General features: G+C 42.6%; 1 protein-coding gene across 3 annotated transcripts; it reads left to right on the forward strand.

The window, feature by feature from the left end:
• Positions 1–4,430: 4,430 nt before the first annotated feature.
• On the forward strand, positions 4,431–78,762 carry TRANK1 (tetratricopeptide repeat and ankyrin repeat containing 1). 3 transcript variants are annotated; one of them, XM_053263837.1, is made up of 24 exons: positions 4,431–4,797; positions 13,086–13,238; positions 17,825–17,951; positions 21,182–21,335; positions 23,903–24,021; positions 24,820–24,903; positions 25,234–25,372; positions 25,841–25,972; positions 30,170–30,340; positions 31,899–32,063; positions 38,578–38,832; positions 39,920–40,096; positions 41,168–44,074; positions 44,993–45,192; positions 45,873–46,010; positions 48,299–48,442; positions 49,417–49,573; positions 50,692–50,780; positions 54,300–54,403; positions 59,574–59,706; positions 67,931–68,076; positions 70,629–73,651; positions 75,626–75,730; positions 77,294–78,762. In XM_053263837.1, the coding sequence occupies exons 2-24, from the start codon at positions 13,087–13,089 to the stop codon at positions 77,404–77,406; spliced, it is 8,934 nt and encodes a 2,977-aa protein (XP_053119812.1). In that variant the 5' UTR covers positions 4,431–4,797; position 13,086; the 3' UTR covers positions 77,407–78,762. The 3 variants fall into 3 exon arrangements, with proteins under 3 accessions (XP_053119812.1, XP_053119813.1, XP_053119814.1); XM_053263838.1 differs by lacking the exons at positions 4,431–4,797; positions 13,086–13,238; positions 17,825–17,951 and adding an exon at positions 18,614–18,681; XM_053263839.1 differs by lacking the exons at positions 4,431–4,797; positions 13,086–13,238; positions 17,825–17,951; ... (3 more) ...; positions 25,234–25,372; positions 25,841–25,972 and having other exon boundaries at positions 30,176–30,340; positions 31,993–32,063.
• The last annotated feature ends 41,600 nt before the right edge of the window (positions 78,763–120,362 follow it).

The following is a 120,362-nucleotide window of genomic DNA, read 5'->3' on the forward strand; positions in this document are numbered from 1 at the left end:
CCCCGGCCTCCGCACACCCCAGGCCCCCAAGGATTTAAGTCTGATATTTCAAAATAAGTATGCTGCCTGGAAATACATTTCACTGAATACACACATGCACACTTCACAATATATAGTGATATACATTGAATACTATATATTTGTGCTACTTTTAATGCCTAGAACATACTAGAAACACTAATTATTAAAATGGGCCCCTCGCTGCAGATTAGCAAAGGAGACTTTCAACCATGCAGTGTGAGCCTATGTATGTTTTCTCAGAATTCTGAACAAATTCAGTAAAGTTTGATTCCAGGAGATTTTTCACACATTAAAGCCCTTTTAAACACACATCTTTTAAAGCCCTTTAACATACTTTTAAAGCCCTTTAACACACATCTCCTGTGGAACGGAGGTGCTGCATTTACATGTTGGCCACATTTACCCTGAAGTCCCTGAGAGTTATTGGGAGCAGTTCACACACAATTCAGGTTTTTAACTGCTCGTTAGAGTGTTGCCTGATTTATATCCGGAGTAAAAAAACCACTGTTTTGTGTTGGTTCTTTGGGACAACTTAAATTTCGCAGTAAAGCTTCCCAGTAAACTTGCAGTAAAGCCTGCTGTGTGTAAAAGTCCCAGGTAAGTGTGTGGAGAATTGCAGCCTCAGGCAGCAAATCCAACCACATTTAGCTGGAAGTAAATTTCATTGAAACCTAAAGGACTTACAAGCACAGAAAGCATGTCTACTTAAAAATAAACTCCATTGCATCCAGCTGTCTGAGTTCCTTCCCTGGTAGGTGCATATAGGATTGCACATGCTCAGGGATGTAAACCAAACCAAACTAATTTGTGCTCCCAGCATATTTTGCTCCCTATAGGAGACCAGTAAGTTTCACTGAAGCAAGGAAGATAGGTGGGGAGAAATAGAGAAAAGAGCAAGAATTAGCACCATTCCTCAAGAGACCAAAAAAAAGGGAGCGGAGAATGAGGAATCTACCTCTCCTTGGTAAAATTTTAAGATAGATGAGACATGCCAGGGCTCAGGGAGCTCCTGAAGTTACACCCTCTGTCCTAAAAGTCATTCTCCCTGCTCCTCAATGTAGAAGTAGGGCTGGTTGTGGTCTTTCACTGTTCTGAGATAAAAACCACTCTCTGCAGGTGCTCAGAAGCAGGGTCATCCCTAGTGGGGTGTAGGGCAAATCAGCATGTGCAGGGCCTCCTTAACATTTCATATCATTACAGAATCATACTGACTGATGACATACAGTGTAAATAGTGTGAGGTTTTTGGACATGTCCAACCAGCTTGGCAGGGGCGTAATTATAATTGGGCAAGGGGAGACAGTCGTCTGGGGGGCCCACCAGAGACATGTCACATGTCTCCCCTGCGCATCCGCCCAGTCCAGTCCCCCCCCCATTCTCCTCCAGCAACGGCGATCTCACTCCCAGGGCAGGGCCTGCCTGCCCTGCCGTTTGGCCTCGGCCGTGTCTCTTTCCAACTGTGAAGCATGTGCCTGTGCAGTGGAAAGAGCATCGCAGTGATGATCAATCCGTCACAGCGACGCTCTTTCCACTGCGCAGGTGCATGCCTCGCAAACTTGGGAAGAGACACGGCAGGGGCCTAACGGCAGGGCAGGCAGGCCCTGCTCTGGGAGTGAGCTGTTGCTGGGGTGGGGGGGTTGGAAGGAGAAGTTCTCCCCACACTGGCAGCGGTGATCTCACTCCCAGAGCAGGGCCTGCCCTATCGTTCAGCCCCGGCTGTGTCTCTTCCCAACTGCGGAGCGTGAGCCTGTGCAGTGGAAAGAGTGTGCAGGCGTGCGCCTCACAGTTGGGAAAAGACACAGTGGGGGCGGAACAGCAGGGCACAGGCTCTGCTCTGGGTGTGAGACATTGCCGATGCTGGGTGAGACTGCTGATGCTGGAGGGGTGGGGGTGGAAAGAAGGACTTCCATGCCTCTGCCAGCTGTGTGGGTGGAAGGAAGGACGCGTGGCTTGACTGCCGTGCCGTGGACTCCTGTGCCTCTGCTGGGGGGTGGGGGTGGAAAAAAGGACTCCTCGACTGCTGTACCGTGCCTTGCCTTTCTTTGCTGTGCCTCTGGAGAAGAAGCAGGTAAAGAATCCGGTCCATGCAGGTTGTGTTTGCGTCTTCCACACTGGGCTATTCCAACAGACACTGAGCTGTGGGGTTAGCTGTGCACATCAAAGTGAACAACGGAGAGAATGGTCCTGTGAGGGAGATAAGTGCCTTTTCTGCAACACCTACCTTCCTCCTTTAAAAACAACAGAAAACTAAAAGGCCCTGGTTTTAGTATTGCAAACCTAGCCAAGGCACCAGCATTACATACAGGCATAAAGCATGGGTTGGAGGGCTTAATTATCCCCTCCTCCCGTTTTAGAGATGTAAAAAACAACAACACTGAATCTTTTAGATAATTTGTTTCTTTACCTCTTATGTTGCTACTAAGCTGCCAGGAAGTGGAATGAGGAACCTTCATTTAAGTGACTTGCATCAGTAGGCAGCAGTTAGCAGCAATTTAAAACATAAAAACCATAGCATACGCGCGCGCACACACACACACACACAAGACAAACAGAAACAGGAAAGCTGATAATACCTCAGATGCTGTGCTTAACCCATATGTATGTGTGTGTGTGTGTGTGTGTGGCAGTGCTGTAAAATGGGTTAATTATTTTGATGAATATCTGCACAGAGTCTTGTACATCTTTACAGGTTAAGTTGCTTAAATATTGGATCCTTTAGAGCCAGAAGGGGGAGAGAGGGGAAATATGTGGAATGGGAGTATGTTAAGTTGTGTTTGGAAATGTTTCTGCTAATGCATATTTGCATTGTTTTTATATTCTTACTTGCTTGTGAGTAAGAATATTGCTGTTGCTGTTTGTGCCCTCAAGAATCTGCATGTTAAAAATACTTTTAAGACTCATTATTGGTTCCAGGGCCATATCTTAGCATCTATCTATCTAAGCAGCATAAATACTCTTACTTCTAGTGTGTTCTAGGCATTAAAAGTAGTTAAAAGTGGTGGGAGGAGCTTGCGCACAAAACCCAGGTTATGGTGGGTGGCAGAATTCGGTCATCACAATTGTGCCTCATAACCTCAGGTTTCAGCAGCAAAACTCAATACCAACTGAATTCAGGCTTGGGAGTGAAAATGAAGCTGTGGTTGGGTGATGAAGCCACAGCTTCACGCTTTCGGACTATCACAAACTAATCCTTCTAGCATGGTTAGCGATGGTTTGGCATTATGTCCGAAGGGGGCCAATGTGTCCAGAACTTGCCAGAAGTAAGAACTGGGTAAGACAATGTTTTTTCAGGACATGGAAAGTAAGTGATCAGGTAGTTTGACTGACAGGCTATGAATATTCATAATTTGCACAATCATAAATACAGCTAATGACCTATTGTTAGCCTACTTTCCAGGAATAGACAGATACTTCCACTGAACTAGCAGTATCTCAGCCCTGCAGATCAAGGCTGATAAAACAATGCATTGGGTACTTGCACCTTTAGCCATCATGCTAGACTAGCTCTCAAGTTAGAGGCTTTTCATCAGTTTCTAGATCTAGACAGAATTATTTTAACCACTAGCCATTCTCTTAACTCTGTTAATGATCTTACATTATTACTTTTGCTGCAGTTTTCCTTTAAATCAATCTGGACCTGTAGAACTTTAAGGTCTGGATTCCCCCCCTCCCCCGCCATGGATCTCCCACGGTGCATACAAAGTGTAAGGGTTTACCATTATACTGATCTCATGAGGGATTTGTCTTCCATGGTCTGTTTATATTATTTGGGATGGTCCATGGGGTATCTTTGGGTGCAGATGTGTTCAAATTTCATTTGCTTATTTGCAATTGTTTAACAGTGTGAGGAAGGGAAGAACTTGCTGAGAATATGTTGCAGATACATTCATTTTTCGACGAGGCATCAGCATACAAACATTGATAAGGGAGAGACCATGTCCTGATGATCTTGAGACAGGGTTTGGTCATTCTGAGATACAGCTGTATATCTCAGTTCTTTATTTGTATTTCCAACGTGAAATACAGAGGAACACTCTGCTTGAAGGCGCGTGGCTAACAAATGGACATTTGACTATGCAGCAGCACGCTGAAGCTTGTAGAGGTCACCCTCCCAGCAGCTTAGACATATCATTGAGAAGCTCCGAGGCGGGACCGATATTTAAATCCCAAATCCTCAGTCAGGCCACATCTGCACCTCTTATTCAACTGGGGATTACAAAGAGTGAACGAGAACCAGGAATGCTTGAGCGTGAAAGAAAAGGTAATGATGAGATTAGATAAATATAGTTTTAAAGGCACAGACTTAAAAAACAAACACCTCATTGTTTCGTTTTCCTGATAGTCTCTCCGAAGCAACACGAGATTGTAGCACAGAAACCGAAAGGAGGAGGAGGAGGAGGGAGCAATAACACCCGGATGGGAAAAGAAACCTTAGCAGAGTTTCGTTTCGTTTTTGCATTTGCAAAGGAAGTGCTGCTTGGGCGGAGGCAACGGTAGCGCTGGCATGATCATCATCATCAGCAAGCAAACGAATGGGGCGTGGGGATCCTCTTCTGCAAGCCGCCGGAAAAGACTCTCTCTCATTTCCCCGAAATGACGTTGCGCTCCGGGGAGGGGTTAGATCCGTGCGGAGGTGAAGCCCGCTCGCAGGCAAAAAGAGGTTGAGCTTTGTTTACGAATAGCAGCTGAGCGGCTCCCGCCCTCGCCAGTCTGTATAGGCACCGCCAAGCGGGAAGACATTCCGCATGCAGACTTCGTAGAGTTTTCTGCAGTCCAGGTAGGGAGAAGTGCGCGTTGGAGGAGCCGCGTGCATGTCTGAGACAGAGGAACTAGTCGGGGCTCGCTTGCCTTCAAGAAGGGAGCAGCTGTGGGGTGGGCGTGCCACTGAATAGAGTGAGTGAGGCTTGTTTCCGAATAAGAATGCATAGGATTGCGCGGTTGAGGGATGCAATCCTGTGCGCAGGTATTTGGGAATAAGCCTCACTGTGCACAGTGGGACTCCCTTCTGAGGAAAGATCCCTGGGGCTGTTGTAAATCAAGGGGCTGGGAAATGGACAAGCCCAAAAGCTGTAGTTCTGTGCACATATGGGAGTAAGCTTCATTGGGCTTCGTAGGACTTACTTATGAGTAAGCATCTGTAGGATTGCACTGCGCATGTAATTGGAACAAGCAAGCAAATCAAAGGGATCCGGAGGGAGTAAAGCCTCATGTTATCCTTGCTATGTTTCAAAAATTCCTGCGAAGCAAAGTTGGGGAAGCAGTTAAGTTTGTTGCAATGATAATCGGTTGGGGTTGGCTTGTTGGCAATATGGTAAGGATTCGGAATACGACCTCTTGTAAAGGCACTACTATTTCTCCTACGGATATTTGCCTACCACTTTCTGACCAGAGTTCTCAAAATGGTTTACACGGAAAGATTGTAAGCCCCCAACGGCGGGCGGGGTGGAGCTGAAAAGAAACATAAGGTAGACACGAGCAGTAAACGCTGGAGGGATGATATACTAGGGGAATTGCCACTTTAAAAGTTCCCTGTTAGTTCAATTAGCAGAGGCAATTTGCATGGATTTATACCTTATCATTTTAGGCCCCCCAGCTGTTTTTGGACTACAACTCCCATAATCCCCAGACACAGTGGCCAGTAGCCAGGGATTATGGGAGTTGTAGGCCAACATCTGCAGGAGGGCCGAAGTTGAGCAGCCCTGGAAGAAGGTTTTAAATTATGCTTCCTACCTGTCAAGGCACTTGGGAATGAGAGGGAGTAGCTCGCAATATTGGACAACTCTTGACTATTGTATGTACCTTTTATGGAAGACTGACTTGTACGCTTGCAGAATCATTGCCCCCTTCTCCAGTGTGACCACACTACACCTATCCTGTAGACTTAACCTCTCAAGGAAAATGACATATATAGTAGATGATGTCTTGCTAGTCTCATGTTGGTGGAGTAATTCTTAGTTTGATGACTTCAGGAGAGTTGTCCTGCAAACAAAAAAAGAGAATTCTCTTTATCTCGCAAGTTTGCAAACCCAGGAGCTTTCCCAGACAGCAAGCTTTACCATGGGTTTTCTACGAGGCTTTACTGTGAGTTCTACGTTGCCCCCCAAAAACCCAATAGAAAAAGTGGATTTTTTTACCCTGGATATAAATCGGGCTGCACTCTAATGCCCGATGAAAAAGTGAATTCTGTGTGAAGTGCTCCCTGCTAGCTTGCAGAGATATTGGGTAAATTTGGCCAATATGTGAATGCAAATCTCCATTCTAGAGGAGATTCTAAACCAGGTGTGAAAGTCTTCCAGGAGAAAGTGGTCCAATAAAAATGGTATCCTAGTAGTGCTTGACCTGGGACTAATTATAGGAACATAGGAAGCTGCCATATACAGAGTCAAACCATAGGTCCATCTAGCTCAGTATTGTCTACACAGACTGGCAGCGGCTTCTCCAAGGTTGCAGGCAGGAATCTCTCTCAGGATGTGCATTGTAATCCCCCACCCCCGAGTTACAGTACTACTTGCATATACTTCATAACTTGTGTGTTTCCAAATCCTTGTATGTAAATCTTTGTAGATATATCATGTACAAACAACCACTTTGTATATAATTGTGCTTTGGCAACATACTGTATGCTTTGGTAGTTTTTTGGTTCAATAAAAAAAATCTTGTCCTATTAAAAAAAAAAAAAAAATCTTGTCCTATCTTGGAGATGCTAGGGAAGGAACTTGGAACCTTCTACTCTTGCCAGAGCGGCTCCATTCCCTAAGGGGAATATCTTACAGTGCTCACACATCATCTCCTATTCATATGCAACCAGGGCAGACTCTGCTTAGCTAAGGAGACAAGTCATGCTTGCTACCACAAGACCAGCTCTCCTCTCTGGCAACTCAGCAACTGTCTTCCAAGAAGTGGACATTGAAAGTCAAGAAGCTGACAGGATGTTAAAGCAGTTTTCAAAGTATGAAGCAGGGTACCCTGAAAACATCAAGAGCCTAGTGGCACCAAGTTAGCACATTTATCATGGCATCATTCATGGGTCAGAGTCCATTTTGTCAGATGAACGGAGTAGTCACTTAAGTGATCTACCCTTTGAAAGTACAGATATAGTTGTCATGATCGGCATAAGCTCCCACTTGATTTTTTTCTATCTCTGGTCAATAGGTGTTTTCATTGAAGATTAGAGTGTGACCTCTTATTTACCTGTGTGCCTATCTTACACCTTGTCAGATGCTATTCTGAGAAAAGGGAAGCTGAAGAATGAATGTATGTGACCTGCCTTGTCTCTCCCGCCCTCCCATAATTCTCCTTTCGATTCCTATGAATATTGGAGCAGGGATATGTACAACATTGACTACTACAAAGTGTAACTCTTTACCCATCCCTTGCCCCACTACTCTATGGGCCTGTTTAATAATGAAATATTTAACCAGTCTAGAAATAGTAGTGGGGCATCATAAAGAAAAGTTAACTTTTTCTTTATAACCTTTTTTTTTCTTGCACTCAAAAACATTGTCTGATTTTTTTTGGACAACTCTTAAAAATACTTACATTTATTTCCCAGAAAGCATTAGAAGTTATTGCACAGTTTAGTAGTTAGAAAGCAAGAGGCTTTTCAGAGAGCCTCTTGATGTCATATTTCTGAAGACTTTTCGTTTTAAACTGGTAACGCCTCCCATGTTCGAGGAGATGAACTCTGATTTCATTGTTTGCATTGTGCATAAAAGCTTCCTATTCCTGGTTTCTGTGGGTGTTGTTTTTTTATTCAAATTAGAGGGCAAACTCCTGTTTGCCTCCACCAGTGTAGAACAGGAAGCTATGTGCCTATTTCGCTACTTGTCAGATGCTACTCTGAGAAAAGTGTGGCATCACTATAAAACCAGTTTTTCCTAGCCTTAAAAAAAAATTGAGTGAGTGGATTTCATCCTGTTTCAAAAGTCAACTTTTTGTTGTAAAACCTTTACCTCTAAATAATGTTATTAGCAGTTTGTTCCACTACAGAAGCAACCAAAAGTTTTTAGCAGTATTGCAAAATAGATCATTTGTACTTGCTGCCAGTAAATAAACAGTAAAAATGTTCACCACTGGAGAGCAAAAGGTAAAGTCAGACAATAGTAGTAACCATCTAATAGGGGTTGGATACTATTTAAATACTGGAATGGAAGCCCCAAACAGCACAGTTTTTCCCATCCTTACTGTATGTGAGCAAACTGTTCTTATCTAAAGCAAGAGCACTTGAAAAAAATACTGTTTGCTTTTTATTGCTTTAGCTTAGAGTGTGATAGCTGTGTCCAGGGGCCTTCTGTCATACTGACTTTTCCCGGCAGTTAAACCACAGTTAACAATTTTGTGCTATTAAGTAAGAAAATGCTCCACAACTTGTTAGTATGTATTTTTCACAGGTGATTTGTAAAATGCATGTTTTTAAAAATGCTTCCAAATTGCAAGAAAATTCTTGTGAGTCAGACCAAGAGTTGATAGCCAGCACCGATTAATATGTAAATCACCTTGAGACATCTGTTGAAGGCAGTCTACAAATATGTAAAATAAATTAAAAAAATAATAGTGGAGAAAAAATGTATTTAAAAAAATGTCAGTTGGTTGATGTTCTTGCGCTCCCATCCTTTCTGCTATGCAAGCAGCAGTAAGCAAGCAGCTGTCCTGAAAAGAGGGTTGGCTACCCAAGAAAACCACAGGGGTCTGTGGGCTCGAGGAGTCAACATTGACTTGACTGCACACTTTACCTTTATGCCAGGGGCACTTTAGGGACACAATCTGGGACTTTTTTTTAAAGCCCCTTGGGCTAATATCTTGATTATTGTACTGGGTGCACAGGACTCAGATCCTGAAAACTTCAATTTTCCTGTATAGTGTGAGTAACGGTTAGTGAAGAAAGCTTTGAAGATGGAGATAGGGGCTTGTATAGGATTAGTTGGTGCGTGTGCATAGCAGAAAGAATGATGTAAAATAAGGAAATATGTGGGCCAAGAACCAGAAGGCTACTTTAGGCGTGCCCAGGCATGCCCGGTGGAGTCTCTTAACACGTCCCCTCTTAAACAGACCTCTGTGCTTTTTTACAAACTACTTTGCGAGCGACGCTCCTGTTTCAAAAGTTGTTTGCCACGTGGCTTGAAGAGTTGCTTGTTGAGAACTCAAGGCAGAAGTCCCATCAATGTGCACTGTTACAACTAGTGCTGTTCTTTGTGTTTCAGTCATGAAAATTTGCTTAATTTTTACATAAGCTATACAACTTGGTTTTACTTTGTGCAGAATTTGTCACAGAATTTTGTTACTGCTGCGTGCATGTTTAAAACACGGGGTGTGCATAGTTTTCAATATTGTGCTTACGATTGGGTACAGAATCCAGGCAAAATAGTCTATTTTGTGTATCCATTAAAATAAGCTAGAATGATCCTTTATTAACGTGGATGCAAGCCAATGGGGAGCCCCTTGCAGCATCAGAACTATAAAATGTCTCGTATTACCAGAAACATCCATATGGAAAATAAATATAGAAGATCTCATGATCTATGAGTAAGGCTTTGGCCTTACTGTTTTTTCTGCTAAAGGGAGAACCAATGTAAGTTATTTCCATGAAGTTAATGCTTTTGTAGAGGGAGAAAGGCAGGCAACACTCTCTAGCCCTTGCCTGTATGGTTGGCTTCAGAGGAATGTGAGTTATCATTTTATTTTTTTAAACTAAGTTGCTTGATACGTTAATATTTTGTAAAACCTCTGAAACATTTGAGGAACTTGGCCAAGTACATAAGTTGCGTTTTCAGTTGTGACATAAGGAGCAATGGAGCTGATTCAGATGTTTAGAAAGAACATATAGTCCAACCGTCTCATAACTGTATTAGTTTTGAATATACATGGGGATTGCAAATTTTTGAATGTGCTCCATGTGAAAATCTCCCTTTTACATATGCAGAGAGCTCCAATCAGTGTTCTCTCTCATTTTTTTTCCCATCTGTGTGTGGAATGTGTTTTGTTCTGGGTGGCAGTATCAAGGCAGTGTGTGTGCACATATGCATTCAGAGTGGGACCTTCCTGATTCAACCTGAGTGGGATCTAAAATTTACTGAGCAGACATCAAAAAAACTTGTGAGCACCTGCTCGCCTTAGAGGGAACACTGTCTCCAGTGTCTTTCAGATGTCTAGTGCAGGACTAGCCCTCCATCTGCTTTTGGACTACAACTTTCTTATCATCCCCAGATGCCAGTAATAACTGATTATAGAAGTTGTAGGCCAACATCTGCAGGAGGCCTGAAGTTTTACAGCTCTGGTTTAGTGGATAATTTTTCTTGGGAGACTGAGATACATGAAAGGGTTCTACCAAAGATATGAAGTGGGTTCTGTGTGCAACAGTTCTGATACAATTCCCTTAGAAGTGTAAAATATAGTAATCCCTTGCCAACCACGGGTTTCCCAGTTGTGGTTTTAAGTTTCCACGACTGGGAAACTGTGGCAGGTCTCTCCAACTGTGACCTGAGTATCCATGGTTTGGCAAGTAATTTTTGGTAATTTGGGATATTATTTTGCGATTTCGGGGGCGATTTCTGGGTTTTTAAAAAATGTACTGTACAATACTGTATTTTGCAGTCCTTTCACAACTGCAATTCCCCTAACCCCCTGTTTGCCAATGGCTCATCTGCCATGAATTTGCCAACTGCTAGGTTTTCCCAGAATGAAACCCTTGTGGTTGGTGAGGGGTGACTATAAGCTTGCACTTAGCCACTTGCCTGATAACCTGAGGTGGATAAGCACTGCCTAGGCAGGGCTGCTCAACTGTGGCCCTCCTGCAGATGTTGGCCTACAACTCCCATAATCCCTGGCTTTTGGCCACTGTGGCTGGGGATTATGGGAGTTGTAGTCCAAAAACAGCTGGAGGGCCTAAGTTGAGCAGGCCTGGCCTAGGGTGTCCAGGCCGGAAAACTTTACAAAAGGTTGGCTTCAATGACTTTGCCTAGTGCACCACACAAAGTGAATCTCCGGCCTTGCTAATATGGAGACTGACTGCTACGTTTCTCTTTTTCCCCTTATAAGGGCTTTGTGTGCTGAAGGCAGATTAGAGCAACTGCTAGATTTTGCGTGTTCTAAAAATGGTGGGCAGGAAACAACATTGATGCTGTAGTTCTGTGTACATCCTGATATCTAGCACTTCGTGAGATTAATGCACTTTTTTGCTTTGTCTTAAAGACTTTTGTAAACTAGTCCAACTCCCATCCTCATGAAGAGCTCTGGAGAGCTCAAATGCTTGCTCTTCACAACTTAATGTTGCCTGGTTTGTCCCATATATAATTTATACAATAAAGCTGTTTGGGCCTCATTCATTCACTCACTGACATGAAACCCAGATCAAACCACAGAAGACAGAAACATGCTATTTTCACAGGTAGGGTCCAGACCTTACCCACGCTATCAGAAAAATGGAAAATCCCAGAAAAATTTATTAATTTGTTGGCAAATATTAGAAAGCTCTCCCACTGGACAAGCATGGAGAATGATCCCTTCCAACAAACTTTGGCTGTTCTCTTGGGTACTTGGGAACATAGGAAGCTGCTGTATACTGAATCAGACCATTGGTCCATCTAGCTCAGTATTGTCTGCACAGACAGGCAATGGTTTCTTCAAAGTTGCAGACAGGAATCTCTCTCAGCATTATCTTGGAGATGATAGGGAGGGAACTTGAAACCTTCTGCATGCAAGCATGTGGATGCTCTTCCCAGAGCGACCCCATCCTCTAGGAGGAATATCTTACAGTGCACACACATGTAGTCTCCCATTCAAATGCAAACCAGAGTGGACCCTGCTTAGCAAATGGGGCAATTCATGCTTGCCACATACCTCCTTGCTGCCCTGGTCAGTGTCGGACTGGAAGTGGCTGGTGTATGTGTGTGACGTGTGCACGCGCCCTGGCCACTTACAGTACAGTGCTGACCAGGGTGGCGAGGAGGTACGCTGCTGCACTACACCAGCAGTTTTGGAAACAGCACTGGCGGGGAGAATGCAGCAGTGCGGGGATGAGCACCCTCCTTGCTCCTTAAAGGTAACCCCCCGCCACTGAACTGGCCCAAACTTTGGTTTGGCGGTCTGGAAAGGATCACCAAACCAGTTCGTGCACATCCCTTGCTTGTCAAGGTTTTTATGATTCTGTATACTTTTATTTTATATTATGTTGCTGTTAGTCACTTTTGATCAGTGTCAAGGTAGGATATACATTAAGTAAATAAATAAAAACAATTATTAGCTCTAAGAAAAGGCATTTAGAATAGAGTTCTAAATCTGCACTTCTGTCTGGTTAGCCCAGTCTTAAGCAGACGCTTTTTCAACTTGATCATTTGCTTAGTTGCTTTTGTTTAAAAGCCATAACCTGCCCTTGTTGCTGAACCTCACTTCTGTGGCATTACAGTAACATTCATGAGTCATGGCCGTACTACACAAGGGGCCACTGCAATCCTATTTTCCCATGCGCCCCTGCCCTAAAATATCGTGTTCCATATTACAGCTAAAGTGCATAGGGGCTCTTAATGAATCTGAAGCAGTTGGTGCTTAATAGACAAGTTGTCCAATACCCATGCAAGGAGTTCTTTTGAACTCTTGTTGAAAAGAATCTTATGTTTGGTGGTTACTTTCCATCAGAGGATACAGTCAGGGCACTGATGTCTCTCTGCCCTGGGCAGTGTCATTTATCCCATTGATTCTTGAATTCTAGGCCCTCTCCTGCATAAGAAATATTGTTCCTTAATACAAATTTTTAAAAGATGGCTATAATTTAAAAAAAATTAGCAGAGAAAGTGCTCCCAGAAGGCTGGTCATTACTCACTTCCTGTTATGTAAAAGTGTCCTTCCTGTGGAAAACTTGCTTGCTTTAGTGTTGTGGAGGGTCAGTTCTGGTTATAGCCTAGAGATTATCTGTTTGTGATAGAATTGCTCTATTGTTCTTTAAATGCTGTTTGCTGCTATTTCAGTAAACTCTTTTGTGAAAGTAGCTGGAAATGTTGTTTCCCCTATGTTACTTGGGGTAGGGATAGTTGTTAAAACACTCTAACTCAGCATTTTTCTCCTCTTTGTCAGGATGGATCCCTTGAGCTTTCCAGATCCCATCAGTTACGCAGAATTCATGAAAGCACAAGGAAATCAAGACTTCAAAAATGGGAACTATTCTTTGGCCATCAAAAGATATGATGAAGCAATAAGTGTACAAGTTTATTTATGCCAAATAGGAAGGTAAGCTTTTTTAAAAGACAGTTAAGAGCCATCTATGGCTCACTTCTAGATTTGACTTTTCTTCTGTTAGGCTACTAAGTTGGGTTCCACTGACCCAGTTACTCATGTGATGATTGCAGTTAATCAGATGATGATGTGACATTTTCCTACATGCAGTGAGGATACATTTTCATCTAAAAACACACACGGTATGCAGTTGTGGTAGTGTCACATGGATTTCACTCACTATGGAAAAGAGCATCAGATTATTATGGTAGTTAGTCAGATATTGTGACTTGCCTACCAGTTAGCCAATTTTGCACCTCTGGCATAATTCCATGGAGTTATGGAACTCACGAGAGCTTTCGATAGCCTGGTTAGGAAATACCAGGGCAAATCAGTAGTTGTAACAAGTTATTATTTTATTTTATTTAACATATTTGTATACTGCCCACTAACAAAGTCACTAGGCAGTTTACAGTATGGTAGTAGTTTGTGGGGGGAAAGGGTTCAGTAGACTTGATGCCTGTTAAAACCTTCACTAGAGTTGAAGTTGCATGGAAAAGCATCTTTGGTGAATTTTTTCCCTCGAGATGTAATTTTATCCCTTGAGATAAGAAGGAAACAAATTGCTGACTTCTCTAGTAGAGGTGTGCACAAACTGCTCGGGCATGAGCTGGCTGGGAGGGAGTGGTTCCCTTAATGAGCTCCTTAACTACTCCTCACGGCCGCTTTTCCAAGCGTGGCACCCGGTCCCCAACCGGCTGCATGGGGGTCGTGGCGTTGTTCCCTGCAGCCTCCATGCGGCTTCAGCAAACACATGGCCAGTGCGCACACACGCTGGCCAGCGTGGTGTAGTGGTTAGAGTGCTGGACTAGGACTGGGAAAGAGAAACTCAAGTATGTAGTACACCGCTCTGGGCTCCTTGGAGGAAAAGCGGGATAGAAATGTAATAATAATAATAATAATAATAATAATAATAATAATAATAATAATAATAATTATTATTATTATTATTATTATTATTATTATTTTCATGTTCAGAAGCACCATACTGACCATACAAATGGCTGGTGCATGTGGATGCCAGGCATCATGCCCGGAAAAGCAGCAGGGTAGGGAGGAGCAGGTAAGGAGCTCCTTAAAGGAACTGCTCCCTATCTGGTTGAGCCGGCTCAAATGCTGGCGCCCAAGCACCAGGCAAGGGTGTGGGGTTCTCTTCCCCCCCCCCCCATAAAGGCCAGTGGGCTTTGACTTATTGCGGTGTTGGCTGGAGTTTCATTTTAATTGTTGTTTTTCAGAACTTTCAATATAACAAACATGCCCTCTGTTCTTGAAATTCTTTTTTTAAAAATACCCAAGTACAATGTACCTTCGAACAGGAATTCCCAGATGTTGTTGACTACAACTCCCGTAATCCCCAAGCAAAAGCTATTGCAGCTGGGGATCCTGGGAGTTGTAGTCAACAACATCTGAGAATCCCTGTTAGAGGGAACAGTGCCCCAGTATATCTTATGGATGTCCTAGATATAATTTGAATTTGCAGCCAGTAAGTCTCATGTGTGCACATGTTTGCTTAGCAAACACCTTGATTTTTTAAAATTGTTTTAATGTTGTTTTTAGAATATCGTTAATTTTTTTAAATTGCTGTGTTTTAAATTTCTTGTTTTTGTTTTTAACTAGTGTTTTACCTTTGTAAACTGCCCAGAAACACAAGTGTTGGTATAAAAATATGTATAATAATAATAATAATAATAATAATAATAATAATAATAATATTCAGCCATCCCTGGTCCTTGGGAAGGACTCGATGTCTGGATAAAACAAGCCAGTCAATAACACCTGTCTGACTGTAAACAAGAAATAATAATAATAAAAAAATAGTGAACCTATTTCCAGATAATTGGCTGGTTATCTCAAATCAGTATGTAGTATTCAGCTTCACCTTCACTGATTCCTGGCTCTTTTTTGCCCCCTTAGGATTGCCAGGTCACGATATTGCAGTGACATTAGAAGCCACAACTAGGAAAAACCCCTGTCAGTGTGGTCTAAATTCTAGACATAGAAACTCTGTGCCCTGCTCGCTCCCTTCGTTCCTTTTTGTCAATTATGTACAGCCCCACCTGTTTCTAGTCCTTCTGGGCAGTTTTGTTATAATCCAGCTTTATCCTTGGCTTCCCTTTTTTTCAGCTCCATGTCTCCACAATCTGTTGTTTCATCAGGTTCTTGCTTTTCACTTTGCTTCCTAATTTATTCCACTTCCTTTAACCATCCAATCTGTTGATCAGCTTCTTCTTCACTTAGCATATCCTCATAAAGTAAAGTGTGCCGTCGAGTCGGTGTCGACTCCTGGCGATCACAGAGCCCTGTAGTTGTCTTTGGTAGAATATAGGAGGGGTTTACCATTGCCATCTCCTCCTGTGCAGTAGGAGATGATGCCTTTCAGCATCTTCCTATATCACTTCTGCCTTATATAGGTGGGAAACATACCAGCGGGGATTCGAACCGGCAACCTCTGGCTTGCTAGTCAAGTCATTCCCACGCTGCACCATTAGGTGGCTAGCATATCTTCATAGGTACTGTGAAGTTTCTTTTAGAAACTCCTTGAGCCAGGTCTCACAATCAGTGAGACCCGGTTTGGGAAGCTCAGCGGGGAGAGCTGGCTAAGCCCGCTCTCCCCACACATGAGCAGGGCGGGAGCCCTGGGTGGCCGGATCGGCTGCTCACACAACTGCTGGCTCCGTGACGGATCCGGCAAGGGCTGGGGAGTTTGGGGGCCACGCAGCCCCTGGAAGCTCCAGTATGCCCTGTGCAAGCGCGCAGGGCATACTGGGGAGACCCCTGAGCCAGGAGGCTGCTTTTTAACCTCCCGGCAGGGGTCTACTCATGAGTAACCACTGCGCGGAGCTGCACCGCAGCTATTCATGATTTAAAGAATCTGGGTTTGCGGAGCGGGCTACTTGAGCGGGTTACCCACTCAAGAACCACCGGGCTCGCAGCCGAACCCGGTGGTTGTCACAGTTGTAGAGGATAAGGCTAGCGGAGGCTAGCCTGATCTTCTACAATCGTGTGAATAGCCTCCTCTTCTTTAAAAATTCCTCCTCTTATTAGCCTTGCCTAAGTTAGCAGATCCACTTGCCCCTTTCTCAAGTTTCATTCTCTAGCTATTCTCCTTTCAGGCTCTTTTCTCTCAATAATTATTGCTTACTTTGCAGCCTCCTTGCTTCTGGGCTCCCAGTTGTCTTATGTCTCATGATCTCTTTCACTCATTCTACCCTCTTGTGATGTTTTAATCCAAATATGAATTAAATCAAGTTCCTTTAGCAACTGCCACCACACTAGCTCAGTCAGTTGGTCTCAGAGGCATCACTTCAGCACATTCAAATGCAATATAAATGTCTAGGCCTTTGGGATAGATGTAATTTATTCCCTTTTTACACCTGTGTGAGACTGTACTGATAGATCCTTACATACTACTAGTAGGTTTTTAGAAGTTGGCCTGCAGCTGTTGAGAAGAATCCAGCATTTATACATCAGCCATGGAATATAAATCCAGCATTTATACAGCATCCAAGCTTATTTGGACTATATGGAGAAACAAACCAAAGTGCGGTTACCTCAACTCATATAAATGGAGTCTGTTTGAGCTAGACACTCAAGCAGCTTTTTGATGTTGTTTACTGCAGGAAACAGTTGTGCATCCTTAATCGCATTTGTCCATGTGCCAAGTACTTATGGACCAATCAGGGTGTCCCAGCGTGTACACATGGGTTTTTTAAGTGACAGGCATGTGCCCTTATAAACTTGCTGCGGAAGCTGACTGTATGCTCCTAGCAAATGTAGTTGTTGTGGGATGTGTGAAGCCACTTGAACTAAACCGAAAGTTAATGTAGGTCACATGCATTTTCAGTCACTTTCTGACAGCCTCCTTGCATTGTGTCTCTTAAAGACATGAATGTGTGGCATTCTATTCAGTATCTTCTATGTTTTGCTTGCTTATTTATTTATTTATTTATTTATTCATTCATTCATTTATTTTCACATTTATATCCCGCTCTTCCTCCAAGGAGCCCAGAGTGGTATACGACATACTTTTAGAAGATTGTCCAAGTTGGGATCCTGTAGAGCAGTGATTCTCAAACTTGGGTCCTCAGTTGTTATTGGACCCATAATCCTCAAGCAAAGGCCACTGAGGCTGGGGATTATGGGAGTTGAAGTCCAATAACACCTGAGGACCCAAGTTTGAGAATCCCTGCTGTAGAGTGTGGGGGGTGGAGTCAGAAAGGAAAAGGGAGGGAAGGGGAGAAAGGGAAAATTTAATTATTACTGAATAAACCCTTAGTTAAATCTATATGATTACTTTGTGTTGTGAGGGAAGCAGTTATAAAACAGAATGCAATGCTAGAAACACCCTTAGGAGTTTCCAACTTTCAGGTTATCTAGTTTTTTTAAAATAATGGGGTTCTATAGGAAAGGAAATGTATAAGATATAAACATGCTTTTTTCTAGACTTCTTTCCACTGCACTGAGGGAGGAGGAGAATTATTTGTTAGTAGTTATAAAGCTGCTTCTCTTAAAACAACTACATTAAACTCTTCATCTTTTAGGGGTTATCCACAAGACGTGGCAGTTTTACTATGCAATAAATCAAATGCCTTTTACAACCTAAATAAATGGAGAGAAGCCTTGTTCTCGGCACAGGAGAGCCTCCAATGGGATCCAACTTATGTTAAGGTACTCTATGCTCTGAAAATATTTTGTTTTAATGGCTTTATTATAAAATAGAGCATTTGCAACAACAAGAATGTGTAGATTCGATGCATTGTCGCATTGCATTTATGTTTAATGAAGTTAAATAAGTCTGATATCCCCGCAACAGAGAGATGCCCGCAAACAGAGTTTGCTTGTAGTTTTATCACATTGGGCAACACCCTATTTTTGCTTGCATGTGGCCTTTACTTAAGATAAGTTGTTTGATGAAAATCTCTATTTATAGCCAGAACAGTGTTCCTACGCAAGAGCTACAAAAAGTGAATGAGGGATATCTGTGGAAAATTCAGCACCTGCATTTTAATGCTGGTGTCTTTTATATTCTGAACTTTCACTGCCATGCCTAGAACTGGTGCTTTATGTCTTCAAATATTCCTCCAACTGTGAATCAGGGTTGCACAAATGTGCTTGAAGTCCTTTCCTAGCCAGCTTCTAGGCGTCAAACTACACATTGCATTAAGTATGTGCTTAAGGCTAGAATGCTTGTTTTTTCTAACAAAATAGCAGGTCCATGGAGTGAAGGCTTTTAATATTTTCCCCACACTGCAGTAAATGGGACTTCCTGGATACCACCCCACTCTTCATACTCCCAATGGCTGCTGTGTAGCTCTGAAGAGAATCTCGCTTTGATGTGAATGCAAGTTTTCTCTTCCTAGAAAACTAGGTGGATCAGCATCCAGTTTGGAACTATAGTGTGAGCAACAGTTAATTAGTTAAGGGAAAAGTGAGCACATCAGTGTTAATGTAACATGTAGTTTGGCCCTAAGGATAGCTATAGATCAGGCCTGCTCAACTTTGGCCCTCCCACCAGCTCTTTTTGGACTACAACTCCCATAATTCCCAGCCACAGTGGCCAATAGCCAGGGATTATGGGAGTTGTAGACCAACATCTGCAGGAGGGCAGAGCAGCCCTGCTGTAGATACAAATGATTACTTTGCAAAATGGGTACTTTGAAGCGACTGTGGGGTAGCTTCAGATATTGACTTCTTATAAACTGAATTTTTAAAACCCAAACATAGCATTCATATTATCTATCCCCACTCCATTATTTCAAACAAAATGCTTTTCAGTGTATCCAGTTAACACATTTCTTCACACCTTACCCGTATTCTGTTAATTGAAGCCCTGGCTATTTGGGAAGCAGTCTTGGTATTGATTATTCTGTACAGTGATAGATTTGACTGCTATGTGGGGTTTTTTGTTTGTTGTTGATTTATTTTATTGTTTGCAGAGTAACCAGGGGGAAATGCTTTAAAGTAATCTGCCTGTCAACAAGTATAGAAAAACTTAGTAATACACATCAATTTGTAAACCAGATCTTTGTTTAAGAAGCTTGAAAATGAGTACAGTTTGCTTGTGATACTTTTGATATTTCTTTGAAAAATATTTTATTAGAATATAATGATGTAATTTAATAATGTTTTACTTATTTCAGGTTTGTAAACAGCCTATGGTGAATAAAAACTGTGTCCAAGAGAGCAAATAGGGAAGATTTTAACTTTGAAAATGGGTTATTGTCTTGGGAATTTCATACTGTTGGTGTGCCATATAGTAATTGTGTTGTGATGCATGAATAGAGATATGGTCCAGGAAAAAACCAGAAAAAAATATGAAAAAAATGCTTTTGTTTGCGTTTTCACAAGGAAAAACTGGAGTTCTTGGAACAATTGAAAAGCTCCCTTACAAAATATTTTCTCTCCTGTAATGATGCATGAAGTGCTTTACAAAGCATGATTTTAAAATATTGTTATCACTACTTACCTCTCAAAATACGGTCTAAAAGCTATATTATGTAAAGTTGTTTATATAAGACAATGCAAAATACTATATTAGATTACAGTATTACAATTTTAATTCTATATAACTCTCAAACTCCAGATGCATTTTGGCCTTTGCCCCTCACAGGGTGCACTGTCCTCTTTAGTAGAGGGATGCACAGACCTAGTCCTTTCTCTGCTTGTGAATTGGTGCCTGTTTTCCTCTGACTTCCCTTCCTCTGTGATCTGGAAAGTGGTGGATATAGTGTCCTCCAGCTCTAACCCCTGTTCATCTTTGAGTTAATCTCTCACCTCAAAGAACTGTCACACCATGTTTCATCCTCCTACAGGAAACAGGCAGCCTATTGCCCTGCTTATTTGTGTGGAGAGAGTTAAAAGAAAAACAAATGGGGCAGATGCTACAAGAGGTTCCCTGTGTGTAGCAAAGCCTTGGGAAATAATAGAGAGTTCAGAAAATGATGAATTGCTTCTGTTTCTTGTCTAGAGGGTTTCTTATCCTTGGGCCCCCAGATGTTGTTGGACTACAACTCCCATCATCTCCAGACATGGCCTTTGTGGCTGAGGATGATGGGAGTTGTAGTCGAACAACATCTGGGGGCCCAAGGATAAGAAACCTTGGTCTAAGAAATGCAAGCATGAAAGTCTTACTGCAGGAAGACTTTCTAATTTCAGATAATGTCACCTTTTATTTACTGCTGTGTTGATAGTTCTTTTAAAAACTTATTTTCAGTTCATCCCTCCCCCAATTTTCAACCCTTAAAGTATCAGACTTGCCCAATACTTTAGGTTTTAGCAGCTTGCCGGTTAATCTCCAGCACTACATAATTACTGCTTCACATGCTTATGACACTTAAAAGTATACATAGAAATAAAATTGATTTTTAAAGAAAGACATGCTAAGCTGTACAGAGTTCATTTTGTGTCTTTAAAACAGCAAAGTAACTTTAAAAATAATATTGTATATGCAGTATATACAATAGGTATTGTATGTATAACACATTTTCACAAAATTTCGGCATTTTCCCCCGCCTGAGCTCTGCTTTTTCCGTGGCTTTAACATTTTTGGAAATTTTACATTTATTTGTAAAAGTAAGTAGGCCTGTAGGGAACCTTGTGGACTTACTCACAGGGCTGGATTACTTGATCAGATATTTTTGGGGAGATTGAAATATCCTAATAGGCAAACGTTTTATTTTACAAAATGCTTTATGTTGGTGCAAAAATATCTCATGACCTTTTTTGCTTTCTTGAAAAAGCTTGCCATTTTTAATATCTATTTTCTTCTGGATTTTTCACTCCTCCTTCAGAATATATTATATTATATTTGCTGTTAAATTCTATAGCTCTGTCAATCTGTTTGTTCATTACTGAAATGGAATAATGACTTTTCTCACCCTGTCCTATTCCCTTTTCAGGGCTACTACAGAGTGGGTTACTCTCTGATTAAATTGTCAAAACATTTAGATGCAGCTTCAGTGTTTCACAAAGGTTTGTGCATTCTTCATTCTTCATCAGGCTCATCATCTCAAATTCCTGATTTTATAGTTGGCATCCTTGCAAGCATTAACAGTAAGTGATATCAAATATTATATTTTAATTAGGCTGTTACAATAGGGGTGGCTTGGGGATCTGATGACTGGTGTGGAAAGAGATTGACGACAATCAATCATTAATATTCTGCTGATTTTTGAAACCAAAACTGATTTGTTTTAGTCTAGTTATCGATGACAACATCTCTGCAATATTTTTTTTAAAGAAACAAACTAACTTACTTAGTCTGACCTATGCAGAAGCGGTTTCAGGGTCAGATTCCCCTGGTGGCTCTAAAACTGCTTTCATATACCTGATGTTTATTTACACTGGAATGCATGTTTAGACCTGTGATAGCTAGTGCATTCTTCATTCACACTGCACTGTATGGATGGGAGAGGACATTCATTTCAGCAGTGAGTGGGTATTCGTAAACCTAGTCATTGTTTCAGGCTCTGCACATGCACTATTGCGCACAGCTATATCTAGATCAGGAATATTGGGCTTGATTCACCAAGTACTGTTAATTTCCATTAATTTCAGTGGGGATTGTGTGGGAAATACTGTGTAGTTCCCACTGAAAGAAGTATCAGTTGCATAATGGCAGTTTCATTATGGGAAGTATCAGTTGTCCTTAAGATAATGATGATGATTAAAATATCATGCCCCCTTTAGAAATCTTGCTCACTGTGTGCAGTGCTCTACAGCCTTTATCTTCATTTTATGCTGCCCCCCCCGGTGCCCCCCACTCAGTATGTGTTAGATGCCCATTTTCATTTGCTGCTTTTTAAAAAAGTTGCTCTCTGTTAAACCCCACTCTGCAATACTGACGTTGTAGGCTTTTCAATTAAAGCCCATCCTGAGTAATACTAGCTCTATCATTTTCTGTATAAGCCAGCCCAAGTGATATGACCTTCCTGTACTTACAGAAGATGCCCAAATAACATCTTGCAATGTTTTATGGAAGGTGTGCTTGGGCTTTTTCTCTCTAACAGATTTATATCCTACCTTTACTAACGTACAAACATGTCTGAACATGTTTTCAGTCTCAGCAGAAGTTTAGTGAAGGATTTCACTTGTAGATCTTCCATCTTAGAAGTACACAACATACTCTTTGAGTCCCTCCCCCTCCCCCTAATTTCTGTTGTACAGGGTCATACTCTTGGGCAGCTTCCCTTTAGTACTGCATTGGTGCAAAGAGCAAGCCTTGCCCGGAAGCGCCACCTCCACACTAAGTAGAGAATGGAGTAGATAGCAGAAAAAGCAGAAAACTTCCTTGCTTTCGTTTGCCACATGGGATTGGTGTTTGTATGGTACATCAAGATGGTATTCTCACTTGGTCTTGGATATTGCACCAGGAGTGCCAGTAAATTGCAACTATTAATTGGGGAAGCAATGGTGACAGCTGAGGAGTGGGATGTTGACCTACTTTTCTTCATGTTCAAATGTCCTAGTTCCTGATAAAATACCATCCCACTGTAGCCTCTGGAGACTCTGCTCACTGTGAATGAATGCAAGAGTGACATTCTAAGGCCTGTTCAGAAGCTATTTTACTCAGTCTGGTAGGAGAGTATCAGGAACACGTGCATTCCTCTCTTCTCCTGTCCTCTCCCCTCCATCTCTAGAGTCCAGAGACACTGGCCGACATCCAGACTAATCCTCAGCCAACACACAAGGGCCTTCCGTTGCCTGAGGGGAGACGGGTGATTTTCTGTGATCTTCCCTTCCTTTTGTAGTAATGTACCTTCTGGTTGCTCCTTGAGGTTTTCCCAATCCTCTGTGACATCATTTTGAGAGCCACAGGTGGCTGCAGTGGGAAGGGGAAATGGCTGAAAATCACTCCTCTCCAGTGTTAGCGCTAATATTTTTCATCTGTGTGCGGAATCATTTTTGTTCTGGGTAGCAGTATCAAGGCAGTGTGTGTGCACATGCATTCAAAGTGGGGCCTTTCTGATTCAACCTGAGCGGGATCTAAAATTAACTGAACCTGAATCAAAGAACTTGTGAGTGTGCACATGTGCACGCGCCTTAGAGGGTGCACTGCCCCTTTCCCCTCATGCAATGGAAAACTGGCATGTTGGCAGAGCGTTAGTATGGATGTCTGCCCCTATGTATGTATTTAGGATTATCTGTATATGAGATAGTAATATAGACTAGTAATATTGTGGGATCTCCCTTACTCTACTTTCTTCACACCTGATTTAAAGAGGCAGTGGATTGAGGGGATCATTGAGATACCACATTGATCAATACAAGGAATCTTTGGATTAGACATTATGTGCTGTGTATAGTAAGGAGGGCAGGATGAGTTTGTGCAAGCTTAAGACTTTATCCCGCTTGATGGCTTAAGTAGCACCTGCACACGCCCTACTACTACCTGTCTGTATTTTGCCTTTAGATTAGTATTCAAAGGATCTATGTAGAGAGAGTGCATTTGAGCTTCCATAACCTAGTTTGTGTGTTCTGCTGGGTAATTCTTTGTTGCATTTTTGATATTTCACCTTCTTTATTTCACTGGTGCCAAATGGGGGAATTGCAATGGTGGCAGAAAGGTGACCAAAGTGGGGGGAAATGCTCTTCAAACCCCTCTCTCTTTTCCCCCTTAGATGTAAGTTCCATTGACACACGGCTTTTATCCATCTGTATGACAGTTGTGTATGAGAATTACAGTCCAGCAATTTGGCAAGAGGTAGTTGAAAAGCTGGCCAAGAAAGGACTGTGGCAGGTAGACTTCTTATCAATTTATTTAAATGTTGGTGTATCACTTATCCAAAACTTAGAATGGTTTTACAAACAATGTAAGACAATAAATTAGCAGAAAAATGATCACTGATTCTGAAATCTTTCTGCTTAAACGTTCAAAATTATGTGATTACAAAACTCTATTTCTAATTGGGGGAAACTGGCAGGAGTTCTACGTGTACTTTCTTATTTATATGCTTGGCTACCCAATGTTAAATTCTACCCAGTTTGGGAGGATAGCATGCACACCTGTTAAGGATGGAAAAGACAGAGATTCATGAGTCTGGAAGTGGGGTTTTGTTTGTTTGTTTGTTTTTTGCATATATGTTGTTTGTTATCATAGAAAGTGCAATATTCCTGAAGCTATTTCATGGATGCTTAAGTAATTGTTGTATAGTCCATAAGAATGTAATCAGTATGGATTGCTATGCTGGCAAACAGAAGTAAGCCCCACACATCTAGTATTCCATGATGTGCATGTGCAGCTATTTTATTCCTACACGTATATTCTCTCTGGTGTTGACCACCTCTTTGGAGGAGATCCTCTTGCCCCTCCCAACAGGTGATTAGTGCTGTCAGAAAAGACGTATCGTTGGAAGAATGGAGAATCCTCATAGCCTTATGTATATATTTAATTGATAGTAGAAACTGAAAACCACTGAACCTGGTTTTAATTCTACATGGACTTATATTTGCAAACATCATGCAGCACAGTGATATGTGAAAAAATCAGCATTTTAATCCATTTGCATATGCTCACTAATATTCATGTTTTTCTCAGTCCTGCTTTCTGTTGGCAGCCGAGAAAGACAGGTTGCCAAAAAGTCTTCGAGTCACCAATTTATCACTGAAAGATCTGTTTGAGGTAAGTCCAAATCTTCCGTTAGAAATCCTTTGCTTGGGTTGAGTGAGTGGACTTCAGAAATGCATTTTACTCAGGGGCATGCATAAATGTCAGCATAGGTAAACAATATATACTTAAAAATATGATGGGGGCACAGTTCAGAGGGGCCTGCATCCACTGCTCTAAGCATTTTAAGAATTCTTGTATTGGCAACTCACTATAGCAAAGACCTCACATTTTCTTGATTTTTTAAAAAAAAGTTTTGAGGTTACTGACCTCATCTGTGAATCAAATCTTTGTGTGTGTGATATTATACCCAAACACATATATTTTCCATTTCTCTTCAACCAGAAATATGTGTTTTTTGGCCAATATGAGAGAATGGAAAGGGTACCCAAATTAGTGGAGTGGCTGATCTCCATTGGAGCAAACATAAGGAGTGTTGGCGCCTATCCCCTTCATGCTGTCATCAAACTTTGTATGAAAGCAAGTAAGTGAAGTGCCCACCCCATCTCCCAAATGACTTCTCAAAATGGACAGCCTGCATGGCTACAGATGATTTGGAGAGGACTTACAGTGGATGATATTTATGACATTCCTACAAAAATTATGACCCCATAAGAACTGTGTGGTGAGGATTGCATATGCAAACCCTACAACATGTACCGGCAACTTGTGGCATGGTGTGCCACAGATGGCTTTGGCAACTTGAGTAGACTGGACTAGCAGACAGAATTAATCCCCAAACGTGGGAAGTTATATAGGTATTGTAGTGTGCATTGAGTTTGACGTAGTTGCCAAAAGGACCTGCCAAGCAAGGTCCTTTTGTAAAGCCAAGTGAAAAACATCATCATTGCATTACAAGAAGAGTGTTGCATCTTCCTTGGACATTCTATAAGGTTCTGCATAACTTTCTTTTAAATTAATAGTATATGCTTCTGCCTTTGAAATGATTTAGAAGGAAACCACCTTTTCAGATGGTTGTTGGATCATAAGCCTGAACTGAAGGAGTTCATCAACCAGCAAAATGAGGATGGGTCCACTGTTCTTCATGTTGTAGCATCCCAATCCAGTGGATATTCTTTGAAAAGTAAGTCAAACAAAAATGAATGTCTGCTTTCACTGTCACATCTTGTTCCTTTCTTTTTTATAAAATTGTTTCTGGCTGGTCCTGTCTCCTGGTAGGTGGTAACATCTAAGAAGCAAGTTGTCAAAACAACTAACAATAAAAAAATGAATAGTAGTTTCTATGAGAGAACTTTGGCCATTGTCAGCCACAAAAATATTTCCTGAATAAAAAGGTTCGCTTAGAAGAGAATCCAGCTCGTTAATTCTTGGGGACTGAGCTCAAGCATTATAACACGATTACTCCATAAAACTAACAGAATCAGAAAGCACTAGCAAGAAGCCATTCTTAGTTGATTATTGTGTAACATATACCATTTTCTTTTATTTCAAAAAGAGAAGAAACAAGTTGTTATAGTAAGAACCAGTGTTCCCTCTAACAGTGATTCCCAGATGTTGTTGGCTACAACTCCCAGCATCCCCAGGTTTAATGGCTTTTGCTTGGTGATTCTGGGAGTTGTAGTCAACAGCTTCTGGGAATCTCTGAGGGAGGGAACACTGGTAAGAACTAATCTGCCTACTTTCCTTTCACTATCCCTACAACTGGACTAAATTATGGTTCAAATCAAGGTCCACAAGTTAGATCTCTTGTGCCTGAAATGTTCATGTGTCCACCATCTTAGATGGGAGAGGATGATGTCGTTACAAACGACACCATTGAGGTGTCCCTGTGTATCACTCACTACAACTGGTTCAAATTGGTTAGACAGCCCACAAGTTAGCTCATTTGCATCTCAAATGTTCACGCGTCTGCCATCTTGGATTGGGGTAGATGCCATTGGGGCATCCCTGTGTGGCCCTACAGCTGTAGCAAATTTGGTTCAAATTGGTTAGGCGATTCCCAAGTTAGCCCACTTGGCCTCTATATGTCCGCTTTACATGTCTGCCATCTTGAACTGGGGTAGATGACATCGTCACAAACTATGCCATTGAGGTGTCCCTACAGCTGTACCTGATTTGGTTCGTATTGGTTCAGGTGTTGCCGGGGGGGTGGGGGATGACACACAAGGACACACGAAATGTTGGTTGATCTCATAAACTTGCTGGAAGGTAGGCTAAAAAAGAGGGATTTGGCTTCCTAAAGCTGCTGGTTAACAATTTCTGGTTGTTGTTTTTAAGACATTGTTTTAGTGAAAATTTCTTCAGTTTACGCAATGATTATCTAAGTTATTTGAATAAACTATTTATTTATTTATTTTGCATTTATATCCCACTCTTCCTCGAAGGCGCCCAGAGTAGTGTACATGCTTATGCTTATCCTTGCAACAACCCTGTGAAGTAGGATAGGCTGAGAGATACATGACTGGCTCAGTCACCCAGTGAGCTTTATGGCTAAGTGGGGATTTGGACTCAGGTCTTCCCAGTCCTAGTACAACACTCTAACCACTATGCCATGCTGGCTTTTGACTTGTTGTGTAAACATTGTGTAAAGAATGACTTCTTGTGACTAGTTTAATTCTGGGCATTCTTCCATTTTGGTTGCTTTCTACAGAAATAGGTCCTAAGACCCAAATGTGCTTGTAACAAATGTTCAAATGATCTTTAGCTGATGAATTTGGAGTGAGCACACAAACCAGGAGCCAAAGCTTTTTTGGTGGCTTCTCATGAAATTCAAATGACCATCTCTTCTAAATATTTTTGAGTCAAGTGTAATCACTTTGCATTATGTTTATTTTTAAGCTTGTGTTTATTATGTCGTCCACTGGGTGGCAATGGAGAAATAAATACCTGTTCAGCATCATGGTAGGCTTTTAATTCATTTTAATTGATAAATCTTTTGCTGTGTTCATGAGACTTGAACCATTAATCTAGTTGGCTGTGAAGGCCTATCCTTTCTCCTGTCACTTGCCTGGTAAGCACCACCCTGTCATGGAAGAAATTTTAGATCCACTTGTGTGACCAAACAGTTGCATTGAGAAATCACAATTATAACAGAAAGGGAATGAAAAATAGAAAAGAGATGTGCTTCTGTCTAGCCTCTTCTCCCACTCGCTGCACTAGGCATGCTTTTTGACCTGTCTTAACTCCCTGACTTGGTGATCATCTTCTCATGCATTCAGCATGTTTCCTTACTTGGAGTAAAAGTTGCATACTTTTAGCTGAATATGTGTGCTTATAATGTGTCAGACATAACTCTAAGCGTGTGTTCTGTACTTGCATTATTTTTTAAATAATTAAATAATTAATTACCAGGCAATCCATTGTTTCTCAGACTTTCTAGCATGGAATTTATTGTTTGTTTATCATATTCATATACTGCCTGATGATCTCTAGGCAGTATACACAATTTAAAACAAATATAAAACAGAGTAAAAACACAATTTCACAGAATAAAAAAGTTAAAACAATGTCATGGGATAAAAACAGTTAAACAGTTTAAAATTAATTTCAGCTAAAAGCCAGAGAAACCAGTGTCTTGAGGGTCTTTCTAAAAGCAATCAGAGATGGAGATGTTCTTATTTTGACAGGGAGCATATTCCAAAGCTCCAGGGCAGCCACAGAGAAGGCCCCATTCTGAGTCACCACCAAATGAGCCAGTGGCAACTATAACCAGACCTCCATAGATTATCTTAATAGGCGGCTGGGTTCATGACAAAGAAAGTAATAGCTTTATACTACCTATAAAGCCATTCAAGGCTTTATAGGTAATAACTAGCACTTTGTATTTTACTCAGAAACATATTGCTAGCCAGTGCAGTTCTTTCATAATCGGTGTTATATGGTCCTTTCAAGTTGTCCCAGAGACCATTCTGGCTGCTGCATCCTGTACCAGTTGTTTCTGGACTATGTACAAAGGCAGCCCCACGTAGAGTACATTAACAGTAGTTGAGCCTGGAGGTTACCAGCATATGCACCACTGTTGTAAGTTCACTTATCTCCAGAAATGGGCATAGATAATGTATCGGCTGAAGCCGATAAAAAGCACTCCTGGCTACTACCTCAACCTGAGAAACCAGAGAGAGTTTGGGATCCAGGAGCACTCCCAAGCTACGTATCTGATCTTTCAGGGGCAGTGTAACTTCATCCAGAACAGGCAGAACTAAACAATCTCTCAGATCCCAACCCCCCACAGTCAGTACACCTGTCTTATTTGGATTCATCTTCAATTTGTTATCCCTCATCCAGCCTATTACCGCCTTAAGGCAGGTATTTAGGGAAGTTATGTCATTTCTTGATGAGGTTTGTATAGAGAAATAGATTTGGGTGTCATCAGCATATTGATAACACGCTGCATCAAATCTCATGGTGATCTCTCACAGCCCAGTTCCATATAGATGTTAAAGAGCATTGGAGACTTTATTGAACCCTGTGGAACTCCATACTTCAGTTTTCGCTTTGCAGAGCAGCTGTCTCCAAGCGACAGCATCTGGATCTACCAGAGTGGTAGGAACGGAACCACTATAAAACAGTTCGACCCAATACCACCTCCCCCAGGTGACCCAGAAGGCTACCATGGTTAATGGCATCGAAAGCCATTGAAAGATCCAAAGAGATAAACAGATTCACGCTCCCTCTGTCAGTAGCCAGTTGGAGATCATCCATCAGGCTGACCAAGGCTATCTCAACCCCATAGCCTACTCGAAAGCAGTTTGAAATGGGTCTTACTTCTTTGCATCATCCAAAACTGCCTGGAGCTGAGAGGTCACCACCTATTCAGTCACCTTGCCCAGCCATGGAAGACTGGAAACGAGTCTGTAATTAGGGATGTAATGCAGATTTCTTCAGACAAGAAATTATAGCCTCCTCGGGACAAGGAGATATCCTGCCCTTCCTCAGAGAAGCATTTATAATATTTACCAATGTCAAAATGATTTTTTGACACTTAAAACAAACCAAAAACAAAACTTGAGTCTACTTGTGGCACTGCTGGGCAGCATTGTCCTGTATTAGCAGTTCAGATGGTACCAAAAATAGGAATTCTGCCACACACTTTGCACAGCCTTGGAACCTGTTAGCCTTGCAACCTTCTAGAATTTCTGGTTAATCCCTATCTCTGATATGACTGGCCAGGGACAGTTGTGAGACAAAGACTATGTCAAAGGTTTTGTGTGGATGTGGCTTGAAGTAATTCCATCAAACTATTTTCAAAACTGCTGAAGGTCATACAATTCCTGGAGGTTCTATATTAGGATCTTATAGTCTTGCTTGTGTTCTGTTTTAGATCAGATAGAAGCTGTGGTGATGCTTCTAAATGCTGGGGTGGATCCAAGGATTTGTGATGCGCAGTCGAGGTCTGCCATGGATATCTTGAAAAAGAACAAGCAATTCAAGGTCATCGATGTAATCAACAAGCATCTAGACAGATGCATGCCATGCTCAAAGGAGTCACCAGGTACTCTGTGGAGCTGCCTTCTCTACTCAATAATAATAATTCCCTAGAGAAAACATATTATGTGTGTGTAGATTTTTGTAGTGTTCTGCAGTCTTCAGGGATTGGTGCACACAAATATGCTATCCCTTCCCTTTTGTGTGAGAATTTCCTCCACACACCCTTGCTCTAGACTAGGGATTCTCAGCATTGAGTCCCCAGATGTTATTGGACTTCAGCTCCCATAATCCCCAGCCCAAGTGGCCTTTGGTTAGGGAATATGGGAGTTGAAGTCCAATAACATCTGGGGACCCAACGTTGAGAATCTCTGCTGTAGACTAACCATGTAAACCATGGTGTACTGTAATGTCGGACTTGGAAAGCGGCTATACTGGCATTTCCATAAGTACCAGTGAAGGAATTAGACCAGCATGTATAGGCAAAGGCACCTGAGGACTATTGGTGCTGGATTGCCCAACGTTACAGAAATATTGTATGAGTTAAGGATTGGGCTTCATAGCTACATTTTTATGATTGGCAGGGCAGGGAAGTGTGTTTGTCCTAAAACTATTATGGGAAACCCTAATGTTTCTTGAAAACATTTCAGGGGTATTCCTCAATGAGAAAATCAGAAATGGCAGATTTCCTGAAATATAGTTTGCCCCACTGATCTTCTCTGCAGTGTATGGGGAGCCTTGGGTATCTTCAGGGTGTTTCAGTTCATGGCTCACCAGCGATAGTCATTGTACCGTGTGAATTAAGAGTTCACTCTAGAATGCGCCTCAGAATCCCCTACAGTGTATGAGTTCCATGGCAGTCAGGTCAGTATAGAATTTGTTCTTTGGAACTAGGGAGTTTTTTGAAAATCACTGGTATATGGAATTAATTGAGTTCTGGCTTTTGGAGTCAGAAATGCTGGTCCACTTTACTGTTACTACTACTCTCATACTGCTTTTTAGCAAAAGTCCTAAAAGTTGTTTACATAAATAAGATGATTCAGTGTCCCCAAAGGGCTCACAATCTAAAAGGAAACATAAGGTAGGGATCTGGTGGGCCACTGTGTGAAACAGGATGCTGGACTAGATTGGCCTTGTGCCTGCTAGCTTGGCAAAGAGGCATCTTTTTAACATGGTGGTTCTCTTTATTTAGTAGTGGGAGAGTAACTGGCCCTGTCCACCCCCAGCACAATACCTTCAGTGACTGTTGCTGGTGTCTGTCTTATGTTTCTTCTTAGATTGTGAGGCCTTTGGTGACAGGGATCCATCTTATTTATTTATTATTTCTCTGTGTAAACCACTTTGGAAACTTTTGTTGAAAAGCGGTATATAAATTTTTGTTTTTGTTGTTGCCTGATCCAGCAGCTCTGTTCTTATGTTATGTCCTTACTAGCAACAACCACTAGAGGGATGCTGTGCTGGGGTTGGAAAGGAGCAGTTGCTTTCCCCCTGCTAAATACAAGAAAATCATCACTGCTAACTTCCCCTGTCAGCAGTCTTAGTATCATTTTCCTGCAGCATATTCCAAATCCATGAGCTTTCTCTTTTTAAAAAGTGTCACAAATGTGTGTTTCATTGTTGTTCAGTTACAGGGCAGAATGAAAGCGAAGCTTCTGAAGATAATGGTGTATTGCTTCAAGATGCTTTTGACCGTTTTGTGCGCTTTTGTTTGGAAAGCAGAGCACATCGTAACAGTCTGTTGAAGCATGAAGAAATGAAGCAGCTTCTGAGATTGCTGTCTACAGTAAGAGGTATTGTATATCCTCCATTTGCTATTCTATGGGTGTGGCTAATATGTTTGGATGACATCTGGGGTGGGAAATCAAAGTGGCCTGTAGTGCCCCTTTGTTAAGGCTAGCAGCAAAAAAAGGTTCCATTATAAGCCTCAGAATTCTGTTGCTTGTAAATGACAACTGTTGAGCTAATAACTTGACACTTGGTGTGTAAGATCTATTTGGTGAGGGTCTACAAATGTGCCAGATTTCAAGGAGATCTGATTTTAAAAATGCCGCTACAACAGGTCAGAAAGTGCTGAAAATTGACACTTTGGTCCTCCCCCCTCCAATCTTTCGAACAGGATAGCACAAATTTCTCTACAGGCAGAGCAACCATACACGCCCACTAAAGGGACACTGAAATTATTTGGTGACAGTGCAGACCCTGCAGAGGCTTCCTTAGGTAGTATAGGGCCAGGACAATCTGGGGCAGTGTTGCTTCTTCTGGAGCCACTTTAAAGGCACACACAAAAAGCACAAGGAAGTGTCATCCTTCCCAGCAGCTTCCTCACAGAGTTCTTCTTCTTTGGCCAAAGTGCTGGGGAGGATGACACTTCCCCTTGCTTTGTGTGTGCTTTTCAAGATGGTGCTGGGGCTTTACAGTGCTCTGTTATTCTTACAGCCCTCCCTGCTGCCCTTCCAGTGCTGGGAAAAGCTGCCTGCAGATGGGAAATCACACTGGAGATTTGTTTACCAAAGTGGCCCCCACATACACTCTCCAAGATATTGTTGTACATAGTGTAGTATATTTCATTATTTTATTTTTATATTTACATCCTGCTCTTCCTCCAAGGAGCCCAGAGTGGTGTGCATGGTTATTATGTTTATCCTCATAACAACGCTGTGAGGTAAATTAGGCTGAGGGATAAGTGACTGACTCAGTCACCCAGTGGCTGAGTAGGGATTTGAACTTTCGACTTCCCGGTCCTAGCCCAACACTCTAGCCACTGAGCCACACTGGCTGTACTACACTGTTGTAAGACTGCACTATAATGCAGAATATCCTACAGCTGTTTTAGAAATACATAAAATATAATGCAGTGGAATTCACTGCATTGTATTATGCAGTGTTTATTAGAATCAACACTAATTGTGATATCGAGGAGGATTTTGGGTTGCCAGCACTGTAATGATAAATTTCAGTTTCACAGAAATGAGATAGTCAGAAAACCTTCCAGTTTCAGACCAGAGTTAAAGCTATCTCATTTTGGCTTGTGCCCCACAAAGTTGGGAAATAGGATCCTGATGTGCCATGTGATCAGAAATGATGCTGTGCAGTGTCACAAATATTACTCGCTTCCAACTTGCCCTCCACACACCCACACTTTTCCTTGGTCTTTGGGGCCCAAATCAAGATGTGGAGGACGGAATACCTGGCACCAGCAAAGATGCCCCCTGGTCCCCCTCCTGTACTGCTTTAGGAAACATCCCTGTTGTTAGAGGATTTCTCCTGTGAGTTGACTCATGACTGTTTGTTAGCTGTTTGTTGACATTAGCTTGCAGGACAGGTTCTGCAGTTGGGAGGAGGCCCTCTTCTAGCACTCTTAATCATTCTTGTCCTGACTCAACAGAAAGGAGGTTTTATGGTGTGCTGCAGTAAAGGCTGGATGCAGCACCATCAGAAGTTTGTCCCAAGCTCAGGGAGAAAGGTTATCAGATGCTCCTGTATCACTGGCTTGCCTCTCTTCTGTCAAGGACTATAGAAGATGCTAAAAACTTAGAAGATGGTCCCATAGACTGTAGAAGATGTTAGACTCCCTAGTGTCTTCTGTAGTCTCTTGTCCCTTCCAGTTCTGTTTTAAAAGCCTCAGCTGGCACCCAGAGAACCTGAGGAGGCAGTTGAGAAGGACACTGCTCTGGCAGGTGAAGAGATCACATAGTACTCCAGGCAGGGAGGCTTGCCCTGCACTCTAGAAGCTGAATGATGTGAGAGTTCAGATTTCTTATTCTGGGTTTGGGAATGTAACATAATGAGTTTTCCTGTTAGCTATAGCAAGGCAATAGCTGGGGATGATGGGAGTTGTAATCTAAAAATCTCTGGCAACCCAAGTTTGAAAATCCCTGCAATAAGGCTCAGATGGTTCATACAGCACTACAGGAACAGGACAGTGTGGGGCATTTTTTTTGCTGGTGCTAGGCACTCGATCCTCCCCATCTTGATTTGGGCCTCAGAGACCAAGGAAAGTGTGGGTGCATGGAGGGCAAGTTGGACACAAGCACAATTTTGTGACATAGCACATCATCAGTACTGATCACATTATTAATAATAATAATAATAATAATAATAATAATAATAATTCAATTTCTATACTGCCCTTCCAAAAATGGCTCAGGGCGGTTTACACAGCGAAATAATAAATAAGATGGATCCCTGTCCCCAAAGGGCTCACAATCTAAAAAGAAACATAAGATTGACACCAGCAACAGTCATTGGAAGGTACTGTGCTGGAAGTGGATAGGGCCAGTTACTCTCCCCCTGCTAAATAAAGAGAATCACCACATTAAAGTTGCCTCTTTACCAAGTTAGCAGGGGTCATCTGTTAAGGCATTAGCCTTAGGTTCCAACTTTGTGGAGTCTGAGCCAAAATGAGAGAGCCTTAACTCTGGTGTGAAACCAGCAGGTGTTTTTTTTTTTTTAGACTATCTAATAATTTTGGATTTCTTTTGAAGGAGAATTGTGCTTAAGAGCAATGCACAGATTATCATTATTATTAACAAATATAAATGAATGCAAGCAGGGTTCCCTCTAACAGGGATTCCCAGATTTTGTTGACTACAACTCCCAGAATACCCAATCAAAAGCCATTGCAGTTGGGGATTCTGTGAGTTGTAGTCAACAACATCTGGGGATCCCTGTTAGAGCGAACACTGAATGCAAGGCTTTTACATCTGCTTTGAGTGTTCAGAACACTTCACATTAATTATCATGGCATCCTAGTTATTCTAATCTAGTCTTCTCCATAGTGAGCTACTTGTCTACATGCAGACTTTGTTTGTTTTAAAATGTTGGGGGAATATTTACAAATGCAACCCCTCACTTGCTATCTGATGTGGTATGAAAAGAGACTGTAATACGGTCCTGATGGACTTTTAGATCATCTCTGCATGAGTAAAGTGTGGAGACAAGGTAGTCTTACAGGACTGTAGCACTTGAAGTGTGTTCAGTATGAATGAGTAGGCTAGGGTTGAATATTTATTTATTTATTTGCATTTTTATACCGCCTTTCGTTAAAATATAGCCCCAAGGCGGTTTACGAAAGTTAAAAACATACAATAAAAACACAATAAAAACAACATGCTAAGAGTATAAAAACATATAAAAACAGGCATAAAACAATACAACAAATAAATACCAGAATAAATTATGTTCTTTTCTCATTCACTTCGATCTTGTGATACAGGTACCACATACATGCCTCCAGAAACCAGGACCTCTATTAGCTAAGCAATTATAGAGCAGAACGCCAAATTTCCCCACTCCTTTATGTACACCAACCACAGTGCAGAGAAAATTGAGCAGCAGTGGTGCTCATGTATGAATTCCTGGTCTTCCTATGATTTCTGTTGAAAGTTACCACAACTAGAAGAATATTTTTATGCAGTTACCCTATCTAATAAAAGTACCCTATCTAAGTCGAGTTCAATTTCTTGCAATCTTTAATCAAATATAGTACCCTACTAAAAATATGGTGAAATAAACATGCTTGATTTATATGATGCATTTATTCAACCCAGTTTTCCTGCTAACCAAAATCTGTTCTGATATAATCGTGTTTCTGCCTTCTATTTTTAAATTATTCTCTTATTGATTTCTATTCCTTTTCCAAGTGTATCTGATCCAGACTTAATGTCTCAGTCATGAATTCACTAGGTAGCCTTAGATAAGCCACTCTTGGTCAGCCACAGCTTTCCATATGCAAAAAATGCTAACCTTTCCTAAACGGTGGCGATTAGGATGACCGTGATGTGAAATGTTTTGAACACTTTGAGGCACTATATAAAGAACATTTTATTACTAACTACCCCACTGCAAATATTCTGGTTGTCCTAATCTAGGTTTGTGAACTAAGTGTTCACTTTTAGAATCTGCAACAACTTGGCAGTTTTGTTGTGATAGTTTCTTCATATTCAGACTAAGGAGAATCAGTGTAATAAGTCAGAAGTCTTCATTTCAAAGTCTTTATGTTTTCTAGATAACAGAGCTGTTCAGTTGGATCTTTTAATATGTGTAAAAACTGCTGTCTTGTGCAAGATAACCTGCTAAATTGAGGAACTGAAGAACTGTAATGTGTTGTTGGATTATGAGGAGACAGTTGTTGCCAGGCACTGTAGCTCTTGCCTGACTTATGAGTCTTTCAGGGCTTGCCAGAAAGTTTGACGTACCTAAGACTTGTTTTGCTCTACAGTTTACAGTAGTACGTGTGTAAGAGGAGACGGCCGTGCTTCCCTTCCTCAAAGAGAATTCTTGTCAGATGGCAAGGAAAGGACAATGCTTTTTAACCACTTTCTTCCTGGTATTAAATAAATTGGCAGCTAAAATTTCCAATTTTGTTGATATTTAGTCTGCTTTCCAAAAGGGAGAAGGCTTGTGAGATTACCATGTCTGTATGTGCAGTATCCCCTTTTAATAATTCTTGCATTTACAATTTAATACAAACCAAAATCACAGCACATCAGAAAGGGTCCTAGAAGCCCTAGCCCAATTTAGACATTATGCTGTACAAGTGCACAGATGACTGCACACTTGTACCCGTGTTTGTGTGAGTTACTGTACCTGTGTTCATTTTAAAAGTGAACCTGGGTGCAGGCTCTTCAAATGCCCCCAAGAGATTATCTGGAGACAGTAGGTTGAGGTCAGAAAATAAATACAGACTTATTAAAAAACTAAAACATCACTTACTGAGAGAGAGTCATTGAACAACATAGACAAACAGGCACTAGCTTTCAACAATTCTAACTTGTTTCAGATTAAATACTCATCCTGTATAAGTGATTACACAGGAAGCTTGCTTTAACTGAGAAACAAGAGTTTGATATTTATTACTAATTAAACATAGGCTAAGAAAACAATAAACTAACAGTCTCTTATGCAGTGAGAGAGAGAACCTCTCAGTTTGAAATTCAAGACAGCAAGTAGGAAGGCTGAAATAAAACTTGGACTATACCCCCAAGCCTGAAGACATACACATACACCACCTAGAGATGTACGTATTAGGTGGTATAAAAATATGATAGATAAATAAATAAATAAATACACATAGGCAATCAGGCCCTGGACCAGAATAGAAACAATGTCTATGGGAAAAAATCCCAATATAACTGAGACTAACTGACCAAGACAGTTAGATATATTAACATCTCATCATGCCTCTAGTGGCCAGAAGATGTTACTGTGGTGCTAAGAGGAATGCTTTAGAATTCTCGCTTCTAACACACTGTACACTTATACGAGTGTTGAACATAACATGTGAATGGGCCTCCTGACAGGAGCATTTTTGTGCTGATCCACCATTGTCAAGATAACGGCCATTCAGAATATAGCACACACACACCCTTTTAATCCATGTGCTGACTAGTTGGGTTTAGATAGAGGACAGGTCTATCATTCAGTTCACTAGACTGAAGGCTATAGGTCACCTCCAGCCTCAGAGGCAGGATGTCTCTAAATACCAGTTGCATTTGCCTTGGGCTTCCCAGAGGCATCTGGTGGGCCATTGTGTGAAACAGGATGTTAGACTAGATAGGCCTTAGGCCTGATCCAGCAGGGCTTTTCTTATGTTCTTACTACTCATTCCATAAACTGAAGGAAGTCCCACAACTAGGATGCTACAAGATAGCTGGAGTACAAGTAGTGTATTGCCATTTAAAAATAAAATAAAATCTGGAAATACTTCAGAAACACACATAGCAAAAAGGATTGTTTAAAGGCAGCAGAACTGTTTGTCCAGTAACATGGAAATTATTGACACAGGCCCAGGTTTGGTTTCTGGGGGGAACACACACACACACACACACTCTCTCTCTCTCTCTCTCTCTCTCTCTATATATATATATATATATACCATTTACAGCTTTAAAGGATATCTTAACCTGGTTTTCTATCTTAGTCAGCATTTGAAGTGGACTTACAAATCCTGGTTAGTGTTAACTTTAGCTGATAAGAGGTCCAAATGTAACATTCACCATGGTTAAGGCCATCAGGCAAGGGAGGTTAAAATTGGAGAATAGTGGGCACTATCACAGCTTTTGTTGTCTATATGATGAAGCTTTGAAATATTGGATAGTCTGTGTGTGTGTTTTCTATGCTAATGTGGATTATATGCAAGTCCGCTTGCAGACAACCTAGAATAAAATAATGACCATAAGACTGCTATTTGCAAAATGGAACTGAAAGTCTTAGGTGTTCTTAGTCAGGTTACCTTTGGTCAGGATGTAATAGCTTAGCTGTTCTATTTCTTGCAGACAGCCTTAGTTGTTTTGTTTCTTGCAGACATTCCTGAAGAAATAGTCTGTGACATTCCTCCTGCCTGTGCCAGCAGCTTCATAAAGCTGTTGCTGGAGAAGCAAATGTGGCATGAAGTTCTGTTGTTGCTTACCCGGAAGGCTACAGGGCAGATGACGTCAGGAGATGGTGTCATTAAAAACTGCAATCTTTCAGATCTTGACATTGGCACCATCCTGAAATGCACTGACAAATCGAATAAAGCACGAATACAACTCATAAGATGCTTGATAGAGAGAGGAGGTAAAAGTGCACAGATACTAATGTGTTCTAAAAGAGATGAATCTATTCTTGACTAAAACAGATGCCTTACAAATGTCACAGTCTGTCTTTTTTGAAATAAACCAGTATCTCCCTTGTGCCTTGATGAAGCCATAGTATTGTTTTATGGAGTAAGGTGAGCAGGTATGCCAAAATAAGATTAATACAGAGATTTTTTGGAGAGCTAGAAAATCCAGCTAAACTTAATTATGCTCTAATAAGCTGCTTATTGCTCCTCTGTAACCACTACTGTCTTAGAGCAGGCTTGATGTGGCATCACCAAGCACTCCAAGGACACGAGTCAAACATAAATAGCTGTAGGAAGATGAGGATGGTTGGTGTAGCAAAGGGCTGTAATAGCTACCCTGCCATTGAAGTAAATTGGCTTTGCAAAAAGATCTCGGAACGTCTCCCTACCATATTCTCATGACTCAGGGATGGATGTTCACCTCCCTTTTTCCTCCAGCCCTGTGCTACCTTCTCTCTGCTACTAGAGCTGGGCTCTGAGCTGGCAGTTGGGATAGTGATCACAAACAGTTTTCATAGCACTGCCTTATTTTGTTTGTTTTTATTTTTGTATTTAGTGGCCCATTTCATCAGTTAACACCAAGGGGGCTCATGGCAGATAAATTAATTTAAGAAAAGGCTACAAAACAAAAGATTAACACATGCACTAAAAACAGAGTAGCATTGTAAAGCAAAACGAAAACGGCAACCGTTAAAACTCTACCAGAATTCCTGCACTGGCCAAAGACCTGGATGCAGTGGGCAGTGTTTACCTGTTTACTGAAGTCACGAGGGCCTTGTCTAACACAAGGCAGTGCTATGGAAGACTCTCTTAGTCTGCCTTCAGCTTAAGAGGTAGTAGTTCTGTAAGGTTGGAAGAAGAGCATGTGCAGCTTTTGTAGTGGTCCATTGTTGAAAACAAAGTTGCATGATGAAAGCTGCACACGTCTCATTCTTCCTTTTTAGCCGTTGCTAAGAAAGCCTTGTGTGCAGCCATAGAACTTCCATTTTGTCAGCCTTGTAAGCCTAACTTGCAAATGGAACACTTTTTCTGTTTCCAAAGCATCACCGGAGGGGACTCAAACCACCTCTGAAAAGCCACTTAAGCAGTGCTTAAAAAATGATGATTTTGAGTTGGCATATTTGTTGCTGAGCAATGGCGCAGATCCTTGTTGTCTGTCAATTGTGGAAGGCGATACTCCTTTACATGCTGCATTGTCCATTTGTTTTGATAAAAAAGGTAAGCATTTGGTTCGGGGAGCTTTTTGTTGTGGGAATTCATTAAGCTTCATAAAATACATGAGGTTACATTTCCATTACCTCTCGCCTATACAAACACTTTGGAGAGCCTGATGCCATCAGAATAGACAGCACTGGTCTAGATGATAACCAGTGGTCTGACCAAAGTATAAGGCAGTTTCATACAAGTTAAGCTCCTTGAAATAAAATAAGCAACAAGCATAACATTTCCCCCCAACTCTGATTTCATCTTTTTTACCTGAATAATTAGTATAAAATAGAATAGATCTGAGATCTGAATAGATCTCAGCAGGGCAGCACAATTTTGGCCCTTCAGATGTGTTTGGACTACAATTCCTATCATTGCCAGCCAGTCGCTGGGTATGATGGAAGTTGTAGTTCATCATCTGCAGGGGGACTGAAGTTCTACAGCCCTGGTCCAAAGGGTGAAAATAGGAAAGACCTGATACACATCTAAAAAGCTCTTTAGGTCACGTCCATTCAGTTTGAAGTTTTGTTTTAATTTAGCCTTATAAAGAAGAGTTCTGGACATGATCCATGGTTTCAGAGCATAATTTACTTTGGAAAAGAGTGGGTCCTTGCCATTGCCATTAATTCTTTTAGCTCAGAAAGATCTTACTCTGGTATGATCCTGTAGTTGTTATCTCATCAGAATTGTTAACTTGGAGGCTGGGGAGGTGAGGGGAGACAGAGATGAGCCACGTGGGGCAGGGGAAGAGGTTGATTACAATTTTTTTAATGGACCATATTTCTCACATTATTGCCAAACTCCCATGTAATTTAACATAATTTAAATTTGATTGTTAATTGGCTGCCAAGTTTGAAGTTAATATTGTGGCTGAATTTTAGCTGAGTAATTGGAGTACCAATTTTAGTCATTTAAATTTTATTGGCTGTAATTAGAATTGATGCTCTAACGTATATGGCTTAACTGTTAATTCCCCTCCCTCCTGCTCCACTGGTCAATTGACCATAATAAAGAATTGATTGATTGAATTCTCACATGATTGCAAAAAGGTCTTATCTCATTATGCCTTTTTTCTCCCTCTAGATAACACTGGCTTACAGTTCTTGAACTACCTTCTAGAGTTGTACGCTTCAAATCCATCCATGTTTCCACATCTTAATCCTAATAGCCAAGATAAGAATGGGAATACAGTAATGCACATTATTTTTCAGAAAAATCTCCTGACCAAGCAGGTTAAGAAAATGCTAAGTTCACTAGCAAAGTTTGACATTAACTTTAATTTGAAAAATAATTTTGGGAGAGATGTGCGTTACAGAAAAAAGAAGAATGATCCCACGCTTATAGCTTGGAATGAAGCTGTGAGTGAGAACAAGAGAAAACATCGACATGATGCAACGGGGCAGCTAGTCAAGCCAAAGTCCGCTTCTGCTTGCACCAAGTCTCAGCCAAAAACTTCCTCATCTGCACCTTCATCAAAACTGCCATCTGCAAAACTGCCATCTGGCAAGGAGACAAAAGGAGAACATGATATCCATATTCAGGAAGAGGCAAAGGATGCTGGAATGAAAAGCATTATATTTAGGGACCATAATAAGCCATTGACTCTTCGAGAATGTCTTGTGCAAGGAATTGCACAGTTAATTCAAAATCTTGCACTGGGTGAAGTCTCATTAAAAATGAATTCAATGACCTCCCAGGTACTAAAGCCACAACTGTCAGCAGCTAAAACCGGAATTGAAGAGACCAAATCTCAACAGAGCTGTGGTTGTGAGGGTTTGGATTATAATGCTAGAAAGGATGCAGCTCTCCACCAAGAGGACTCCATAGAGGAGGCCTGTGGTGAGCTCAGCTTGTGTACAGGAGAAGAAACCACTGAAGATGAGGGGCTGTTTCAGGAGATTGAGGCGTATATGCAGGATTTTGATAACATGACATGGGAAATTGAGTGCACATCTGAAATGCTGAAGAAGTTGGGAAACAAGAGCATCCCTCATTATATGAAGAAGAAAATCATATTTGTAATTCAGCAGCTAGGAAATGGAGAATGGACACAGGGTCTACAAAAACGGCTGAAACATTTGAAAGGGGACATTCAGCTCTATGAAGCAAAGCTCGACAAAGGAGCAAGGATGCTCTGGGAGCTTGCGATAGACTTTTCTCCCCGTTGCAGTGAGAATGCAGAGAAGATAATAGAGAACGAGCATTCTACTCATCCCAAGGACAAAAGTGGGAGAGTTTACACAGAAATCATTCGGATATGGGACATTATACTAGATCACAACAAACTCAACCATGCTATAGATACTATATGTGTTGCATACAATCGTGGGCTTTCTTGCATCTTGAGAAAAAAGCTCAAAGGTGTAAATTCAGCTCTGATTTCTTCTAACTTAAAAACACAAAAGCGCATTCCACGCATTTATATTGAAGACACAAAAGCAGAAAAGCCCAAAGATCATGCCATACCTGAATATTTCCCCCCAGCAAGTGCAGTAGAAACCGAATACAACATAATGAAATTTCACAGTTTCAGTACTAACATGGCACTTAATATAATCAATGATATGACTTCTGATGTTGAATACCCCTTTAGAGTGGGTGAGTTAGAGTATGCAGTCATTGACCTGAACCCCAAGCCTTTGGAGCCAATAATCTTAATTGGACGGAGTGGAACAGGAAAGACTACTTGTTGCTTATACAGACTGTGGAAGAAATTTCATTCTTACTGGGAGAAAGCAGAGTTGGCAGGAGGCCCATTGCTGGTCAGGCAAATATGGCACAGACTAAAATTCGATATGCGGTTGGGAAACCAAAGCACAGAGGAGGAAGATCAAGATGAAAAACAAGACTACAGTGACTCCATTGATTTGGATGAACTAGAAACATCTGTAAGTACAGAAGATGAACAAGAACAAGATGGGGATGAACAGAATTCTTCAATCTTAGGCAACCCAGACTGTGAGGAGAATGAGGAACCTATTACAGAAGATCCTGACAAATTGGAGCACTTGCATCAGATCTTTGTTACTAAAAATCATGTTCTTTGCCAAGAAGTTCAGAGGAACTTCATTGAGCTTAGTAAATCTTCCAAAGCAACTAGTCATTTCAAGCCACTTGAAGCAAATGTTTACAGACTTCAGGATGTTAAAGATGAAAATTTCCCCCTCTTCCTTACATCCAAACAGTTGTTACTCCTACTTGATGCCTCTATGCCAGAACCATTTTTTCTTAGGAATGAAGATGGAAGTCTCAAGTACGCCATTGCTGGCTGGTCCACTAAAGAAGATCTGGTTATCGCAAATTGGCAAGAAGAGGAGGAGGAAGTTGATGTAGAATTAGATTATGATGAGAATGAAAAGGTTGTAGAAGTTCATGCAAGAGAAAGTGATCCTCGGATCTTTGTGACATACAGTGTGTTTGCTAATGAAATCTGGCCCAAAATGGTAAAAGGCAAATGTCCCTACAACCCAGCCTTGGTTTGGAAAGAAATAAAATCTTTTTTGAAAGGATCTTTTGAGGCATTGAGCAGCCCTGAAGGCATACTTACAGAAGAAGAGTACAAAAAGCTAGGCCGAAAAAGGTCTCCAAACTTCAAAGAAGATCGTAGTGAAATTTATCAACTTTTCTGTCTTTATCAGCAAATAAGATCACAAAGAGGCTATTTTGATGAGGAAGATGTCTTGTACAAGCTGTCTCAAAGGCTCTCAAAGCTTGATGATCTACCTTGGTGCATCCATGAGCTTTATGGAGATGAAATTCAAGATTTCACTCAGGCCGAGTTGGCGTTACTAATGAAATGTATTGACGACCCCAATGCAATGTTCCTGACTGGTGACACTGCACAGAGCATCATGAAAGGAGTTGCTTTTCGTTTCAGTGACCTAAGATCACTTTTCCACTACGCCAGTAAAAACTCTACTGACAAACAACGTGGTGTTAGAAAACCAAAAAGGATATATCAGCTTTATCAGAACTACAGATCTCATTCAGGTATCAGAATCTTATTTTTCATTGTTATGTGGGGTGGGGATGACAGATGGAAAAGGAAGTTGATAATGTAGTCTGAAGCAAAAGCCTCATAAAGGTGTTCTGATTGAGCAGCCTAGCAAGCTGGAGTAAAAACTACATCCCAGGCTGAAATGAGTTCTTTGGGTGAAAATATATTTTAGCTTCAGTGAATGTTTCTTTAGATTTAAAGGCAGTGGTTCTCTTTCACTGTAATTCTATAATCCCATCTTGTGGTTTGGGGATAGATACTATTAGTACTCAGTCTTGCAACAGCTTTGTGATGTAGGCTTGGGATGATCACATTTCTTGAATGGAGAAGAGAGGCTGAAAAATTACTGTGCCCAAGGCAAATTTATGGTTGATTTGCAAGTTCCAAGTCAACAGTGCATGGCTTCTAACACCGCTCTATAAAACAGGACTGGAGCCACTTAGCTGCTGTTGTGCAAACAGATTTTTGTGTTGCTATGGCTAAAGTAGTATCCTGTGCTTGCTATGAACCAGAACCATGGAAATATGTCCATGTAGCCACTGAAGATACCTATGGTGCCTTGATTGAAGAAGCAAAAAGAGCCCAGGCAGAGTGGGTGTTTCATGTTGAGTTGCACTCATTTTGGCTTGCCTGGGTAACCCTGACAAAATTATGATCATCTCAGCCCCCTCTTCAATGCAGTCCCTGCATGTTTGCTCAGAAGTAAGCTCCATTGTGCTAAGTGAGACTTATTCCCAGGTGCATAGGATTAAATCATTAGTCCCCAGACCTCATGCTGCTTTTCCATTTTTCAGTGGGGCATTTACTGACTCTTCAAGATTAATGTTCTTTCCAGTTACCACTTATCATTTCTCTTTTGCCTAAGAGACAGAGTTCATGTGTCAATTCCACCCCCTTTTCTTTGTTTATAGGGATTCTCCACTTAGCCTCTGGAGTTGTTGATTTACTTCAGTACTATTTCCCAGAATCTTTTGATCGTCTTCCTAGGGATTCAGGTCTCTTTGATGGACCTAAACCCACTGTGTTGGAATCTTGCAGTATTAGCGATCTGGCAATTTTGTTGAGAGGGAACAAAAGGAAAACACAACCAATAGAATTTGGAGCACATCAGGTATGCTTTTCATGATTCATGATGTTCTGTGATGGTTTCGGTATGCAGCCAAATGCAGTGTCAGAATTTATTGTTTTTGTGATCCCCTCTCTAATGTTGTTGCTACTCCATAGAACAATTCTTGAATTCCTTTAACAACAGTTCCTGGTTTTCTCCCCTTCAAAACTGCAAGTTCATTGGATGGAGCAGTCTTTTATAACTTGATAATCCCTCTGAGTGCTCATTTTGCTCTTATTCTTATTTATCTGTCTATGCACATTAGAGCATGTTACAAATCGTTACAGTGACCTTAACGGAATGCTACGAAGATAAGAATGACAATTAAACCTGAATCTTAAAGAGGAGGCAGCATCCCTCATCTCACTTAGTGAAAACCATTCCTGGGCCCTACTGTAATCTGGATGTCTGGTCCTCAGGTAGACCCCTGCAATGACGAGTCCATATTTTCCCCTTCCTTCTCTGCCCCTATCCTGACCTCAAAACTTAATGATGGTCATTACTTCAGGTTCCTCAGGTTCTGGATTCAGTTTTAGCTTAACTTGTCCAAATCTAGTACTCTACCTTTTGGCATTAATGTTATGGTTCTTCATTGATTTGCTTAACAGATGTGTCGGTTCTTCTGGTTGTTTTTCTGATTAGTATGCCTTGGTGATGGTGATATGTTTTTTACTTTACTGTAGGTGATATTGGTAGCAAATGAAATGGCAAAGGACAAGATTCCTGAAGAACTTAGTTTGGCTCTTGTGCTGACAATTTATGAAGCAAAAGGCTTGGAATTTGATGATGTACTCCTTTACAACTTTTTCACAGATTCAGATGTATGTTATTTTCCATGTACTCTAAGACAGTACCAAAAAAGCATAATGGTTAGACAGTGTGGTTTGTGTTTCTTTGTTCTTCTTAACTGTATTATGGTTTGTTTCACACTAGTTTGATTTTTAGCATGTGTGCTTGCTTGTCCTGAAAGTCTTGTGATATCAGCACATACTTAACTTTTAGAATAAATTAAGATGACTTTTCTTTCCTTTTTTGTTTTGCTTTCTTGAATTGGGGCATTATGATGGTGTGGAGATGACCCCAAACATTAGGTGCATGAGTTTCATTCATGCTTGGGGTCTGACTCATCATCATATTTGGGGGGTTGAGAAGAAATCCACCCCACCCCACCCCCGGTTAAAATTGACCAGAGAGTGATGGCTTCTTTCACTTACCCTACAGTGTGTGATTTTGCTCACTGGCTTAAGTGATCTTGAGCTACATCTTTCTACATGACACTTCATCTGCTTTTGTCATTGTTGCTATCTAGCTTTCATGGGAGCATGGTTGAGGCAGAGACAGTTGGTGGATAGCTTTGCTCACTTTGGACTTAGTAGCCTCTTTTCTGTTATAGTACATACACATCTGCAACATACAGGCGGCCTGTGGTTGCAGCAGCCGCAGTTTTGCATATACACGGTTGGGTCATAGGTAGTAGTGTGCACGGACCGGTTCGGAGGCCATTCTACTGGCCTCCGAACCGGTACGGACAAGGGGTGGTTTTGGTTCGGGAGGGTTAGGGTGGGGGGTCCCATTAAGGGCGGGGGGGGGCTTTACTCACCCCTCCCGCGCTTTGCAGCTTTGGCACCATAATTCTTAAAAAAAATGCGGCTGCAGAATCGCTCTCCGCCCGCTCCTATGGCTCCGGGGTTCCTTCTTGTTTTAAAAATCGGGCGGCAGGATACTTCCCTGCCACCCCCGAAGCCCCCTCAAGCCATTTCACTTCTTTAAATCTCGCCCGGACCGAGTCCGACCATGCTCGGGCGGGCGGCAGCGAGATATCCTTCCACCCGCCCGCCCCCTTCCCTGCCGTCTGCGAAGTGCTTTGCAGACGGAACTTTGCAGACGGCAGGGAAGGGGACGGTCGGTCGGAAGGACATCTCGCTGCCGCCCGCCCGAGCGTGGTCGGACTTGGTCCGGGCGAGATTTAAAGAAGCGAACTGGCTTGAGGGGGCTTCGGGGGTGGCAGGGAAGTATCCTGCCGCCCGATTTTTAAAACAAGAAGGAACCCCGGAGCCATAGGAGCGGGCGGAGAGCGATTCTGCAGCCGCATTTTTTTAAAGAATTATGGTGCCAAAGCTGCAAAGTGCGGGAGGGGTGAGTAAAGCCCCCGCCCTTAATGGAACCCCCCACCCCAGTGCCGGACCACAGCTCCGTGGTCCGGTGCACACCCCTAGTCATAGGGACCCAGTTTCCTTATTTGTGGGGCAAAAATAAGGTTATTTTTGTCTATCTGCAGTTATTGAGTGGCCGGAGATGACTTCTGATGTCATTTTCTGCTGCCATTTTGTGGCTCTTTTTTGTAAAACCAAAAACAACACTAAAAAAGGAACAAAAATTGGAGGGTGTGGAAGTTTGGGGAGCATTGCTGGAGAGCAAGGTACTGTGCTTATTTCTGCTCCCCCCTGCTTTTTCTTGTGATTTTCAGCACACTTCAGTGTACTTAGGAACCTAAACTCCCATCCCCATAGGGTTAAGGTTTATCCGCAGAAATTGGTGGGAACAGAACCTGCCAATAATGGGGGCCACCTATATTGTTAAATAACAAAAATAAGTATTTTGGTAGCAATTCTTCATTATTTGGATTCCAATAACATAATAAATACATTCCTGTTTAATCCAAGTAATTCTCCTGTTTAATCCTGTGGTACAAATTCCTCATTTTAATTTTATATACAACTTCATTCAGTTTCTCCATTCTTCTTTGTCAAGGATGTGTCCTTAACCATTTAATCTTTTCCTGTAAAGAGCCCAAACAATTATGACTGCTACTGGCATTTTTGTTATCAGACTAGATGACCTTCTGGTCCCTTCAAAGATGGTACACCTGTCCTAAAATAATGTGGGGTGAGGGTGAAAACTGCTTGATTCCACCTTCTCTTCCTCCCCTCTATTTTTCTTTCCTTAACCTAGATTTCTGACACTTTAAAATCCCTTAAATTATCCTTCATTGTTCATAATTCTTCCTAATGTTAGCTTATCCTAGATGCTTTTTTATAGTTGAAAACATAGTTATCTGTTTGAAATAGTACTACTATATAATTTTTTTACATTCTTCTTACGTTCCTAGGCTTACAAAGAATGGAAAATAATTTCCTCTTTCACATCCCCCTCCCATTTGCCTGATGAAAACAAGCTGATCATTGAAACACCCTTGGAAAAAGATGTTGATGCTCAAGGAAGGCTTTCTGTTCTGAACCCAGAAATGTACAAGGTGATTACCAGTTAGAATACCAGCAATTAACGTCCTAATGCTCCTGCGTAGCCTCACTTGTCTACTTGTGTGCTATCTGCCTATTTTGGGGGCTATTCATCAGTTGCTAGTTGAGACTTTTAGGGGTGGGACTGTTAAGAGTATGAATAAAATATATTGCGAAGAGTTGTAAAGAAGGAAGGAGAATTTCTGGTAGGATTTTGCTAGAAGTAGGTTCTTGGAGACTATGCTGAGTGGAGAGAAGTTCCACAACTCTTAAGTAGTAAATCTCAGTATTCAAAGCTTCAGATCTCGCCTCACTTCACCTATTCTGTTATGAATTTTGTATCTTTTCTCCATCTCCTTAAAAATGAGGGTTCAACTGGTACTTGAATTTTAAATTTGGAAGTGTCTTAAATGGACCTGCCTACCAAGATTTCATTGACATAAGGGCTGAATTTACAGTATGGTTACCTTCTTTCCTGGCCCACTTGAAAAGAGCTGTGGTTGTCAGCTTCATGTTAGAACCTGAAATACAGAATTGTCTTGAACATGGAATACCAGATTTCTTACTGATATCTCAGTCTTCAGAAGAGATTGTTGTACAATAAACAAGCAAAGAATTTCAAAGAGGTAAATTTTGTAAAAAAATGAATGCTTAAATGCCCTTAAAAAAACCCAGACATAAAGGAAATCAGGCCACAAGAAACATAAAATATAAACCAAAGGTCTCACTTCACCCAGCCAACTAATATCAGTTATTAGATTAATAACTAATCTAATTAATAATATTAGATTATTAATAATCTAATATCAGGTTAGATTATTTTTAATAGTACTATATATTCTATGTTTTGAGAGAAATCGGTGAAGATGAGAGATATAAATCAAATTACTGATTTGTGAAACATCAGTCAAAACACATTTAAATGTAGGATTACTTTTTGTCATAGTCCCTGCACATATCACACATCCTTGAATCACTCTATTCCTAGATGCTGAATGGAGAGCTAAAGCAATTATATACTGCTATTACAAGAGCCAGGGTCAATCTGTGGATCTTTGATGAAAACAGTGACAGGCGCGCTCCAGCATTTCACTATTTCATCAAGCAAAAACTGGTTCAGGTTGTCAAAACAGATGATAATAAAGGTAAGACTTATATAACACTTCTGTCTCAAACTAGGTAATCCCTGAACATTCTTTCACCTTTGCATAAAATATGCAAGCAGGAGGCTTGGATAGTTTTATACTTAAGCATGAAATGATTAAATCACTTCAGGTTTTTCATTGCATGCGTTTTAAGAAATTTCTGTTGGCGTTAGGGCTAGTTTAATGACCTTAAAAGGATCTGCACCTCTCATTTCTTGTTACCTTTCTATACATACAGGAAAGCCATAAAACCAACTGAAGAATACCTGCTGCGTTAGTGAGATTTGAACCTACTAGGAAAGCATTGGCTAACATCATTGATTTGCATAGGAAAAATGAAGCGTTTGCATTCCTGGTTGGAAGCAAAGCTTTGCCAGAGGATCATTTTGAGCAAGGAGCGAGGGGCTGGTGAACTAGGTCCCATTTACCAGCCCCAAAGTGGCTTGCCAGAAAGTCCCATTTAGCCAACCACAGCGCCCTCCACATTGCCCTTTTTGCCTCTTGGAAACAGATTGTCAGTTGATCACCACTAACTTACATCACTAACTTACACTCTGCTATTGTCTATTCAAATACTTCAGTAAGCCTATATAACACATTGCAGTACTCCAAGGGCTTCCAAATTAGGTTAGATTGTGCAGTACAATATATGGAACTGCCTTGTACTAAGACCAGCAGTCCTCCTAAGTTGGGATTGTCTAGAAGTGGCTAGCCAGGGGTCTTTCCCAGCCCTTCCTGGAGATGTTGGGAATTGACCCTGGGACTTCCTACATGCAAAGCAAGTGCTCTCCCATTGACCTGTGGACCTGTCCCTCAGTATTACGTTGAAAGCTGCTTCCACACAAACCTCACTGAGATATAGATGCATTTTGTAAAAGCCAAGGTTGGTTTCTAGACCCTGAAGTTGATAAGAATAGGGAAGATCCAGTTCTACCCTTGCTCGCTCTCTCAATTTCTAGAAGAGGTTTGGGCATCATATCACATGCCAGAATAATATATGCAAGAATTAAGTGTGATTGAAAGACAGCTTGTGATGTCACGAAGCTAACTCCTGGGTTTTGAGCTTTTCTCGCAAGTATAATAAAACAAAACTGTTGTTTCATATTTTTCACGTGTAGTCTTGGATGATAGCATGTTTGTTAAAACATCAACTTCAGAAGAATGGATTGCACGAGGAGAATATTATGCTAAGCACCAGTGTTGGAAGGTAAATTCACAGACTTGCCTGAAAACTTTGGGAGTGGGGAGATGGAAGGAATCACATTTGCTCTGCTCTAACAAAACCTCTGAGTTTGGATCACTTTGCTAAAAAAAATCCTAGGCAGTCTATGTTTTTAAAGTAAAGCACAATGATCCTGAACCGTTCCTTAGGATTATAATTGTTACTCTTCTTAACTACTTCAAGGATCAACATTCTAGTGAAGTTCAGTAAAATCATTGTGAAAATTACGTCAAACCATGAGCCACGTGGATGGAGACTGGAGCTGCAGCTGTATTTAAAAAAGAGGAGATGGAAGAAAAACTTCTTCAGTGTCCTTTCCTCTCTGCTGACTGTTCCATTGATACCAGTTAATCACAGTTCCTATTCTAACTAGCTTTTGAAATTAGAGTTTGGAGCTGGTTTCCAGAGTGTGTTGGTTAAAACACCAGTTATCTTCAGGTGACACCAGTATTTTCACCTGAAGCATTTCCAGATGGGGCTTTTAGCTTGTAATGGAGGCTGTGTGTTTGCACATCGGCTGGATTTGTACCAAAGTCCATGTGAGATATTGAGGAGCACTTAACACACGGTTTGGGTTTTTCATTGTGCATTAGAACCTAGCCTGATTTATGTCTGGGATTTTAAAATCAACTTTTTGCGTCGGTGTTTTTTTGGGGAGGGGGCAAATTTGAACGTGTAGTAAAGCCTCACAATAAACCCGCCTGCTATCTGCAAAAGCTCCTGTAGTTGTAGTCTTCATATTTCTTCCCCAACCTCATGAGTAGAAACTAGGGATGTGCATGAACCGGTCTGCAGGCCATGTTAGAGGCCTGCGAGCCGGTTTGCAAGTGGCCTGGTCCGGTGGTTCGACGCCGGGCGGGGGTGGCTCTTTAAGGGCGGGGTGTTGTACTTACCCCTCCCGCCGCTTTTCCCCCTCCGGCGCTCCATTTTTCAGTGCAAATTTCAGGGCGGCCGCATTCCTCCCTGCCGCCCCTGCCCCCTTGTTGACTGGTAAAAGCGGAAGTAACTTCCGCGCATGCACCCACCGCTGACATGCACTGCACATGTTACACGTTGCATGCACACAAGTTACTTCCGCTTTTACCAGTCAACAAGGGGGCAAGGGCGGCAGGGAGGAATGCTTCCGCCCCGAAATTTGCACTGAAAAATGGAGCGCCAGAGGGGGGAAAGCGGCGGGAGGGGTAACTATAACCCCCCCACCCTTAAAGAGCGCCCCCCCCACCGCGTCGGACCACACCTCCGTGGTCCGTGCACATCCCTAGTAGAAACATCTAACTTCTGCTTGCCATTAGTCAATGGTAAAAGCACAGCATAGGTTTTCTTGTGAGTTGATGATGCATATAGGCCTATATGCCAACCTGTGCTTCCCTTATTAAAACTCCCTTGGTGCCCCCCCTTCCTCCCCAGTGTAACTCAAAGGCCTTTTTTGTTATTGGTACAGTGTCACTCAGTGAGATGTGTTCAGCAAATAGATCAGTATTTATGAATTTTGTTGCACATAGTGAAAAAGCACAGTTTGTTTCTGACACTTTGGTGCATTAGAATATACTTGAATTGACACACTTCAAAAAGTGTCTAAAAGTTGCAAAGTCTGAATTCATCACTATATTTTTGTTTTTTTGTTTTTACCCAGTAATCAAACAATATATAATGTTCCTATCTTGCTGTTGACACCCATCCACCCTATTTCAATATTTGATGAGCTACTTTCTATGAAGACTTTTCAGATGCTTTTCAGACGGCTGCATAAACACACAGGGTTGCATCCAAATCCTGCATGTGGATGAACCTGCCACAGAAGGGCTATGTTACACCTCATGCTAGAGCTTTGTAGGAGAAACGTAAAAGTATAAATTCAAATATGTTTGTCTTGCACAAACAGAAATATGAAAATGCTGTGGAATGCATCCATTATAGCACTACATGAACTCTTGCACATGCTCTCGTGGACGCATTTTTGGGATGGTGCTAGCAGATTTTTTTTCTTCCACTTGTTTAAACTGAACTCATTGTCTTCTATCTATCTGTCTTCTATCTATTTATTTCTCTAAGATGTATGCGTGGCAACTCTCGTGAGAATTCGCAAGCAGCTGCCAATTAGCCATGGGGACGGGGGAGAAAATGGCGATGGCGTCCAGCAGAGAGGAGGGTGCAGCCTCCCTCTTCGGCCTGCCTGCCAGCCAAAAGGCAGGCGCTCCGGCAGTGGGGAGAAGACGATGGCGGTGGGTGGGCAGCAGAGAGGGCGGCTCAGCCTCCCTCTCCGGCCCGACTGCTGGCCACAAGGCAGGAGCACCAGGGTAGGAGCGCCGGTGGGTGGGACAACGGGCATGGGGGAATGGGTGAGAACTAGAGGCGCAGATGTGATGCACCCAGCCCAGCTAGTTCATTATAATTCTTCACATGTACCCCAACCACTTGAGCTGGAGTTCAAGCCATGATTATTTCAAAGTACTGGAAGACATTGAGGATTTCATTGATGCTACTTCTCTATGGCAGAAGCTACTTGATGCTTATTAGTTAAGTTGACTTTACTGAGAAACCTTTTGGTATAAAACTAGTTCTAATGCTAGTCACTTATTTGAAGCTACCCAGTGGCTGCATTTGGTTTGGGCTTAAGGCTCCCTGGACTTCGGATTGCTAACTGATAAGGAAAATGGCCTAACCTGCTCATGTTTCTTCATTTTCATCTGCAGAAATCACCTGCTTACACTTCTCATGACATGGACACATTAGAATAATCAAGGGATTGGAGCACTTTCCTATGTAGAAAGGCATTTGCAATGTTTTAGTTTTAGAAAAAGGACAACTAAGGGAGGGATTATAAAATTATGCATGATGTGGAGAAAGTGGGTAGAGACACTTTTTCCTTCCCTCCTCAAATACTGGACCTTGGGAGCTGGGCCGTGTTATCCAATAAAATTGATTTTCAGAAGATTCAAGATAGACAAAACAGTTTAACGTATGAAATTTCACTGCCACATGATGCGATCGCCACTAGCTTTAAAGGGATTAGGCAATTCATGGAAGATCAATAGTTGTTAGCCATGATAGCTAAAGAGAACCTCCATATTCAGAGTCAGTATGGAGGGAAGGGCTATTGCAGGGCTGCAGGAGTTCAGCCCTCCAGTGGCTTTTAGACTACGATTCCCATTATCCCCAGGCAAAGTGGCCAGTGGTCAGGGATGATGGGAGTTGCAATCCAACATCTGTAGGAGGGCTGAAGTTGTGCTATTGCCTTCATGCCTACTTGTGGGCTTCCAGAAGTGCTTGACTGGTCACTGTGGGAACCAGGGATGCTGAAATATATGGATCTTTTGTCAGGTACAGCAAGACTCTTTCTTAAGGGATTAGCATTTTTACTTTGAGGGTTACTGTTAAAGGCATATGATTAGTAGAAAGTAAAAAAGTTGGCAATCCCGCCTCGTCCACCATTCTAATCACTAGGTAATGTTGTTTTTCTATTATATTTTTCAGTGCTGTGTATATGGTGTTATCTTTTTTCAGGTGGCAGCTAAATGCTATCAGAAGGGTGGAGCAATTGAGAAGGAAAAGCTGGCCTTGGCGCATGATGCTGTGCTTAAAGTTCAGTCAAAGAAAAGCAATCCCAGGTAAATGCTTTTGAAAACTATCTGCAAGATTTTATATAAAAATCTGACTCTGCATTTGTCCCCTATAGCTTGGTGTTTGGGGTGGGGAGCAGGCTTTAGGTTTGAAAGAGCCATTTTTTCTGTTGGTGATAGTGGCGGTGTTAATCTTTGTTAGTCGCCCCATAACACATTGTTCTCTGGACGGCTCATAACAGTAACAAGACAAACAAATTACAACATAAAGTAGACAATACAAAATACAATTTAAAACATTAAATAATAATTTTAAAAAATTAATGTTTTCGTCAGAGCCCTTGGATCGACCAGCGGAAGTATAAATTGTAGCTTGTGGGGACAGAACCAATTAAAATTGGATTGCAAGCCCTCTTTGAACAGGAAACCATTTTTTCCCCCCAAACTTGCTGCTGTGTGTAAACCACTTTGAGAACATTTTTAGTTCGAGTGGTAAATAATACTAATTATCTGCTGCACCTTATAAGCCAAATGTGGAGTGATCTGCCTGTATTGGTGTGGAATTCAATCCAAATTACTATAGATCAGATTCTAGCATCAACTCCTAAACATAGTATATACACTACAATCCTATGTATATTTCACCAAAGTAAAGGCAGCAGTTTTACTGTTGAATAGGGATGTGCAAAACGTTTTGAGCTCGGAACATACTGAGCTTGGAATAGGCCATTTCGAGTGTTCTGAGCTTAAAATAAATCACCCTTCAAATGAAGAGCTCGGAACAGAATGACCTCATTTGAGTTGGAACATTTTGAGAGTTCCAAGCATCATTTCGGAGAATTCTTTTTCCGGGGAGTGTTGGTCTCCCAATTGGGGTCAGTGGATAAACCAGGCCTCCGCCTTGGACTTAGCACATTGGCCCACCTTGGTGCGTAGACCAGTCCCTCTGAGGCGGGCTGATGTACTAAGACCGGGGTGGAGGCTTGGTCTACCCACCAACCCACAATTGGTGGACCAGCTCTTCCTGGAAAAACAAACCTCCAGAATGGCACTTGAAACACTCGAAATGTCCCCAGTTCGTTTTGTTGGAACAACTGGCTCAACTGGTTGTTCCGACAAAACGTTCTGGGGATATGCATTTCGTTTCAAGTTCGAAATGTAAAATCCATTTTGTTTAATTCCTAATGCTGAAACATAAGCAGATTATACTCTGATGTGCTCAGCCTGTAGATTCTGTACTTTTTAATTCACTTTAGATAGAGACAAAGCTTGCTGCTATGCATATAAACTCAGAAAAGTGGAGCTTACTCATTTCCTTCTTAATTTTGCTTGCTTAAGTGTGATTGGTTTGCTGCCTAATTTTCTTTGCATTAGGAATTGCAAAGTCTGGGTGGCTTGAGTCCACACTGAAGTATGGCTGCATTTTGAGCTAAAATAAGAATCTTATACTTCAGCTTGCAACCCAATCCCATACATGTGTACTCAAAAGGAACTCAGTGGTGTTTATTCTCTCCAGTCGCTGTGTATAGGATTGGAAGAGGCATTCTCAGAAGCAGACTCAGTTCTGTTTGTGTTTAACCAAAAGTAAAACCAGCAGTGTTACTTTTCAAGCATGATTGGAATGCTGTGCTCGGAGACTTGCTTTACCTGTAAATTCTGAACTTTTAATTCCTTTTTAATTAATTTTTAATTTTAATTAATTCCTCCAATTACCAAAAGAATTGACTGGTTTTGTTGGTGGAGAAGGTGGTGGGGGTTAACAGATGGATTTTTGCAAGTGGGGTTTTAATATTAAAAAGAGGAGAAATATTTTTGAGGTGATTTAATAAAGACGATAGAATCAGAAAAAAGTGTTCCTGGAGGGAGAGGATGAGGAATTTTTTTTTAAAAAAAATTGTAGACTTTGCCTTCTGCTCTACGAATGGTTGGTGGCAGTGACTGAACAGCTATGTACACCTTCTCCTCACTCATCTGCTATTACCTGATGCTGGTGCTCCATTTCCTCCTGCTCAGAAGCTGCCACACTGCATTTTACTGTGTTCTGCTTCCCCTCACTCACATATTGTACAAAGCAACTGCATGCTAACCACTGGAGGAACCTGGAGCGAGGACAGAATGGTCTCATCATGTTCAGATTACTCTGCAAGCTACCAGTAGAGTGCAACAGATTGTAGTGACTGCTCCATCCAGGGGCGTAACTACTGTTAGGCAAGGGGAGGCGGCTTCCTGGGGACCCCCACACCTCAAGGGGGCCCCCAGAGGCAAGTCACATGACTGTATATTGTGAAGTGTGTGTGTATCAGTGAGGGACCCATTTTAAAATTTTGTCTCTGGGCCCACTTCAGCCTTGTTATGCCCCTGGCTCCATCCTATAGAAAGCATGTTTTTTTCCTCCCCTCGGGACACCTGTATGTATTTACTTCAGCATGCTGCTGATGTTTCTCTCTCCTATACGTATGTGGCCTAACTTGTCTCAGAGGAACGAACTACAGTGAGACTCCTGCTGAGTAAACATATCAAGAAATGGAGGGAAGAGGAGCAGAGCAAAGCCCCACAATAATTTCTGCCTGTTGGATTCTCATACAGTAAACACTGCTAGTAACAGTATAGTAAACAGATCATATTACAGCAAACATTGTTAGGAGTATGGCTAAATCATTAAGAACTGTCTTGTTGGCAAGCTGGTAGTCCTGTGACTTGATAGGAAGATTCAAATGCAGGGTACAGAACGGAAGTTACTGCTGCATTTCCCTTGAACATAATGTATGAATGCATTATATATGTGCCTAGAACATAATGCATACAGATCTATATGGGAATACACTATACTTGGACTGTATGTGCCTTGAACTAGGAATAGGACTTCAAACATATGCACATGGGTGTACATAGAGAAGCCAGGGAGGGAACTTTGAAACCTTCTGCTCCATCCCCTGAGGGGAATATCTTTCAGTGCCCACACTTCTAGTCTCCCTTTCATATGCAACCAGGGCAGACCCTGCTTAGCTAAGGGGACTTGTCATGCTTTCTACCACAAGACCAGCATGAGCCTTCATGAAGTCAGTACATTGTCTACTGATAAAGTCCCCCGGCCAGGAGAACTCTCGGATGAGAGAGGCCAGCTTCTGACGACAATCTGGTGGTAAGGAGACCGATGGGCAGTGGGTATCAAACAGAGCGCCCAGATGTTGGATACCTGCTGTCCATTGGTCTCCTTACCACCAGATTGTTGTCAGAAGCTAGCCTCTCTCATTGGTCCTCTTCTTCACACGACCTTGGCAGACCTCATGGTGCTGGCTCAGATACTAGGGTCCATGATCTCATGCCTGGAGTACACCCTGTGGACTCGTTGGCACTCCCGCCCGCTTCAGTGGCTCCTCCTTCCCTTCCAGGAGGACATCATGGCCTGCACACACAAGTATATTCCCTTGCCACCAGAGGTCCGTCATTCTCTTCGGTGGTGGCTGTTGCCTGCCATGTTGAAAGGTCTCCCTCTCACTATCCCTCACCAGATGATAGGTCACCACAGATGCCAGTCTGTCCGGCTGGGGGGGACCATTGCAGCGGCCAGTATGCGCAGGGAGTGTGGTCTACAGAGGAGAGTCAACACAATATCAATTGGTGCTGCAGGCGGTCCAGCTGGCTCTGCTTCAATTTCGCCCTCTGGTCTGTCATACCCATGTCCTTGTGTGTACGGACAATGTAACTGCCAAATCTCATATCAACAGGCAGGGAGGCACCCGGTCCCGAACACTCATGGCAGAGGCTGACAGGCTCTTCCTGTGGGCAGAAAGTCACCTATCCTCCATAGTGGCAGAACATCTTCAGGGCACGTCAAATGTTCAGGCCCAGTTGACAGTCGATAGATCCAGCAGAATGGTCTCTGCATCCCGAAGTGTTACGTCAGGTGGTGCATCGCTTTGGCCATCCACTAGTGGACCTGTTTGCCTCACCACACAATCATCTCCTCCCAGGTTCTTCTCCCCTCAAGCGGCAGCGACAGACGCCCTGGTCTCGCCTTGGCCTCTGGGTCTTCTAGAGAAGGCAGAACTGATACTCATTGCCCTGTTCTGCCCTCGGAGGCCCCGGTTCTCTGATCTTCTAGAGCTCGCCGTCTCTCCTCCAGGGCATCTTCCCGTTTGGCTGGATATTCTGCTCTAAGGTCCGCTCCAGCACCCAGAGCCTCACTGGCTCCATCCTAGTTGCCTGGAGGTTGAACGTGCATTGCTAGCACAGAAGGGTTATTCTTCAGTTCAGAATACTATTCTGCCCTCACGTCGACCATCTACGGCCCCTACATACTGGGCCTCTTGGTCAGCCTGTTTTCTACTGTTCTTTGAGAGCACTTCAGTCCCAGAACTGGGGCTGGGTTGCCTCCTACATAGTAAGCTAGCCACGCCTGCAGTTCTTTCATTGGTCCTGTCTGGAGCATGCTCATTCCGCAGTCCCATACTATGAAGGATGACCTCCTTGGCGGTGAAAAAGAACCCTTCATGGGAAGATCAATGTTTCTTTCCCAGTAAATATCTGAGCGGAAGGTATTAGTGTCTACCACCTAACCAAGTCTTCACCACACTTGCTGCCTGGCTGTTCATGTTCTTGTCCTCACGGATATCTTGTTTGCCTTATTCACTCTCTGGGACTTCATTCACTCTCCAGGCCCTGATCTGGCAGATAGGATAGGATGAAGGCTTTTACAAATATGATGAATATTTATATTCATCAAAAGGTTCCCAAAGCTATTTACATTGTTATAAATGAATACAATGGCTCCCAATCTAAAAAAGAAACATAAGAAAGACACCAGCAACAACCACTGGAGGGATGCTGTGCTGGGGATGGATAGGACCAGTTGCTCCGCCCCCTGCTAAATAGAGAACCACCACTTCAAATATGTGCCTCTTTTCTCAGTTAACGGGAATTAATTTGCTGCTGCTTTTCCTGCCAAGCAGACTACAAGCCCACAGGACTTGCAGCTCACCCTAGTTTGAGCCCCTTTTGTTAATTGTTTCCCTTTGGGATTATCCTCTACCCTTCTTGCTTTTTGGTTTGGAACTTCTTTCTTTTCTATGAAGAGGTATCGTTCGTATCCTTGCCTATTTTTTTTAATTAGTATATTAAGTTGGGCAATGAAATAAAGTATCTTTGGTCAACATATTGTCTAATTTTTAAAAGTGGTCATCTTTGTATGTTTTTTGTTTCTCGTTTTTTTTAACAGAGAAAAGCAAATTGAATACATGGAACTGGCTAAAACATACCTGGAATGTGGTGAACCAAATCTTGCTGTCAAATGCCTCCTTCTTGCCAAAGAGTACAAGCTTTGTGCAGTGCTCTCTGAAAAAATTGGAAAGGTCGATATATCGTCTTATTTCTACTTTATAAATAGTGGGTGGCAATCTTAATGCCACAATCTATATAATATCTATCCTATCTATATAATTCCCTAAGGCATACTTGTGGCTAATCCTGTGTGTGGCAGCTCTCGCAATATTTCATGAGCAGAAGCACCTCATTGGGCAGTGGGGATTCCATATGCAGACAGGGAGGAAGAGCGTGTGATGGTTAAAGTCGGTTGGAATGCAACTGTTACTGTCAGAAGATGTTCTTGACTGTAGAGGGTAGAGAGAGACAGAGATAATGGGGAGGGCTCTGCGAAGAGAAGGGTTGTGAGGGAGGAAAGAACCCTTCAGGAGAAGGAGGCTGCTGTTGTGTAATTAGATGAGGAAACAAGATCCATTAAGTCAGGAAGGGAGAGAGAAAAAGAGAAAAAGGGATGGGAAGAAAGACAGAGGGGAAGAGCAAGTGGAGGAGAGAGAAAGAGAAAAAAGGGAGGGGAAGAGAGAAAGAAGGAAGGGTGAGGGATGGTCCTGAGGCTGTCAGTGGCCTGCGGGGAATGAGCAGCCATGGCGGCAGCAAGGAAGGGCCCAGTCAACCACTGCTGCTGTTTGGGGCTACTGAGGCCATTGGCGGAAGCAGGCAAGGAACAGGCCCAGGCCTGTTCAGTGGCCTGAGGGGAACGAGCGGCCATGGTGCAGGCAGCAGCAAAGCAGAACCCAGTCAACCACTGCTGCTCCTGCTCATGTGGGGAAGAGTAGGAGTGGGGCTTGGGTGAGAGTGGGGAGGTCTCTGGGGATAGGGGGCTGCAGCTTGGCCAGTAGGCTCCAGCAATGCTGTAGCTGCGACCAAGAGGGGTGGGGGGTGGAGTAAAGGGATGGAGGAGTGACCAAGCGGTTTGAGGGGGATGGAAGCAATGGGATGGAGGAGAGTAGCAGAAGTGTGGCTCAGGTGAGGGTGAAGAGATCTCTGAGGTACGTGGGGCTGTGGCAGGGTGTGAGAGCAGCAATCATGTCTTCATTTCCATGCAGTTAATAGATGAGTACTACCCTTTTCCCAGTTCAGTATGTATCTGGTGCCACAGCAGTAATTGTGTGTTGGAAGCTTGGGGGGGGGGAGAGAGGGAGTAGCATAAAGCATTGTATGTAAGTGAATGGGAGACTTAATTAGGGGGCAGCAAAGGTCTGAGATCTACTAACTTTGTAACCTCACCTGCATGCTACTGTGCATTTAACTATATAGAGAAATATAAGAAATTCCCTTTTACTATAAAACCTTTAATGGGAGCTTATTTACCTCAAATAAATCTAGCAAATAGGGCTATGTACAGGTGAAACTCGGAAAATTAGAATATCGTGCAAAAGTCCATTAATTTCAGTAATGCAAATTAAAAGGTGAAACTGATATATGAGACAGACGCATTACATGCAAAGCGAGATAAGTCAAGCCTTAATTTGTTATAATTGTGATGATCATGGCGTACAGCTCATGAAAACCCCAAATCCACAATCTCAGAAAATTAGAATATTACATGGAACCAAGAAGACAAGGATTGAAGAATAGAACAGTATCGGACCTCTGAAAAGTATAAGCATGCATATGTATTCAGTAATTGGTTTGGGCCCCTTTTGCAGCAATTACTGCCTCAATGCGGCGTGGCATGGATGCTATCAGCCTGTGGCACTGATGAGGTATTATGGAAGACCAGGATGCTTCATTAGCGGCCTTCAGCAATTCTGCATTGTTTGGTCTCATGTCTCTCATCCTTCTCTTGGCAATGCCCCATAGATTCTCTATGGGGTCAGGTCAGGCGAGTTTGCTGGCCAATCAAGCACAGTACACTGTATACTTTTCAGAGGTCCGATATTGTTCTATTCTTCAATCCTTGTCTTCTTGGTTCCATGTAATATTCTAATTTTCTGAGATTGTGGATTTGGGGTTTTCATGAGCTGTACGCCATGATCATCACAATTATAACAAATTAAGGCTTGACTTATCTCGCTTTGCATGTAATGCGTCTGTCTCATATATCAGTTTCACCTTTTAATTTGCATTACTGAAATTAATGGACTTTTGCACGATACTCTAATTTTCCGAGTTTCACCTGTATGTACATCACATAATTGCCTTTATATTGATTATTCTACATAATCAATATTATGTATATTGATTATACATAATATTGATTATGTAGAATAATCAATATAATGTTTATGACTTTTGACATAAAAAGCTGTATATGCAAATTGACTCAATTTGAAATATTTAAATACAGCAAATATTTATATTTATATACAAATATAGTACAATGGATATTTATATACCGATTTTTAACAAAAGTTTCCAAATCGGTTTACATAGAAATAAATAAAATAATGATAATGATGGATCACTATTGCCAAAGATCTCACAATCTAAAAAAGAAACAGAAGGTAGACACCAGCAACAGCCACTGGAGGGGTGCTATGCTGGGGATGGATAAGGCCAATTGCTCTCCCCCGCCAAATAAAGAGATTCACCATTTAAGAAGGTGACTCTTTGCTCAGTTAGAAATATATTGTGCTTGATTTGACAGTGAGCAATTTGAAAATTATATCTGTGTCTGTGTGAGTATGTTTGTAATGACCATTAACACAGACCATTAACACATTCAAGTTCTTCGATGTGGTCTCTGTGCTTTACACGAATGGGCTTTGCACGTAGAGCTCATTGGAATTTGCACATAGAGCTCATTGGAATTATTCCAAGCTAATTTCCTTCCTAATAGCCTATAGGCTTTCATATATTTCATGTCCCAGCCGCCCCGTGCAGGAGTCAGTGTTTTTTCGTTCGTTTGGCCGCTTATGGCCAGCAAGACCACCTTCAAACGCTCTCAAATGCCTAGTGCCTTCTTCAGAACCTGCTGCCCTCCATAAACCCAAGAAAAAACGCAGACTATCTCAGAATGAGGAGGCGCCAACTCAACATTGCTTGGTGCAACTCAACATTGCTTCGTGCCGACTGTTCACCCCCTCAAACACCAGAGCCTCGATACTGAAGAGCCACTTGAAACCCAGGAACTCCTTGATACCGAGGAGACACTTGATGCAAAGATCAATTTCTTGATCAGGAGGAGGATTTTGATCCAGAAAGCTAATCAGACCATGAAACTGCTCCACAGGAGAACCTGGATTATGAAGGCCTCCCAATTGAAGAAGAGGACTTGGAGACACAATTTTAAACATTTTTTCATAGTCGCCCTCACCCAGCCTACTCACGAACCTATGCTAACCATCAGCTGCACGAGGACTCTCACCATATTTATTTATTTATTTATTTATTTGAGACATTTAATATACTGACCACTCTGAAGACTCTTGGCGGTGCACAATAACATGCAAACAGGCAACATTAAAAATTACATTCTAAATTAAAAACTAAAGTTACTACCAAAGAACAGAAAAATAAATTACAGGACAAAAGCCTTGCGAAAAAGAAGTCTTCAATAGCGATTTGAAGATCGGTAAGGAAGAGGCTAGCCAGATCTGTAGGGGGAGAGAGTTCCAGAGGAGCGGGGCAGCAACCAAAAAGGCCCTTTCACGGGTCCTAGAGCCCCGAATATCTCGGAAATCAGGGACCAACAGAAGGGCCATCTGAGATTATCTAACTGGACGGGATGTAACTGGATTTTATTTTATTTTATTTATTTATTTATTTTACATTTATATCCCACTTTTGCTCCAAGGAGCCCAGAGCGGTGTACTACATACTTCAGTTCTCCTCACAACAACCCTGTGAAGTAGGTTAGGCTGAGAGAGAAGTGACTCGCTCAGAGTCACCCAGCTAGTATCATGGCTGAATGGGGATTTGAACTCGGGTCTCCCCGGTCCTAGTCCAGCACTTTAACCACTACACCACACTGGCTCTCACGCTGGATGGGAGAGGCCTTTTGACCTTTCCTACAACTTTTGACCTTTGCTATATTGACCTTTACTAAGCCAACTGGGACAAACAGCCGGCTTATAGGTCTTGCAACACTCTCATACCCTAGAGACCTCAACCTTTCTGATACATCTCAGTGGCGCTATGCCCATACTGAACGCTCCTATCCACCCTCATAATCCCTGCTAGACCAGCAGGACTACTGTGAAACCTACAGAAATTGCCCACGCTCTCCACAACACACAGTCTCGGTTCCTCCTCGTCCTCCTAAGCAGCCTATGCCGCCACCAACATCTGTCCCTCAGCAACCCCAACACCTACCAAAATCTAAGTTTACAGCCATGGCCATAAAAACACCCACACCTTCCAACATCCAGAACAAAGTCCCTCCAGAACCTCATTTCACTCAACAAGCTACTAGGACAGCTGATCCAAACCCATAACAGCCGGACACGCTGCATGCTCAACCCCCTCAAAGCATGGAGTACACCTCAGGTCAAGAGACTGATGAGGATGGTGATGTCCAGTCCTCCATTTCCGAGGCCACATTCTTAGCCTCCCCCCCCGCATCAACCTCATAATGAACTCAAAACCAGGTTTACCTTCAGAGGACTATAAGATCTATGCAGAATACATATCTTCCTTAAACATATCCAAGGCAAACCAGAACCAGACCCATTATTTGACCTGATAGAGGTGGACACAAGATCCCCCATTTCTCTTTCTTTGAATAGGTCTGCTGGGCACAGCCTTCTTCGCTTCCTCAACCTACAAAACACTTGGAAACTTTCTACAGAGGATGACCAAACTAGAAATTTCCTACAATGTCACCCCACACTGAATTTGGTGGTGGTAGAGTCTTCCATATCCAAAACTAGGATTTGTTCCACCTCTGCCGGGACAGAAGTTGGTCACTTTTGGCAGATGCCTCTATTTTATCTCCATGCTGCACTTCAAATTGGCCAACTATAAGGCCTATAACGCCTGCTACAATCATTTCCTCTGGGAGTGCTTAGCCCCCTCATTGGATCACCTAGCTCCAGATAAGGAGAACCTAGCTAAAACCTTCTTCAAAGAGGCAGCACAATTAGTCAAACGAGCTGTATTCCGCCAGACAAAGGTCATGACCACCTCAATAGCAATCCGACACCATGCATGGCTGCATTCTTCTGGCCTTGCCTTTGAGGCTCGATCTCGTATTGAAGACCTCCCCTTTGATGGCAATGCCCTATTTGGAGAAAAGACAGATGAAACACTACAGAAAGTCCAACGCCTTCACAACACTGCTCGCTCCATGAGCTGCCAGGCCTCCACACCTAGACAGCAAAGGCCAACCAGATGGACCTGCATGACAACTCAGAGACCCTCCACGCAATATCATCAGGGTGATTGCTCCTTTCGTACCCCAGGGTTTCAACCCTATGGGAAATGATCTTCATACACTACATAGTGCACCCCGATCAACAAGCCTAGACAACCTGCTGCTTTCTCCAAGAAACAGTGACTCTCCAGGCTAGCGCCAGTGGGGTACCCATCTGTCTCCCTACCTTTCATCATGGGAGGCCATCACATCAGACTTGTGGGTTCTCACAGTCATAAGAATTGGGTACGCACTGGAATTTTCATCTATACCCCCATTCAACCCACCAGTCATTACCAAAGCCACTGCCACTCTAATGGTGGAGGTGGCTTCACTGCTCAACAAACAAGCAATAGAGCTGGTTTGCAATCCCTCATTATAGGGGTTCCACTCTCCATATTTCACTGTTCCCAATCATGACGGAGGCTTCGATCGCATTTTGGATCTACCACAACTCAACCTACAAATGATTTCAAATTATAATTACCTACAAACGATTTCAAATTATCACCATCACAACCATCCTCACCCTCCTGCAAAAGGACACTTGGTTCATCTCGCTAGACCTCAAGGATGCATACTACCACATCACCATCTGTCCGCAACACTGCCCTTTGCGTTTCAAAATTGGAAACACCAGTTCAGAGCTCTCCCCTTCGGCCTAGCATCAGCCCTAAGGGTATATACCAAATGCATTGTGCCAGTGGTGGCCTTCCTACAGGAACAGGGCATCCCGATCTTCCCATTCCTGGACAACTGGCTTTTTGTGGCAGATATGCCTCAAGCCATCCTCCATGCCCTCACCACTATGACCACCCTCCTGAACAATTTAGGCCTACTAATCAACTATGAAAAATCCAAACTGGTATCCAGCAAGTGCAGAGTTCCTGAGTCTCCTATTTGACTCTACCCAGGCCATGCTCTATCTACCAGAATGCAGAATCAAATCACTTCTAGCACTGACAACCCAGGTGCTCCATCATTGTCGTCACAGGGCCCGGGTCATCTAACAGCTGTTAGGGTTGTATGACACATGTTCTCCAACACGTCCGCCTTTGTCCCAGAATCATTCAAAGTTGGTTCCTACACAACTTCCAGCCCCACACGGACTCTCAACCCTGTTGGCTCACAGTACCTGCTGTGGTCGGTCAATCGCTTCTTTGATGGACAGATATTTCCAATCTTTTCTGTGGTTGCTCCATTTCATCCTCCGTAGCCATGTCACGTCCTCACCACAGATGCCTCAGAGACTGGCGGGGGGGGCCCACACCTGGGGTCTCTCCATTCAGGGCCTCTGGAACACAGAAGAGCATATGTACCACATAAATTATCTAGAACTTTTGGCAGTCTTCAAAGCCCTCAGAAGCTTCTTCCCACTCTTACACCATTCTGTAGTAACCATGCAGATTGACAACACTGCTGCAAAAGCCTACCTAAACAAACAAGGTGGCACAAGCTCGCTTAGTCTACAACGAGTTCTCTCCACTGCCAAGAAACCTGCAACAATAAAGTCATACCAACATAAATGGAAATGCTTCCTTTCCTTTCTTGAATCCAAGCACATCGATCCCAAGGAGGTCTCTACTGAACACGTTTGTACTTGCCTTCTTTCCTTAAAAGAAACAGGCCTCAAGCTCTCCTCTCTAAGGGTCCACCTAGTGACTGTAGTGGCATATTCGCCACCCTCCTCCATGTCCTCCTTCAAGAACCCTGTAATCAACAACTTCCTCAAGGATTTAACTCACCTGTACCCTGATGTCCCCGTCATGTCTCCACCCTGGGATCTTTCTCTAGTACTTACCAGTCTCATGAGACATCCCTTCAAACCCTTGCAGACAAGCTCTCTGGACCTCTTCTCCTGCAAGGTAGCCTTCTTAGTGGCTGTAAAATCTGCTAGATGGGTGAGCAAACTATGAGCCCCATGCGTGGACTCTCTTTATCTCATCTTTCACAATGACAAAGTGGTGCTCCATCCCAACATCACCTTTTTACCCAAAGTCATCTCCTCTTTTCATCGATCTCAACCACCTACCTTGCCAGTCTTCTTCCCCAATCCTGTGGACAATGCACAAAGGCAGCTTCCTGCACTCAATGTCCGCCAGGCTCTTGCTTTTTATGTTCACTGCACCTCTGCCCTATGTTCCACCCAGTCTCTCTTTGTTACACCTTCTGGCCCCAACAAGGGTGGCCAAGCTTCTGCCCAATCCATCTCCAGCTAGATAGTCAAAATTATAACCTTATGCTATCAACTCGCCAAGACGGACTTACCTGCTCCCATAAAGCTCACTCCACTAGAGCGGTGTTGACCTCTACAGTATTCAACAGAGCAGTTCCGATTGAGGTCATCTGCCAAGGAAGAACCTAGGCATCTCCGCACTCCTTCATTCAACACTACGTGCTAGGTGTGTCCTCCTGCAGAGATGCAGTTTTTGGCATGGCAGTCCTACAATCACTCTTCGCCTGAACTTCCATCTCCAGGTAAGATCTGGGCATGGGTGCAGCTTGCTATGCCCCCATTCCTGTAAAGCACAGAGATCACGTTGAAGAACATCTGGTTGCTAACCTGTAACTTGGGTTCTTCTAGTGGTCATCTGTGCTCTTACACGCCCATCCAACCTGCCCTCTTAGTTCTCTAGGCTGTCAGACTCAAAGACTGAAGGAGGGAGGTCATGATGTCACCAGAAAGGGGAGGGGCTACCACCTATTAGGAACGAAATTAGCTTGGAATAACTCCAAGGTCTCTGCACAGACACAAAGCCCATTCGTGTAAGAGCACAGATGACAGCTAGAAGAACCCAAGTTACAGGTGAGCAACCTGACATCATAAATCAATGGTGCAGTTATCAAGTAATGAACTTTCATATGTGAACTAGCCCATAGGGAAATAAATCCTATTTATTTTCTATTGTCATTAATTATGCATTTGAGGTATACGATAGTAATACATAATAATTGTACAGGTGAAAGAGGCTGCATGTTACTATAGAAGAGGCCAGTGCTACAAAGATGCATACAGATGTTTTGAACAGATCCAGGAGTTTGATCTAGCACTTAAAATGTGTTGCCATGAGGAACTGTATGAAGAAGCAGCAAAAGCTGTAGAAAGGTATGTATTTCAAGAACATGTTAGCAGTGTGCTTTCTTCTTGCAGATTGCTTCCAGAGTGTAGGCAGAGCTGAGGAGTTTTACCTGCTGACAACAGCCAGAGGTGCAGCTACATAATTTTGGACCCTGGCCCTAATGAGTTTAGCCCCTGCAAAATAAGCATTCTACATCACACATACACACAATTCACCACAAACCCACAGGTCTTGGCCAGAATGCATTTGGAGAAAAAAGGACTACACAATCCCCAAAGGATTCATACATCTTCTTGATCATTCACCACAAACAGTTTTGGGCTAGAGTGCATTTGTGCCCCCCACACATATATACACTACATATGCCCCAGTGGATTCACATGTCTTGACCATTCACAAGCTAACTGGGACACAACACTTGTCTCTTGCTCCACAGTTAAAACACAAAACCAACTTGGACATATAATGCATTCGTAAGGGGTGGGGTGGGGATCAAAACCCCAACACATGTCCCTTGCTTCACAGTTCTCATGCAGAGCTTTTGGATCATAAATCAGCTTGAGCATAGTGCATTTCTCTGTGTTTTTTTGAAAAAATGTTTATCCAGATGTAACAGTTAATTCCACTTTTGCTCAATATGAAGTGCTCTATGGATAGAGATAACTTTTTCTGGCAGTTTTACTGCAGAAGGGGAGGATCGACCAATTTCCTTGAAATAAAAAATACAGAATCCTGCCATTATAGACTAAATCACTGTTCCGTTTAAGGCGTGCACACGTGTGTGCACTCACAAGTTTTTGGATGTCCACTCAGTTCATTTTTAATCCCACTCAGGTTGAATCAGGAAGGCCCCATTTTGAATGCATGTGTGCACACACTGCCTTGATACTGCTGCCTAGAACAAAACTCATTACGCACACAGATGAGAAAAAATTAGAGAGACTGTGTGTGCCCAATTAAAGAACTCTAAGCCCAGCCATTCTAGAAATATAAAAGGGACCCTTTTCCCCTCCTTGGTGAAAATCATGGGGCCATCTAAGAGTGGGCACACAGACCTGGGCCCCCAAGTACATGCCTAGCAGCACCCTTGCCAACAGTGCATGTTTAGAGGGACTTAGGGGAGTTATATGTGAGCCCCCATCACATTCATACAGTCCTACCTTCTATATGTGCTTCATTAGTTTGGGTGTCCGCCACTGACACCAGGCATGACAGAACTTTTTAAAGGCTAATGTTTGATTACAAGAAAAGCTCAATGCTTATTGCAACACAAATGTATTGCTAGATGAATGGCAAACTAATGATTTCAGAGACACAAGACATAAGTTATCTGTATCTGTATACTCAAAAAGCAATAAATGGAAGAGAGGCAGCTGGTGATGGCAGCGCCAGGGTGGACACTGAGGCTTAGTGGGAGGCACCTTTAAAAGTCATTACTCTCCATGATGATTGTGCCTGGTAGCCTCTGTGAGCAGCTACGCTCCACCACCATTTCCTCTAACAGGGATTCTTAGATGTTGTTGACTACAACTCCCATAATTCCCAGCCAAAGGCCATTGCAGCTGGGAATGCTGGGAGTTGTAGTCAACAACATCAGGAAATCTCTGTTAGAAGGAACACTGTGCCCCACCCAGTATCCCATGCGAGGCTGCCTCTCCTTCAGAACTAATCTAGTCTCTGCGAATGCACGGCAGCCATGTGTGTGGTCAGCATGGTGGTGCTGACCAGACAAATGGCCGCCTCGCATGCAAGGAGGCCAGATGAGTGTCGTAGGCGGGGCAGCCTCCACATGGGATGCTGGGTGGGGCACCACTGCTTGCAGAGGCTACCAGACGCAAACATGATAGAAGGTAATGACTTTTAAAGTTGCCTCTTGCCACCCCTCATGCCCACCCTGGTGCTGCCCTTGCCAGTCACCTCTGAAGGAAGGGCTTAAATGCTTGTTTTATTCATGAGATTTTAACTCTTGGATTTCTAATCTCAAATTGTGTAATATTGTGTACAACCATACACAAATCTTGTATTCAGGGAGGCTCCCCCTGCCCACTCTCACTTCATCTTAAGGGAGGGAACTGATTGGTTGTAGCAGTTTCCTGCATTGAACAGGAGACTGGACTAAAGAGCTTTGAGGTCTCTTTCAGCTCTAAAATTCTTTGAGAATTGTTGCTCTTTGTTTAAAATGAGTTAAAAAAGAAATATAAATGAGGGAATACCTGACCTTGCATTGAAGTTCCCAGATTATTGATTCCAAGATGGCTTTCTTGGATTAATTGCATATCCTAGCAAGTGAAAAGTGCCATTGTGTGGGTTTCTATTCATATAACGGACAAGTGTAGCAGGACCTACGATGTACTTAACTTGTAGTCTCATTATTGAAATATGTTGAAATGACTTCACATTTCTATTTAAAATTGTTCCTTGCATGTCAGGGGATGGAGTCTTTTTTTTTTAAATGTCTCTTTCAAGTGCCTCAAATTTGATTTGACAGCCTTATTAGCATGTTAATATTTTAATAGATTAAATGCTGGATCGAATCTACTTCCATTAATTGGCATTTATTAATATATATTTGTTTCAGATATGAGAAAATACTAAGGAAGGAAGGACAGCCTACCATAAAACTTTCATACACAGCAAACCAGTTCTATTTGGAAGCTGCTGCAAAGCATTTGCGTGCCAATGAGATCAGTGAAATGATGAGGGTGCTCTCCCACCTTGACACCGAAGACCAGCTTGTGTTCTTGAAATCGCACAAACACTTTTCTGAAGCTGCTGACCTGTTGAAGAGGGAAGGAAGAGATGAAGAGGCTGCAAAGCTGATGAAACAACATGGATTTGTATTGGAAGCTGCAAAGCTCACTAACCGAAAGGACTTCCAAGCATCATGTTTGTTGGCCGCAGCCCGCCTTAGTGTAGCAGGTTTTTATGAGCTGGAGAATTTACAAGCCATTTTGAAAGAAGCTGTTGAGTTGTGTGAAGAAACAAATCAAAAATCTGGCAGAGCCGAGGCAACCTATCTGATGGGTGTTTTAGAGAAAGACTTTCGAATGTTGAAAGGCGCCTTCTATATGTTTTTGAATGTGAATCACAATGCTGGTGCTGTGGAAGCTCTCTTCCAAGCCACCCACTGTGAAGAAAGGAGTGAGATCATCTTGAGATTAGCATCATGTGGTATAGATGTCCTTCTGAATCTGGTCAAAGCTTTCCAAAAAGCAAGCACTAATGCTGAGAAAGAAATGGTCAAGACCTGTTTTGAATACTTTGGGATTGTGCGAATAGACAGTAAAACTTGCCAGGTCTCCCAGAAAGAAGCAGGATGTATTCTAGAATTTTTGTCTGACCATCCTAACTTGAGAGAGAAGAAAACAAGTGATCAGTTCATTGTAAGCCTGGAAGAAGTGAAATCTGCACTGAATTACCATTTGTTGAACAGACTTGTTGCCATTACTCACCGTTTACGTGAACTGAGTTTCCCCAATATTTGCATGAAGTTCATAGCAGGGCTGAAGTGTGAGGAGGAAGCCTGTGAAGATTTCCATAGTGCTTTGTCACGTCATGAGCTAATATCTATATTTCATTGTAAAATGCATCTTGCAGCAATAAATGCTCTATTGTTAGAAGCCAAGCGATTGTTCCCGAAAGATATGCTTTGTGAATACAGTGTCATTGATGACATGTTGACGTCTGATAAATATGCATTGTGCAAAGCCCTTATACATGCTGTTTTTCCTAAACATTTTCATCTGAGAATGGTGTCTGAGAACCAAGTGGCATGCAAACAGATCCTGAGCCTTCACCCCAATGACTGTAGAACTCTTAATCTTTGCAAGATGGTGCTGAGGGAGTACATCAGGTCTGAGTTTAAAAATGAGACTCTCCAAAACAGAAGAGAATCGGCTGATCTGTGGCTGAGGATGATGAAGATCTTTGTCTTGACTTCCAGCTATCCTCAAGAGTTTGAGAAGTTCCTTTTAAGAGAAGAAGATGACTATAACAGAGACTTAAAGTTGCTAGAAGAAAAGGGGAGAGGAAGACCCAAATATATCGAGGGCAGATATGGCATGCTGCTGGCTGACAAATATGTCGAAAGCACCCATTTGTGTTTCATTCGACTCTTGCAGAATTCTCTGGACCAACTCTACATTCATAGAAATCTTGAGGAATGTAAATCGCGGTTTTACCGTTTCATGAATGTTGTGGTCAAGAAATGCATTGATCCCTTGATTCCAAGCATAGGAAACACAGTAGGGTTGCTGGAATTCCAGTTTATCCTCTGTTGCACTGTTCTGATGCGCCTCTGCAAAAACATGACTCTTTGCCTTCCCAAGAGTTACATTTCTCTCCTCCACTACTGGGATTTTTTATTCGGAAAGGGAGACTTCACTTTTTCTGTTATACAAGAGTATAAGCCGGAAGACATAAGGCGAGCCATAAAGAAATTTCAATTTCATCTCATGTATTTAGCTAATGTTCTGTGTGGGTATGAGAAGGAGAGCTTCAATGTACTCTTAGATGCTTTTGCTGATCCTGATTTCATCACATCAGGGGAAGCTGAGCGGACGGTGGTACTCTGTTTAGTGATGTTGGTGAATGCAGATCATGTGCTCAGTTGGAAATGTAAAGATAATTTAGCAGAACATTTTCCTACCATCAAGGAAAAACTGATAGAAATGAAAAAAGAATGTCCTTCCAAGGTTCCTGAAAGATTGTTTAAGATTGTGGATCTGATGAGTGAAACTTCTAGTATTAAAGAAGTTGTTGAGGGGCTCAGAGAGCTGCTGCATTGCCGAGATGAAGAGTATTTAGCTGACTGTTGTTGGAGGTGGGATCCTAGAGGAACAAGGAGTACCAGGTATGAAGATAGCAAAGTGAGAGGCATTTATTATAAGGCTGCAGACTTGGGCAGATTTGCACATCCCAATCAGGCAGAGTATTTTGAAGAGCCTGAAGCAGACCTTGAAAAAGACTTCTATGTTGAAGAGAGAGAGGATCCATTAGCTGACATTGCAACAATAAGACAGCAGAAGCAAAAGCAGAAAGCCTCTGCAAAGAGGAAGTTGAGGTGTTTTTTCCTGTTTGTCCACTCTTGTGTTCGGTGGAAAAGGATATCATGTTCAAAACCAGATTCCATGGAAATGGCATTGGGCATCTTTAAAAAAGCAGACATTGACTCAACACAATGTGATCTCTGTGGAGTCAAATTTCTTCGAAGTCGTGAAAACTTCATTACTCAGACAGAGGACTCTGAAAAAGAACCCACAGAGACAGCAACACCAGCAGCAGAGCCTGACTGGGAGGAAAGTGTGGAAAGAAATGAAAATGCTGCTGCTGGTGTAACTTTTGAGAATCATGTCATCCTGGATGAGCATAAGAATAAATATGCTGCTTATCAGAGGTATTTAGAATTTTTCAGAGACAAGGTGGAACCAGTCATACATACTGGAATGAATATTGTGGAAAGCATTGGAGAAAATGCCTTCATCAAAGGTCACTTGGCATCAAGTGAACAATCTAATCTAGAACAAAGAAAAATTCAAGACGCAATTAAGATGATTTCTGATATGGTAGAGGATGTCTACAAGAGAAAAGCATGGGCTGATGGTAAGGCATTTTTATTGTTGGCCATGTTTTGCATCTCACTAGTCTGGAAGGTTATTTACAAATAAAACACAGGAACTGAACCACAGAACCACCAAGGTTTTATCCAGCAGATCAAAATATTTTCACAGCTTCTTGGAGCCTTCACCACATGAAGGTGATTTTTGCTATCAGCTGATTCCAATAACATAAAGTTTTACCTCACATGCTTGTTTCACATGTACCCTTTAACTGCAGTTAATGTTAACTGGAGTTAAAAATCCTAACTCCAATTTGCACTTCATACATACAGAAAACAACTCCAGTTAGCCTAACTGGAGAAGAAGGAGAAGGGAGCCCCCAAGCCAGAAACGTCAAAATAAGTTCTGAAACAATCTGTGGCTGTGAAAGCAATGGGTGTCATGTAGTAGCCGTTTTTCTGAGTTTTGAGAACAGTTTGCAGGCTGCCTGGGATTACTCAATTAAATGATTTAGTTCAGTGGGCTTCCTCTTATGTAAGAGTGACAGTTCTCTCTCCCTGCCCTGGTCTGCTCTGTTGCCTTGCAGTAAACAAATGAGATTTCACATAAGTAAATTATTTAGCTTCCTTTTAAGTAAGAGGGCGATAGGGTTGCAGCTGTAGGATTGCAGCTCAATACCAAAGTCCTGTGTCGAGTCATTCCAGGTGATCTAAAGACTGGGACAGAAAGTGGGGGGTGCTTTACTCCTTTTATGAAGGCAAAGAGCAAATTCCTCCATATGTGGGGGGGGTTATCTAAGGGGGGGGGTTCGGCCCCTGACATTTTTGTAATTTTCTGCCGTGAAACAAGCCACTTATAGGAATGGATTGGACAATGTATCTATCTATATCTATACACACACACACACACACACACACACAATTGATACATTGTCCAATCCATTTCAAATTATATATCCAGAGCCTTCCCAATCTGCCCTACATCTGTGCCCGATATCAAAGCCCTATGGCAAGCTGTTCCATAAATATTCCAAGGTTGTGGGGGGGGTTTAAAAAAAAAAGATCACATCATACCTCCATTACAAGGTCTGAGGAGTCGGGCAGAGCAGAGGGTGTGCATGGTGCTGTGGTGAGCATGGGCAACCAGCACTGGCTGCTCTGCCTCCCTCCCTCCCTTGTTACTTGCAGCAGGAAGACTGCCAGTTGGCACTGAAGAGCTTCAGGGAGGGCAGCATCGAGAGACCTTTTTGGAAGCCCCGCCCACCCACTGAACAGCTGAGAGGCAACAGTGCAGAGGGAGGTTGCTGTAGCAGCATGTATGCACTGTGCAGGGAGCCTTAAAAAAAAAAGGCTCTCATCTGTGCTCTCATCTGTGCTGCAGGGGGGAAGATTAATTGTTGGGACTGGGAGAGAGAGCAGGGCAGGCTACAGTATGCCCAGAGCGGGGTCTGCGACAGCATGGGGATCGCCTTCCTGTCCCGCCCTAAGGACGGTCCTCCTGTCAGACACAGGCGCCTAACTGCAGTTAAAGGCAAGTCAGCATTCGTGCATAACTTTTCAGCGGCAAAACCACAGTTGTTGTCAGTGCCATTGAAAGAAAACCTCAGGTACAGATTGGAGTTTGGCATGGCTGACTGGAGTTAAAATTAGACCCTTAAGCACAGTTTCATGGGTTTGGGCATACTGGAATTACAACATTGGGTAGCTTTAACTCCAGTTAAAGTATATGTGTGAACCAGGACACTGTCTCCTAAATTTATAAGGGAATCGTGATGGTGTATGTTTTGGATGAAATACTTAGGGCAGCTTGCACAGTAGGGTGAAAAACACTTTTAAAATTAAAAATTATTTAAACATTAAAATAATAAAAACCAGCAGGCAATGCATAGTGGCTCCCTTTCCCAAACCTTTTCAATGACTCACTCCTTGAATATCTACTGCATTTTTGTAGGTGGTAAATGGCAAACTTGGCCCATCCCCATTAGTTATAATTTGTTGTTTCATTGTGTGTTTTCCAGCTGAAGAAATCCTTTCCAAGTTGGCTAGCAGTTTAAATTGCAATGTAGACAATGCTCGCAAATGGCTGAAGACAAGAGAGTCCTACCTACAAAAGGAGGAAGAAGGTATGTTGTTGATTTTACAAAGATCTACATGCATGTTGATATACAATGTAATTCCAAAGTGGAAATCTATATTTTTTACAGGTGAGCACTCCTATGGCATGCATGAATATTAGTGTGCTGTATGCCAGGCCTGTACAGTTACTTAGGAACTTGTAATTAGGGCTGGCAAATTCAACATGAGTATTCAGTAATCCTAATTACAACCCTAATTACCTGGGATGCTGTGACAGGAAAATCTTCTTTAGTCAAAATGTCTCCTTTTGCTTAACTGCTTCTGCTGTTAACTGCTTAATGGAAACCTCATCACACTGCAAGCTTGTTTTTGCACATGAGAAGCAAAAGCAAATGGGATAAGAGCCTCTTTAGTAAAGAGAAGGAAAATCTGTAATACTTTGTCTGTGCTAACTCATGGCTTGTGTTGTCTTCCTATCAATTGTGCAACCAATCTGTGCCATTTTCACTGCAGACTAGATGCAGAGGGGATAATTCTCAGTTACCAAAATTTCCTCCTCTACATAACTATGAAAGAAACAGGAACCCAGTCACCTCCCTCCCTCTCTTTTTTGAGCTTTTCTAGGATGACCAGATACAATTGCAATGTTGACATCTGTTTTGTGTCTTGAGCAGTGTTCATGGCTTCACATCATTCTTAACAGAAAAAGTACAGTCAGCCTCACACTCTTTCCTTTTCCTACATTGGCTCTGTGGTAGCAGACAGTCTCAAATTCAGTGCAAACATATTTCAGATTTTTCTCTGTTGGAATCTGAGAATCTGCTTTTGAGGTAGTATGGTTCTTCAGCTTTTTTGGAGGGAAAGTATTTTCTCTTCATTTTGTGATGTGTTATGCAACACCCAAGAGTTTGATACAGGCCATTACTTTGGCATTTAAGAAGAGCATCAGTTTTAAGTATGTGTCTCCCAGGAACTATTTTGACACACAAACTTGTGCATGTTCTTTCTTTGCTGGATTAGGGTCATTTTACTGAGAGACACAATTAGCATTGGTGCCTTTTTCTTTTTTTTCTTTTTTGACAGAAGCTCTGTACATTTTCAACAGCTGTGCCTTTATTTAACATGGTGATACAGTAAAGTGAAGGGCTTCACCCGCCATGCATTCACACAGCACTTCTTTCATAAGGGAAGGAGAGGCTGTAGGCACTGAAGAAGCAGCAAAGTGAGAAACCCAGCTGCTGCGTACCCTAGATGCTCAGACAATTTAGGACAGACACCATCTTTGAGTAAAGACCCAGTAATCTTTTTTAAAAATATGCTTACAGTTGCAAATGCGAAGGAGCTCTTGTTCATCATAACTGAAACTTATTTAATGAATGCAAGGTTTCCTCCCTGTTGATGGCTTGGTGCTTAGAAATGCTGAAAAGATGGAGATGTAAAATAGCCATTCTGTCATCATTGCAAAATAACTACGAGGGGGAAAGTGGTTGTGTGAACTAGTCTTCCCCCACTCCCCAAGGACTTGGACCTACTTGAGGAATAGCCTTGCTGTGTGCTCAGCATATTCTTTCTGTTTGAATGTGTCTCTTCTCTTCTCTTCTTAAACATAGAGTTTGACCATGACAAAGACTTGGACAATGAACTACAAGGTGAAGAGGTAATTTTTGAAGAACTCCACACCAAGAAGCTCTCAAGAAAGAAGGGGAAACGTGCAAGAAAATAATTTTTAAAATGCTAACATCTAGCCTTCCCTTAACTTGAGTTATATTTTATATTTGAAAATGGAACACGGAAGTATAAAAATGCCAACCAAAATATCAGTTGAGGGTGAAATATGCCAGTAAAAGTGTTCCTGCCCCCACCCAATAATTTGAATAGAAGTTTAACGTCATAAGGGTCCTATTTTGAGATCAGTTTTAGGTGCTGAATTTGAGATACAGTGAGACATGGTCTGGAATTGCACATTTGACAGAGTCTCCGGTCTCTACTGAATTGCTAAGCAGCAGGGAGAGGGCATGATTTAAAGCAGATAGATGAGTAGTGCTTCACCCTTTGCCTCTCCACTGCATCCTCCATATCCATCTCCCTCTTGGGTTTCTGGATAAGTGTGTCCTGCATTATGGGGGGAAATACCTGCTGCTTCTCAGTTTTAAATTGGACCTTCACCTTCTCCTGATGTGCAGCTGTTCAGGAGAGGACCAGATTCTTAGATCTTCAATGTGTAGTTCCACCTTTAAAAGCTATACATATATATCTCAGAGAGCAGGAGAAAGAATAACCCACTCCCCTTCAGACTTCACCCTCGCCACTTTCCATTTTCTACTTTTAAAACATTTTTATAACTACCAGGGGGGCTAGGAAAAGCCACAAGAATAAGAGATGTTTTCTGAAAGTCTTTCATACAATTGTATTCTTTAAAGACATTCAATAAATAACTTCTACAAGTGAAAAGCCTCTGTGGGGCCCTGAGCCCGGCCCTTTTCCTGGAATCTCTCAGAAGCAAACGTGGACCACATTTGCCTTTTGTCCTCCTGATTTGTTTGGATATTCTCTGTATGTATCAAAAAGATATATCATTTCCTCAGTTTCATTGTGGTTTATATGCATTTTTTAAATGAAAATTTTTATAGATTTGAAATGACCAAAAAAAAATAAAAAATATCTTGTATTGTTTTAATATGAAAATGAAAAAAATTGATATAACCTGTTCTTCCTTTTCAATATAGAGAAAAATCATCTCCAAGCTCAATGAGCTATACAATAATAGCTGTTTCTATGAAGTTCTCAAAGTATTTCATATCATCTCATCTTTACAGCAATCATGTAAGGCTGGCTGCACTGTGCTGTGTTACTACAGGTCAAAGTAGAGGAGGGGCTGAGGTAGTGACTTACTAAAAGCTGCGTATGCCAGGCAATTGTGTATAAATACTTGATAGCAAAGAGATCTCTGTTTGATGGGTGGGAGATTGATACCAAAGGGTATGAATCCTTCACCCCATTTGTTGTGAGCCGCCCCAAGCAATAGTGTACTGGAGGGGCAGGCATTAAATGCTTTAAATAAATAAATAAATTTCCCACACTTTGTTCCATATTTCAATGGGGGGCATTTGGAATTAAGCCTGCTTCTATCGATATAGAAGATATAGATCTGGGGTTCTGTTGCTCACACAGGAATGTGACTGGATATTGGCAGCTGGCTTGTATACTGTATAATTTAGGGAAGCTAAGACTTGATCGTGTTGAAGCTTTTAAGCTGCATAGGCTTTTCATTCATTCATTCATTCATTCATTCATTCATTCATTCATTCAACATATTTTTATACCTCCCAAAACTTGTGTCTCTGGGTGGTTTAAAACCAAATAAAAACAAAGATAACAGCACTTGGCCAGGCACACGATGCAGAGAGTGTCACTTTTGCATACTAAATCAATCTACCTCTGAGGGATGGAATATTTAGTACGATCATCCTAGCTCCAGAAAATCTCTGACACTCCATGCTTCCTGCCCTGGAAGCCAGGCACCTGAGCATCTTTTCCCAAAGGAAATGGACCCACCAGGTGTTTAAACTAATCTGAGCCACGAGGGTGTGGAAACTGGTTTCTATTGGTTGTCAGGGTGACACTTTCTCTGCCTGCCTTAGCCCTGATTGGTGGAGCTTGCCCCCTTGCCTAAGCCCTGCTTACCATGGCAGACTTGAAATCCCATAGTATGCAATGGATTTTTGTCAGTGGGCAGCTGATACCCTCTGTGCTGTCCATAAAAGAACCACTAGTGTGAGTATGTAAGAAGTTAGACTGTATCACCTAGGCTTATTTCTATGCCTGCCTTTTGTTCTACTGACTCTATATTACTAGTTTCCCAACACATTTCCTTATATTTGAACAACTGGCGTGTTTGACAGCTCTGAGAGAAGTTGTCTTCTCCCACATGCTTTCCGTTCCAAATGTGGGGAGTGGTTGGTCCTGGTGACCAGGGCACTTTACACATTACACACTCCACCAATTTTGCAACATGTCTGCTAAGTGTGCTTACATACTGCCCACTATCCGATATCACTTGCAGTGAGGTGCCGTCCATATATCATAAAACCCTATGTTGGGTTTTAGTGCTGCGCCACAGCACTACAATGTTGCATTTGCATTGCAGGAAAGTAGCAGTGATGTTGCCCCGGTGTAAATGGCGTGCTATGGATAGTTCATGGGGGGGGGGGGAGGATCTGTCCATATTCAATAAATATTGCCCCTTCCCACTTCGATTTTGTCTTTTTTATTTTATCTTTTATTCTTTTTCCCTTATTTCTTATTTTTACACTGTGCAAAGGGGGGAACAGCGAGTAGGGGTCTACACGGAACTGGCGGGAGGTGGCTCAAAGGCAGGGGATACCTTTTTAAGGGGAGAGTGCTCTTATCCCGCCGACCGCATTCCCCCCCCCCCCCAGCACTGCACATTAAAAAGGTCCAGCGGAGTGGATGCACACCAGGTACTTCCGGTCTGGCGAGGTAACAGGGCTGCCCACCAGACCCTTTTAAAGTGCAGTGCCAGCAGGGGAAACATGGCAGGAAGGATAAGAGCATCCTCCCCCCACCCTTAAAGGTATACCCCCCCCTTCGAACTGGCCAAACTGCTGGTCTTTCAAACCTGTTCAGAAGCCTGTAAAAGGGCCTCCGAACAGGTTCGTGCACATCCTTTGCAGCAGATGGAGCCTTGAGAGCTGAGAGGCTCTGCCAGGGCCTGTTTTGCTCACCACTTTTCAGGGCCAAAGCAAGGGGAACAGCTGCCTTGACTCCCACACCATGACCTTGTTCAAAATCGACCCAACTCCCCTGGTTATCTAGGGGCGCTCTCCACCATTCCCCCCCCCATGTTTTGCTGGATTGCTTGGGCAAGGGTGCAATGCTGCAATTAAAATCTCATTTTGGAGTGGCCCTTTCCTCACCATTGGTGTTTTGTTTTGTTTGCTGTAGCCCTTGTGCAAGGGTGCAATAATGCAATCAAATTTTTCAAAAACAAAAATTTAATTGCAGTGTTGCACCTTTGCACAAGGGCTACAGCAAACAAGACAAAACAAAAAAACAATGGTGGGGAAAGCACCATTCAAGCGAGATTTTAATTTCAGTGAACAGTGTTTTCCCTGATGGCTTTGCGCAAGGGAGATGAGAACTTTTTTTAAAGATACCATGTCATCCCCTCACCTCTGCCACCCCATTGGCTCAAAATGGGGCAGGAGGAGGCGGCAGACAACGCAGTTCAAGGAGAATATGGACAGCCCCACCAGGAAGCCACTTTGCGGTGGACAGCAATATGAACAGCCACCAGCCTACCACGAAGCATCGAAGGAACCCTTTACTTGCAGTTTGAAACAGTTGCACCATTCTGTCACACCTTGCAACACTTCTACCTGCGCAAAGCTCATAATCTGGAAAATGGTCAGAAGTGGCTAATATGATGATAAACTTCCATGGAACCTCAGGTTTCCCCAGAAAGCAGCTTGAAAACTATGGAGCTGGAAAACACGCACATGATAAATATACTGAATGCTAACCAAGATTTCAATTATTTTTTGGCACCATTTACAAAACCTGCAAGAAGCCATTTATTCTCACCAATGTATGCAGCATTGCAAGCAAATTCACTCCATTGTGAGTGTGTGTGTGTGTGTGTGTGTGTGTGTGTGTGAGAGAGAGAGAGAGAGAGAGAGAGAGAAAATGAGCTTGACTCATGTTTAACTAGCTAGTATATTCTCAAGGAACAAAGCAAACCATTCTGTCTCCAATAGACAGAAGAGGAGGGAGTCTGGAATCTATTATGTTGCAATTCCTAGTCTTTTGTTGCTGCTTCTGCAAGGGGATATGTGCTTATGGTATACTGAATTAGAGAAACAATAGGGTGAATTAAAGTCTAACGATTCAAAGGGAAGACTACTACTTGAGGCTTATTGAACAGTTTTCTTCTCTGGATCTTAACAGGTATTTTCACTTGTACTTGCCCCTGTGGCCCAGTCCTGTGCAAGTTTACTTGGAAGCAAATCCCATTTAGTGCATCTAAGCACACATGAAGTTGAGAGTAAGATCTGCTACAAAATTAGCTGTAGGTCATTCAGTTTTGTGACTCAACAGTTGTGTAAGTTCTTCGACATGATCTCTGTCTTCTACACAAATGGGCTATGCATCTGCACAGAGACCTCATCAGAATCTAACAAGCTCAATTCTCCTGGTTTGGGCAGCAACCCCGCCCCCAGCTGCTATATGCGGCTGTGCCACTCCTCATCCCCTGTCTTTCTTAGTCTGCGCTTCAGTGAACATTGTGGAATCTGCAGCTAGGCAATGAGTAGGATCTTGCTGTCCCCTTCTTGTTTTTTCTCCCTGCTTCTTTACAATATTTGTTACTTTTTTTCTTTATTCTTCGTGTAGTAGCGGTGGCCGGCTGACCTTCAGTGTTTATGCCAGGCACGACAAACTTAAAAATGTACTCGATGCGGATCTAAGATTCCTTCCCCCATTACTCATATCAAGTGTCTCTTGTGCTTGAGGGAATCCCACATTGTTGAGACCAGTCTTCATTGCCAGAAGTTCACAAAACAGGCTCGCAAGAATAGGGCTTCTCGTGTGCAGCCCTGTGGGATCTGGCTCTCCGTTCTTCGGAAGCCTTAGCTTTGAAGCAATCTGTAAAAATGGCTTTGTTGATACAATCGGAGCGTGCGGTGTCTGTCTCATGGAGACCGAAAATCCGCCCCCGATACCGGTATCAGTGTCCTCTACAGCTCGGCCTTCGGCGTCAAGTGAGCTGGCGCGCTCGTAAGACCCCTCTCACCAAGCGTCCGTGGTACTGAAGTCCTCACTGAATTCCTTGGGATTGGTACTGAAGATGAAGAAGGAAGCAGGTGAAATTGCATCATGGTTTGCTGGCTGGTCGTTATCTTCCTCCAGTACCCAAGAAGAAGAAATTGGCGGAGGATCCCGGACCGGAGGCCCCTGTGGCCAAGAAAATAAAAGTGGCCTCAGATCGTCCCATGCAGAAGTAATCAATTTCTACTAGGCCTAGCTTGCCTGTGGCTGCTCGGTGGACTTGGCCCACGATCAGGCTAGATCGAGTAGGGAGTGCTCAGTGGCATTGGATTAACCAGGTTATGCCTCATCAGAAGAACAGGCCTATTCCCCAGCCAAGCCAGCATAAGATGCATTGTGGCTGCCTAGGTGCCAGGCGCCCCCTCGAAAGCACCAAGAGAGTGTCCCGCTTCAAGACCATACTGAACGTTGGGGCTCAGAAGAACACTCCTTGACATACAGACAGGATCGGTCCTGGGACCATCATGGTCAATTGTATCAGAATTGATACTGAGCACCAGAATATGGATCCCCCTTAGCTGATGTGGAGCTTTCTTATGGTGCATGGTGCCGGGACTCCAGATCCTATGCTTGATACTAGGTGGACAGTCAGTCTGACTATTCAGATTCTTTGACGTGGTCTCTGTGCTTTACACAAATAGGTGCAAAGCCCATTCGTGTAAGAGCGCAGATGACCACTAGAAGAACCCAAGTTACAGGTAAGCAACCTGTCGTTCTTCGACGTGGTCTCTGTGCTTTACACAAATGGGCTTTGCGCCTATTCGTGTAAGAGGAAGAACCCAAGAACTAGAAGAACCCAAGTTACGGGTAAGCAACCTATTGTTATGTTCGACTGCGCTATGGGGCTCGTTTCACAGAAGGTCCCATGTATGGACACTCAGGAATGATGAGGGGATGGAGAGCACCCCTCCACTCGGAAGGGAGGCTGCATTCCCGCTCGCCGCTGTGTTCCTCTGGGGATTGGTATGGGCATTGCAAACCGTCCCCTTTGGTTCCAGTGGTGCATCAGGCTACTGTGCCTGAAACTTTCTGCTTCAATACCAGACAATCAGGGCAGCAAACCATTCTCCCCTTCAGATTTGGCATCTGTGGCCCAAGACCCTGTGGCTGCCCAGGAACCTGAATATGAGAGCAATGCCAGCTCCCAGGACTCTGAAGTTGTTTCATTGGGCTCGTCTCCACTTGATATACAATCAGACTCAAAGCCTATGTCTTTGGTCTGAGGACTTCAAGCTATACTCCACTTACGTGACCTGAATGGCTTTAGCCTTGGGGGTGAGCCTCATACCCAGCAAAAAGGGGAACTGGACCCTTTATTCAGTCTCATTGATTCAGAGGCCAAGGTTCCGGCTGCTTTGCCCCTGAACTCAGTATTGTTAAAGGTTATGCAGGAGCACTGGAAGAAAATTTTGACGCTTTCACAGCCAAACAGGGGCTTAGAGCATTTCTGTCGAGTGCAACTGCAGGACGATATGACTTGTTTGAAAAATCATCCCACACCGAACTCTATTGTTGTGGAAGCATCATTGCGGAGAACTGGAGGTCACGGACAGTCGGCACCATGCAACAAAGAAGGAAGGAAATTGGACTCCTTTTGGGAGGAGGCTTTACTTGGCCTCGGCCCTCTACTTGAGGGTGACCAATTATCAGGCTTATAACTCCCAGTATAACTACTTTTTGTGGGAAAAGGTGGGTCCCTTTCTGGATCTCCTCCCACAAGACAAGAGGGATCCAGCGAAGGTGTTTTTCCGTGAAGCCATTCAGGTTGAAAAACGAGCTTTATTCGGCCTGACATTCTGTGGAATGTGCGGCTAAGGTGATGGCCATGTCGGTGGTGCTCAGGCGACTCGCTTGGCTGCGCTCATCGGGACTGCACTATCAGGTACAGGCTAGGATTGAGGACCTGCTTTTCGAAGGTCCTAGCCTCTTCTCTGAGCAGACTGATGATACACTCCAGAAGGTTCAAAAGTTGAGGAGCACAGCATGTTCCATGCTGGATCAAGAGGTCGCAGTCCTCCAGGGAAAGGATGTGATTGAGAAAGTCACCAATCCTGACAGCCCCGGGTTCTATTCCCGGTACTTTCTGGTGCCAAAACTGGAAGGCGGTCAGCGCCCTATACTAGACCTCAGGGCCCTGAACAGGCATGTGGTCTACAAAAGGTTCAGAATGCTCTTGGAACCGGCCATTATGAACTTCCTAGAAAGAAATATGGGGATGGTTTCCCTAGGCTTAAAATTGCGTACTGTCACATTTTGGTATGTCCTCAGCGACACTTCCTGCAGTTTCAGTTTGGGGGGATCCCTTATCAATTCAAGGCCCAGCCATTTGACCTCACGACCGCACCATGGGTCTTTATGAAATGTCTGGCCCTGGTGGTGGCATTTCTGTGGGAGCACAGTTTGCAGGTGCTGCTGTACCTAGATGATTGGTTCATCATGGCGAGTACCAGGCAGGCGGTCCTGAACGCCCTCAAGATCATGGTGGATACCCTGCAGGAGCTGGGTTTTCAAAGAAACTTCAAAAAATCTCAGTTGGAACCCACCCATTGAATTCAGTTCATTGGACTGATATTGGACTGATTCAACACGACCTTGGAAAAAGTCTTCCCACTGACGGGCTGCATGTCTACTCTCCAGAAGCTGGCAGCAACTTTTCTAGCTGGTGGCTCCACAGGCTATGCGTTCCATACAGCACCTATTGGGCCACATGGTAGCGCATACCTAAGTCCTACCTCAAGCACGTCGCCAAATGTGCGTCATTCAGAGATGGTTTTTAGACTTGTTCGATCCCCTTCAGGATCCGGACCATCTAGTGCACACTCCTCCTCGATGGGTTCGGGCGACAGCAAAGTGGTGGACAGGAGTTTCAGCACTTGTGTGTCAGTACTCCCTTTCAGATCTCTTGGGCCCGGTGGGTGGTCACGACGGACGCATTGGAGCTCAGTTGGAAGGCACACCTGGAAGGGCTTCGTCTGAGTGAACACTGGTCCCCCCAAAAAAGGACTCGACACCAATTACCTGTAACTGTTATCCATTTTCAATGCTCTCAAAGGCTTCATGCCCCGATTGGGGGACATTCAGTGCTAATACAGACAGACAATATGATGGTGAAAGCCTACGTCAATTGACAGGGTGGCATGTCCTCGAGGAGCCTTCTGCTTCTGGACCTGTGGCATTGGTGAGTGGCGCATCCGGTGTAACCTCAAGTAGTGCATATACAGGGTGTGCTGAATGTTCAGGCAGACACTCTGAGCAGAATGACAGTGGCCTCCCACGAGTGGGCTTTACACCAAGATGTTCTCAGGGACGTATTTGTAAACTGGGGAGTCCCATTACTGGACCTATTTGTGTCCCAGGATAATGAGCAGTGTTCCCTCTATTGCTCCCGGGGAGGGGTGGGAGAGAGCTCTTTGGGCAATGCCTTCTTCCTATTTTGGATGGACCCTCTTCTATGTTACCCCCATTTCCCCTCATTCCGAGGGTCCTGTGCAAACTGAGGGTGGACAGAGCCAGAGTAATCCTGATAGCCCCGTGGTGGCCCAGGAGGCCTTGGTTTCTGGTCCTGAGGCGCTTGGCAGTGGATTGAAAGCGCCTGACCACTCTGCCGGACCTGCTGTCGCAGGAGGAAGGACAGGTGCTTCACCCAGATGTTCAGTTCCTCCATCTAATGGCATGTAAGATCTTGCCGATTTCCCATTGAGACTTTAGGAAGTTCTGGTTGCTGTAAGAAAGCAGTCCACATGGAAATCATATGATCATAAGTGGGCTCGTTTCTGTTCCTTCGCTGTACTGCATAACTTTTATGCGTTTGATCCATCAGTTCAAGATATAAGTAACTATTTGTTGTCTCTGAAGGAATCTGGTTTAAAGCTTTCATCCCTTAAAGTGTATTTGGCTGCCATTGTGGCACATTCCCCCACTGACCGGGCTTCATGGTTTAAAGACCTGGTGGTAAAACATTTTCTAAAAGGTTTAACGCATATGTTCTGGGATGACCCTGTCATGTCACCAGCCTGGGATCTCTCGTGGTTTTGGCTGGTCTTCTGCGACTGCCGTTTGAGCCTCTGGCTTTGATTTGACCCCTGCTTATTGATCTGGAAGGCCACCTTTTTGGTGGCCATTACCTCTGCCAGGAGGGTAAGTGAGCTGAGAGCCTTGACGATTGACCAACCATATCTTCAGTTTCATAAGGATAAGGTCGTTCTCAGACCAGAAGACCAATTTCTGCCCAAGGTGGTGTCCATGTTTCACCATCTTTTCGAATCCTTTCTTGGATGCAGAGAAGTGATTACATCAGCTGGATGTTAGAAGGGCATTGTCCTTCTATATCCAGAGGTCTGCTGAGTGGAGGAAAACTCCTTCCTTGTTCGTTCTCTATGATGGGCCATGTAAAGTTCTTCAAGTTTCAGGCAAGTCCATATCTAGGTGGATAGTTTCCACAATTGAACTCTGTTATCAATTAGCTCACAAACAGTTGCCTGAAACTGTTAAGGCACATTCAGTTAGGTTGTTGGCGACCTCTGTAGCCTTTGATCGTGCGGTCCCCTTGGATGCTACATGTCAGGCAGCTATCTGGGCTTCGCCCCACTCATTTATTAGTCATTATGCCATTGATACCAGGGCACGGAATGATGCTGTATTTGGCAGGAGCGTCCTGCAGTCCATTTTCAATGGTTATGTTGTTCCTAAAATAAATAAGATTTTCTGATAAATTACGTATTGCCTCTGTTCTTTCCTCCTCCTTGGGTGCTTGCTTGTTATGCACCCATTTGTGTAGAAGACAGAGACCATGTTGAAGAACTACAGGTTACTCACCTGTAACGTTGGTTCTTCTAGTGATCATCTGTACTTCTACATGTCCTCCCGCCCTCCCCGTGGGGTTCACTAAAGCTGGACTCTCTGACTGAGGGGATGAGGAGTGGCGCAGCTGCATATAGCAGCTGGGGGTGGGGTTCCCGCCCAAAGCAGGAGAACTTAGCTTGTTAGCTTTCAACGAGTTCTCTGCGCAGGCGCATAGCCTATTTGTGTAGAAGTACAGATAACCACTAGAAGAACCAACGTTACAGGTGAGTAACCTGTAGATTTTGCTATGTACAGGGCTTCATGTATTCTGAGTTTAACAACAACAAAAGTCTGCACCCAAAAAGCTGTATTCTGCAACCTATATGCATTGTGCAGATTTAAGCAGATACTGCATGTTTGTTTATGTTGAGCTGTTCTGCTATTTCTGGTCAGGAGCAGAAGTAAGGAGTTGTGCTTACAGGGAATCAAAGCCAAGGGCTTCAGCTCTGCACTGACTCCTGATGTTATTTTCACAGCCTTAAGGAAGGGGGTTATAAATAAAAGCTGAAATTCTGAGACTGACGAGCTTTGTGCATAATAACCAAGTCCAGGCTTCATCGGTACTAGCACGGAATTATACATTACATAGACCCTGCCCATGCAAAATTATTATTTATTTACACAGTCAGACAGGTGTTATTGACTGGTTTGTTTTATCCAGACATTGAGTCCTTCCCAGGATGGCTGAATTTTTTAATCAGTGTTGTTGCTGTTATTATAGATATCGTCGAATATAGGCTGTTCCCAGTAAAGTTGCTTTTTGTAATAGGCTGATGGTGATTTCTGTGGCCCCTATGGTGTTGAGGCTTCAAGGTCTTTTGGAACTGCACCCAGGGCGCCAATTACCACTAGGATTATTTGGGTCTTTTTCTGCCACAGCCTTTCAATTTCAATTTGTAAATCTTTGTATTTGGTGATTTTTTTTCTATTTCTTTTTCTTCTCTTCTGCTATTCCCTGGTATAGCTATGTCAATTATTTTGACTTGTTTTTCTTTCTTCTTGACTACAGTGATATCTGGTGTATTGTGTGGCAGATGTTTGTCTGTTTGTAGTCAGAAGTCCCATAATATTTTTACATCTTCATTTTCTACCACTTTTTCAATTTTATGGTCCCACCAATTTTTGGCTACAGGTAGCTTGTATTTTTTGCAGATGTTCCAGTGTATCATCCCTGCTACTTTGTCATGCCTTTGTTTGTAGTCAGTCTGTGCGATCTTTTTACAACAGCTGATTATGTGGTCCACGGTTTCATCTGCTTCTTTACAAAGGCAGCACTTGCTGTTTGTGGTTGATTTTTCGACTTTTGCTCTTATTGCATTTGTTCTTAGTGCCTGTTCTTGTGCAGCCAGTATTAAACCCTCTGTTTCTTTCTTCAAGTTGCCGTTCTTAAGCCATTGCCAGGTCTTGGTGATGTCTGATTTTCCACTTATATTGTGCAAATATTGACCATGCAGGGGCTTATTTTTCCATTTTTCTGCTCGGTTCTTGACTTGTTCTTTCTTGTAGGCCTGCTTTGTTTCATTGGTGTTGAACAGTTTTGCATTATTGACCATTTGAAGTGCATCTTCTTCACTGTCCTTGATATATTCTTCAAGGCCTCTTTTCTCCTCCTCTACTGTTTGATGGACTTGCAGCATTCCTCTTCCACCTGAGCTTCGTGGGAGGTATAGCCTATTGACATCACTGCGGGGGTGCAGAGCATGATTGATGGTCATGATTTTCCTAGTCTTATGATCTAGAGTCTCTAGCTCTGCCTGGGTATAATAATAATAATAATAATAATAATAATAATAATAATAATAATTTCCTGATCTTCAATGAAAACATTCTCAAAGTGGTTTACATGGGGGGTGGTATTAATATGTTTCTTGGTCCCCAAATGACTCAGTTTTAAAAAGAACCTAAGTAGACACCAGCAACAGCCTCAGGATGGATGTGCTGAGGTTAAATACGGCCAGTTACTCTCCATCTCCTAAAAAAGTGAGAAAGATGCCTCTTTGCCCAGGTGGCATTTTAGGGATGATCAGCTTCCCTTTTCTTGGAAAGGGAAACTTTCTTCTCCAGGCAATCTTTATTTAAAATATTTATATCCATTTTAAGTGGCTCTCAACAATTAATAATAAATATAATAATTGGACATATAAAATCAAACACAAAAATACAATTAGAGCAACATTAAAAAGCAGCAGTATGGCAGAAGAATTAAAATAACAGAATGGAGAGAACAATCAAACAATAATTCCACAAATGCAAAGGAGACTGACGTTGTTTTGAGCTGGTGCCTGAAAGCTCATAAGGGCAGTTGTTCCTAAGGCCACAAGTGTTACTTGGCACACATCAGGCAGGCTGGCTATCCACAAGCTACAACTGCCCTTCCTTGGTTGCTTTTGTAGTGATCCTCAATAGCACCTTGTACAGAATACATTATGTAAAAGACAAGAGGGGTGGCAACACAGAGGGGTGGCAAAAGAAAATTCACCACTTGGCACAGCATTAGAGACATCTAGCTTGACCAAGCAGTTAGTTATACTAGCTAGTACCATGACAATTGTCATCATTATATTTGGTGGCAGCAGCTGATGGTTTTTGAAGGGATTTCTGAGAAAGAAGAGACCTCCATTCAGCTGAAGAGATACACCCATGTTTCAGTTTTCACTGGAATGTCTCAGTATGTAAAAACAAAATACAATGAGGCTCACTGTTCTTATCAGGCCCCCAAGATAACATTTAGGTATTGGGAAAGCTGCCGTCTCCTCTTCTTTCCTACTGGTTTTGTTGCTCAGTTCTACCTTTAAAATGTCTTGGTTTCTGCTCCCTAGGTTAGATTCAAAGAACCACTTCCCTACCCATTTTTACTCCAGAGTTACTTGATAAGGAAGGAGAGAGAAACCTCCAGGTATGAGACTCTGCATTGTGGAGCTGGGACCTCACGGACCCTATTGGCTTTCCCTGCTATCCCAAGGACTGGAAGGATTCCCCCTTGCTTATTTATAAATCTCCCTGTTAAAGGATTTAGTACAATACTGTACCAACATCCAGTGCTGGCCCATGCTGCCTGGAACATGAAATTGTGCCACCTTGTCCTTCCCAGGGGTGGCTTGCTAATGAGATGAGGTGACAACAGCCCCAGGTGGTGCTTGCGCCTCAGGGTGGTTAGCAGTCCTTCCCTCTTGAGTGTGTGTGAATGGATTTAAAATGCCATCCATCCCCGCATGCTCAGAAAGTGCAGTGGCGAAGAGAGAAGGTGGTGGTCAAGGGAGGTGGGGTGGAGCTGGCCTTGCTGGCCCAAGCCTTTGAAACTCTATCAGGATGCACGGCCAGCATAAGGGGAGTGGCCAGTAGTGGCATGGCACCACCTCAGGTGAATATGAATGAATATGAATATTTATATACCACTTTTCAACAAAGGTTCCCAAAGCAGGTTTTAATATATTAATAAATATAAATAAGTGGTTTCATAAATAAATAATTTAATGAATAAATAAATAAAAATGGCTCCCTGTCCGAAAGAGCTCACAATCTAGAAAAAGAAACATAGTCGCCAGCAACAAACAGCCACTGGAGGGATGCCGTGCCGGGGTTGGATAGAGCCGGTTGCTTTCCCATTGATAAATAAAAAGAATTGCCACTTTTAAAAAGTGCCTCTTTGTTGAGTTAGGGGTAGTGCCTGTGCTTAAAAGTCAACACTGCTTTTCCCCCCCTTCCTCCCCCACCAATTAATATCACACCCCCAATTCCAATCTTCTTTCAATTTTTCCTCCTCCTTTCCTTTTCTATTGGGAAGGGAAGAGGGAAAACACTGTGGTGCCATTTCACTTATCTTCCTCTCCAGGCCATGCATAAGGGGCTGCTGTGCTTGCGCTTCAGAACTGGTCCACCTTCTGCCACCAGTGGCTGCAGATGCACTCTTGCCCCTGGACTTCAGGGGTCCAGGACCTCCACAGCTCCTGGGCCTCCTCAAATCCTCTTTAGTCTGTCCCAGAAGGTGTGGTCACCCAGCTGAGGATGATAATGCTTAATTTGCAGGGGGGCAGAGGCGGCCTCCAAAGGCCTTTAGGTCCAGGCTCCAAAATTACCTAGGTGCACTTCTGAGTGGCTGTAGCCTCCGTCAGCCTGCTTCATGGTAGAGCTCACTCTGCCTACAACTGAGCCACATACTGTAGTTGTGCAGTAATGAATGATATACAGGTCTGACCAGAATAGTGATGGATAGAAATTTCCACATATTGGGGTTTTACTGAATATCCTAAATGTTGATCCATGCAACAGAATTTTGAAAACATAACAGGGAAAAGCCCACACACAGTTGTTTTTAAATTGCCTCCCTGATTATTTTTCCTCCTTAAGGATATTTGTCCTACTTTCTATCCTCCCATTCAGACTTAGCTGATTGATAGGCAGAGACGAAGAGCCCTGAGCACAACTCTTTACTAAGCAATCTCTGAAGTCTTATTGAAGGCCATCACTGAACTGCAAAAACCATTCTGGATTTGTGTCTGGCTAGAAAGACAGGAGGGGAAACAAACTAGCCATTCATTTTATTTCAGATTTTATTGTGATTGTTCCCCACAGAGTTTTAAATGTCTTCTTTCACTTGAATCTTCCTCTTGTGTGTGAAATAGGGATACTTTGACATTGCCATTTTCAGACCGATGGAAGTCTGATAAAGAAGGGATGCATAGAACCAGTTTCAGGTTGTTCATTTGCTCTCTTATTGCTTGCTTGATTGTCTGCTTCTCTGCCACCAGGTCCACAAGCAACTGAATGGTTATGTTGTTATGCAGTCACCATATTCCAGTGTGTCAAAGCCATTTGAACACTACAAGGAAAGGTGAATGTTGAATGCATATGTGTCTTGCACTTCTGCTGTAACATCTGAAGAGGAACAAGTGCCATTCTCTGTATTAGAAGAGCATATATTTCCCCAGGGGGCAAGATGTAGGGCAACCAGGTACAAAAGATAAAAGGTTCCTGTATCTGTAAATAGTTCTACAGAAGAGGCGATTACAGCTTGTCGTGTAGGGGTTGAGAAAAGCAGCACCTGCTGAAATTATATCTTCTGCACTGCAACTGAATGCACAGGAACCATATTCTTCATTGTATCTGGTCACTCGGAGGAGATGGGGGAGACCCCTGCCACTTCATAGCGCACCCAGAATTACATAAAGAGAGATCAATTAACTTGCATTTCCTTTTCTGATACTTCTGCTAATGTGTGAAGCCATCATACAATTGTTACACAGCAATTAGTAGCAGATAAATATGGACAACCAACTGCTCTCTCTGCATACATGTTCCATATCTTCCCACTCTCCAGGTACCCTCTTGCTGTGTATTTATCCTGTGGCTTCTGAATACAGGTGTCATGAAATCTGCCCAGTAGGACCCATATAGGTCAGAGCTGAAGTTCCTGGAAACCTCTCTATATCTAAAAACACAGAATGCATACTTCTCTGAATAAGGCACACATGTTCAAGTAATCCAGAACAGCTTTGGCTAGTACCCTTCTTGGAATATGCAAATAACATGTTTTGTGTCATGCTGCCTGCCTGCTGCGGCACCATATAAACCCCAATATATCTGTCTGCCCACCTTGGTTGTTAACAACTTAGAGACAAGCAGAAATACTAACTAACCTTTCTCGGCTGCTTCATCTCTGTGCTACATAAAGCCATACTTGCTGAGTGAGTTTGCTATGCAACTGTAAAGGCATAGGAGCCTTATCCGAAACCAGCTGGCCACCGTTCTGTACATGACCCACCAGAAGCAGGTGTGAAGATAAACTCTCTGCATTTAGGTCACTCTAATGCTTGATCAACTTTCAGCTTCAGCAGCCTCAGTGAAAGCACTCGTGTGGCTCAAAAATATCACAGATAAAATTTGACGGTTCACTGGTTAAACTAACATGGTCTTTTGAAACTGTAGGGGGGAGCTTGAGATCATGAGAGAAAGGTTATATTTTTTTCTCAGTTTGATGATGTTACAGAGAAGAAAATGGCTACCATCTTTGATAGAACTACCTTCAAGTTCTCTGCTCCTCCTCGCAGATCAGTACATTGACAACACTGGTCTGTCTTTCTACAATTCATTGCGGCCGCTCAGAGTGCAGACCCACCTCAAGCATTTGAGGAGTTCCCCCATTGTATTTAACTCCCCCTCCACCAAATTTAATAACTCCCCCCGCCAAAGTGTCTTTCCTACTCCTGTCCCCAACCCCCAATTGTGAGTTGCTCCTCAAGCTTTTTCTTTTATTCATTTGTTTGTTTGTTTATCAAATTCATACCCTGCCCCAAACTTTCGTCTGTGGGCATCCCTTTGCCTGTAGCCTGCCTGACTGGGCCAAATGAAAAGAGGGGAGTGAGAGAGAAGCAGTACAGTTACATGTATGTGAAAACACTAATTCAGACTTTTACAGCAGCAGGATGGAAAATGCTTCTTGATCTTTGACTGGCTTCTTGTGGAGCTGTTGCTGCTGCAACTGTGTACTTAGAACAGACCCATTTCTCTGTGTGGCTTTCAAAGCAGTTCAAATGGTGTGAGATGTTTGAGCGAGGCAGCTGTTGCCAAAATGTTCAAAAGCTTTGAGAAGGGAGTCTCTTTCTTGAATCCTTTCAAGCTAAAAAACATACAGCAGGGGGGAAAAACACCCTGCAGTGCCTTATCTAAAAGGTATTTTCTACACATAATGCTTCTTCAAGAATGCTTTGTTAATGTTAATCCCCCCTGTTTTGAATACAAGATATATTAATGGAAGACAGGTGATTAGAGTTCTCTTGACTCCTTGTTTTTCCCTTAAACCACAGCTTGAGGAAGACTATCCACAGGGCATTATAGATGATGCAGATAAGTTGCCATGGTAGCAAAGCAAAGTCCCCAGGCTCCTGGCCTAATGATGAATCCTCAATGGTGTGGTGGGCCCATTCCTAATAAGTGGAGAGGAATTAGAAATAGTTTCTGAAGTCTGTTCAGACTCAGAGAAACTCCCTCAGAGAAACTCCCTCCCTTCAGTTTCTTTGTATCGTATATTTTTTCTGTGACAATATTCACTTTTTGTTTGTCATCCAGCTTTTTAAGGAAGAAAAGCATGTCTATTACAAATTATTGCTTTGGTGTGGTGTTTTGTTTGTATTCAGAACATCATTCATTGTTCTTCCAGCTTTCTATGGGCTCTCTCTGTTCCTTGGTGTGCCTACATATTAACCTGTAGATGCCAGGGATGGAACCTGGGGCCTTCTGCATACAAAGCAGATGCTCTACCACACTGAGCAATGGCCACATTCCCATCAACTGATTAACCTGTTTGATTTTGACAGATTAACGGACCAGTTAACAGATGAAAGCGACGTAGTAAACTTTAAAAGGGGATGGGTAATGAAGACCATGACCTAAATGACACAGAAAATGATTGATTGTTTACAAATATATCTTGCAGGCCAGTCCTGGCCATGTTTACTGTGAAGCAAGTATTTCAATGGCACTTACATCAAGTCCTATTAAAGACTTTAGGACTTTAGTAACTTAGGCTGCAATACATACTTAACTGGGGATAAAATTGGGAGTAATATTGGAGCTAATTGAAGTTCCCACCCCTTAGGGAAAACAGCACCTGGAGAAATCCCAATTTAGATAGGGAACCATGGCGAGGGGTTGGGTTAAATCTCCCCTCTACTGTGGTTGCAATCTGAATTGGATCCCTTTGCATTGTATTTACTGAGGGGGAAACAAGCAATTCTGTGATTAACATCACATCTAATTAGGCCATGAATTTAGTGAGACTTCTGAGTCACACCATACTTATCTTCAGGCTGCTCCCTTCATTGACTGAATCAAAATATGCAAAATAGATGGTTAAATTACCACAGACCTCTGATTGAAACTGAATGATACAATTAAGTACACTGATGATACAATGATACAATTAAGTACACTGCATTGAATTAACATTTGTGTTAATGGTTGCAGGATTATAAATTAATAATACAATAATAAATATTCCCTTGCTTAAGGACATGCTGTGTTATGCTACCCACTTATCCATGAAGTAGGAAGTCTCAGGGCAATTTGAGAACATTGGTTTCCTTTGAAAGAGAAAAAACCTTGGAGACATGATTTTTCTTAATATCTTTTCACTTATAAATGCATAGACTGGGAAAACAACACAATGGCAGAATAAGCTAGTTCCAACAATGCAGCATGCATGGAACCCCAAGATATCTTACCCCATCTGGCTAAATCCAAAATGTCCGGTTTCTGGGTCTCTTGGATAGCATGCCACCATCAGAAAGGTTAGTGTGTTTCATAGCCTCTTTCCACCCTTCACATGGGTGTGGGCTGATGATCCAAATGGCTGAGATGAGTGGATGCTTTGAATCACTGCCCAGTAATTTGGATTCATTGTTAAGTGCCAGGTCATTCCAAAGTTAGATTCTGTGTAACAGAACAGCTGGTCCATGGCAATATAAAATTTTATACTGTTATAAGATAAGATAGTCTAAAGCAGGGCTGGGGAACCTTGGCCCTCCAGCTGTTTTTGAACTACAACTCATGATGGGAGTTGCAGTTCAAAAACAGCTGGAGGGCCAAGGTTCCCCACCCCTGGTCTAAAGCCTCAAACAGTTGTTATTTTGTGTGTGTGGAGGAAGCGCGTTTGTGATTATGGTGGCAGGTTGCATCCCTCCCCAGAATGGTTGAACATGTGCAGAGTGGTCTAAATGCATAGATTCCAATTGTGAATTTTGTACTTCTCATGTTTCAGTGCTTCAGATTGCATGTGTAAAGACTATGGTCACAGGAATCAACATGTGTAGGCCACTCACACACTTAACCAACACATGGAGGTCGGGTGTGTAGAAGATATAATATTTGTGTTGATTTAGTTTTGAGTATGTCCTTTTAAGAAATTCTGTTGTAGGGAGGAGAAATCTCTGTCAGTTCCAGTTCAAGTGAGTTCACTTGGTTGTTTTGAAGCTGCGCTAGAGTGTCAGGCTGGAGCTGCATGTAGTCACTAAATAAAGTTAAACTTTGATGAAGCTTTGTTTTCCTCTACTACTAAAACAATACAGAGGGGCAGGTAAGGTAAAGTGTGCTGTTGATTTCAACTCCTGGCGCCCACAGAGCCCTGTGGTTTTCTTTGGTAATGTATTCGGTAATACAGGAGGGGTTTACCATTGCCTCCTCCCACCCAGTATGAGATGATGCCTTTCAGCATCTTCCTATATCGCTGCTGCCTGATATAGTAGCAGTGGGGATTCAAACTGGCAACCTTCTGCTTGTTAGTCAAGCATTTCCCCGCTGCGCCGAGGACTGCCTATCTCCTCCCCTCCCTCTGCACCAACAGTCTTTACCCTGTCACTGAGGTAAGGATTCCAGAATCCAGTGACATTGTTGGTGCAGTACCAGGGTAACGTGGTCACACAGATTGTACCCATATAACCCCCTAAACAAGATATTGGGCTACTATGCCTAAAACAGCCTTGATGCAATTTTTTTTATCCCCCTGCCCCAATGGCAATGCAACAAAATACCAATAGAACAGATGAACAACAAAAGTATACTGGAGCATTTGCAATATTTTGTGATTGCTTTTTTGTGAACACTGAAGGGGAAAAAACCCTAGAAAAATATAGTTGCATTAAAATAATGTATAATGCTCAAATTCCTGGATTTGTTCACCATGTCAGAATGTTTGGGTCATATATTTCAATGTGGTACAATTTTCTGTATAATAAGGCAAATTCCTCTTTGTTATGTACTGTAATATGCAATGAAAATAAACATTTTTTCTCAACCCCCTCTGCATCCCAAAGTACACTTGTGAAAACAGCCTAGAAGAGTTCTTTTGGGGCATTGGCAATATTAGTCCTCTTCAGTAAAAATTGTTTCCTTTTCTGCAGATATATATATATATATAAAAATCTAAAACATGGCCGGTAGGGACAGGGCACTGTGGTGAAATGAAGCCTAATGCTCCACATTGAAATGGATTCAAGCAGCAACAACCCACATGTTCCCAGTTTCTGTGCCTGAGGCAGGCACAGACCTGAGAAGCTTGCTGCGTGACTCTTTTTTTTGTTTTTTTGTTTGGATAACATCATGTATCAAAGATGATGCCTTTAGATATCTACATCTGCAGTATTTATTTTCCCTTGGGTGTACCTAAATTTGGAAAAGAGGTTAATGTGAACTCATGTGTGCTGAAGTAAACACAACGTTGCCCCTTCAGCCGTATCATGCGTTTTCTCCCTGATGCCAATGAAAGTTGGCACTTTTAACTCTTCATTTAGTTGTTCAAGGTTAATCAGTGCCTTCAACACATCCATGAGAGTGCTTTTCTTGATCTGCATAAAGCATTTACTATTACCAGATGCAGAAAACAAATGGGAGAACAAGAAGGTCAGTAAACCTGTCCAACCCACCATTATCTTTTCCATTCTTCTTACAATGGAAGAGATTTGCTTGTTTAGCTTATATATAGATTGAAGTAAGAAGTTTGGAGTTTGTGTATTCTGCACAACCAAATTCATAGTTTGTGGATTTGTTTGTGCAGGATAAAGTCATACTTCTTTATTACTTACAGATATCAAATTTTGCACACAATTCTGCCACTTGAAGTAGTTAAATACACTACTTTTTACACCAGAATATGGTGGGAGGAAAGTTTAATTGCATTTTTAAAAGCAGAAATACTGATTATAATGATCACATTTTAACTTATTGTTCTCAACAGATTTTTAACATTCAATAATCTGATCAATAATTCAAAAACATCATGGCCAAGAGAAGCAGAAGATCTTTCTCATATTCAAATTTACTATGTAATTATTCAATAAAGTAATTATATAATTATTCAATATAATTATTGAATAATTATATTCAATACAATGTATGTTTGAAATTGAAATCCCACATGCTTTAAAACTGTTCTTTTACTTCCCTTTTGCAAGCATATTAATAAAACATTGTCATATTTCATTTCTTGAACTTTCCTATAAGTGTAATCTGCGCAAAATAACTTTGCCCAGTCAACAATGGGCTGCACCTACTGGTCAGATATATTGTAACCCAATCTTCCTCCAAAAAATTCACAGTAGTGGCATACATGGGGGTTATCCTATATCTTCTGCACAACAGCCCTATGAGGTAGGTTAGGCAGAAATAATAACTGACTCAAGGTCAGTGAATAAGCTTCATGGATAAGCATACAGAGTGAGGTCATGCACACAATTAAAACAACTGTGCTCTACCTGGGTTTGGAAGCTTTATGTGCTCCCAGTTTCTGGTTGTGTGGAAGCAAGGTAAGAGGGAAACCTGGGTAGAAGTGATTGTGTGCAAGCAAAGTAGGAGGAAAACCTGAGTAGCTTTTTCTTCTATTTTGCTTCCACACAATCATTTCTTCCCAAGTTTTTCTCTTTTCTTCCTTCACTCACTCACTCACTCACTTACTTGATTTCAAAGTGATGGACAGTCATCTATATCACCCTTCCAAAAATGGCTCAGGGCGGTTTACACAGAGAAATAATACATAAATAAGATGGATCCCTGTCCCCAAAGGGCTCACAATCTAAAAGGAAACATAAGATAGACACCAGCAACAGTCATTGGAGGTACTGTGCTGTGGATGGATAGGGCCAGTTGCTCTCCCCCTGCTAAATAATGAGAATCACCACATTAAAAGGTGCCTCTTTGCCAAGTTAACGGGGGTTCCTTCCACACAACTGGAATTTGGGAGCACACACCACTCCCAAACCCGGGTAGAACATAGTTTTTTATTGTGTGAATGCCCTCGGTTCCTGCTGAACCACAAATGAACCTGCTGGGTTCTGCTTAAGTCCCCAGTTCACTGCACTGCTGTACTTCAAAGGGCAGGCATGCACATTGGATGCAGAATTATTGATTTTTTCTAGAACTGAGGATTGGTGACTTGGTGTGGCTGGACTTGGCTCAACTGTGTTTTCACAAGCGCTCTCAAGAGTTTGCTTGCAGCTAATTCATTTGTATAGTTAGGACAATTCATAGCCTAGCCTTATTTCATTCTTGAGGTCAGCGGGCTTATGCCAGAGTCGGCTTGGAGACGGCATATATCATTTATAGAAGTGACTGGTGATCTCTACAGAAAAGGTCTAAACAGTAGCCGTTTCTTAGTAAGAGACTGTCTAGAGTGATGAGCAGCTGTTGAGAATTACATGACTTTTCAGGCATTATGAAAGGTCTTCAGTCAAACACTGTAACATAGGAACATAGAATTGCCTTATACTGAGTCAGACCGTTGGTCCACCTAGCCATTGGTCTGTCCACCATTGGTCAGACCATTGGTCCATCCAGTATTGTCTGCACTGACTGGCAGCAGCTCTCCGATGTTTCAGGCAGGAGTCGCTCCCAAACTTATCTGGAGATCAGCAGACAGTGCTTAAATGTAGTCACCCATCCAAATACAAACCAGGGCAATCCCTGCTTAGCAAATGGGACAATTCATTCTCGCTGTGCTTGTGGACAGTGTAGGAGCAGGTCTATGGGGTGTATTGATGTGGAGAGAGGAGCTTGCTAATGAGCTCTTGTGGGCATCCACACCTTTAACACCTGAATAGGGCTTCACATCCAGTGGTTTTACCATCATCTGTAACCATTTATAATGTTCCATGATTTTCTTTCATTCTTGATTTAGTTATTATTTGTACAAAGGTTTGTACCTCATTAAGATGCACAAACCTTTCCGTGATTTATCTGGATAGAAGTCTTTTGCCATTGCCCTGCCTGGAAAAAAGGACTCTAGTGAAGCTACTTATGTAATCTGTTTCTTTAAGCAAAATGTTGATTTTGTGCCATTTGCCCAATACAGCTTTCTTGCTAAATCTTTCTCCCATCCATTTGGGAGCAAGGTTGCTGGCATTACTTTGCTGACATCTGTGTCAGCTGAAAACAAGTGAGGCAGCAAACGAACAAAATCCAGCCTAGGGACTTTGTCTGGAACTTAGAACAGCAATATATGCTTTCTGCACCTCCTTTTTCTCCTGAGGAGCTTCCCTTGAGGTTTTTTTTCTTCCCCAAACTCCTGCAGGTGAGATTAGGGAAGGAAAAAGCAGTGTGCAACTGCAGGGGTGGGGTGCTTCAGCTCCAAGGCAAACCCAAGGTTACAAAGGGCTGAGGTTGTTGCACTTCAAAAGACGTCCTGGAAATATTAGAAGCATTTCTTTCCCTGTCATGCTGTCTCCTTAGAGATCTTCTTTATCAGACTCTGAAAATGTGTCTGAGAAACTGTGTTTTTCCATTGCTGCTGACTCATAGTAAATGAAATCTACCTTTATATTAGCCTATCTGTCCCCTGAGGCCTTAGATAGAGGCTCTCCTCCAAGCAGGGGTGTTGATGGCATTGGGCCATCTGGGTACATGCCCCAGATCAATTCCTTAGTGCCCTGGTCCTCTGCACTCTATGCACTCCCTGACAAGCTGGGCACAATGTTAACAGCCTTGGCTGGCAGTGTTGCACTTTTAACAGCTCCCTACACATGGCACAACATCTCCATCCTCTGCAAGCATCTCTCCATCCCATGGCACAAAGGCAGTGGGCAACAACCTCTTTCCTGCACAGTGTGTGCTCTCTCAGCTCAAGCAGAAAGTTCTTGTAGCACCTGCTGGATGTAATAGTGAATGATTGGCAGCAGCACCTTTCTTCTTCTATCCTCTCTCACCATCACTCCACTGACCACAAGGCATGTATGTAGTTGCTTGGACAAAATGTGTGGAGCTTGCTGCTGCCACATTTTACAGGTGGAGGAGCAAGGATGAGGTACAGCAAAGGGAAACTTTTGTGGACATTGATATGAGGACCACCTTGCTGCTTGCAAAGACAGTTGGAGTGTCTCCAGCTTGCTCTCTCTAGAAATATTTGACTTCAAAAACTGGAAGAGAGCACAAGATTCCCTTAGGAAGCATGAAGATATTTAATTATCAAAGGTGGGGGTTGTGGGCCTGATTCCCAGGACTTTTAAGTACCTAGCAATGCCCCTGTTTCCAAGTGCCTCCACCACCTTCTGAGGTATGGCAGGTGGTGACAGGAAGAGGACCTTCTTGAGTGTGACACCTATTTGTGGAATGCACTCTCTAGAGAGGCTCGCCTGGCACCTACACTGATATCATCCTGACACTAGGCAAAGACCTTTTTATTCTCCCTGGATTTTAAAAAGGCCATGAGACTGCTTTTATCTGCTCCATTTTTATCCTCTGTTTTTATTATTATCTTTATTGTTATCATGATTTTGTGAGCTGTCCTGGATGCACTCATGCATTAAAGATGGCACAGAAATTCATCAAATAAAGAAATGACTTGCATATAAAAGAAATCAATTTATTTTACTTCGGGATTTATGGTTTCAGCACTACTTTTTTTATTTTCAGTTTTGTTTGTTTATAATTGGGACCAATGGGGGTTGTGGGCCTGATCCCCAGGTCTTTTTATTAAAATGTATTGTCCAACCAATCTTTTAAACACCCATGCCAGTGAGCCAATCTTTGTCTTAGCCTTCTCTATGAACTCATTCACACGTGCATGTCAATGACTTAATGTCTGAAACACTAAACAATGATGGCTTGCATGTGTGACTAGATCATCATAGATGCGATCAGGTGCCTTGATCTGAGGGGCAATTCCATGGTGTCATAGAGAGCCATGGTGTCATAAACTCACTATAAGTAGTAAGTAATCACTATAAGTAATCACTATTCTGTCTGAGCTCCTTTATATGAGTTTGGTAGAGACAGTATCTCTGTCTCACTCACATCTCACTCCCACAGCTTGTTATACATGGATGGATCCCAAGTCTAGCTTCACTTTCAGTAGGAGGCCCATCTGCTCCCTGGCCGAGAAGAGCCCCTGATGCAAGCTCTAAGGCATATTTCTTTCTGTCAGGCACAGTGCCAGCATCTACTGTAGTCTTCTCGACCACCTAACCCTATATGCCATTCCTACCTGGCCATATCCTCTCATTTCCCTCCAATGGGCAGGGCCTGCCCTCTCCAAGTGTGGTAAGCAAGCAGTGGGGCATGACTGGATCTAGGCAGGTCCTAACTACTACTACAACAACTACTACTACGGATATTTATATACTGCCCTTCAACCAAAGTTCTCAAAGTGGTTTACATAGAAAAATAAATACATCAACAAGAAAAATAAATACATAACTAATGCTCATCCTCAAGGAACTGGGCACCAGCCCATCTTGTTGGCTGCCAGCTCTTCTTCAGTGGTTTGCGGAGTCTCTCCGAAGGGCAGGAGATGGAACAGACACAGCTTTAATTTATCCTTACATCACCTCAGTGCCATGCTTTTCAGATGAGCAAGTTCACACGTTGAGCTACCCACCCTTTCAAGTACACAGTAATCAAGTAAATGTCAAGAGCTTACCTACAGGAATGTACTAAACGCAAACCTCTAGAAGATGGTGTCTTGGTGAAGTCACCCCAAATATAGCCTGCATTTCTTGTGGCATGAGATACATGCCCCAAAGAATGCATATCTGCAGTGCAGGTACAGTATACAGTTCCAAGCCCCCATGGCATGGAACTATACACCTGCACTACATTTATCTAGCTATAAAATTTATTTATCTATTCCTGCACTGCATATCAGGGATAGCTACCTGCATTATGCCCATTCTACCTATCCAGGCCTGGATGTTAACAATTGCTATTAATAAAATTTAACGTTTATAAAGTATTCAAAGTGCTTAACATATGTCAGTAATTTTAAATGATTCTGTATGGCTGGCCAGTATTTATTATTATCTCCATTGCTGTAGATGAGAATTGAGGTTTAGAAAGATTGTCTGAGGCCACCTAGTATGCTATGGTCGTCTGAGATGAAATTTGAACCAGAGAGTGCTTCCAGAGAGTGCATTTTATTTAGAATTTAGAATATCCATTCACTCAGATTACTGGAGTACTGCATACAGCTTTGGTCACCATATCTTAAGAAGGATATTGTAGAACTGGAAAAGGTGCACAAGAGGGCAACCAAAATGATCAGGGGCTTGGAGCACCTTCCTTATGAGGCTAGGCTACAGCATCTGGGGCTCATTACCTTGGTAAAGAGGAGACTAAGGGGAGACATGATTGTATAAAATTATGCATGGAGTGTAGAGGGTAGACAGAGAGAAATTTTTCTCCCTCTCTCACAACAATAGAACCAGGGGTCACTCCATGAAACTGAAGGTTGGGAAATTTAGGACTGACATGCGGAAGTACTTTTTCACACAGCGCATAATTAATCTATGAAATTCCTTGCCATGGGATGTGGTGATGGCCACCAGCTTGGATGGCTTTAAAAGGAGCTTAGAAAGATTTATGGTGGACAGGTCTATCAATGGCTACTAGTCTGATGGGTGTGGGCCATCTCCAGCCTCAGAGGCACGATGCCTCTCATTACCAGTTGCAGGGGAGCAACAACAAGAGAGAGGGCATGCACATATCTCTTGCTTGTGGGCTCCCCAGAGGCATGGTGGGCCACTGTGTGAAACAGGATGCTGGACTAGATGGGCCTTGTGCCTGATCCAGCAGGGCTGTTCCTATGTTCTTATTAGGAGTGAACCAGTTTATCTCAGTGCTAAATGGCTGCCTTGTAGTGTTTTCCCCCTATAGTTTATTTCTTAAGAGAGACTTGAATTTTTAGCAGCTTTAATGGTATTCTGGCCCCAGGCTACTTAGTATGAACAGGCAAAGTGCTATTGGAAGGAGAAGTGGTCCATGGCAATTCTCTGTTGTTGCCCCCAGGCTTTGGAATGCTCTCCCAGTGGCCATTCGCTCCTCAGACTCCATCACAGTTTTCAGAAAGCTTCTTAAATCTTGGCTTTTTACCCAGGCTTTTACTTGACCATTTCTATGCTGCTTCTATGTGTTTTTATTCTTGTGTCTATGTGTTTTTATGCTTGTATTTTATAGTTTTTAAATTAGATTTGTTTTATATTTTTAGCTTAATATTTTAATTGTCATTTTTATTGTATGTTTTTAACTTTTGTAAACCGCCTTGGGGTTGTTTTTAATGAAAGGCGGTATAGAAATTCAACAATAAAATAAATAAGAATAAAATATGGTACTGATGCCCCACCTTGCTGTCACTGACTCTTTAATTACTTCTTTGTTCTTTGCAGACTGAGCAATTGCTTGTTCATTTTAAAAACAACTTTTCTTTTCCCCCCTTTTTGCTGAAGTGCACTTGTGCTAATAATTGCTAATTTTTTTTAAAAAAAATGAATGAATGAGCACTTACTCTGAATGAAATGATTAATTAAAGAACCTGTGGCTGGCAGAGACCAAAGTAACTAATTGGTATTTTAAAGTTTTATTTATGGTCATTTTAATCTGTTTATATGATTTTTAGGTTTTGGTTAGATTAGATTGTAAACCACCCTGAGATTTTATATGGGGTGGTATAAAAATGCAACAGACAGACAGACAAAATGACCATTTCAGTGGGAAAAGCAGGAGCTGCTTTAAGGGTGTATTCAGGTGTAACAGCAGTGCCTGAGTTTGCCACTACCCCCGGAGCACACGCTCCCCACTGCCCTCATGTGAGTCCCTAGCAGTGATGTAGTTGCGAATTCAGAAGTGCAGGTGCTTTCCATGACAGCCCCCATGGCCATGGCCATGCCCACCCCAACAGCCAGAGAAGCCGAGAAGTACCAGTAGTGCTCCGTCCCTGCACACACCCCTCCACTACGCCAGTAGGGATGTGCATTACAGGATTTTTATTGGGAATATAGCACCATATTAAGTACCTTGTTGAACCTGAGGGTTCATTCCACTTCCAGCAAATTGTGGAAGAGCAATGCCAGCAGTGGTAAAAGGTCCTAACTGATAAGGATCAGAGACTTCCTGGCTCACGGTCCAGTCTCTTAACTATGCCAGGTCTCTCTTCAAATGAAAGTCATGTCAAGGGTCTTATTATTATGGATTATTATTATCTCTATCAATTATTATCCATCATTAACTTTTTTGTATTTTCAACTTGATTTAGCCTCCATTGCTCACATCAATAAATCAGACATTGCATATGTTTATTCTAAGTTTGAATAAAGGTGTGAGACAAAATGAGAAATTTTCTGGCTGACTGAATACCAATGAGAAGTGTGAGAGAGACTTATTTGCGAGTCCTGATCCTTTTGTCTCCGCTATGTTAGTGTCTGGGCTCTAATATAATTTCATGATGTTTTTAAGTAAATTATCTTTTCAAGGTCATTAACGACACTGAAAAACAATATCTCCCATGAGCTGCTCTCCCAAGGATGTTTTATCATCTACCTCAGAGCAGTAAGTAAACAGATACATAGCAACTAAATGTGTGCATGCCTTGCCTTTATGCAGTCTGTAGGCCCCGCAGATATTTATTATTGTCTACATTACTTGGACTTTCTGTATGGGTCCTAAAAATTAAATTTCACAACATGTAGTCTGAGAGCCAAACTACTGTGATACTCTTAATGAAACTGAGAGTTGTCTGTGTGTACCAATGCATTATAAATAATAAATCTTACTGAGAGTTTGTTACTTGGTTTATATAAATAAAATATGGGTAAACAGTTTTTTTCCACCAACTTATTTGCCAATAGGGTAGTAGAATGGCCGTCATCTGAGCTTTAGTTATCTGACACTCCTAGTTATCCAAAATGCAGCGTGCCCTCCATGTCATTGTAACTGTGTAGATAATACTCTGCTTAATTCTATTAGCCATGATAGCTGGAAATGGAACCTCCATGTACAGAAGCAGTGCGCCTCTGAAGATCAGATGTTGTGGACAAACAAGAGCTATAATCTTAATGCCTTTATGAGTGCCCAGAGGCATCTATCTGCTCTTGGAAACAGAAGACTAGACTAGACTTGGTCTGAGCCACTCCTCTCTCACTTGCAAATCAATGTGGAGTGACGCTCTCCTGCTCATCCTGTGTTGGTTTACCAGCATTTTATCCATATAATAGCCCTGTGAGGTAGGTTAGACTAAGAGGTGCTGACTGGCATAACAGCATTTATTTATTTTATTTAGTACTGTGTCTCTGGGGGTGGTTTACAACAAATATAATGAAAACAACAATTATAACATTAACTTAAATTCATGTTACAATCTAGTTAAAACCCTAAAGTCATTAAATTTCACATTAAAATCTTAAAATCATTGGGTGGCAAACATTGCTGAGTGGGGATTTGAACCAAAGTCTCTCAGTGCAAGACAAGCACTGTAGCTTCTACTACAGGGGTTTCCAACTTTGGATCCCCATCATCCCCATCCAGTGAGGAGAGCTGGTCTTGTGGTAGCAAGCATGACTTGTCCCCTTAGCTAAGCAGGGTCCGCCCTGATTGCATATGAATGGGAGATTTGATGTGTGAGCACTGTAAGATATTCCCCTTAGGGGATGGAGCTGCTCTGGGAAGAACAGAAGGTTTCAAGTTCCCTCCCTGGCTTCTCCAAGATAGGGCTGAGAGAGATTCCTGCCTGCAACCTTGGAGAAGCCGCTGCCAGTCTGTGAAGACAGACCGATAGCTAGCTAGAGCTAGCTAGACCGATGGCCTGACTCAGTATATGGCAGCTTCTATGTTCCTATCCACAATGGCCAAAGTCCAACAGCATCAGGGGAGCCAGGATTAGGAACCTCTGTTCTATCACATCACACTTTCGCAGTTCTTGTGTTCATCATCACTTGAAGTTCTTATTTTTCTGAAGACGACTTCACACTGCTGTCTGCTGCATTTAAGTCCAGTTCCTTAAGGGGCACAGTGGGGAAATGCTTGACTAACGAGCAGAAGGTTGCCATTTCGAATCCCTGCTGGTACAATATTGGGTAGCAGCGATATAGGAAGATGCTGAAATGCATTATCTCATACTGTGTGGGAGGAGGCAATGGTAAACCCCTCCTGTATTCTACCAAAAGAAAACCACAGGGCTCTGTGAGTGCCAGGAGTTGAAATCGACTCGATGGCACACTTTACCTTTTAAGGATGGGAGACAGGGAGGGAGAAAGAGAAGGCAGGAATCAGGAAAAGGGGGGGGGGGATAGGGAAAGGGCAGTGGAGGGAAATTTCAGAGAAATGTCAGACCTGATCCAACTCCAGACCAACAGTTTTGGGGACCATTTTGGCCTTCCTGGCAAATTATCTGTCGGGTTGGATCAGATACACCATTTTTCATCGTTGCACAGGCCTAATATATATTGTGCTGTTTAAAACATTTGTATCCAAACAGGGTTCAATTTTGCGTTTTGGCATCCTTTAGATAAAAGGCATGGTACCCCAAAGATGGAAATGATCATAACTGAAAGATGTTTCTCACTGGTGCTTTCCAGGTTACACGCTACAACAGGGGTAAAATGCTTCAGCTTGGCAGGATCGTAACGATCCCCTGAATCTCAAACTCCTACAATGGGAAAATACAGCTATTTTTCTGCAATGGACTTGCAACATGGTAGCACTATAACACAAAGATAACAACCGAAATAAGGCATCGGAAATGTGAATGGTAGCTTGCTGTCAGTGCAGGGACTGTGGTGTCACAACACAGGAAGTACAGAAGCACACTTAACAGATCCATAGTGACACTGTGTTAGGGTTTAATCTGGAAAGCACCACTGTGATGTATTTCTTCCGAGGTAGGGAGATACGAGTGCAGTCCAATGAGCATGAGCGTGCCAGGTGGGTGTGTGGGGGACACAAGGTAACACCATGGCTTTCTCATTGCAAAGCAGGAACTAAAGCTCAACACAGATCACGCATCATAAAATGTGCGATGTAAAAGAGCACAAAATGGCAAAGTGTCATAATTTCTGCTCATTTTACTCCGACAGGGGATTGTAAACTGACACATTAGCCATTTTGAAAAAGAATGTAATTGCTAAGATTTTGCCAGCTTCTGTCACTATTGATAAAACAACTGTGATCAGGAAGCCAGGGCTACATTTTGGCTTCTAATTATCTGGGATTCGTATAGATTCATTCGTTAGGGTCTTGTGACAGCGTCAAGAGCTAAATATAAAATGTGAATCCATCTTAAGTTTTCAAAACGATTGTGCTTCAGAGTGGTCATTAGGGACTCTATCTCACTGAAGCCAGTCTAATATAAGCCAGCCAGGGGTGAGACTGGGAGCCTATTTGTAATCACCGGCCAGCCCTAGGATAGATAGAGCCCTGGATGAGGAGTGCCTTCACCCCCACCCCGTCCCCCAAACCTAGTAATGTAACAGGCCCTCCTGTTCCCAGGCTTTCCCAGCAATGCCCATGAAAAGGGCCTAGAGCTACCTCTCAGTAACTTGCTGCTTTGCTGTCAGTGTTCGCCTGCTCCAGTTTAGGGATCCCACTGCCGTCTAACAGACCTTCTGCAGCTTCTTCTTCAGTCTTCCTGCTTTCTCCCTAATTAACTGCAGACAGTACACTCAACCATGAGCCATAAGGCTCAACTTAGCGCCCCCTTCAGGTTGCCCTGATCATCCACTCTGCTCACTCACCCATAAGGCTGGCCCTGTCAATGGGGTATGAGTGTTCTTTAATTAAAATTTGTTTGTCACAATTTGTTTCATAATGAGATGGCATTCTTTATTACCACATTTGCCCTTGTAACTTCTAATTACATTACAATGGGGGTCTTACTTTGTAGCATACAGAAGGGGAACTTTCCCCCCTCTTTTATACCATTTATCTATCAATCAATCAATCAAATTTATATACTGCCCAAAACTTATGTGTCAGGATGGTTTACAAAAAAATAAAACAAATTAAAAGAAAATTAAAAGAAAACATTAACACAATTAAAATTTAACAGTGTTAAAACCATTAAAAACTGTTAAAAACTGTAGATCTAATTAAAAGTTTTTGTGAACAAATGTGTCTTGACGGCCATGTAAAAAGTTGTCAGAGAAGAGGAGGCTCTTATTTCAACTGGGATTTAAAGTTGAAAAGGAGCAGCAAAAGTTCTGTGGCATCTGCCTCATCCCCCCCCCCCACACACACACCGTAATTTCCTGGAGATTCCATTGTTCTGGGGAAATATGACTGCTATCAATGGGGCTGCCAGTTTTTTTGTGGTGGTGGCCATTTTACCCATGCAACGTCTGGGTCATGGTGGCCAAAAATGACTCCTGCCAGAGGGACTACTGAAATAACTTCTGCCACTCTATTTCAGCATTAAGTGGTTAAAAAAATGTGGGGGATGGGGGTGGGAGCTTGCCATGGCTGCTGCATTGTAAGGGTGGCTGCTTCACATTATCCACCTGAAGTTAGGAAGGGGGGAAATGCCAGAGAAATGTTGGGGACCAGCAGCTTGTGCCCCTGATGGGCATGATGTCTGAACCCACCCAAGTCCATTTCCCATGCCAGATTCCTGAGATTCCTCTGTCATTCTCCCAAGATCCTCTGTCCAATTGTAAATGGAGAGTGCAAGTGGATGGAGCATCTTGGGAGAAGACGAATACGACAAATATTTATATACTGCTTTTTCAACAAATGTCCATAAAGCAGTTTACATAGATATAAATAAATAAAATGGCTCCCTGTCCTGCAAAGGGCTCACAATCTAAAAAAGAAACATAAGACAGCCACCAGCAACAGCCACTGGAGGGATGCTGTGCTGGGGAAGGATAGGGCCAGTTGTTCCCCCACTGCTAAATAAAAAGAATCACCACTTTTAAAAGGTGCCTCCTTGCTCTTTTCCCAATCTGGCATGGGAAACAGACTTTGGCACGTTCTGACATTATACCCGCTGGGAGCAAGTGCTGCTGCTTCTCAACATTTCCCCGTCATTCCCGCTCCTTCCTTACTTCACCCCTGTTGTCAGTGTGAGCACATACTTGGTCTTGTTTAACTAGAACCTAGTGAAGTTTGTCCCGGCTGCTAGGGTGGGGGCATTGTGTCTACTTCCATAACTCCTCTCCTCCAGATGTATAATGTTTCTCTCAGGGCATATCATTACACATTGCTGTATTCTGCTGCAGCTTTTACACTGCTTGGCTGGTGTGTATGTGTGCAGTGTTGGTCCTTGTGTGACTGACCCTGTCCTCTGCATGTGTTACTTTGAGGGCTGTGCTGTTGCTGTGCAACAGCCATTGCTTTGTCAAGCGTGCAATTGTCGCTATGTATATCAGTGCTGTATAGTACAAAGAGACTGGATGAATGATGCCACTGTCATGTTCTTGTTGCACTGCAGATGCTCTGTGATGCTTTTGTTGTGCATCCAACCTGAGGGTTTCCAGCTGTTCTTGGACTGCAACCCCCAGCAGCAATTGATTGAGTTTATAGGAGTTGTGGTTCAACAGCAGCTGGGTTAATGGCCACTCCTACCATGTGCATTTGGAACCCCCACCAAAAAGTGCTGATAAGTGTGGTCTAGGCACAATAGATTTTGGAGTAACGATGGAAAGAGCACTGTACTGTTTTATGGATGAGAAAGAAATTGAATTCATCTCAACCCCTTGATTAGGTGAACAGTTCCGGGACAGAGACGGGCTCTGAACCCGGGCCACCACACTTTCCCAAAGAACCCAGGCTGCCGCGCTCGGGGTCCACACCTTGCACCCCGCCACACCCCCTATGTCTGATACCCCTTGCATTTTTCAGAAACGTTGCCAGCGCCTGCTCCCCAACCTGGCCGGGAATGTCCCCTGCCTTTAAAAGCAGGAAGAGCCACTCCTGGCCACACTGCAAACACGGCGCTGACCGGAGTTTGCTTGCAAACGGGGTGTGCGGCCTCATTTGTAAGCAAAACCACACACCCTGCATCTGACATCAGATGCAGTGGACGTGGAGGGGGAGTGCTGGCAGCGGGCTGAAACAGGGCCACTGCTGGCGTCCTACAACACTAGAGCAGCTATAATTTAACTGTAAGAATAACTGAGGAATAAAACCTGTTTTTCTCTCAGGGGTCTTTTTGGAAAGCTGCTACTGTTTCTGGAGGAAGAGGAGATAGATTTGCCTCTGCAGAGTTGAAGGCAAGAGGTTATCACAATTATAACCCGCCACCAAAACAGAGAGTGGCGGCAGCAGAGGCAAGGTGGGCGGGCAATGGGGAACTCATACATGCCTGCCTGCTTGCCTTCCTTCCATCCTCAACACTGAGCTATAGCAACATCATTCTAGCCCACCGCCACACAAAGGCAGCAGGTGGAGGTAGCAGTGAGGAGAGCAGGCAGGGAATGCCTGCTCTCCCACCACCACTTTCACAGTGAGCACAAATAGATTTTTTTCAATTCAATTTGTGCCCAAATTGAATCACCCCTGATTTGTTTTGATTCTGAATCCGTTCCCTCAAATCACCCTAGATTCGATTTTGATTCGATTCGATTCAATTTTGATAGATTCGGACCACTTATAAAGATCCTAGGGTCACCAGATTTGGGTGGTCAGTAGGTCTCCATGGGTGCCACCTACCAACCAGATTTCAAGGCAGTGGGGCACTTGGTTGATATTTAATGAATTTATTTTTTTAGTTTTTACAGATTTTGTATATTTCTGCCATAGGAAATAATGGGGATTCTAAGTTTCTGTAGCTTATCCCTAACATGGATCCCCAGCTTTAATTTTTTTTTTAAGCTAAGCAATAGCCCTTGTAGAAGTGGAGTTATGGAGCAAAATGTGCGGTCACAATTTTTCAACGTTGCCTCGTAATGAATCCCTATGAAGATTCCTTAAATGCCTTCATTTATTTTGTTCATTTTGACTGTCATTGGACAGTGCCAACTGTCACTGCCATGTGTCAGTTACACCCCTGCTCCCCCCCACCACACTGGGGTACTCAGTTTATTTTGTAGGAATTTTTGAAGTGTTTAGAATCTTTGGTGTCTTCATTACACACCTTCATTTCTACTCTTCATTTTGACCACACTGCTTTGCAGGTGGGGGTGGGGAATTAGTGGCATCCCATGTGCCAACTACCCTCAACCCACAAGCCACTGGGAGCTCAGTTTATATTTGAGGATTTTTTTTTTAGGTGTTTAGATTCTTTGGTGTGTAATGAAACCTCATAGGGATTCATTATGAGGAAAGGTAATTGGACACCAAGGAGTCTAAAGACTTGAAAAAATTCCTAGAACAATAACTGAGTAGTACCCCACTGCCTTGCAGGTGGGAGAGAGGTATAGTTGGCACATGGCAATTGACAATGTCCAAAAACAGTCAAAATGAATAGAGGAAATGAAGGTGTGTAATGAATCCTCAGAGGGATCCACTGAGGAAAATGTATTATACAACAAAGAATACAAACACCTGAAAAATACTGACCACACATTTTGCTCCACAACTCCACTTCTAGAAGGGCTAGAGCTTAGCTTTATTATTATTATTATCTCTTGTTTACACAGTCAGACAGGTGTTATTGACTGGTTTGATTTATCCAGACATCGAGTCCTTCCCAAGGACCTGGGATGGCTGAATTTTATTGTCAATTGTTATAGATATCATCACAGAATATAGGCTGTTCCCAGTAAAGCTGCTTTTTGTAATTGGCTGATGGTGATTTCTGTGACCCCTATGTATTTTTGAGGTGACCCCCTTGTATTTTTGAGGTGCTCTTCAAGGTCTCTTGGAACTGCACCCAGGGTGCCAATTACCACTGGGATTATTTTGGTCTTTTTCTGCCACAGCCTTTCAATTTCAATTTGTAGATCTTTGTATTTGGTGATTTTTTCTATTTCTTTTTCTTCTATTCTGCTATCCCTGGTACTGCTATGTTGATTATTTTGACTTCTTTTTCTTTCTTCTCGACTACAGTGATATCTGGTGTATTGTGTGGCAGGTGTTTGTCTGTTTGTAGTCGGAAGTCCCATAATATTTTTACATCTTCATTTTCTACCACTTTTTCAATTTTATGGTCCCACCAATGTTTGGCTACAGGTAGCTTGTGTTTTTTGCAGATGTTCCAGTGTATCATCCCTGCTACCTTGTCATGCCTTTGTTTGTAGTCAGGCTGTGTGATCTTTTTACAACAGCTGATTAGGTGGTCCACGGTTTCATCTGCTTCTTTACAAAGGCGGCACTTGCCTGTTTCTTTCTTCAAGTTGCCATTCTTAAGCCATTGCCAGGTCTTGGTGATGTCTGATTTTCCACTTATATTGTGCAAATATTGACCATGCAGGGGCTTATTTTTCCATTTTTCTGCTCGGTTCTTGACTTGTTCTTTCTTGTAGGCCTGCTTTGTTTCATTGGTGTTGAATAGTTTCGCGTTATTGACCATTTGAAGTGCATCCTCTTCACTGTCCTTGATATATTCTTCAAGGCCTCTTTTCTCCTCCTCTGCTGTTTGATGGACTTGCAGCATTCCTCTTCCGCCTGAGCTGTGAGGGAGGTATAGCCTATCGACATCACTGCGGGGGTGCAGAGCATGATTGATGGTCATTATTTTCCTAGTCTTACGATCCAGCGTCTCTAGCTCAGCCTGGGTCCAGTCTATTATCCCTGCAGTGTATCTGATAACAGGTATAGCCCAGGTGTTTATGGCTTGTATGGTGTTCACGCCATTGAGTTTGGAGTTGAGGATTTTTCTAACTCTCCTGATGTATTCACTTCCCATTTTTCTTTTAACTTCAGTGTGTGCAATGTTATCAGCCTGGAGAATGCCCAAGTATTTGTAATGTTCTTTCTCTTCCAGGTTCTTGATCTTGCTTCCATTGGGCAGTTCTATTCCTTCTGTTTTTCTTATTTTCCCTCTGTTCATTATTAATGCAGCACACTTGTCTAGTCCAAACTCCATTGCTATATTGCTACTGAATATACGGACAGTGTTTAGCAGTGATTCAATTTCTGAATGGGACTTTCCATACAACTTCAGATCGTCCATGTACAGCAGATGGTTGATTCTACTTGATGTTTTAGATGTTTGGTATCCGAGGCCTGTTTTGTTTAGTATTTGTGAAAGTGGGGTCATGGCGATTACAAACAACAGAGGGGATAGTGAGTCCCCTTGGAAAATGCCTCTTCTAATGACAAACTGTCCAAGTGTCTTGCCATTGATTGTTAACTGTGTACTCCACATGCTCATTGCTTTTTTAAAATTAAATATCTGAATGTTTTTGCTGACACCAGTTGTTTCTAAACATTTTAGTATCCATGTGTGAGGAAATGAATCGAAGGCTTTCTTGTAGTCAATCCATGCAATACTTAGATTTGTTTTTCTTCTCTTGCAGTTTTCTAAAATCATTTTGTCAATCAGCAGCTGGTCTTTTGTTCCTCTGGTGTTTGGGCAATTTCCTTTCTGTTCAACTGGAAGGTGTTTGTTAGTTAATAAGTGTTGCATCACTTCATCTGCTATTATTCCAGTTAATAATTTGAACATGGTTGGCAGGCAGGTTATCGGTCTATAATTACTTGGAACTGCACCTTTTGCTGGGTCTTTCATGATGAGATGAGTTTTCCCAGTTGTTAGCCATTGTTCAATATCACCTGCTTGCAAAATGTGATTGAACTGTTTAGATAGTTGTTTATGAAGGCTTGTTAGGTGTTTAAGCCAAAAGCCATGCAGTTCATCGTCGCCTGGCGCAGTCCAATTTTTAATTTTCTTTGCTCTTTCACTTATTAAATCTGTGTTATTATTAGATCTTGTATTTCTTGGTTACATTTTTTGACCTCTTTCATCCAGCCTGCTTTTTTATTATAATCTATTGGATTGTCCCATAATTTCCCCCAGAATTGCACTGTTTCTTCTTTATTTGGTGTTTCTAGGTTTCTTGCAGTTTCTCCTTCTATGCTTTGGTAGATACGTCTCTGATTCGACTGGAATTGGAGATTCTGCCTGTGTTGTGTAATTCTGGCTTCATACGTGCTAATCTTCTTTGACACTGCTGTTATTTGCTGCTTTATTATTTCCAGGACTTCTCTAATTCTCCTTGAATCTAGGTGGTATTTTTTGATCAGATACTGTTTGGTGTTTTCATTCTTCAGCTTCTTGTCTTTCATATCTTTCAATTTACTAGCATCTGATCTAAGCCTGTAGATTTTATTTTCTAATCTAATCTTCCATTTAGGTGATGTACTGCTTTCTTTTTTTACAGGTCCACTGACCTTATATCCAAGCTCTTGTGTTGTTATTGTTGCTGTACTGTACATTAGTTGGTTTGTTTCTTGCAAATTATTGGTTGTTATTTCTGCAAGTGCAGCATTGACATCTTTTAATGCCTGAGCAAGTTGTATTTTGGCAACTGCTTTCAGAGCTGGAAGTTGAACCCTGGTGGTTGTTTGGTTCATGTGCTCAGTTATTTTTTGCTTTAGTTCTTGTTGCTTTTCTGTTAAACGGCATTCGGGTTTTTGAGGTGAAGGCAAAGGGGCGGTTGCCTGGTTTTGATTTTGAAACAGTTCAGCAACAGTGGCATCCTCGATTTCCAATACCTCCTCCATCTGCGCCTGAGCAACTTCTTCAATTGGTGATAATTCTTCTTCCATCTCTTGAGCCTGTGTTGCTCTTTGCAGTTCTTCCAGCTCAACTCCTGTGAACACTTTATTTCTTATTATGAATCTTCTCTGGTCTGCTAGCCTTTGTTCTGTTATTTCTGTATCTGGATGCTTCTCTTTCCAAATTTGGTACATTCTTTTTAAATAACCTCTTCTAGTTGGACTAGACTTGTAATAGCAGATCATTATTTCCTTGTTGGCATTTTTCCTATATTGTTTTCGGTTAAGCGACGTTTCTTCAAGTAACCTTGCAGTCTCCAGCCCTGGTTGCTCAACTGAAGATCCTGAGTCCTGTTGCCCACTTGCCACCAGATGTCCAGGGACTATAGCACCTGGCACGGTCCTTGTTGACCCGGGCGATGACCGATCCGATATAGATTTATTAAAGTTACATCTTATTATTTCTTGTTTACACAGTCAGACAGGTGTTATTGGACCTGGGATGCCAGAATTTTATTGTCAATTGTTATAGATATCGTCGCAGAATATAGGCTGTTCTCAGTAAAGCTGCTTTTTGTAATTGGCTGATGGTGATTTCTGTGACCCCTATGGTGTTGAGGTGCTCTACAAGGTCTTTTGGAACTGCACCCAGGGCGCCACTGGGATTATTTTGGTCTTTTTCTGCCACAGCCTTTCCATTTCAATTTGTAGATCTTTGTATTTGGTGATTTTTTCTATTTCTTTTTCTTCTATTCTGCTATCCCCTGGTATTGCTATGTCGATTATTTTGACTTGTTTTTCTTTCTTCTCGACTACAGTTATATCTGGTGTATTGTGTGGCAGATGTTTGTCTGTTTGTAGTTGGAAGTCCCATAATATTTTTACATCTTCATTTTCTTCAACTTTTTCAATTTTATTGTCCCACCAATGTTTGGCTACAGGTAGCTTGTATTTTTTGCAGATGTTCCAGTGTATCATCCCTGCAACTTTGTCATGCCTTTGTTTGTAGTCAGTCTGTGCGATCTTTTTACAACAGCTGATTAGGTGGCCCACAGTTTCATCTGCTTCTTTACAAAGGCGGCACTTGCTGTTTGTGGTTGATTTTTTGACTTTTGCTCTTATTGCATTTGTTCTTAGTGCCTGTTCTTGTGCAGCCAGTATTAGGAGGAATCTGAATCTCGAAGCAATTCAAATCAAACCTGGCATGATTTGATTTGGACCCAAATCTAGCCAATGGACGAAGTGGTGATTTGTTCTGTCTCCAAATCACCAGAACAGCTAGATTTGGGTACAAATCCATTTGTACTTAAATCAATTCACACATCCTATCTCCCCAGGATAGTGGTAAAGCAGGAGGAGGCATCAGCCGCAGCCAGGCTACAGGGTGCCAACTGCCAGGCTTCAGGGTGACAGGCACTGAGGTTGATGTATCGGGGTACCCTTAACCCCAAATATCAAGGTGGAGTCAGGGTAATGGGGGCAGATGTCCCACCAGAGCTGGTCAAGGACTAGAGCCCAGGTCAGTAAGCAGTAGGGTCAACAAAAAAGCCAAGGAAGTGCTGGAGAGGCTTGAGGAACAGGAGTACAATAGTTCTCATTCTGAGCTGGCATAGGTATCAGGAGACAATGTCTTATCTGAGCAGTTGTTGCCAGCAATTGGTTAGAGAAGGGAAGTGACTTAAATATTACAAGAAAGAGACACACCCATCCCTGGAGATTAGAGCCAAACAAACCCTACTCATGAGGAGTCTGGCTGCTGTTCTTCCTCTTGAGGAGACCCATTAGCTTCCGGCCTCCTGGCAGTGAAGTGGCACTGGATTAGGCGCTGTGACGCTGGATTAGGGCCTCACAGGCCTGGGTATGATGGTGTGTTGGGGAGCCAGATTGAGAGTCTTGATAAGCCCTGGGGGTTGTGGCTGACCCCCGGGTTCTGATTGGATCTGGAGGTGGGATTGGAGTGGAGCAGGCAGTATGCCCCCCATGGGCTAGCTGGGGTTGGTGGTATGGGTGGTGCCTCAGCATCCCACTCCTGGCAGGTGGTGGAGGGGCCTGGTGCATCTGCAGGTGACTCTGGGAAGAGAGCATATAAGTCCTGGGACGTTTCTGGGAGAGAGCCTTCTTCGGGAGCCTTTTAGAAAGCAAGTTAAATCTTGGCTTTTTACCCAGGCTTATATATGAGTGTTGTTTTATTGTTGCTGCACTGTTTTTTATGGTTCTATTGTGTATGGTTTTTTAACTTTTAATTAGGTTTGTATTTTTATATTCCAATGTAATATTTGTATTGTGTAATTTTTATAGTCTTATATTCTTTTAAATGTTTTGTTAACTGCCTCGAGATTGTTTTTAATGAAAGGCGGTATAAAGATTTAACACTAAACAAATTCAAGGTACTGGTTTTACTTTTTATTAGTGACTTATTAGTTACTTTTATTAGTGATTTTTATTAGTGACTTGGGGATGGGTATTTGGAGAACTTCCTGTCAGGGCTGGCCCTTCCATGAGATGAGGCGGGGCATTCAGCTCAGGCAGCACATGCAATGTAACAGGGATTCCCAGATGTTGTTGACTGCAGCTCCCAAAATCCCCAGCCAAAGGCCATTGCAGCTGGAGATGCTGGGAGTTGTAGTCAACAACATTAGGGAATCCCTGTTAAAGGGAACACTGGTGGCAGGTGCTGTTGCTCCATCCTCTGCTGTTTATGCCACCCCATCTATCTGTCTGATGCCACAGACTCTCTCAACCCTCGAACACTCCCTCCACTTCTGGAGGAGGAGAACAGAGCCAGAGGAGCGAGCTGGCAGCAGCAGCAGTGATGGGTGGGTGCTGCCTGCCCGGAGCGTGCTCTGGCAAATGTGGGGAGAAGAAGGAGAGAAAGAGAAGTGTTCCCTGAGGGGCAGAAGGGCAAAGAAACATTTGGTGCCTTGCCTCAAGTACCCAAAGATAAGAACATAAGAACAGCCCTGCTGGATCAGGCCCAAGGCCCATCTAGTCCAGCATCCTGTTTCACACAGTGGCCCACCAGAACTCAATGATCTTGGGCTACCCTTCTTCCTGCTTACATATGAACATGCCCATTAGCTAAGACAATTGGCAAAGGCCCTTCTCCAAGTGTCCCTGCTTTATGTGATTATAGGACTCCCTCCCAAAACATATTTGCCTTCAGTGTCATCTTTAGGTGCCAGGCAATGCCTGTCTAGTTCACATGAGCTTTTATTGGCATATGATGGCGTTTGGTCTTTTTCATAGTTCCCTCTTAAAATTATATCCATATGGTTTGTCCGCTATGGTTTTTGTTATTTTTATCTGCTGGTTTTGTTTTGTTTGGTTTCAGTGTGTTTTATTGTGTTTGTAATGGGTTTACTGATTCTTGTTTTGGTATTGATTGTTAGCTGCCTTGAGGCTTTGCAATAAGGTGGGATGTGCATTCTCTTAAATAACTAACTAGATAATATACAGTAATTTGTGGCTTTGTACCAGAGCACAAGTTTGACAAGCCTTTGTATGCAGTTATTTACTAGTTCATCTAAGGGCAGAACTCCAAATTATAAAGAAAGCACTGCATTTCTAACCCCATATTTTGACAAGTGGAAGCTTTTTCCACTTTCCCCTTGCAAATGCCTCCCTAAGCCATTTCTAATCAGCTGTTTAGAGCTGATCTGAGCTCTAAAACTGGAGGTATGCCTTGCTGAGAGAAAAGGGCCATGGAGGGTACATTTGTAGGAAGAAATCAACAGTCTTGGGAGAAGTTAAGCACCCCCTCCTTCCTGCTGATTTTGTTTTGCCAAAATATGTTTGGCTGTTTTGCCAAAGTAATGTGCTGTTATTTATTTATTTATTGCATTTTTGCATTTATTTATTATTTATTTTAATTGCATTTTTATACCGCCCTCCCAATTTGGCCCAGGGCATTCCACTTTTCCACTCTAATGTTAGGATCAGGCAACTAGTCCCTTGTGATCTTCTTGTGTAGGCTATTATTTTATGAATAGTAACTCAGCAGTCTGCACAGTGATCTCTTGGATATTCTTCTTCCATTACTACCCTTGAAAGTTCCAGTAAGATAGTGTGACCCCCGCTTTATAAGAGACGTTGGATGCTACATGGTCTTCAGTCCACATAGTAACTGTATGCATTCTGAACAAGAATGTGCTATCACCACTAGGCACCTTATAATTGCTAGGGTCAATCAAGAAATATTAGTGTGGACACTAATGTTGTTTTGCAAATTATAGAGGCATACATGTACAGAAAGCACTCATATAGCAATGAAAGTAATCTATATATTTATTTCTCTTAGATGTACCCGTCACTAATCCCATGTGTGGCAGCTCTTGCGAAAGTTTGGAGAGCTGCTAGATAGCAACGGGGATGATAGCGACAGGGATGGGCAGCTGGCTGGCGGGCCGGGAGTTAATGCTGGTGACAGCAGAGAGCGGGTGGGCAAACGACAGCGCCAGATGGCGGGAGAGCGAGGAGGTAATGGCGGCGGAGGCAGCAGAGGCAGGCGGGGACTGGGAGGAAACTGTGGTGGAGGTGGGTGGATGGGGAGGAAACTGGGGTGGAGGTGGGTGGATGGGGAGGAAACTGGGGTGGAGGCAGGCTGGCAAGGAGGAGGAAGGAAATGGCAAAGTGGGGAGGCAGACGGGCGGG

This window comes from Hemicordylus capensis, chromosome 6 (genome assembly GCF_027244095.1).
Source record: "Hemicordylus capensis ecotype Gifberg chromosome 6, rHemCap1.1.pri, whole genome shotgun sequence".
Classification (NCBI taxonomy): domain Eukaryota; kingdom Metazoa; phylum Chordata; class Lepidosauria; order Squamata; family Cordylidae; genus Hemicordylus; species Hemicordylus capensis.

Excerpts from the sequence above, each read along its gene's own strand:
- TRANK1 (XM_053263837.1), top strand. The coding sequence starts at position 13,087 with ATGGATCCCTTGAGCTTTCCAGATCCCATCAGTTACGCAGAATTCATG. Across the intron at positions 13,239-17,824 it reads TATTTATGCCAAATAGGAAG|GGGTTATCCACAAGACGTGG; the intron begins GTAAGCTTTTTT and ends TTCATCTTTTAG. Across the intron at positions 45,193-45,872 it reads TAGAATTTGGAGCACATCAG|GTGATATTGGTAGCAAATGA; the intron begins GTATGCTTTTCA and ends ACTTTACTGTAG.